Genomic DNA, 123767 nt, shown 5'->3' on the forward strand with positions numbered 1-123767 from the left:
ACAGCAGGTGGATACAACAGACAGGCAGAGCACAAGGAAACAATGAGACAACATTGGCCAGCACCATAACATTGGTCACTTCTGTCTAACTGTCACGTTTTTTGTGGGCAATTGTGGCAGAGGAGAGTTTTGAGGGGGTATTTAAGAAGAACAATGAGAGTTGCTTTATCTGTATTTTATTAAGAAAGGACTAAGGGAAGCAAAACTCCATTATCTCTTCACCAATCAACTGCCGATATCCTAGATTGCTCTCAGTCAGAGTTCAGGCCATGGTACAGAGACAGCACTTGACAGATGACCTCCTTTTGCCAATGGACAAGAACACTTGTCCATAGTGATTCTTCTGGGTCTCTCTGAGGATAGGATGCCATTGCTGTCCTGCCTCCAAAAGTTTGCACGATAGATGAGGCAGAGCAGAAATGGCTCAGATCCCTTTCCTCCTGCTGAAGACAGAGCGTCATAGTTACAGCTGGGCAATGTTGTTCAGTCAAATAGGAAATGTGTCAAGAACTACAGTTTCAGGGCAACAAACTTTTGGCAAATCTGGATTGTATCTGGTGAATCATTTCCACTGAATAAAAATGGGGGGAGGTGGAAATCAAAGTCTAAATGGTTTGTTCTGATATTTTCTAAATGAAATGTTGCAATTTTTCATTTGTTTAGAAATTGAGCTAGACCTGTTCAGTTAAAAAAAGTAAAAACCACCCAAAAATATATTAAAATGAAAAAAAAAAAAACTGTTCAGGTCAAAATTAAACCTAAGGGGAATTTTTTTTCAGTTATTCATTTGGCACAAAAGACCAAAAATTCGGTTTGGTTGTGTGATACAGCATGGCCAGAGGGCAGCAGGAGAGTGTTAGCAGGGATCCTTATCCCTGCAAGGGGAGGAAGTTTGCTATAGATTAACTAGAGCACCTGAAGCCAATTAGAGCACCAGCAGTCAGTCATCGTGATAAAAACCCTGCTTCAGCCAGACAGTGTAGCTGGAGTAGAGAGTAGTTTGAAGGAGTTGGAGAAGAGAAACAGTTTTGAAGAGAGACAAAAGAAAGTTGGAGAGTGCTGTGGTGGCTGAGAAATCCAAAAACCCTAGGTAGGGCACCTGGCTTGTGTAGAAGGAGGGCAAAAGCCCTTCACAAGTGAAGGGCAGTGTGAGAGGGAAGTACCCCAGGGGAAGGAACCGCCAGTTCAAGTGGTTTACCAAAAACCTCAGGGCCCCTGTGTTGGGACCTGGAGAAGAGGGTGGGCCCAGGTCCCTCCCTCTCCACTCCCCTCCTCAAGGACACTAGTGGGCCAGTTAAATACCAATTCAGAGGCAAGCAATGGCGCCCTGAACCTTCCCCAAAGAAGACAAAGCACGAGACCCAGCATAACAGGACTGGCAATTTGCCACAGTTTGAAACTAAACTTTTTTTTTGCTGGATGTTTGGATTCAGCCAGAGAACACCTAGATCCCCTGCCGACAGGTCTAGTATGAGTAACAGTGTTAACATTGCGCTCTACTGACCGGGTAAGAAATATAACCACTATGAATGAGAAACTAGTGATATTCGATCAACTCCAGAGACTCAAAAGTCGTGTGCTACTATTTGCTGCTTCAGCTGTGTCCAGGCAAAATATATCGAATGCCTCCAAACAGCCAGAATAAGCATGATACAAACTCTCCCAAAACGGAGTTTGCCTAATGAGCTCCCATATTACACACACATCTAGGGACTGTGCAGTTCATAAGCCATGAATGGTAAATAGGACAATATAGCCACAATAGACTGACCAGCCAAACAGTGACACCATGTACGGTTTCTGTGAACGATGACATGGGGCTGAAAGGGACCTCGAGAAGTCATCAGCTTTCACCGTTACACAAAATGACGGGTTTCAGGCATTTTTTGCATTTATATTTTCACAGTTGCGGGAAATTTTCACAGGCAGCCAACAGGGAGCTCAAACAATTATTTCAGCAGCACTGAGATTCAAAAAGTTAAAGCTTTGTAACGGCTAAAACACAAATTGTGTATTTTGACTTGTGATGTTGACAAAAATAAAACTTCTTAAATCAAACTCTAATAAAGCTCCGAAGCAGCAGCATTTTAATTCCTTTGCCGCTCTGTAAATGTTCATTAGCATCAATGCAAATATTTTTTCATCAGTTTGTGTGTGTATAGTGAAATCAGTGTTTACCAATAAAAATCTAATTCTTCCAAGCCTGGCTATATGAGTGCTAACTACTTAACCCTCCATAGATCAGGCCATTAGAGAAGCATGTTTGTCAATATTAAGCCCCAGTCTAACTCAAGTGTTTTTATCAAGGTCTCTATCTGCAGCTATGTAGGTGAGAAGATGCAATCCAGTAGGTTGGGTGTGGCTTATTTCCCCGATCCTGCAGAAAGCTGAGCTACAGAGGCAGATCCAAAGGCAAGTTTGTGGCAGCAATAAACAAACAATGGAAATATTTGCCCTGGCCGCCATTGACAGTTTCTATGCCTGCACTTCCCACCCTGACAAATAAAAGGAACGGGAGTGAAAGCAAAATAAAGAGACAAAATGGTCAAAAGATTTTAACGGTGGAGAGAGCACAAAACACAAGTAGAACTGCAGATTGAAAAGCTTGGTTTCTGTGTTGCTGGCTATAGAATTTGTAGATCGAGTATAAATGCACATTCCAATCCCACAAGATTTCAAAGGCCACAAATCCTTCCATAGGTGCCAAATTCTCCTGGTGCCAGTGGGTGCTCAACCCCTCCTCACTCCTGGCCCTGCCTCGACTCCACCCCTGTCCCTGCCCCACCCCCATTCCAACCCCTTCCCTAAAGTCCCCACCCCAACTCTGCCCCCTCCCTGCCCCTACTGGACGACTCCTCCAAATCCCTGACCCGCCTCTTCCCCGCCTTCATGCCTGAGTGCACTACATTCCCGCTCCTCCCCCCTCCCTCCCACAGCTTGTTATGCCGTGAAACAGCTGTTTGTTGGCAGCAAGCATTAGAAGGAGAAGTGGGGACGTGGCATGCTCAGGTGAGGGGGCAGAGGCGAAGGTGAGAAGAGCTGGGGTGGGAGCTTGGCTGCCGGTGGGTGCAAAGCACCCACTCATTTTTGCCCATGAGTGGTCCAGCCCCAGAGCACACACTGAGTAGGCACCCCTGAGTGCTTCGATAGGAGATCATCCCAGGAAAAGAAAAGTGGCTGCCTGAAGCAAATGTTAGTGAAACTTCAGCAGGTGGCATTCTTCCCAACTAGTCAACATTGCTACTATTTCAAAGGGGATCTGGAGGCTTCCCAGCTTCTTGGAGGTGTTGTAGATTCGGAGGATTGGAGCAAAATTGGGCATGAAATGGCCCATGGCAAAAAAATAGGAGTGTTTATTTCAACATCCTAATCAGTTTTGGATTATGTAACTACTTTATGCCTAACTAGAGTCTTGCTAATGGTTTCATTTGAATGCAGTAATCATGTTACTTTGAGCAAACTAGTAGAGCTGGCTGAATTTTATTTTATGAGCAAAATGTTTTTTCAAACCATAGATTTTTTTTTTTGTCAGAATGTTGTGATTTCCTAGCAAAAAAAAGAAATAGAAACACATTTTTCAAGGATATATTTTGTTTTGGGGGTAAATATTTTTGTTTTCAATTTGAACTTGAGTAAAAATGTTTCATATTTGATTTGTGAAAACTTTGTTTGTTTTGCTGCAAGCCAAAATGATTTTACTTTTTGATTTTTCAATGAAAAGCTGAAAAAAATGGTGAGAAATTTCTAAACAATTATTTTTCAAAATTTCCCATGAGAATAATTGACTTTACACAACTCACACATTTTCAATGGTTCATGAGTTAACTTTCAGGTCCAGTTCTCCCAGTTAAGCCACATTGCAAGCACAATATCTTCCCAAAACTTATTTTGCTAGATGCCAGATTCCTTCTAACTTTTCAGCATATTATTTTCAAGGCCTTATTACATTTTTTTCCTCTATATCTTTAAAGCCTCTTCATGGCTACTAAAACCTCTTCATTTCACTTCAACTACAAAATATGTGTATTTTCCTTCCTTTCTCCTGGTCTTTCATAGATGAATTGGTGAGGGCAAAGGTTGGAGGAAGGAGAAACTTTTCCTTGCTGCAGGGAACACAGAAATGTTGAAGTATCTTGGATTCGAGATTAAATGGATTCAGCTATTATTGATTCAGTGCAAATGAGGAGTAATTGTTAAAGCAAAATATCCAGAATAATACTAGCGTATTTAGATATTTAGACAGTATTCTGCCAGCTGACCACAGAACTGCAAGAAAAGTGCTAATCATAATAACCAAGAATAGTAAAACGTAGATTGGTGGCCTATAATTTAAAATGGAAGAAATTAGGATTAGACATTAGGAAAATGTCTTAACAGCAAAGATGACCTGACAATTAAGAACTGCACTGGGGGCAGTAGAGCTGTATTATCCTCGGATAACAAACCAGGAAACATCTCTCTCCTTGTTTCAGGTTTTGCTACAAGAATGAAACTTGGACCAATTCATGGGAGACAATTCCCAGCCAACCTAGGTACTTTTTCTGCGGGAAGCAAGACAAAACTCAGCAATCTAGTTTGCTTTGCTTGTAAGGTTTAGGATTTATTCCAGCTTGAATCATGGAGTGAAATCGGGGGATACAAACCTATGGGAGCCTAAGTGAATCAGCAAGTTCAAATGTGCATCATGAGGTTACAAAACCTATGTGAACTGAAACAGAAGAGTCACACACAACCCCTCCAAACCAAATCCATTGTGTCTCATTGAACTCTTGGGGCAATAAATGAATCTCCAGTATTAACAGTTTTCAAAAGCAGGTTGGAGAGTCTTAATACGGCAACACTCTTGTGAGATTATAGCCGTAGAAACCTGAGGTGAAAAAGATCGGAGGTCATTTTAAATGCTGGATGTCATCTCCGTGGTGCAAGGATCTTTAGCCAAGTTCTGATATCTGTTGCATAGGTATAAATACATACTTAATACATTCATGCTCAATAAATAAATAACAATCACGCCTCCTCCTTCCTTGCCAGTGAAATTCCCAACACTATAACTTGCTGAGTACTTTCAGATTTAAAAACTCCCCTCAGATCCATTAGAAAAACAATTTAGCAATAATGAAATCACATCTCCATTTTGGGGTACTAGTGACATTAAACTTTGGCAGAATTATCACCATCGGTCTTGGAGGGAGGGATAGCTCAGCAGTTTGAGCATGGGCCTGCTTAAACCCAGGGTTGAGAGTTCAATCCTTGAGGGGGCCACTTAGGGATCTGGGGCAAAAATCAGTACTTGGTCCTGCTAGTGAAGGCAGGGGGCTGGACTCAATGGACCTTTCAAGGTCCCTTCCAGTTCTAGGAGATGGGTATAATGGGAGATATACCTATTATTTCCCTTAATATAAAATAATTGTGACACCCCAGGGCACATTAAATCATGGTGTAAACAAGGAGCTTAATGGGAAAGCCAGGAGCAGAACCACTCTTCCTGAGTACCCAGTCCAACATCCTGGCTGCTGGATCACACTGCATCTCCTCTCTTTGCAGATAGAGTTAGAGCTGCTCAGGAATTTTTCAGCAAAAGATTTTTCATCAGAAAATGCCATTTCATCAAAACCAAAACTTTTCGCAGGGAAGAGTTGGGTTTGACAAGTTTCTTGGCTCAAAAAAATGTTGAAAAAGTTTCCCAAATTAACTAAATATTTTCTTTTGACATTTTTGAAACCATAAATTCTGTGTTTCCGGTTCAAAATGACTGTTTCCAAATTTATGCTAATTATAGTAAAAAAAAGTGTTTTGAAATGATCAATATAAATGAAATGTTGATCCAAACAGACCATTGAAAAAAAAAAAATGTTGGTTCACAGGAATTGGAGATATGAACTTTTCATCTTAATTCTATGGGAAGATATTTGAAATCTCAAAACTTTTCATAGGATGGGAAAATTATTTCCCACCCAGCTCTAGCTAGTGCTTGAAATGGCGATTAAACCTTGACCACTCAATCAGCAATGGTGAATGTGTTACAAGCAACAACCTTCTCTGGTTTAATGGAGAACCACCTCATCCCCTACATTGTCTGTGTCATCGGCTGTAGTCTCTGACTATTTGTAAGGAGGGTTCAAACCTCGCCACAAATCAAGGGTCTATTTTCCTTTTCCCTACAGGAGATCAGTAAGTGATTAGAACAGTAAACACACCTCTTAAAAGCTTCTGATTTAGACCCTTGCAATCACTGGTAGGAATATAAATGTAATTTGTTGAGTGAAACAGTCTAATAGAGTCTGTTCAAGTGCTGTTTATCATTCGTTACCTAGGTTTGACTCAAAAACAACTTGCAAGAGATTATTCCAGAGAAGCTTCCAGAGATAAATGGTTTTTTGTGAGACATAAGTATTTACAAAAAAAAGTTACAGTAACTAATGCATGCTGCTTTTGATTCATTCCCCTGAGCTTCCCATTTTAGTCAGAACACACACAAAAACACAAAATCATGTGGATGGTATATACCCTGCAATATACATCGGCGTTACATTGGTAGGCATGCCACTCGGCCCCACATGTCAACAAACACTGGGGGGAAGGAAAACAGGCATTGAGAGAGAAAGTGACTTACAGAAGATCACCCAGCAAGGAAGTGGCAAAACAAAGATGGAATCCAGGTCTGCTAAGTCCTAGCCCAGGGCTCTACCCTAGCCCCTGCTCCCTCTCTGTGTGACTGGGCCCTGCTCAGGTCAATAGTGCAGATTCACCACTTAATGATGTCTCGCCATGTGCCTTCTCATGGTAATCTTTATTAAATAGTTTTACTCTTACTTGCCTGTATCTGGGTCAGAGATGAAACCTGAAAGCCTTCTCATATTCTAGCGGAAATTACCTTGCAAATGACATATTGAGTGATGCCGTTCCATTGTTAATAGCCCAAATGCTGACTCACCAGCCATGCCAAGCCCCCAAGTTATATACAGCGTGCCTTCCACCTAATTCAATCAGTCTGACTCCAACATGATCAGAACCTCAGTAATTAAATCCTTTGGATTAAGAACACAAATCCCAACCTTCATTCTGCATTGGATAATTCAGTCAACTGGCTGGAGAGAGTCTGAGTTTCAATAACACAGGACAACATCACTGTGGAGGAGGATAGAACAAAGACCCTTGTGACAACAGGCTGGCCACAACTAAAACTGGTGTTATTCAGACACTGTTATTGACATATGCCTGTCAAATTCTCCCTTCAGTGACTCCTGCACAATGCCAATGCTTTCAGTGACTTAGGGCTGGTCTACACTACGGGGGGAAATCGATCTTAGATACGCAACTTCAGCTACGTGAATAATGTAGCTGAAGTCGAATATCTAAGATCAGATTACTCACCCATCCTCACCGTGCGGGATCGATGTCCACGGCTCCCCCTGTCGATTCCGGAACTCCGGTGGGGTTGGTGGAGTTCCGGAATCGATATAAGAGCACCCGGGGATCGATTTTAACTCCCTGATACTGCGGGTAGTCTAGATGTAGTCTTAGCATTGAGCAGAATTTCAGCTACATGCTGTAATATGTCCCCTACTGGTCATATGGATAAAGATCAGCTACTTATTCAGCCAAAAGGACATGACTGGATTACACTGAAATGAAGGCTCTGTATGATACAACTACTATTGGAGGAAATTTCCTGTCTCGTGCTATGCAGGTTGAACTACATCAGAGGTAGGCAACCTACGGCACATGTGCCGAAGGCGGCAGGTGAGCTGATTTTCAGTGGCATTCACACTGCCCGGTTCCTGGCCACCGGTCCAGGGGGACTCTGCATTTTAATTTAATTTTAAACGAAGCTTCTTAAACATGTTAAAACCCTTATTTACTTTACATACAACAATAGATTGGTTACATATTATAGACTTATGGAAAGAGACCTTCTAAAAATGTTAAAATGTATTACTGGCACGCGAAACCTTAAATTAGAGTGAATAAATGAAGACTCGGCACACCACTTCTGAAAGGTTGCTGACCCCTGAACTAGATGATCATAATGGTGCTTTCTGGCCTTAAAGATCTATGCACCTATGACGTGCATCAATGTCAGAAAGAAAACACACAACAAAATAAAATAAGGAAATAGTCTGCATTTTCTGTCCCATATGATCAGTATTTTAAAATATTGCTCTCAGACTGCAAGCCTTCTCTGCTTTGAACAGCATATTATTAACTGTCAGATCTTGACTTTAGCAAAACTTTTGAAGCTGTCTGTATTCTTGCCAGCAAGTTAAAGCGGTATGGATGGATGAATGAACTTTAAGGTGGATAGAAAGCTGGCTAGATCATCAGGCTCAACAGGTAGTGATGAACGGCTCGATGTCTAGGTGGCAGCCTGTATCAAATGGAGTGCCCCAGAGGTCAGTCCTGGGGCCGGTTTTGTTCAACTTCATTAATAATCTGGATGATGGGATGAATTGCACCCTCAGCAAGTTCGCGGATGACACTAACCTGCGAGGAGAGGTAGATACACTGAAGGGTAGGGATAGGGTTCAGAATGACCTAGATAAATTGGAGGATTGGGCCAAAAGAAATCTGATGAGGTTCAACAAGGACAAGTGCACTGCAAAAATTGTATTTATAACTATACAAAACAAGGCATTAAGAACTTAAAGTTATTAAGAAAAAAACAAAAACAAAAACAAAAAGCCCCCAAACATTTAATTAGGCAGGTTATTTGTTACCTTTTATTTAAAACTTTTAATACAAATGGATGAAGATTCCTATTGTTATTTGCCCACTTTGTTGTATTAGTTTAATTAACTTAAGGCAGTTTACATTGCTTTAAATTACTTTTACTTTAAGAATACTACTATATAGAAATAAATAAAACTCATTTTCATATATAGGATTCAAAGCAGAGCTCACACTTTTGTTGCTTGGCAACCATATCTTCATGATAGTTAGAAGTTTCTTTAGCTGTTGTATTTTTGAAGAGTTAACATCATTAATCTTAGTGGGACTATTTGAAGTTTTTTACCTGAAGTATTTTGATTATTTCTTCAGGTTTTTCAGTTGCTCCGTCTCTTCCTGCGACTCTCTCTGTAATAACTATAATTTCTCATTTTTTAAATGAAGGAAGGGCAGAAGTGAGAAGGAAGCAATGGGAGTAGGGGGCAGGTGTGAGACAAGGGGGGTTCATTAACTCTGAGAGGGCATTTCATAGTACAGGCAAGCAGTAGTGAGTTTAGCAAACTGAACCAAGTGAGGAATACAAGAGAAAAAGAAAAGAAGGTGGGCTGGATGGCGAAAGGACAAAAAGGAAAACTTGACCTGTATGTACAAATGTTAGAGAAAAGAAGGTTACAGCATTAGCTCTCAGAGGAAAGGAGGGTCTGTGCCTAGAGCAGGTAGGGTGGGAGCCAGGACTTCTAAGTCTGATCCTGCCCCCAAGGAGGAGAGTGGGCACTGAGGTCCCTTCCAACCCTGATATTCTATGATTCTATACCACCCTGTTTCCACAAAATAATGTATTTGTTCTTCAAGTGCCTGTTGCTTATGTCTGGATTCTAAATGGATTACAGGAGCGCCCTTCCACACTGTAGTTAATGTTTCTGGGCCACTCCATCCATGTTTAAGATTTTTTGCCAGCCTAATTTTTCTCCCTTTTGCTGACTGCGTCTCATCTGATAATCTCCTAGTCTGCCCTTAATTTCTTGTGAACTATAAGCAAGAGTTGCTTATATCGTCCATTTGCTGCTTTATTTTCTTTATGTTGATCTTGTTCTAGTTTTAAGTTCTGTTGGGTTTTTGTTCAATGCTAAATGAGTTAGGCAATGCATCGCACGGACTGTTTGGCTCCTTATCTTTTCCTCCATATGAGGTACATATGTGACCTCAAGGGTCAAAATTATTTAAAATATCAAGCCTGAGTGACAGACCACTGTGATGGTCTACAAGTTGTACACCACAGGTTTTTAAGGTCTCCTGTTTCTCTGTTTCATTTGTCATGGCTTTATATCCCCTGTTCTGCATTTGCCGAGAAAGAGTCCTCTTTTCCTCTCTTGTTATTCTGTGTCTGGTGTTTAGCCGTTAAAAGCACTTTATAGAGATTTTCACCCAGACATTCCTGAAGTATTGGTATTTCGCCTAGAGTGCTTCACTGCGCACTTTGTGTTGAAGTGGTTATTTAAAAAAAAGCATTTCACTGCACTTAAAGGCCTGCCCTGGCCTGCTACCTGAGAATATATGGGATTAATGAGCACCAGCATCCCACCTCTTTCTGAACATTATCCCCTCCAAGCAGTTAGGTCATGCTCCCACACTGCTTGACTTCTGATCTGGCTAGATCCCTCCTGGCTAAGCCCACCAGTTTGTTGACAAATAGTATAGTCAGTTGCTTGACCACACTTTGGTTTGTTATGAAATATATTCAAGAGACCAAAGAACCAATACAAGTTAGATGTATTGTTAGAAGCCAATGATCATATAGTACAGGGGAAAGGTTCAATCTGATACTGGTCTCTGGGAAGCCATTGCATGCAGTGTTGTTAACATTCACCTTATGTAGAAGATGTGTTATAGAATCATAGATTATCAGGGTTGGAAGGGACCTCAAGAGATCACCTAGTCCAACCCCCTGCTCAAAGCAGGACCAATCCCCAAATAGTACCCTCAAGGATTGAACTCACAACCCTGGGTTTAGCAGGCCAATGCTCAAACCACTGAGCTATCCCTCCCCCTAAACTTACAGTCCTAAACTATCCTTCTTCTACCTAGCCTGTTTACTAGTTAAAAAAAAAAAAAAAAAAAGGTACAGTGTGTGTCACCTGAAGCTAGATTTAAGCAATCAGCTTTCGACTTTGTTTCTCTGCTACCATGGAGTTCTCTTTCTCTCTTTCTTCTGAATACCTGCATTCCTGGTACCATGGTTTGCGATGGTACCTCCTAATGGTCATACTATGGTAGCACAATCACATATTTTGTCCTTTTCCTTTGGGATGTTCCAGTACTAGCCTGTGAGAGTAAATCCCTGCCTGTTGCTATGGTAAAGGACCCATGTGGCCTAATCCTGACAGTTTTCCCCTCTGCACAAGGCAAAGCTGACTTCAGCTAATGCCAGGTGACTTGACATGGATGAATAGAATTGTGGGGAGAGTTTAATACACTCTGTCAGCATAATTTCACAACATTTATTAGTAACAGGCCTGATATATATATGTACTGGCTGACCAACTTGAGTGAAAAGTTGGAAGTTAGAAGACAGCGTATACAAAACTATCGATATGTTTTAAATTGTGGGCCCTCCAGCACCTACTTGTATTGCCTGAGCCCAGGCAGGCGGGGAGCAACCCAAGCTGGGCACGTGCGCTCCCGGCCATGCAGGTGGGTGGGGATAGCACTGCCACTACCATGAACAGCTTCAGCAGCACCAGATTCATGCCTGGAGTAACTCCTAACTCCCCCAAACACGGACATTTGGAAAGGATTTAAATCACAACCCTCCTCCTCCCCACCTTCCACTAGAAAATCATGGAATGAAAATGATGTTTCCCTCCATCATGTTGTTCACTCGGCCTATGTGTTACACCCCTTCCCCCACCCTGTCTCAGTCTGGGCTATTTACATTGTAAACACTTTGTACAGCCCCTAGCACACTGGGGAACCATTCTTGGTTGCCCCCAGACACCGTGGTAAAAAAAACTTGAGTGGATGGAGCCTTGTGACTGTTTCTCAGGTGTGTCAGCCTATGCACCAGAGCAGGCAGATAGAGGGGAGTAACCTGGGCCAGCAAAGAGACTAGCACACAGGAAGAGACACCCCAAGTCCCAGGCTGGTTCTAGGCCAAAGAGCTTGTAAAAGTGAGCGACTGACCACAGTGGCTACAGGCAAGCCTTATGCAAGTGGTCAATCACACTGCTGCTGATATGCATGCAGCAGGCTACCTGGGGAGGCTTCTCTCTCAGCCAGTCCCCCTGCTCCCTGCTACGAGCTAGAGGGGAGCCCCTGCAGCCCCTGCTGAGTGCTGGGGTCGGGGGAATGTGGAGCCTAGCCATGTCAGGCAGCCTCGCTGGAGGAGGAGGAGGAGGAGGGAGGACAAGGAGAAAAATGTGACAGTGAGTTTTCAGTTTTTCAGGCTTATTCCAATAGTAAAGTTTTATTACAGACAGTACTGATAGTAATAGTAGCTTTATTTTCTATATCTAAGTCAGGGATTGGCAACCAATGGCATGTGTTCCAAAGGTTGCACGCGAGTTGATTTTCAGTGGCACTCACACTGCCCTGTTCCTGGCCACCGATCTGGGGGGCTCTGCATTTTAATATAATTTTAAATGAAGCTTCTTAAACATTTTAAAAACCTTATTTACTTTTCACACAACAATAGTTTAATTATATATTATAGGCTTAGAGAAAGAGACCTTCTAAAAATGTTAAAATGTATTACTGGCACGCGAAACCTTAAACTGGAGTGAATAAATGAAGACTCAGCACACACACTGAAAGGTTGCCGACTCCTGATCTAAGTCATGCAATGGGAGGGATCCATGAAGTATGTAGGAGAGGTGGGTTGCTTGTGTTTGGACTGTACCAGTAAGAAATGTAACTTACTTCCACCTCTGGCCCTGCCCCTTCCATATGAGGCCCTGCCGCTTGCGGGGGGAAGAGTGTATAAGAGCTGTATTTTACTTTCACTCCTGGTGAGAGGGCAATTTGGCTGTAGTGTGGTACAAATCCTCTAATACCTGGCCAAGCCCAAGAAGGATTGGAATGCTTCTTTGATTTAGGGACAGGCCAATTTTGGGTAGCATTTACTTTAGCCTGTAGGGGTTGATAGTTCCTTGACCCACCTGGTGTCCAAGGTACTTTACCTGTTTAGGCCTATTTGACACTTCTTGGCCTTAACGGTTAATCCTGCCTCCCTTATGCTCTGGAAGACACCTTGGAGGTGCTCCAGTTATTCTGCCCATGAATCTGAGAATATAGCCACATCGTCAAGGTAGGCTACTGCAGATTCCCCAGATCCAGCTAGAAGATTATCTACCAGTCTCTGGAAGGTGACGGGTGCATTTCGCAGTCAAAAAGGGAGCACATTAAATTCATACAATCCTACATCGGTGATGAAGGTTGATCTCTTTTTGGCTGGGTCATCTAGCAACACTTGCTAGTACCCCTTGGTTAAGTCTACGGCGAAGATGAACTGGGCACGTCCCAAGTTTATCCAATAGCTCATCTGTGCGTGGCATTTAGCTTACAGTAGTCCACACAAAAGCAGATTTCCCAATCTGGTTTGGGAACCAGAACCACTGGAGAGGCCCATGCACTCTCAGAGGGGTGGATTACATCCATCTGTAACATCTCCTTGATCGCCCTTTCTACTGCAGTTTTGGCTTGAGGAGCCATCCGGGAGGGTTGGGCTCTAATTGGGCAAACATTACCTGTGTCAATGGAGTGCATGCCCATTCTGTCCATCCCGGGGTGGCTGAAAACATTGCTGTGAAGCTGGTGCACAGCTCATGGATTTGCTGTCGCTGTTTAGGCCCAAAAAGGCTCACCTCTTCTATGCCACCGTTGCTTTTTCCTTCATAGTAGACTTCTTCAGGCCACTCAGCGTAGTCTGTCTCCTGGGCTGTAAACTGGAGAACCTTGATTTCTCTGGAATAAAAGGGCTTTAGAGAATTAACACTGCATACTTTAGGTTTTAGGGTAGGGTCTGGGAACACTATGTGGTAATTAACAGCTCCCAGGAGCTCTTGGACCATAAATGGCCCCTCCCACAACGCTTCCATCTTATTAGCCTGAAGCACCTTCAGGACCCTGATTTGGTCACCTACTTTGAAGGAAGGCTCTCTGGCATATTTATCTTACCAGGTCTTTTGCTGTTGTTGAGCATCCTGTAGGGGTTTTTTGAGCAAGGGCTAGAAAGTCCTTGAGGGTGTTTTGCAGGTTGGTTACAAAGTCCAAAATGTTAGTTCCTGGAGCAGATGTAACCCCCTCCTATTCCTGATTCTAAAAATTAATACTGGCCACTCCAGGCTTGTATTAAACACCCAAGATTACAGCTTCTCTCTGACCTTAGATGGGTAGATGCTGCCACCACCCAAGTGCAAAACTCCTTGGAACTGAGGAAGGCACACTTGGGAATTCCTTCCTGTGGGGTACCCTCAAGCCCTTCTCCACCCCCGGGAAGAGTTGAGAAAGGAAAACAAAGAGATCAGCTGTTGCCACCAGCTAACTAAAAAACATGTGCACAAACCTCTTAAGACACAAAAACCCAAATCCTGTTCTTAAAAATGGTAAAATTTATTAAAAACGAAAAGAAAATACATCTGAAAACTCAGACTATTGCTAGATTTTTAGAAGAGCAATCCCAAAATTTAAGCACCCAAAATAGTTTTCTGAGGGTTCTGCTTAAAGATTACAAGCAACAAAAGCATCTGGAGTTAGCACAGAGGAGCCCACAAGCCATAAGAAATAAACCTAATCATGTCTTCCTACACATTTTCTGATCTACTTATATATCTGGGTTCCAAATAAGCAATTCTAGGTATGATTCTGATTTTCATATCCGGCCTTCAGCTTGTAATTATATAATTATAATTGCTACCCTGTTCCCCTCTTCTCTGGGCAACCACAACACACAAAGGGAAGTTTTTTCCCCAATTTAAAAAAGTTCCAGCCCTCCCATTGGCTCTTTTGGTCAGGTACCCACTCACTTCCTTTTACCTGCGTATGCAGTGAGACTTTTAAACCCTTTACAGGTAAAGCAAGCAGAGAACATCTACCAAGAGGGATTCTATAGCTAACTGGGTGTCCACAAAAGGGTGCTACCCCCCCATCCCCATTTATCACAAATGCAAAGGGTTTTTCTTCTATCTGCAATATCTTTAGCTTCTCATTTCTTTTGGAATTGCATACATCAAGCTGTGGGCTAGGGCCCAGCTTATCCCAATTATTTTGCCAGGCATTTCATGGCAAAGTTGGTCTAAAGATCTGGTAGATTTGATCCTGGGGTAAAGGCTACAATCTAAAAGGACACCAACGTGACTTTGGCCAACATTTTTATCATATAGATTGTGTGCTACAGCCTGAATGGTTTGGGGGCTACTTTCTTTTTCACTAATATAGAAGAATCCTCTTAATTTTAGGGCATTGTCCCAAATAAACAGTTGTCCTGATTATTGACAAGGCAGTTTGCTTGATCTTTTGCTTCTAATCTTGATGACTTCTGTATTAAATCAACAGAAGTCCTCAACGTCCTGCCTACTCTACAGCACAACCACTGGTCAATTAGCCACATGCATACAAATGTATGCAATTACAGTTCTGATTACGCAACTGTGATGGGTTGGATCACAGAAACTCCCTGGGAGCTGCCACCTGATGTGCCAAGACTACTACTGCCCCTGCTTTCCCTGCCAGCTCAGGATCCCAGCACCCTGTCTCGCTGAGCTAGACACTCCTGTCTGCTCCAACACAGACCCAGGGTTTGAATTACTTCCCCAAAAGCTGCAGGTTTACCTGAAAGCTGCTAATAGAAGTATTCTTGTATTTTAACACTCAGATGCCCAACTCCCAATGAGGTCTAAACCCAAATAAATCCGTTTTATCCTGTATAACGCTTATGCAGGATAAACTCATAAATTGTTCGCCCTCTATAACACTAATAGAGAGATATGCACAGTTGTTTGCCCCCCCAGGTATTAATACATACTCTGAGTTAATTAATAAGTAAAAGGTGATTTTATTAAATACAGAAAGTAGGATCTAAGTGGTTCCAAGTAGTAACAGACAGAACAAAGTCAGTCACCAAGCAAAATGAAATAAAATGTGCAAATCTATGTCTAATGAAACTAGATACAGATAATCTCAACCTCAGAGATCTTCAGTAAGTTTTTTCCTCAGACTGGACCCCTTCCAGGCCTGGGCACAATTCTTTCCCCTGGTACAGCTCTTGGTCCAGCCCAGGTGGTAGGTAGGGGATTCTTCATGATGGCTCCTCTCTCCTCTTCCCTTAGTTCTGTTCCACTCCTTTATTTTATTATATATATTACCATGATGTCTGGTTGATTGGCCAGTACCTGCCTGTCCATCTGGATCTAGATATAGCAGTGCCAAGTGACAGCAACATCAGGAAGAAGGAATATGAGAAGCTGGAGAAGTACCAGGGCCTGAAAGAGTAACTAGAGAGGTTGTGGAAAGTGAAGGCCAAAGTGGTCCCAGTGGTGGTAGGAGCTCTCTGGGCTGTGACTCCTAAGCTGGGTGAGTGGCTCCAACAGATCTCAGGAACAACATCAGAGCTCTCTGTCCAGAAGAGTGCAGTGCTAGGAACAGCTAAGATACTGCGTAGAACCCTCAAACTCCCAGGCCTCTGGTAGAGGACCCGAGGTTGAGGAAGACACACACCACCCATAGGGGTGAGAGGAGAATTTATTTTATTATATATATATATCTTTTGCATAAGGCAGGAATCCTTTGTCTCTTTCTGGGTCCCCACCCCCTCCTTCTCAATGGAAAGACACCAGGTTAAAGATGGATTCCAGTTCAGGTGACGTGATCACATGTCACTGCAAGACTTCATTGCCCACTTGCCAGCACATGCGTATACAGGAAGACTTACAGGTAAAACAGAGCCATCTGCAGACAATGGTCCTGGTTACTGGGAGTCATCAAGATTCCAAACCACCATTAATGGCCCACACTTTGCATAATTACAATAGGCTCTCAGAATTCTATTTCATATTTCTAGTTTCAGATACAAGAGTGGTACATTTATACAAACAGGATGATCACACTCTGTAGATTATAAGCTTTGTAATGATACCTTACAAGAGACCTTTTGCATGAAGCATATTTCAGTTGCATTATATGCACTCAATTTTTTATAAAATCATATAGACTGCATTGTCACAGCAGCAGTTTTTTGATATGATTGTGCTAAACTAGTGCCCTTGAAGAAGTGACAGTAAAATTGCTGGGCTGATCACAAAATACAGTACTGCTTCCTTCTTGGGTCAGCATGTTGCACTCCATCATCAAGAACAAAAAAACCAAATAGATGTCCCAATCCTTGGACTACTTCGCTGTTTAAAGTGAAGTGTGTGTTATAATATTTTCCAGGATCAGGGCCAGAGTTAAAAAAGCAAATTAGGGAACTGTTTAAAAGGAGAAATTTTACTGTTTTACTTTTAAAAAAAACAACCCAATACTATGACTAATATGGCTGAAATTTAGTTCCTTCTTGGCCTAAGGAAGAAGGAGATGGGGATTATTATATACTAGATTAATGACTTCTGTTTAATCTTTAATCCTTCTGGTTTCTTACTAATCTAATTAACCGAATTTAAGGAAATTCCTACTATGAATTTAAAGGTTTATTCCTTTAGTGAACTGATGTCCTACCCTGTGTGCTAATGAATACAGGATTATAGCCCCATCTCCTGGAATAAAAACTAATTTTTTCTTCTTTCACATAGTATTTTAACTTGGAACAAAGTACATCAGATCATAAAAGGAAACGGGAGGGAGCAGGAAAATTGAATAGAAGAATATTTGCAGAACACCTGTAAAGACGCCCAGATCTATGGTTTCATTTAAAGCCACAAGCTACACTGCATACAAATATACCGTTCACGCCTGTCTTATGTGAAATGAAATCCTCTGCAGAGCTGCTGAATGTGCACAAAGAATAACGACTTCTCCATGCTGAGGTCACTGCTGCCCTGTGTTCTTCACTAACTTGCATGCAAAGCGGACTGCAAATGAAACACCTCTGTAGTTGCCACGAAAGCTTAACTAGTAGCTCTTATTGTTTGCAACACCTACCCTCTGCCTCTGGAACAAAGTCAAAAAATATCAGAGTCTTCCATACAGGCAGAATAGTAGTAACGTCACTTTTCCAACACCAGTTTTATTTACCATATGGCTGTAATTTTCTGCCTATAGAAGTACAAACAAACTGTGGTAGATTTGCATTCTCTCAGATTAAAAACATGAAGGGAGAAGTGAGGTATCAGCTCCTCAGTAGAAAAAAACGTCAGAGACTCCCAGTCAACATGAATGTTAGATATCAAACAAAAAGTGGGCACACCCTTATTTACGGCCTTGCAAATTGTCAATGGGCTTGGCCTGGCCCCTCTGGTGCTATGTGGACAGGCGATCTGCTACGTCACTCCTATCCTTGACTCTGGGAGCCAGTCTTACTCTACGCTGCTGTAAGAATCTACCCTCCCCCCCCCGGCTGTTCACGCACAGCCTCTGGCATGTAAACTGCTCCTTGGATTGTGCAACTGAATGACACTAGCCAATATCTCCAGTCCCAGACACAAGCTTAGGAATCTCAGTCTTGCAGTGTCCAATTATGCTTATATGAGTTCAACAATTTAACAAAGAAATTGATAGGTACCAGGCTTGTTATCCCCAGCAGAGTCTCTGACATGCTTCCTATCTGGTTCTCCAGAGGCTAACCTCACAGACCCAATACAATAGGTTTCAATTGCTTGGGGGGGTGTTTCTGTGTGAGGACAGCAGAACTAACATGAGCTGTTTGCCTGCTTCCTCCTAGCGCAGAGCATTTATTCCTCAGGTGATCGGTGGAATTACACTGGTAGCACCTTTTGAGCTCTTCTGCTTATGGGGATTTGGGATGAGGGTTAGAGGAATGTTTTTGGGTGAGAGAATCTGTAGGTTCCCAATCCCCTTCTCTCTTCCCAGGGGCAAAATGGGATCCTCCCTTCCCACCAGTTTTAAACCCCTCTTTCTGTGGCCTGCCCTCAATAGACACCTAATTCTGTTCAAAGGCATCAGCTAAAATGGCCATCTCATCCACAGCCTTTACATCTTTGTCCCATAGACACTGCTTTACATCAGCCTTACGTATGCTTAGGAAATGCTCTTGAGCCACAAGATCCAATATTCCCTCAAAACTTGCCACTTCTTTACCCCTCACCCATTTTCCCAACAGCTCTTTCATTTTGTTTACATACGCCTCATTACTCACACCAATATCTCTCTTAACACTCCGAAATTTAACTTTGTATGTTTCAGGGATAATCTGAAAACTTCGTAAAACAGTAATCTAAAGCATCTTCAACAGGCATTCCATTGAATACATTTTGAGCTTTCCCAGTTAATTTTGCAATCAGGGTAGGAACTCTTATCAGAGATTTCATGTAATACAAACAGCCTTTCAAAGGTAGTCAGATATTCAGCAATATCATCGTCCTCACTGTATGCAGGACATAAGTGCTCCCACTTGTGGATTTATAGAGAGATGGGAGTCATTGGGGTCAAGGGTTCTGGTTCTGCTTCCCTAGCAAGTCCAGTTGGTGTTTTCGCTCTTTTTTTTTTCCTCTCCAGTTTTCAGTTGCAATAATTTCTGGTGCTCCCTTCTCCTTTTCTGCAATTTTCAGCCTAAAAATCTCCAACTGCGCAATCACTTCACTGCTTTCACTCATTTTCCTGCTTTTCTGTTCCTACTTCCCTTTCCCGAAATAAGCAAACCGAAAATAACAAAACTGTGACCTCCTCCTGACTGTTCTTAGCCACTGCACTTAAGACTCACTTAAAATAACAAATAGCAGCGCTTAAAGTGTGAACTTCACTTGGAATAACAAGCCGTACATACACCCTGCTTGCTGCGGCACTGACACGTTCAATCTGGATCAGTGATCTGCTAGGTCACTCCAATCCTTGACTCTGGGAGACAGCCTTACCCTGCTCTGCTGAGAAACCCCCCACTCCTGGACTGCTCACACACAGCCTCTGGCCTGTAAGCTGCTCCTTGGATTGTGCAACCAAATGGCACTAGCCAACACCTCCGGTCCCAGACACAACCCTAGGAACCTCTGTCTTGCAGCGTCCAGTTATGTCTGCTGGATGCTGCAAGCTTATATGAGTGTGTGAATTTAACAAAGAAACTGATACGTACCAGGCTTGTTATCCCAAGGGGAGTCTCTATCACACGCTTCAAAGCAAACACACTGCTTCAGGTAGAATAAACAAACATTTATTAACTATGAAAGATAGATTTTAAGTGATTATAAGTCAAATAGGGTGACCAGACAGCAAGTGTGAAAAATCAGGATGGAGGTGGAGGGGTGATAGGATCCTATACAAGATGATGACACAAAAATCAGGTGTGTCCCTATAAAATCAGAACATCTTGTCACCCTAAAGCATAACAAGTCGGATTTGGGCCAATGAAATAAAAGCAACACACATTCTAAGCTGATCTTAACACTTTCAGTGCCCTTACAAACTTAGATGCTTCTCACCTCACCCCACCCCAGCTTTCCCCATCCCAGTGTAGCCACAGTCCCACTAAACTCATGCTCTGGGAGTCTGCCAAAAGTATCCCACATGCCATCTTCCTTTATCCTTTGCACAATCAAGTCTAGTGGACAATCAAATTTTCCATGAACAAAAGGGCTGGAGTGGCCACATTTGGGGAGGAGAGCGCTAAAAAGTCTGGAATATGCATGGTTGGACTCAGTCACTTGGTGCAGTGTAGACACCACAGCCCCAGGTTCAACAATTCCTAACCTGGGCTAATGATTGTAGATGCTCAAGCCGTAGGTTAAACCCACGGACTGCTTACTCAAGTTCTACTAATCCTGGGTTTACATTGCACTGTAGACATATCCTTAGACTCTACTGTTTTGTCGGACCACAACTGGGGATGGAGGTTGTTGTGTTGTGTACACACACACACACACGCCCTTTGCTTCTTCAGCTCCCAGGTCTGACAGAAGAGGTTAGTGGCTCCACTTTTCACTTGGGAGCATCAAGCAATCTTTGTCTCTAGCATTCCTGGAGATGCCAGAACAGGCTGAGGTCCTGGCTCTTTGGTGGTTATCATAGAAACATAGGGCTGGAAAGGATCCCTCAGGGTTATCTAGCCCAGCCCACTGTGCTGAGGGAGGGTTCTGAAAATCTATATGGTCTTTCCTGGGGAGAACAGGGAATGTTTCCCCAAGGTCCCCGACCAAAGCGTTCATGTACCTATGATCCCCCCGTGATCTTCAATTCTGTGTTTCTACTACAAACTAGTTCATTATCCAGTTTTGCTACTGTGGCATGACTGCTGTGCTGCCACTCTCAGAGGCTGAGGTAGAAGTGATTGCGTACAATCTGTGAAGCACTTTGAGATATTTCTGGATAAAAGGGAACCATTAAATGCCCACTATTAAGCTTTTCTATTTCAGCAGCCAGTTATTCTCTGCAGTTATAATGTGCCAGGCTAATAAGTATCTAAATGCCCTAAGTAACCAGCTGAGAATAGAGCCCTCCAAAAGATAAATGTAGCCACTCCACAGTGTATAATCTCACCAGGGTACCTGGTAGAGGACTACATTAGAGTCCATACACAAAAAGGTAACAAGCTTTTGGAATAAGAAGGATCTCCTTAGTAAAGCACAAAAATAAAAGGGTTTTGATGGACTTTGAAACAAAATTTTAATAGAAAAATACAAACAAAAAACCCAAAACTGTTCAAGTCACTTAAAACCTCCAGCCATTCTGTCAATTAACTCTAGCCCTTCGTTCATATGGAGGTCAGACAGACTTCTAAGCAAATTGAATGTTCTCCTCTAAAACAGACACCTTCAGATGCAACAACTTTTCAAAACAAATGGAAGCAATGCGCATGAGAAAATGTCAATAAAAAAAATACTTCACATATGTCCATAAAAGGAAAAAATGAACCAGAACCACTGGACACTTGCTGGCCAGAGTAGCACTGATTCTTTCCAACTGCAGTGCCAGTATCTCAGGCATCTTTAAACTGTTGGGGCAAAGCTCTTAGTTACATCATTTGTTTGGGACCAAGGAGAAGGAAGCATGTCTCTAGTCAGTGTTACTGGCTTTGGAAGAGATTAAAGGGATCCCTATAGTTAGTCCTCTAAGGTCAGATTATTGAAAAGTAAATCTCTTCACCCGGTTAAATAGATGAAGGTTGTTCAGACACAGGGCATTCCTAATAGGTAGCTGTATTGAGGGTTTTCCCTCAAGAGCCCAATCTGAAATGAAGAGGGTGTTAAGGAGCTCGGACCTGGATGGTCTGTATCCTGCACATGGACCAGATTTCAGCCCCCCTGTTGGAAGAGAGGCCGTCATAAACAAAGTCCTGCATGACGTGACGAGTCATCAATTAGGAGATGTGATGTGGAGAAATCGGTCCTTAAACAGGAGCCTGGAAGTGTGTGTTATTTCCTCTTAGAAATCACCCAGGGCATCAGGCCTGAGGTCCTATGTCAAGGAGTTCTGGAAAATACCAACCACATCAGTCAGAGCAGCCCCGAGGCCTCAAACCCAGGCAAGGGATTATTCCATGCATTTGCTCACCAAGTCTTTGAAGATGACAGCTCCCTCCACAGGAGTAACGGTCTTAAAGCAGGATGGGAAACGGATGCATCACCCTGCACAGCACATGCACTAAAAGCAAAACTCCCAAGTGGGCGGGTAAGGTATGTGCATTCACTTCAAAGTAGGAGAGATCTGTTGACTCCATCAGGGTACGGTGTTTTAAAAGACCCCCTTCTATGCTATGTAAAAATGCAAATATGGAGACAATAGCTCTAGTGAGTGCGCTCTGGTGCCCCAAATCTAAGCATGTTTCAATCATTCCCACCCACACGTTTTACTAAGGTGAGCTGCTATTTTACTTTCGATACAAAGACTGAGCTGCTATGAAGGACTATTATTCACTGGTTCCTTCCTACATCATCTACCCTTTTCCCATCCCACCTGCAATACTACAGCTACCATAGGCTCCCTTGTGGTGGTGAGACCCTCTCAATCCACCGAGTCCATCTCCTGGCAAGGGCAAGACAGTCTCCAGAGAGGATTCAAAGTACTTAGACTGATCCAGTCTTGCATAATACTAGCCATGATACCAAGAGATGACTTTCGCCAACTCAGAGAGTGTCATGACAGCATACAATGCTCACTCTCCTGAGGTGGATTCTGCCTACTGAGAGCATCACCTGCTCAAAATCAGGGAAGTCTAGTTCGTTCTTAAACCTGGTGTCCAATATGGGAGTGCTTGAGGGAGTGCTCACATGCGAAAGGGCCACATACAACCTTGCTCTAATTTAGATGTTAAACTACTGTGCTCACTCAAAATTAAAAAAACTCATTGAGCAAGCAGCCTGCTGTCATTATTTTCCTCCCTTTTCACCAAGAGGGACCATGAAAACTTTTTACTTCTTAAGGTATGTCAACACTGCAGCTGGGAGGTGTGATTACAGCACGTGTAGACAGACCCCAGCTAGTTTTGATCTAGCATTGGATCAAATCGAGTTCAAGAGCAGGGAAGCCTGGATAACATGTGTGGCAGTCACTCAAGTAGGTACCTGGGGTCCTGGGCGAGCCCCCATGTTGCCTTTACACCTCCCAACTGCAGTGCAGACATACCCTGAGATTAGGGACTAACAATTATTGGCTGGGAGGAGTGGGGAAAAAAGATTTTCAGCCATCTTGCCTAAATTATGCCAGTGCCTCTGTAGTCGTGCAAGGTTTATTAGCTACAATTTGATGAGATTCTTGTCAAACGCATGTAAAGAATGTAAAGAGTAGTAAGGATATTTTAATTACTTTATTGGGACTGCTATCTACGTACAGTTCAGTTTTCCAAGTAGTCAAGGCAGTTACTCTTAAATAGTTTAACATGTCAGAATCATATAAAACACAGCTGGAACCAAGGTACAATAGAACTATATACATATTATGGTACATTGAGTGCTTTTGCATGTGGCTCATCTCATCTCTGGTAACTAAGGGTCTCATTCTGCTATGCTTTTACACACACTGAGGAGCCTCTTACTATGCACGCAGCTCTTTTGTCTCATAGAGGGCTACTTATATAGCAAGATGACACTCCGTGTGAATACGGGTGGCAGAATCCAGCCCCAAGCAAATAAAAAGTTGTGCTATACAGATACTGTAACACAAAAATGAGTTGTCACTTCTTGAATTAGACAAGATTAATACATTTACCTGAACTCCTAGATTTATACAACAGTTACTGCAGCATCTGAGAAAGTGCTGCTTCACGACTGCAATTGTGGTTGATTTACTCTATGTACATACACCCGTGTTACAAAAATTAAGAGAAAACATTGCACTAACCAGAGCCATAACACTGCGAATTATAGTCCCCTATATTAATACTTCAGGGATCTTGATCTAGCTCTGCTATAGTCAGACATCAACATCTCACCAGCTGCATTTTAGCCCTGACAGGAGTTTTCAGATGTGAAACACTGTCTTTTGTGCACAAAAATACTGCTTGTTGCTTTCTTTTCTCGGTTTTGTAGCAGGTGAAATGCTAGGATAGTTCTTATCCTAATGGAGAACACCTGTAAGGAGCTGCCAATTCCCTGACTGTTGCTGACCCTTCCTGTTGCACAATATACAGCTATGTGCTGCAGCGCCTTTCTGTAGGTGTTGCCTCTTGAACTTCGCCCCAGTTGAATACGATCAAGTACGTCAAATCTGCAAAACCTTCAAGATCACAGTGAATATCGGTGCCCCTTTACTTTCCAAAGGCTAGCACTGTTTGTTATCAGCCTGTCAGACCAAGACAAGTAATTCACTGCCTGAGTGCTACCACCAATGTCACAGGAGAGACCCTGAGCTGATGGCAATTGGCATAACTCCACTGATCTCAGAAGAACTATGCCAGTTTGTACCTGCAGAGGATCTGGCCCTGAATTCAAGGGACATTTTCAGGTTTCAAGTAGTACCACTGCAAATCAGCTGGCCAAAGTACACACTCAAATAGGCAGTTCTACATCTGTCTCTTTTCATGCAGTGCTGAAGGTCTCAGTCTGTGGATCCCAATGATGGGGAGCACTGACTCTGTTACATCAGAACCATGGTTAGAGTTACTAATAACCATCAGCTTAAGTAGCACCATAGGGAAAAACCATACATCACTCTACAGAGTAACTATTCTTTGTATTAAAATGAGGATGCTGTGGAGTGTAATGACTACAGCAGAGAGCAGAAACCTGAATGTTACCCATGTTCAGATTTGGTCTGTTACTCCTACCACATAACTGAGAAAATCCACTTGACAGTGAGTCAATTGAGCTGTCAGTGTGGATTAGAGAAGAGTGTATAAATTAGTTTTTCTGGGTAAGCTGGAGAAGAGTGACATAAAAGGTGAAAACTTGTAATATAGACCTGGGGCAGCCTTGTAAGTCAGTGTTATGGGCCCTCTCTTTTGGGGAAGATGTATAGTGATGCTTCCTCCTAGAGCTAGAAAAACCTACCTACAATAGGGATGAAAACATGGTTGAGTTGCATTCTTAGTTAAAAGCAGTAATTCCATGATACCGGGTAAGTCACTTGACCTTGTACAAAGCCAATTTAATGCTCAAACTGGGCAAAAAGCACAACCCCAGTGAAAGCCAGATATATCCAGGTACGCATGATTCTGATGTAAGTTGGAACATTAGAGGTAAGAAATTGCATAAATAATGCAACAGCTGCACTCAGGCATCAGTGCTTGACTCACTGGATTTATGGGATTCTGCTGCAGGGAGACATGCAGCAGTGCCACCTTCAGCCATCCTTGGAGTGCACTACAACAGCAAACTAGTTCTGATGACGAGCGGAGCCAGAAACAGGAACAATCACGCTGCACAAAGGGAATGGGACTTCTCCAGCTTAAACCCGTTAGACTTCTCTCCTTCCTCTTTCTACAGTAGGGTCAACCAAATGTAAGAATCAAATGGAGTTTTTTGCTTGACAGGACATGAACACTACAGCAGCGTCACTTCACAGCAGCTCAGCACTAAGCTGCATTTTTATACAAACAACCTGGATCAGGTCACCACTGCTGAGAGTTTTTTTTTTTTAATTGCCCTATCCACTCTCTCTAACACCCTTGCTTGGGTATATGAATTACCATTACTCTAGAAGGAGAAATGTTGGGTAGAGGGAAATGCATAGTTAAGACTCAGTTACTGCAGTGAAGCTAGTATTAGTGACAGCCCATCATAGCAGATAATGGCCCTGAATACTTGTGCCGTCTCAGACACCACGTTTAATTTTAGCTGTTGCCTATGTCCTACAAGGTAAGTTCCAAGGACAATGGAACTTGCCTCTAACATACATACAAATACCCTCATTTTTACTGGCCTTTATTGTATTGAAGCTAAAAATAAGTAAACTCTTGGCACGTCTACAAAAAAACAAGTAAAATGAATAAAAATGAAAAGAAGTGCTTATTGTCAAGTTGTGGCGATCCACAGATCCCCGCACATCATACAAAAAAGACATACTAATTCCGTTTCCACACAGAGCACCAACAAAAATGAACACTCATTTCAATGTTGCAGAAGCAAATATTGTTTAGAAGAGTTTTCAATCTAGTTTATATGTATGAAATGTCACTGAGATCTGGATGTGGACTCTTAAAAATATTGCGCTGACAAGACTTTTTACTTTGAAGGAATGTGGCAGTCAAAGTTCTGTGGGAATGAAATGATTGGAATTTATCTTCAAAGGATGTTAGTATCATTAAAAAAGAAGCTACCATTAAGGCAGCATGATTCATAATGCAAGACAAGACACTGCTTCTTGCACAGAAGTCCTTCTTGAAAGGAATAGGAGGGATCTGCAGTTTAATTAGTTTGCTTCTGGGGCTTTGGGAATGTCTGGTTTACATTCCTATTGTTTTCAGTTTTTGCAGTGTTCCACTGCTCCATTTCTGTGTGAAGCTGCTGAAAACTAAGTATGACAGGCAGGGCAAATTGCACTTTACTGCAATGAACTTAGCTCCATAAAAGTTCAGTACAAATAAAAGGACAGTGTAATGGTCATAGCCGGCTAAAACACACACAAATATTGTTTATAGAAGCCTGCAAGAACGGAACTTGTACAGTGCATAACAGGACAAGTTATTCACTCTGATTCTTACAAGGTCTGCTTCAGACCACTGCAGCAATAATGAACATTGTAGATATGAATTAAGTTAGATTTTCCATGACCAGGGTGCTTATTTCAAAGCTTTCTACGTCCTTTGCACTATCACACTAGACGCTGATGCAAATCACACACACCCGCTCTATGGATTCACACTCACATTAGCCACTGTACAGGTTGTGTAATACTTGCAGAGCTCACCTATTTCTCTGCAAAGCGATCCATCATAAACTGGTCAGCACCACGTTTCAATGCTCTGATATGTGGGACAGCGTACAAAAAATCTGTATTGGATTCTGTCCTCTTTCCTGTGGCTGAGCTAATAAATCACCCCATTCTCAATCTTCTTGAGCAATATGTTCCAACTCTGATCCCTACAATAGCTTGCATCTGCCAGCCTTATCTGTAATCCTCTCATGTCAGAAACTGAAGTGCAGGTAAGAGGCAGATTTTACACTTCAGATGCACGTGGCCTGTGCAGATGCAGGTGTGCAATCCTTTTGCATACTGCGGGAAGCTGGAATGGCAACGTAAAGTCCAGGGTGTTTGTGTCCTCTTCTATCAGGAAATGTTTTCTTTCACTGTGCTTCTCCGCTCACCACAACATGCGCTTTAGCTCAGCAATTCAGACCCAGCCCTGTCCAATGATCCGGCACCATCAGGAAATACTTGTCCATTGCTTCACAAAACCTGGTCCGGTACAGTTCTGGAGAGACCACAGTTGGCATTTTACCTAGTGTTTAAAAAAGAGACAATAATGCCACAGTTTGAGATGGACCAGAGTTCACACAGGAAAAAATCAGGTTTGTATTACCTAGAGCCTCGGGTCTTGATAGCATGGACTGCCACACACACACACACACACTAAGGGTCTAGCAAACAAGATAAAGGAAGTAGTAGCCCCATTTTACGGATGGGCTCAGAGACAGAAGTGAAGTGACTTGTCCAACACAAGGCAGGGCAGAGCTAAGAACTGAACACAGACTCCAGGGTCCCAGTCAAGTGCCTCAGCCACAAGACAATTCTTCCTCTTGAGCTGCTGACAGCTCACTTGTAAGCATTTCCCCTTTGAGCTCCCGACAACCGGCACAGCTTGTGCTGTGGAGAACTTTGACATCACAGTGAGTAGCGTGAGCCACTTCAGTATGGTTTGGGAAGGCAGCGTGGCTGTGATATCCTGAAGGAAGGGTCACAGACAGAAGAGAGGAATCACGGGGTGAGCACACGGGGTGCGGGGAGTTTTCACAGAAGAGATTTCATTCCCCCAAACCAAGAACGGGCATTTCTGAATCTGCTTTTAAAAGATTAGTTACCTCTGCAAATAACCCAACAATTCGGAGATAGTGTTACTCTAAGACAGGAGAGCAATGGGATATGTAGGTGACCCCGCCCTACAAAAAGTAATATGCCAATTAACAGTACTACCCATGCAGATACATTATGAGACCACAAGACTCTTACACTGTGCACAGCCTTAGGAATGAGGAAGAAGAGGAAAGAGTAGCAACAATACATTTGAATGAGAAAAAGAGTGGTGGGGGGAAAGGGGGCAGAAAATAGTATTGCCTGAAATCTGTCAATAGCACTGCCAATAGAGCGGGTTATCAGAAATAATACTGGGTGTGTCTTGGACTCACCTTGTCCTCCTAGGATGCCTGTTGACTTCACCACCATTTCAAGCTTTTTGTCCCAGGTAAAGGTGCGAATGTAATCTGTTACAAATACAGGAAGACGTGTTATGAAGTTCATATTCCAAATAGATATATCTGGGTAATCAGAAATACATTCCTGGCATATGGCAAAGGAAGTTGCAAGCATTTGCTGTCAACGTAACAATTTCACATTCTTAGCCTGCGGTCTTGCACTGGCAGGGGAAATAGCTGAGCAGCAATGAGAGAACACCAGCTATTCACTATGTGCAGAAAGACATTGCTCAGATATGCTTTGCCTTCACTCACATTAGTGAGAGCTCCAAGCACCTAGTTATGAACTTTCCTTCATCCAGCTAACCCCAACCCTACATGTACAAGGAGCCATCTCACACTGGCCCTACAGTTCATAAGGTGGTTGATGATCAAGGGCGCCCAGTGATGGCTTAAGATCTAGCAACTCATTCATTTTAAGCTAGTATTATTATCCTTTAATAAAGTCTCTTTTGCCCACAAACAGCATCTGGTGCGGCTTTCAGAGCACCTCCTAACTCTCCCTTATGGAAAGAAGGTCTGGGAATGCCAAGGGTGATCCTGAACAAAAGGAATGGAGGACAGCATGGCTTGGGCAGGAAAGTCCCAGGGTTGCTTCTAAACCTCTCTCCTTGGCACGTGAACTCAAGTCAATACAGCTTCTCAAGCTTATGAGAAACACATTGTACAACAACATGTGGGAGAGCAATAAGAGAAGCAGAATCACCTAATGAAGATTTTTTTTTTTTTTTTTTTTTTTTTTAAACAGAGTCCCTGTAAGCAACATCAATTAGTCTTCATCCTAGCACTTACTCTTTGCAGTTGCCCAGCCTTACATTCAAGGCTTATTATTATTTATGGAAAGAGTTATTTTTAAGTGAATGCTGTTGCTTTCACGGAGACCTACTGATTACAGATTTTTCATCACTGCACATCAAATATTTTCCAATATGTACTGAAACCCCTTCAATAGCCCACGCTTTGTGGTGAGCTATGCACAAGCAGTGTGGCAGAAGAGAATTTACTGAACAAAATGCAAACAATGACAGTCCTGGCATCAGCCCTTTGTGTAGCTATTCAGATGGCAATGACCTCAGGTATGAATTTGCCTCCTTTTATTTAATGCATCAAAACAGAACAAAGTAGGAACACTGACACAGCCTGTTTTTGGATAAAACTGGCATCTTTGTAGGCACAAAGAGTAGAACGCAAGAGGAATAAAAAAAACTATTCCCGTCGGTTCTTCAGGGAATACAGAATTAGTTTTCTCCTCTCAACTCAATCCATCAATACTCAAGGTATGCTTCTCTGAGGGCTTCAGGTTAAAAACAGAAGTGATTTCCAGAAAAATAAATTAGTTTTAGAGAGCATATGTGGATGTGTAAATTATAGATGAACTACAACCAACTTTCACTTGAAAAGTTAAGAGCCGTGTGTATAAATGGACATTGCTAAGCAAAAGAATAAATGATGCAAAGCTTTAGATTGTATTAGGACCAGACTTAGTTCTGTAGATCTTGAATTTGAATGTATTCAAAGTCACCTTAGTGTGACAGGTACCAGCGGAAGTGATGGACAAACAGCGTGACGTGTAGTCAGAGATCCATATGCTTACTGCTTTGATATGTTTATTCATCATCCAGCAGAGGCAAGTAAACTTTCCATAATGCCTACAATTTTGTACTATCACCATCTGTTTCAAGGTATATGCAGGAACACCTAATCATCTGATGTAAAATGCTACCCGAATAATTAACAAATGCAGGTAGTGGTTATTCTAGGAAAACAACAGATCCTGCCGTTCACAGACAAGAGAAATAGATGAAGTGTCCATTTTTCCACTAAGTTTGCTTACAGCGCTCTTGGTACAGAGCTAGCTCATATGAAGAGATTCATACTTAGAAAGTTTGTTGACACTGCTTAAGCGATTGTGGGAATGAAAATGAAAAATACACTCTATCCTGATATAATGCAGGCCTCGGGAGCCAAAAAAAATCTTACTGCGTTATAGGTGAAACCATGTCATAGGAGGGTAGCGGCGGGGTAACGGTGGTAGGGCTCCGATGGTGATTTAAAGGGCTCAGGGCTCCCCGCAGTGGCCAGAGCTCCGAGTCCTTTAAAGCACTGCCCGAGCCCCACTGCCAGAGCCCCAGGGTAGCGGCAGCACGGCTCCAGTGGTGATTTAAAGAGTCCCGGGCTCCGGCTGCTGCGGGGATCCCCAGGCCCTTTAAAGTGCCCCACAAGCCCTGCTGCCGGAGCCCCGGGGTAGCAGCAGCAGGGCTCCGACTGTGATTTAAAGGGCCCAGGGCTCCCCGCAGCAGGGGGGAGTTACCCCGGGGTTGCGGCACCAGGCTCCAGTGGTGATTTAAAGAGCACTGGGCTTTGGCCGCTGCAGGGAGCCCTGAGCCTCACTGCTGGATTTAACACAGTGAAGCAGCCTCGCCTCCCAGAGTGCTGCTTTACCACGTTATATCCGGTTGCGTTATATTGGGGTAGAGGTATAGTGAAATATTCATCAGTGCTTTTAGTTTAGAGGGAGAGCTACAATTTCAAGCTATTTTCATTACATAAATTAGGAAACATCTCAGTTTGATAGGCCCCCCCCCTTCCCCTTTGCTCTCCCAAAAGATTTATAGGTTGGTGCAATTTCCAACTTTAGTTAAAAAACAAAAAAACTTTTTGAAAGTAAGAAATTCCTGGAAATCAGTTATGGAGACCAACTAGGCCATCTAAATCCTTCCCAGGCCAACGCAAGAGATTGCTCCCTCCATGATATTTAGTTTTGGCCAGTCTAGTTAACTGTGCAGAATCAAAACAAACACCACTTAACGGAAGTACTGATTTACATTTACTGTACATGGAACATTTGAGGCTGCTGCTTTTAATAGAGTGAAATTTTGGCTTCAGTTCTTTCAACTATTAAACACTGAAAGCCATTCTGAGAACTCAGTAAGAAGCAGAGAATTGCCCAGCTCCCATCTTAAGAGACCCCAGTTTGGAAACATCCTTTGGGATGAGTTAGTATCTTTATTTTGAAAACTGATTTTCCCCTAAGGGGTTTCAAATATGGAATGTGGTGGATTCACCAGCCAAGCCTTTTATTCAAGATTGGCTGTCTAAGGAGTGTTCTAGTTCAACTGGAAGTTAGTAGCTGTGATACAGGAATGAACAGGTGAAATTCTACAGCCTGTACAACGCAGGAAATCAGCCTAGGTGACCCTAAGGTCCCTTCTAGTCTTAAAAAAAATTAAAATCAAATCTATGGATTTTTTCTAGGGCCCTCTCTGTAAGTTTATTGCAAGTTGACTTAAATTGCCATTCAGCTTGGACAGGAAAGGCAGTGAGGCGATTTATGTAAGGCGGCATAAATAATCCACTCTCTGCTTTAACATGGACTTTGACTCCAAGGCATGCACATTATACACCAACTTGACTTTCCTTTAAATGACTATAAAAAGTAGTCCGCATGCATGTTAGCATTTCGACAGCTAGGGTTATGAGCCAACAGGCAGGCCAGAAAGAAAGGAGTGAGAGAAATCCTTAAGCTTTCACAGTCAGTGTGATCTTACTTCAGCAAGGTGAAACGCAAGTGCTCATGACATGTGCCTTTGTTGAGTTGGGTGGATCCAGTGAATGTTTGAACAGAGTCATTCACCCACATAATTCTTCAAATATATTAGCCACAGATATGGCTCTTACTCTAAGGGAGGCTTCAGAAACATTCACTGTGAACCGCCCCACCCCCACCACACAGCTTAATTCAAAGGAAGATGCAGAAATCACGAATAACCACGATATGGTACTGTGGTGATAAGAGACACGAAGTGCATGAAGTTAAAGTTAAGTACTTGAAAGAGCAAGAGCAAAGATTACATACCAATGATCCCAACCACCAGCTCCTTGCTGGTATCATCGCGACCCACCAGCAGAGAATAATCAATGATGAGGTGGCTGGAAAGAAAGTGGGAATCACTGTGGATGGAAGCCCTCAGCACAGCCTTGCAGTGGGAACGGATATACAGAGGGTTGTCCCGTACCATCTTCAACAGATTTTCATCGAGCAGGACAACATCGCAGCTTTCCTTCCCAGTGTCTGTTTTCACATTTCTGTTCCGCAGGGAGCCCTTCAGGTCAAACACCTGGCAGGGGAGGACAAGAGCACTTTGTTTCATTGGAAGAAAATATGTTTTATCCACTTTCCACTCTGTTAGAGAGACCAGTGTATCAAAGACTACAAATTGTTTCACTAGGAGAGCATGAAATGTCAAATATTTCACCCTTAAATCAATTACTCCCAAGTTGTAAATATGGGATTGAGTGGTAACTAATCAATGGACCTTAAAGAAGATGTCAGTACACTGCTTATAGTTTTTATTGTTTTATGATTTGGATTTTAAAGGTGACCTAATGTGATTTTTTTTCTAAAACTGCTGAATATAAAAAAGCGGATGCTGCCACTTTTTGGTGTTTACATTCTGCTTACCAGGAACCCCACAGGTCACTCGAAAGGAGAAGACATTCAGGAGAGAGTGACTCTTACATGAAACAGGGCATAGTGGAACTGGGAAGGTAAGAGTATTAATTGTAGAACTGTAGCCAGTTTGGTTGCTGCAAACCTAGTACAAGATAGGCCATACAAACCTGTTGATCTGGCCTAGAAACCTGGTCCCTTCAGCGTGCTCCAGTCTAGCAAGAAGTTAAAGCTCAAATATATGATGTCTCTGAGACAGCAAGCCATCATAGGACAAGCAGATCACATATACATTAAAACCTTTAGAATTAGATATAGCAGGCACTATAATATGCTTAAACCACCACCACATTTCTTCAAATAGTAGTTTAGGCATAGGGTCAAGATGTAACCACCTGGAAATGATAGACAGACAGTCAGCAATAAGCCTTTTTTGATCCAAAAAGACAAAGTCAAATTTTAAGTTCTGAGTCTTCAGTGTAAACCTTGCAGTTCAGGGCAAGCCACCGTGGATAGCCAGAGATGCAAGGACAAATATGGGATATCTAATGGAAAAAAAAAGGTTGCAATCTTAACTATAGCAATAGAAGCCATTTGAAGAGGACTCCTTTTATGCCGTGTCTACATTATAGTGGGAGATCGATCTAAGTTACACAACTTCAGTTATGTGAATAACGTAGCTGAAGTCGACGTACTGAGATCTACTTACTGTGGGGGGGACACTACGCGATGCTGACTGGAGACACTCTCCCGTCAACTCCCCTTGCGCTCCTTGTTTAGGTGAAGTAAGGGAGCTGACAGGAGAGAGATCTGTGGTCGATTTAGTGAGTCTTCATTAGACCCACTAAATCGACTGCTGATGCATCGATCACCAGGCATCAACCCCCCAATAAAAGTGTAGATAAGGCCTGAGTCAACATCTTTAGGGTGAAGATGCCCCATTGGTATCAGTGGCAGCCCTGCTGCAGCTCTCTGTATCAGAAGAAGCACTGTGGAAGAGAACAATGCATCGCATAGTTATTCCTCACCTGAGCCATTTTTCTGCCATAGAAAAGGTTTTCCATGACAAGCAGATCCAGCTTTTTCTCAGTGTTGTTCTGAGAGTTCTTGTATCCAATCCGATACACTCCAAGTATTTTGGCCAGTGCCGTTGGTTTCTAATCAAGAGAACAGAGTGATAACATTCCAATAGGTTATGGTAGTAAGCATTACTTTTCTGTGCACCAGAACTTTCATTTTTCATCCCGATACATTTAATTTTTTAAGTCCTGGCAAAATGTCTGCATTTTATTTAAACACGCATCCTTTCTATCAGACTGCCAATATATACCCAACTCCTCATTATACCTTTCATATCTGTTAGCCTCCCTCATTTTAATACCACTGGCCTGAAAACAATTAACGATTTAAATAAAAAGCCAAGTTCCAAAAACCAGGCTATACAAGCTCCTACCTTCTGCTGAACAGCATTAGTGATGTAAGTGAAGTAGTGTGGGGCAAAGTCAAGGAAGGACTGGACCTCCAGACGGGGCATCTGCTTCAAAATGAATCTGTCATCTGTTTCAACATTAGAGAAAGGCTATGTAATTTCAGATGTAGGAAAATAACATTTACTGTAAATATAGAGACACCCCCACCAAACCCTTCAAGAATCTAACTTCAACTGTGTACCTCAAACTGCAATTTTCTCTTTAAATCTTAGCAGCAGAAAGTTGTGCCCATAGGCTTTACAGTTCTAGGTGTTGGCTCATTTGAAGGAATTAAAAAAAGTCTGATTTGCCTTAACTGTGAAAGCCAGAAAGATTGAAAGAAAACTGTAATCATTCAATTATATTAAAAACTGACATCCCCTAGAGCCATGACAAAGGAGGAGTTTTAAACTTAACCTCCTTGGCCAGCTATTTTCAGCACTGCTGAATAGTGGGTACTGTTGGCATTTTCAGTGTGTGCTTTATGAAAGCCTGTCCTCCAGTTGTGCTTTGGGGTTTTCAGTTTAGTTCTCCAACCCCTCAAGTGCTGCACTGAAGGTACAGAAGACACCCCTCCCACAAGAAATGGTTAAGAAGATTTTCGCTATGAAAGGGGAAGAAATAAATAAGCCAGTTTTACCTTCCGTCACATAGAACGCAGCTCCTGACTTGCCTCCACGAGCCTGCCAGGGCAGAGAGTGAGACAGGGAGCGGATGAAGTCCTCCTCACAGCTCCCGAGGATCACATCACGCATCTTATGGAACTCCCCGGCATAATAAATCCGGCAATAGAATTTGGCATTAGCATCTGAAAACTCTGCAGAGAGACGTGGAGGGAGAAGGCTCTTCATTAATTAGAAAATGCAAGGCTTGCTTTCCCAAGAGAGCTGGCCAGTCAGTAATATTTTTCAGGAGCTTTTAAGATCCCTTGCCCTCACTACAAAAGTTATTTTTAAGTTACAATTACTCTTATCCACCCCTATGCTTTTAAGAGCATAGAAAGCTGGCTAAGCAGTAATTAAAAGAGAAAAGGGCGAGTTTTGGTTTTTATTTTAATACTGCCACAAAATTAGCCCGTGTTACATGTCAATGGATAACGCTTCAAGACAAGATGTGATGGTAATTTAGACTTTGTAAGGCTGTTTTTGTAATTAATACTTGGACTTGTCAGGAAGAATGCCATTACACTGCAACCTGACATTTTCCTGCCCAAGATGAACCATCAACTCCTCAACTCCAAGTTTTATTAGGGAGGTAGTGTTGTGTTTTGAGAAGAGGGCAGTATGCCACCATGTGATTCTCAATTAAGAGCCCCAAATTATTTCCTACTCACGAAGTTCCACATGGGGATTTGCTAGCTGCTTCTTTTGTGCATCCACTCCATCTGCTTCATCTGAAAAAGGCAAGGGGAACATTAAGTCAGGCATGTATGTTTAGCACCAGAAGCCAAGTTTTATAACAAGGTATGATTAATACTGAATAAAATTCACATTCAAGGAAGATTTTTGGGGTTTGCCAAAATGTTTATTTTTATTAGCAGCAGTAGTTCTAAAGCACTTAAGATGATTAGATGCTGCATGAACAGTTAAAGAGTCACAATCACACACAAACCATTTACTTCACTAACTGAATTAGCCTCATTTTCATCATTCAAGCTTCAAATTACAAAGTTAGAAATAAGATTCAAACTCAGTATGTTATAAAAACTGATGGTCACTGGAAGAGTCCTCAAAACATACTTTAGGTAGATACTAAAGAAAATGCATTGTTCATTAAATTTGCTGACAGATAACCGTGAAGTGAAAGATTCATATAACTAATTCCTTAAAAACAGCCTGGGGAACAATTGTCTTACTCTAATCCAGGGGTCCCCAACGCGGTGCCCGTGGGCGCCATGGCGCCCGTCAGAGCATCTAAGTGCTCCAGCAGATAAGCATCCGCCAGAATGCCGCTGACAAGTAGCCCACCAGACAAAAAAGTTTGGGGACCTCTGCTCTAATCCCTCCAGGCCAAGCTTCCCAATATAACAGCTCTGTGTGAGAGCTTCGAGTGCTGCTACCACTCATACTAGAGAAGCATGATGACAGCACTAAGCTTTCTAGCCTATGTGAATGTAGCTCCCCCAACCTCTTCCTTCTGTTTTCTACTACTCCATGAACTGAAGTGATACAGCAGACCAGGAAGTAAAGTGGAGAGATGGACTGAAGCCCACTGGTTCACGCTACACCCGCCCGACTTGAAGGAATTTGGAAGACCCTGAAACCAAAGATCTATTGTTCTTGACACTATAGGCCTGGAGCCTTAAAAAAGGTCCTTTGTCTAGTAAAGAGGGAAGCTGGGATTTTCAAGAGGAGCCCATTGAATTTCAATGAAATTTGGGCACCTAATGCTTACATTTCTTTGAAAATTCCAGCTGGAGTGGGTTTGGGGGATTTTGTTTCTTTAAATAGACTAGATCTTGGGAGATGCAACAGTTCTAGTTGAAAGATGCACCTGATGAGAGAGCATACCTTGAGTCTCTGCTCCTTGGTTCTCTGGACCCTCCTTGCCCATCTGTCCAACCTGGTAGTAGGCACTATCTGCACCACGTAAGGTCTCTTTCTTCTGGGCAGAGAGATCAGGGCTCTTCCCTCCTGTTCCACGGAAGAAGGATAGAACTCCGGAAACCTTTTTTGCTAAAGTGAGTGAGCAGAGGAAAGAGTGGACATCATTGTTTCTATAGTCACTACAACCCAGAAGTGGTCACAGAAATATTCTCAAGTGACTTTTCCAACAAAAGGGGAAAAGCCCATTCAACAGTAACCTATTTCCCATCCTCCAACCACTTTAAAAGCAACAGGTTAGTTGACGTAGTGTTACAGAATGCTACACCTTAATACTTCAGAAGTCTTTGGAGAAACTGCACATATCAAACTGAGTTGACTGCCTAATTGTTACACTGGAGTGCTAAAGTGCCAGTACTTTAAAAATAAAAAGGGGGGGGGGGAGGGAGAGAGAGACAAGCTGAAGAATGCCTATGTTCCCATATTCACAATTTGATACACCTCTTAAACAAAACAAAACCAGGAACCTTCTTGATTGTAAGAATCATTGGCATCTTGGAAACTTTTCTACTGAGACGTACTCATGGCATTTTACAACTTACAACTTTTTAACCAGTATCCTTAAAAAAAAATAACCAAAACCACAAGACAATACTGGGAACACAACTGGAGTTCCATGGGGCACAAAAGCCCAAAGAAGAATACTTAAGTCTGCTACATAAAAAAAAAAAGAACTGAAGTCATCTGTTACTAGAAGAGAAGAGAACCGGGAGAAAGACACCAGTGAGAGAGCAGGTAACAGACTGATTTTCAAGCCAATATCAGCAGTTCAAAAACTGAATTTACTATGCCCAACTAGAACAAATCGAATTTGGTTTCCAAGTTGTGTTTTCCCTTTAACTTAGTTTCCATCCAAACCTACACTTAAGTTTATTTGATTTCAGTAATTAAATCAAAGCTGGCCTGTGATGTGGATATGAGTTCTCTAAAACAACCTTACGCTGTTCTGCTTCAGCTGTGCGGTTTGCCTGTCCCACGTTAGTCTCAGGCAATCGGACTGGGCTGCTGCTCTTTGGTTTGTTGTCCGACATACTGAAAGGGAAAGACATTCTGAATTATTTATAACCATACTAAATTTTCCATGTGAGCCAAATAAACTAATTGTTCACCCGGGCACTAGATTATCCCCCATTTTAAATGAATAAAAGTTAAAGTTACATCCTCTTCCCCATATAGATTTAAAGAGGTCATATTGTGGGGAGACATTCAACCTCTCGTGGACTTCCAGGCTTCCTTCCAAAATGACGCCTCTCCCTCCACTGTCCAGGAAAGAGATCACCCACCCTTATCTCAGTGAGGAAGGCCCACTTGCCAGAGTGCAGAAACTGCTTCTCTAAATCACCAAGCTGAGTAAACAGGACTATGGGCCTCTTCAATAACGGACTGTGGCAAACAGCACAGCTGCAGGATTGGGAGCAGCCCACTCACAGCACCCTAGTGTGTATGTAACTCAGTAGAGAAGCTGGTTAGGAGGCTACAGCACAAGGACCCACAGTCAGATGGGACCCCAATTACTGTTACGTGACAGCTGTTATTGAAACTGGGGATGACACCATCTGGACATTGGGTGCTGTCAGAAAACTGAAGTACTTGGCAGTTCCATAAGAGCACAGAGGGCCCCCCAGCTATGATTTTGGTTCCCCCTCCCCTCAAACCAGGACCACACTCAGCTCTCTCTAAAGCAGGGGTAAGCAAACTTTTTGGCCCGAGGGCCATATCTGGGTATGGAAATTGTATAGTGGGCCATTAATGATCATGGAATTGGGGTTGGCGTATTGGGGGGGGGGGGGGGAGATGAGAGCTCTGGCTGAGGGTGCAGGCTCCGGGGTGGGGCTGGGGATGAGGGGTTTAGGGTGTAGGAGGATGCTCTGGGGTGGGACTGAGGGGTTCGGAGGCAGGAGGGGGATCATGGCTGGGGGTTGGGATGCAGGCTCCAGACAATGCTTACTTCAAGCGGCTCCCGGAAGCAGCAAAATGTCTCTCTCTCCCAACCCCCACCCCTGCCCCTCAGCTCCTAAGTGGAGGTACTGCCAAACGGCTCTGCGGCGCAATGCCCTGTCCATAGGCACCGCCTCTACAGCTCCCATTGGTAGTGCAGAACAGAGCCCCCAGGCTGCCCCTATGCATAGGAGCCATAGGGAGGACAGGCCACAGCTTCCAGGAGCTGCGTGGAGTGGCCACCAATCTTGATCCCCGGCTAGAGCACTGGAGCAGAGCAAGCCCCACACCCTGCTCCCCAGCAGGAGCGTGAGGGCTGGATTAAAACAGCTGGCAGGCCAGATGCGGCCTGTGGTTTGCCCACCCCTGCTCTAGAACATTGCCAAGCCTGTTATGAACCCGCCTGTCACCTGTTTGGTGGAAGCCCTTCTTCAGAACTGCTCTTCAGAGATGCTTTGGATAACTCATCTAAGCCGTTCCTGTATTCCTTGCAACTGGAAGGGGAAGATTAACAGTTTACATTACAATTCCTACAGTACCGACCCATTTGCTTTAATTCAGAGGCAGCAGCAAGGAGAGAACAACCCCCTAGAGATAGGATGCCCACCTTGTAGCTAAAAAACAAACCCCACACAATGTCCTTGAGACACTATTTTACTCTGTTCTGTAACAACTAGCTCTGAACTCTAGTTATTTTATCTAAAAGGATTTTTCAGAAAGCTGCAGACAGTCTAATTTTCCCATGCACAAGGGCTGTCACTTCAATTTCGCAAGGAGCTCTCACATGGGGCTGAAGAATGTCTCACATTTATAGAAGTAGCGGCCGCAAGGAGTTTTCACATGTTCCTTGAACAGAAAGGCCACTGAAGATTTCTTAAACATTTGGGATAAACCCAAAGAAGAGTGAATCAATTTAAATACCTGAGCGCAAAAGCTATAATGGAGCTTGGTTCCTTTTCACAGACTGCAATGGGTACCCGTTCATGTTCATACATTAGGTAGTGCTTATCTGGGTCACTGTATAAAAATCAGAAAAGATTATCCTTAAACGATAGCAGCTCCAGGCAAGTGATGGAGCAACAGGTGGAGTTTTTGGTGAAGTTCAGATTTCACCAAATACACCCCAGACAAGTGCTTCTGTGACTTGGACGCCTCATATGGACTTGTAAAGGTACTGGCTTCTCTCATCATAAATATTTGTAGATGGCACACTAGCCACAGACATGAGTAATTTAAAATCCCATTATGTACCACAGGTGGTGGTGAAGAGTAGAAAGGTTAACATGTTACAGAAAACAAGGTTCACTTCAAGCAAGTTATGTACTATTGGATGTTACGAACACACTATTAATCCAGCGATGTTTATGTGCAGGGAAAGCCAAGTTATGACTATTAGTTTCTCTGTTCAGCAAGAGCAGTTGCACAGATTTCAGTTTCTGTAGCTAAGGCATGACATCAGTTTCGTATTTGACACACAACACAATTTTCATGCCCATTGGTAGCACCATATATTACTTACAAGGGGAATGGAATGGGATTATAGCTGTTTCCAGGCAACAAATTTGCCAAAATAGCTTTCATAGTAGATTTCTCCTTCACCTGGCTGTCTGTAGATCCCAACGAGTGTCCATCAAATATATCTAGAATGAGGGTATGATTATTAATTGTGAGTCATGAAGCATACACCAGAACAATCAAACTTTACTTGAATTTCCACACGGCAGTAATCTTGGGAAATAAAAAATTCCTTGTTCTATCATACATTTCACTGGAGGATCTCAAAGAAATTCACACGTGAAAGTAGGTATCATTGCCACTTTACAAACTGAGGCTGAGAGGTTAAGGGCCAAATTCTTAAAAGGTAGACTGCCATTAAGTGCCCAAATGTAAAAATCTGGCCCAACAGTGACTTGCCTCAAGTTACAGTGAATCTGTGGCAGAGCGATTAATAGAACCCAGATTGCCTAATTTCCAATCCAAAGGTCCTATCCCCTGAGCCATGCTGCTGAATATATGAACAGTCTCATGAAGCTGATTATAGTACAGCTTGTGAAAATTTGCACTGTAACTGCCTTTTTTGTAGCCAACTTATTAAAATCTCTCTGGATCAAGATTCGCTCAGAGAAGCTGTTTGGTGGATGGCAGCGTGCAAGCCAGCAATATTGGTTCAGTTACATCAGCTGGATGGCCTTGTAGCATTGCGCCCTTGTGACAGATGTGTGCCTGAAATAAGTCAAAGATCAGATCTTGACGTTGGATAAGAGTTCTCCAGGATATTCAGTCCCAGGAGAAAGGAGAGTGCCTTTCTCTTACAATGATTCCTTTCTGGCCAAAACTAAGTGTTGAAGAACATGAATTTATTCTTCATTCAAAGAGGGAAGGGTCAGCAATATGGAGAAGAAAGCATAGGGAGAAAGGAGGATACCAATGGCCTTCCTTACGGAGGAGAGTGGTTCATGGCCATTCTTCATTAGAATGCAGTAACAAACCAATAGCTCTTTTCCAGCTGCAGCAGAACCTTTAGCAACAAGCATATCTTGAGAGGAGCACATGTATTTTTGAGACACAGTTAGGTACCATTCAAACATTTGAGGAAGGTTGATAAGATACCCTGGATCACAGGTTACATGATGCAGGACACCATTACTATAAGTTTACACTATTTTGGTTCCCACCATTGAAGCCTGTTGCAACAGTCAAGCACACTTCAAAATATTTAGTCCACTTTGGTGACCTTTAGGCACTCAGTTGGCTGGGTAAACTGTTTGGTTCTCAGCACTATCCATCATTTAGCGAGGCAGTCACATTAATCTAGTAACCAGTAGTTTCATATGCTAGCCACTACATGGCATGTCTCACAACCAAAGGGAGAGGGAGATAAGAGAGTCTGAATTCTACCTTCTGAGCTACTGGTGGTGTCTGGTTCAGAGACTGAACTGGCAAAGGAAGGCCCCCCTGTCAGCTGCTCTGACACAATTTCAGGTGGGGTAGGAAGCTGGAGGTGGGTGGAGCTGGTGGAGCTCTGACTTGACAGGGTCGTCAAGAAACGGTCGTCTGTTGAACATACAAAAAAGAACAAGGACACAGGAAAGCATTTGAGATTACCAACCAAAACTAATATCTGCTTCCATCTCGGACCCTTCACTAAAAACTGACAGTCACTTGAGTAACCATTTTTCCTCACATACATGGTATGTGATATAACAGACCCTTCGCTTGGAAAGTGGAGGAACAGTGCGTAATGAGAGCGAGCATTCAAGAGAAAAGCACTTAAGTCCCAGTTCTGAAAGTGATTTGGGGCTCGTCTACACTTACATGCCGCTGCAGCACATCAGTGTAGATGCTACCTAGGCCGACCAGAGGAACTCTAGGGGAGGTGGATTAGCTACACCAACAGGAGACAGTAGCTAGGTCAACAGAAGACTTCTGCTGTCAATTTAGTGCTGTCTACAGAGGGACTTAGGTTGGCTTAATTATACCATTCAGGGGTGTGGGAGAGCAATGCAGTTATGCCAACCTAATTTTCTAGTTTAGACCACACCTCAGAAACTCCAGCTGCTTAGTCTCCTAATGGGATTTATTGAAAGTAAATAGGGTGCCTCAGCATCCAAGTTGCTTTCAAAAACTTTTGAAAGTTTTATTCAGAGTGGTTCTAGTGAGAGCTTTTGAAAACTTTAACTTGATCATCACTTTAAACTTCTATAATAGTTACTAATACATCCTTATATTACAATTGAGAACATAAGAAATCCAGTTTTCTTTTCACCATTTATGCAGCAGGTTCATTTACTGCATTCCATTCACCTCGGACAATAGGTTAGTCCATGTCACTGTGCAGTTCTCACCCATGATGCCTGGGTTGCAGATACCGTAGAGGAACACCCACCCATGAATTTTTAAGATACCTATCAAGTCATTACATTTTATAACATCAAAATCTAGAGCTCTCAACCTACTCCTCTCGATGGAGTTCCTGTAACTTTTGAAAGAAACTGAAAACATTGGCGCTCCCATATTACCAAGATAATATGCAATTTGCCTTGAACCACCACTCAAAAGACTCCATGGGAAAATAGTTACAGTATCTCACTTTCAGTAATCCTTACCCTTAATTTCTCTATTTTGCAAGAACATTTCTCCATTGGAAGTATTATATTCCTATTTGCAATGTATGAGTCCCATAACGAGTGTGTTTTGAAAGGAAAACGTAAAATGCAATTTAGTATAAAAATCTGAACCAGGAGATGACTAAGGCTTTTCGCAATGGGAGTGAGATGCAGCTCCTTCCCCTCAGATGTGACAATATTTAGGAGAGGCAGATTAAAACCAAGCTTTGACAGGGACTAGCTGTTTTCCAGCAGTCCATGCTACATTCTAACCTAATGTACTGTTAATTGTTAGGGATAAATAAAGTAATCAGCAAAATAATTAAGATTGTTTAAAATAGCCTCATTAAGGTTTAGCGTTAATAACACATTGAAAAGGACAGGGCAGTTCTTTTAGAGCTATGGTTTGCAAGACTTAATGATCACCACATGAGTTTACGTTGATTTCACAGTTTGATGGTTCTTTGCAACCTTGAGGCTAATGGCTTAAATCTCTTAAAAATCAGAGTGCAACAATTACATGCAAACACAATGAGGACAGTTACAAAGGTAATTTTTACACTAATAAGCTTTTTAGTACTTCAATCCAATTTATCCTATAATTCTTCCTGTATGGCAGAATTCAATTAAGACAATAGTTCTATCATGCATGAATACAATACACACTAACCAACTGCACAACTGACCTATAGCTTTGAACTTCAGCAAGGCAGGGTTAACCCAGACCGGTACCAGATATACGGCCAAAATATCTCTCAACCGTTTTAAGAAACTGCCTTGTGGTAATAGTCATGCTGGGAGAGTGGTTTGTGCCAAACAGCATCCTTATCTATTGATCACCCCAATTTGAAATAGAAGTAGGTCAAAATTCTAGAGAACTTTTAGTGCAGCACCACAGTCCACGTGGCAGGGGTAGATTTACACCCCAGTGCTCATTTAGACAAGCCCATTGTTTCAAACTAGTTTCCAGAGCTCAGTGACTTGTTGCACCTTTGGAGTTTTAAGATAAAAACCTTAAAGGCCATTAATTCTTCCAAGAAAACTTGTACAATAACATGTGGATGTGAAAAGAATTCTGATTCTATACCAGATATATGCTGCCTTTCCATTCTCTCCTCCTTTGTTAGGGATATTTACATGGAACTGGTATCCATTATGTCGTAATTGAAAACAGGAAAAAAAGATATGCATCTGTATCACATAGTAGTGTAATGGTCTCAAAATGGAAAGTCTGAGAACAGACCTACACTAATTATTTCAGATGAGACGGGGATGAGGTAAGCAATTCTATCATGTCCTAACTAGAACACATTATCTAAACAGACCTTTTTCTCCATTCTGTAGGGCTGGAGAAGCATTGCGAGGAGAGGCGTCCATTGCACTGATCTGTGAAAAGATGAACCGAACACAGATTACTGAGGAAGCAGACAGTAGTCCCATTCTCTTTTCAGCTATATCCCCTATGACATGCATCCGACGAAGTGGGTATTCACCCATGAAAGCTCATGCTCCAAAACGTCTGTTAGTCTATTAGGTGCCACAGGATTCTTTGCTGCTTTTACAGATCCAGACTAACATGTCTACCTCTCTGATACTTGATCCCCTATGATGGGGCAAATACAAAATGAAGCAGCATCACATTTGTAAAAGCAGAGCCTTCCCTCCCTCCATCCACCCCTAGCATTTTCAGTTTCTGCAGCACCATCATATATGCTTGATGTATAGCAGCACATGCAAATCCTAAGATATGATTCTGTAAGTCAGCTTGTGTCTGTAAAAAGTAAGAGCTGCACTCTAAAAGAGATAGTAGGATTTAGGTTACTGCCATCATGGTCGACCATTCTCTTCATTATCTCTCAAGTTAGAGCCCTGTGCCATGAGTTCTGAGTGTTTATTAATTACTATCTCCCATAAGTGACATTTTCAGATTTATACCAAAGGAAATATGCTCATTACCTGTGCTATTAAGTTTTACAGTGTAGTTTTAAAAAATCAAATGCATTTTCAAACTAAAAAAGGAGTTCAAAGGTTAGCTACCTTTGGCCACAGAAAGGACAAATAACTTTGTAGCATTCTACATGATGAGACTGCAATTTTAACGAAATATCTATCAAAGTACACTTGCAATGTTTTACAGTTCTAGTATTTAACATTTTAAACACACAAATTTCAGCTCTACAATACTCCCGTTTCCCACCTCTTTATAATTATACTATCTTCATCCTGCATTCTCTCCTTTTCCATCTGAAACCTGGATTATGCTGCAACTCCTTTTAACTTTAGTTCCTTCTTGTACGTGGACATTGGGTTCATTTTATGCTAGTGAGTTTATCACCAGATACAACCTATAACCCTTTGGGATACAATAATTCCTTTTAACACCTTCTCTATCTCCACTGGGTCCCTTTACATCAGAATTTTACCCAATACTTCCTACATTCTTACAACATTTGCTTTACTTTCATTATATTTCATGTGTTTTTTTTCTTCTCAAGATGAGAGCGAACCATAAAACTTAATAGGAAGGTAAACTGTTAAACTACCTCCTCTGAACTAAATCAACGATTACATTGTGATACAAAAACCAATGCATAAAAGGTCTTCCAAAATGGAAACACCCTCAACATCAGTCTTCATTTTTAGACTGACATCATATTGATAGCTTATAAGCACTGAACTGTAAGCTTTTATATTTTTAAAAGTTAACATTTTCTTCACTGTAACTGTACAGAATGCCAGATAACATGTAATCTTTTAGAACTCTTCAGAGGTTCAGTAGTTTAATGGTGCAACATTGTCTGAGTAGGAAAGTTACTTTAAACTTTTTGAAAGATGGGAGAAGCTATTTTAGATCAGTTTGGTTTTAACCAGAATGGCGGTTTCAAGGTAACAGAATGAGATTACCTTGTTTTCTTCACCTTGTCTCAATCTTCCAGGGCTCGGTGGTACTGAGGGGCGTTTTCTACCTTTCTCCTGCTGGAAGAGATCCTGTAATCTAAAAGAGAAGCAGAATTATCCTTGGTCCACAACTAGACGCCTAGGCACTATGGTAATAGTAATAAATAATAGTATATTCAATTAGAACAATTCCGTCTGGGCTAGTCTACACTACCGTGCTCCATCAGTGCAGCTGCGGCTCTGTAGCGCGTCTGGTGAAGATGTGCTGTGCTGACAGGAGAGCACTCTCCTGTCAGCATAATTTCTCTGTCTCCATGAGAGCTGGAAGCTATATTGGCGGAGGTGCATCTGCTGCCGACTTAGTGCTGGTGTGAATAGCACTTAAGTTGATGTAATTTGCATCGCTTAGAGAGTGGCTTAAGCAGTAGTGCAGACAAGCCCTTAAACAATCTCTAAAGATTGGCCATGCTGAGGTTTAGTCAAATGTGTGTCTTCATAATATTTTCTGGTCACATCTGGTACCTAAATGTTCTGTGTGACTAAAAAAGGTTGCAATTAGAATGAACAGATAATTATTTTCCTCGCACTTCACAGTAGGAGCCATAGTGTTGAAGTCAGAACAGTTTTCAGTCACACATGGGCCACGTGAGATTGTTTAAACAATTACAAGTGAAATAGAGAAATGATGATAAGTTGCCTGTGTTTAAAATGTCTCTTCAAATTTGCTCAGCTGTGAGATTGCTTCAAAGTGTTGTGCAGAGGATCAGTTGCCTTATATGGGCCACCTCCTCATTTCTACCTTTATTTCAGTTGTACCCTGTTTCCCATACAAATTGTGATTCTTCAGTAAGTCTGTGCAATTTCTACAACAGGGCCTGAAATAGATCTATAATGCCACTCATTGAAGTCTTGCCATTTAGAAGTGGGTCTGTATAAATATAACTCTACTTATTAAATTTTCACCTTCAAATACTCACGTGTAAATATGATTAATCATTAGCAAAATATTGCAGTATCTTGCTATGCTGTGGTAGCCAGAAACTTGATAGGGAGAAAGTGCAGCAGGATCTCCTACCTAGGTTGCTAGCATTTCTTTTACCTGTTATTCCAGGCCTGCAGCATCTCACAGAGGCTCTGTTTTTTAGCTATCAGAGACTCAAAGACCGACTGCAACTGCTGAGAGGTGTCCAAAGAAGGTGAAAGCATCCTTGCTTGGATCTTCTCAATCCAGTTCCGGAACTCTACCTCTTCCATCTGTCAAAGAAAAATTTAGATTTTTCAGTACTCTACCACTAGCAATGTTACACTGGTGCAGCAATGTTCTATTTTCACCCTGCATTTCACTGATGCCGAAGCAGCATGTTACCTCTTTTTGTGCAAAAAGGTCCTCCATCTTCTCTTCCCTTGTTTTGCTGAAAGTATCAGTTTTCAAAGAAGTGAGACGATCATCAACAGCAAGGTACACCTGTGATACCCTGTGGTAAGAGGATAAAACATTTCAGACACCATTCAGAGTCTCAGAGCCAAAATGTGGTCCAAAGTGGTCTTTAGTAGAACACAAACTCAGATTTGATGCTAGAGTTTTGCAACCTATCCCCACCCTGTAACAGCTTGTCCCATTAAACTTCAGTGGGACAACTTGAGTAAGTCTACTCTCATGAACAAAATGCAAGACTGGTCCCTTAAAAGGAGCATTCTGTAGACTCCAAAAGATCATGAAGATATTCTGCCCAGATTATTAAACTATGGCATGCCCTTTTGAGGTGCACACAGAGTCATTCAGGATATGTCTACACTACCCTCCAGATTGGCAGGCAGCAACCGATCCAGCGGAATCAATTTATTGCATCTAGACTAGATGCAATAAATCGATCCCTGAGTGCTCTCCCATCGGCTCCTGTACTCCAGCGCCGTGAGAGGCGCAGGAAGAGTCGACGGGAGCGGCAGTAGTCGACTCACCGCGGTGAACAAACAACGGTAAGTCGACCTAAGTACGTCGACTTCAGCTACATTATTCACATAGCTGAAGTTGTGTAACTTTGATTGATCCCTTCCCACCCCCCCAGCGTAGAACAGGGCTCATTCATGACAGAGTATTCCATTGTGAAGAAAGCAGAGTTAAGGTAACAAACAGCTAGAATATATTTACCATCTTTGTCTACTAAGAATGACAATGCAAACTGAGCATTGTTGTACCTTCCTGGTTTAAAGATAGCCTATGGCTCTGAACTACAATGTAGAAAACCAGAGCTAAGTAGGAAATAGCATCTCTTCTCACCATTTCTCGAATATTTCAGTACTGAACAGAATAACCTGCTGGAATTACGACAAGTAGCAAATAGATACTAAAAAGAGATCAGCAGTTTGGGAACCCTGCAGTAGGAGCAGTAGTCAGAAGATTGTGATAAGTTGCCAGTTCTCTCACTCATCTTTTCCACCTCTCCAAACAATCTAAAAGCAGTTTCTTCTGCAGTCTGAGGCAACAAATCAAATTACATTCAATCCCCTGCTGCCCAATAAGAGTCAGCTAAAAATAAACACTAGGTAGCAATGAAAAGTGTCTGACATCAAACCAAATTCAATAAAACTGCTGTGGCTCAGGAAACAATTAAATATTTTTCTTTTAATATTTTATAAATTGAAATCACAAGTTGAGAGCATCAGAAGGCCAGACTGTTCAATACAATGCACCAAAGAACCTGGACACTTTTTTTTTGGTCACTTGTGTCTTTTCAAATTACACTTCCAAGTACAGCGTCTCCTACCCATTTTTTGAGTATTAGAGAGCGACAGCAATCTTGCTTATAGTGAGGATTTTCATTGTAACAGTATGCTTCCAGGATCAGCTTTCTGACAATGTAATCCTTTCTAATGATTATTTAGAAAAGTTCTGTAAGAACACATTTGGCCACTTGAGATTGTTCTGATTTCTATGTAGCTATTTTTTCTCTTAATTAAAAAAGAGAGACATAGAACCAAAAAACTCTTTAGTTCAGCCACATTAGAAAGTATAATTACATCAGGCATACAAGGAGGAGGAGGAAAGTCCTCAGGGTACACCTACACAGCAGCTGGAGGGTACAATTCGCAGTTTGGGTAGATGCACAAGCTCTGCTTGAGCAAGCACAGTAAAAATAGCTATGTGGGAGCAGAGGCATGGACAGTGGCTTGGACTAGCTGCCCAAGTATGTACACAAGGGTCGAATTAGATTGTACTACGGCAGCTAGCCTGAGTCATGACCCAGGCCACTGGGGCCACTCTGCTATTTTTACTGTGCTAGCTTGAGCATAGCTAGCACACATATGTCTACTCAAGCTGGGAACTACACTTCCCAGCTGCTGTGTAGACATACCCTTAGACAACAGGTGGAGAGGGTCAGAGTTTAGGCTGGTATAGGAACCTTATTTCCCTTACTCTTAAGCATTTAAATTAATTGTTTTGCTACAAGCTCTTATATTTTAAGCTACTGCAAATGTATTTAACAGATGTTTTCTCTAGTTTCTTCAGCAAGAATGGCTTCAGTTCCTCTAGTAATTAAGGTTTAAGTCATAAATAAGAAGAGGCAGCCAAAATAGGTGAAGAAAAACAAAACAAGGACATACTTTTGAGAGAAATCCTTCAGATCCTGCAGAATAGTAACCTTTAACGGAGCTTGACGTTTGATGTAGATTTTGGGGTGTGGGACACATACCTCCAGCAGCCGGATTGGAGAATAGCTAAGAGCAATAAAAAACAACCTGGTGTGAAAATGAAAACAAACACCACCCTGCTCCATTGCATCTCTCCCACCCTTTTGCTGTTGGTGATTCTCCTTCAATTGGAGCACAGAGTATCAGAAAGAGCCCTGGAGGTACTTGGCGGTACTTGAAATACCTCAGCCTTCCAGGATACTATCAAGTATGTGCTGTGTAGCTACTACGTAAAATGAGTACACAAACCATGCTATAAACCAGCAGGGTGAAGTTTGGTAACACAGGATTGATCATTTTCCCCCAATGCAGCTGGCCTATGGACTGCTGGTTCCATCATGTTGAGTCTCTTATTCCTAGAACTACTGTCAACCCCCCATCTCCCAGCACTGCATAGAACAGCGTGATTAGATAGTGCCAGTTTCTAGACATGCTGTTCTTCTAGAACAGAGGCACAAACTATAGTATAGAACACTGTCCCTTTTCCTTTTTGACATGCTCAAGATTAATTAATTAGGAGGAGGACAGGAGTATTAGGGTTGCTCATTCAGCTTGACCCAAGCACTTTAGGTGGCTATGCAGTCAGAGTTGGGGTGGAATCTGGACGCGAAACCTTACCTGAAAGATGCCACCATCTGATTATATGAGAAATACTGGTGATAGTCATGGTGTATGGAGTGACCGCAAGGCTCTGCATTAGCTCTTCTCGTGTACTGGTGCCCGTAGAATCTCAATTCAAGGTATTTTGCAAATGACATGGACCAAGAATCATTGGAAAGTGGGACAACTGGTGTGACCTGAAATTTGAAACCAGATTTTAATTGAAATGGACCAATGACTCAGGGAGAAGCAATGAGTACACTTTAAGTAAAACTAGCCTAGTCCAAGCAGTGATGTGGTATTCAAGCAATTCAAAAAATGTTTCTAGGAATGTGAAGTGTGTGCGTGCACGCACACACACAGTCAGTTTTTATAGCAAGAAGTGCTGATCAGGAGAGATTTTGGTTATTAAAGCAATATAAGAATACTTGCCCCAGAAGGCAGATGTTTCCCCACCATAACATGTCTGCCTATATTTGTAAAGTGATTTCCTTGTCTAGTGGCATCACTTGTATCAAGGCTTAGTCAGTAACACCGATATCACTGCACCTCCGTGCCTTAAAATATTTATCATCGAGTGCCTGAGCTGTGAAGATTCCATTGAGTACTCCAAGACTTTAGCTTCTATATTTGTAATACTGCTTGCAATTTTAGGTGGGTTATTTTTATGGTCAATATTTTTACTGTTGCTCTGTTTCTAAATGGAAATATGTTCATTAGGAATGTTAACAAGCAAGTAAGTTTTATATATGGGATATTTTCTGTATGCATGATTTTTATCTGCCTTCAGCTATCACGCTGATTTTCTCCAATTCTTTTATATCCATCAGGGTATAAACCAGTATAGACAGCATGAAGTCATTAGACAAATATTCAACTTGCAGTAGCAATTCTATATAGTTTCTAGATAGCAAAATGGCTATTTTATGTACTTTGTTTAAATGTACATGAAATTAATTTAGGAGGTCTTGAATAAAATTCACTCAAGAGACTGGTGATTATAAGTAGATTTCTAAAATTAAACAGAAGTTTGTTTTAACTCCAGGAGACATCTAGCTAATTTTCTTAAATAAGTATATGAAGATTACTGAAGTTACAAGAAAAGGCACATGCCCTATATGTTATTTTACTAATTATTTCAGGTTTTTAAAAAGGATATTAAATTCATCTAATATTGCAGTTCTCTCATCTAGTATTTAAGTGCTGAACAAAGAAAATTTGTAGATAGTTTTGAAACAGAGTACAGCAGGTGCGGTTGGACTTGATACAGACACACACTATGTATAGTGGATAACAGCAAGAGCACATTGTGGAGGAGATGGTTTTAGGTCAATTAATGGACCAGTACGTCAGGAGAGTGGATTTTTGTCTTTCCCCACCTCAACATTCAACAAGCTATGTTGTGGCTAGGAGGCCACAACCTCTACTGGCACATATGGGAACGACTCCATTTAAAAAATCAATGGAGTGCTCACCTGCTGGTGTCTGAAACTAATTTGGTCCAGCTGTCAGCATCATTATCCAAAGCTATTTATCCTTTCAAAAAATACGTGATAGACTTTTTCAAGCAGAAGCAGCCATTTCCCCTGTAGTACAAGATACTGGGAGCACCACACCCAACAGCATCAGTGGTTATGTAGGGTTAGTCTTAGTTACATCTGGAAGCACATATACAGATCAGAAGCTGCTAGTATTACTTCAGCTGCAGCTTTGAGAAAATACAGTTCTTTCTGAAAGCCATTGCTCCCTGCGTGAAGACCTATCACATCTGGGATTCTGCTACCATAGCATCAGAATATTCTTCTTAATCTTTACCTGTTTGCACAATCTACACCAGGAGTAGGTAAGGATGGTGTGCTGGTATCCAGGGACTGGCGAGTCGAGCTCCTTCAGTATGATCTGCACACAGCCTTGCCCGTGGACAAAGCGACGAACATGGTGCACCATCGGTGTTTCACAAAATATGCTGGGGCATTGGTAGGAAGGCCTTAAAGAAAAGAAGTGGGGACACTGAGTTGTGAGGACGTGTGTGTTACATGTGACAATCTTGAAAGCAACTGTCAGTGGCCCTAGCATACCTCACACTGCAGTAAATTCACCTTCCAAGATGTATAGAATGACCAAGTTTCTAACCCATTTCTAAGTTATCTTAAATATTTTAAGTTTATTTACAGTGAGATCTGTTACTGCAGACCAAGGTTTAAAAAAACAACAACAAACAACAACAACAAAACACACTAGTGCTTCAAGTTAAGCTTGCAAGTTTATATTTAGGTACTCAAATGAGGAACAATATTTTCAGAAGTGCTGAGCTCCCACGTGGGGAAAAGAAACCAGTGTAGATGTTTGAATATAGGTTTAGGAACCTGTGTCTATGCACCTAGTTTCTGAAAACGTTGGCCATACTGGTTATCAGAGAGCCTTCCAAGGGTTAAACTTGCACTCAGTATTTTCACACTGATTTTTATCCATTGCTAGCATCAGCTTTCCCCTCTGACAGGGGAACACCTGTTACCCTGCACCAATCACTGTTTCAAGAGTAGTGAATGTAGCACTTACAATTTAAAAAAAGCGAACACACACACACACACAGGTCAAAATTTGATCTAGATTTTTTAAAAAACGATTTAAATTTGGCATTGACACACATACAAGGCTAACAGCACTAGAGACTGATTAGTTACCCACAGAGTAGGTACACCCTAGGCAGTGGGTGTGCAGCTTCTCAACTTCAAGGCTATGTCTACCCTGAAAAGCTGTCACTGCATTGAGGGACTATGGGCCCTGTTGTCTAGAAATGGGAATGGGCCTACCACCCAGCTTCACATATGGTACAGAACGTTTATCAGATAGCAAACACTTGTTCTCAAATCAGGAGAGCATCACGCCAGTAACCTAGAGAAGAAAGGTTCTAGGACTAAAGTTTCCAAACACATCTAAGTGACTTAGTAGCCCAAGTTTAATTATAAAAAGCAACTTATGAAGTTCAGAGAAATTGACTGCATATTCCTTTATTAAATCCCAGCATCATCTACTACACTCCATCCTTCTGCTTAACATTCTGTCTTCTGTTCATTTTATTTAATAGAATGATAAGCTTCTATCTTAGTTACTCATATGCATCTTTCTAATGCAGCTAGTGTCAACAGTAAAGTAAACCACATTCTTTAGGGTGCCTATATAAATAAAGACAGATTCATACAGGGGACAAAATGAAGTAGAAAATTACTTAAAACTTCGCATAAGAGACTCTGTTAAGAAGCTAACAAAACAGAACAAGTCCTGCCTATAATGATAAACATTGTATATCATGTATTATGACCTACAAAAACTACATATAGACTTCATGTAGTATCAGATATTCCTAATTACACATATAGATGAACATAATATATTGGGGAATAATCAACACGGTTTTTCTAAAGGGAAACCATACCTCACCAATCTACTAGAATTCTTTGTGGGGGTCAACAAGCATGTGGACTGGAGGATCCAGTGGATAGAGTGTATTTTGATTTTCTGAAAGCCTTTGACAAGGTCTCTCACCAAAGGCTCTTAAGCAAAGTAAGCACTTATGGGATAAGAGGGAAGGTTCTCTCATGGATTGGTAACTGGTTAAAAGATAGGATACAAAGGGTAGGAATAAATGATCATTTTTCAGAATGGAAATAGTGGTGTCCCCCAAGAGTCTGGGACCCGTCCTATTCAACATTTATACATGATCTGGAAAAAGGGGTAAACAGTGAGGTGGCAAAATTTGCAGATGATACAAAACTACTCAAGATAGTTAAGTCCCAGGCAGACTGTGAAGAGCTACAAAAGGATCTCTGAAAACTGGGTGACTGGGCAACAAAATGGCCGATGAAATTCGATGTTGATAAATGCAAAGTAATGCACATTGGAAAACATAATCCCAACTACACATATAAAATGATAGGGTCTAAACTAGCTGTTACCACACTCAAGAAAGATCTTGGAGTCATTGTGGATAGTTCTCTAAAAACATCCATTCAATGTGTGGTAGTCAAAAAACCAAAACAGCATGTTGGGAATCATTAAGAAAAGGGATAGATAATAGGACAGAAAATATTGCCTCTATATAAATCCATGGAACACCCACACCTCTGCGTGCAAATGTGGTCGCCTCATCTCAAAAAAGATATATTGGATTTGGAAAAGGTTCAGAAAAGGACAACAAAAAATGATTATAGGTACAGAATGGCTTCTGTATGAGGAGATATTAATAAGGCTGGGAGTTTTCAGCTTGGAAAAAAGAGATGACTATAGACTTCCATCGTATCTCGCCTTTAAAGACATGACTGGTGTGGAGAAAGTCAATAAGGAAGTGTTATTTACTCTTAACACAAGAGCTAGGAGCCACTAAATGGAATAGCTGGTAGGTTTAAAAAACAAACAAACAAAAGGAAGTATTTTTTCACACAACACAGAGTCAATCTGTGGAACTCCTTGCCAGAGGATGTTGTGAAGGCCAAGACTATAACAGGGTTCAAAAAAACTAGAAAAAACTCATGGAGGATAGGTTCATCAATGGCTATTAGGCAGGATGGGCAGGGATTGTGTCCCCAGCCTCTGTTTGCCAGAAGCTGGGAATGGGCAACAGGGGATGGATCACTTGATAATTACCTGTTCTGTTCATTCCCTCTGGGGAACTTAGCATTGGTCACTGTTGGAAGATTAAACAAATGGGTAGGAGAGAGGCAACAATATGAGCACGTTTTCACTTGTAAGAATGCAGCAGGAGTAAATGGAAGGAACGTACTTTAAGAAACATTTCCTTTTTTCCTGCAAGCATCCTAATAAAACAAACGGAAAAGAATTATAGAAGACCTATTCAGCAGAGATGTCTCTAAAGCAGTCGTCCCCAACCTTTTCAAGCAGCGTCATCCAGAGGCGTCGTCGCTGAAATGCCGCTGAAATGCCGCCAAATTTCGGTGGCATTTCGGCGGATGCTCGACCACCGGCCAGGACACGGGCACTGCACTGGGGACCCCTGCTCTAAATAATGTTTTGCCAAAGATTTTCACAGGGTATGAATACCTTTTTAAGCACATTATGAGAACAGTTCTCTACAAACTATACAATACTTCATGCATATGTGTAAGAAAAGCACATCTCAGTCTGATGAGGCTACTGAAGACTTTCTTAAAATCACGGGTGATATTCTAGTGTAGAAGTTCTTACCTGAAACAATACCGCTCTAAAAACACGCCTAGAGTGAGGTCGTTCTTCCCATAGAACTCCATCGTCACAATCCTGATGTAGAGGAAGAACAAAGAATTTCAGAGGGAAGGATCTTGTATTGGTTTGAGAGGTGTAAATTACAAGAATGACTACAACATGGGAACGCTCATGAGTAAGTACATTTATCTCGGCAATCACCACACAAATGTGCCTTTAAAGTTCATGGCGAAGAACTTCCAAACTTGGGTATCTGAAGTTACTAATTTTAATCAATATTTGAGCACCTAATGAGGCATGATTTTCAGAGGTACTGAACACAGCATCCCAGTTGATCCCTTCTAAATGATTTTAATGGGCACTTCAGCTGCTTTGCAACTTTGGAAAAAAGAAAAGCCACTTTAGGTGCCTAAATACTGATTTGGATAACTCATTTTAGGCACCAAAATTTGGAAGTTTTGTCTAGAATCAATGTTGCTGCTTTATCACAAGTAGGGCCCTACCAAATTCACAGCTATGAAAAACATGTCATGGTCTGTGACATCTGGTCTCCCCCTCTCCCCCACCCAGTGAAATCTGGTCCTATATGTGCTTTTACCCTATACCAGGGGTTGGTAATATTTGGCACCCGGCCCATCAGGGTAAAGCCGCTGGCAGGCCGGTTTGTTTAACTGGAGTGTCCGCAGGCATGGAGCCCCACAGCTCCCACTGGCGGTGGTACGCCGTTCCCAGCCAATGGGAGCTGTGGGAAGCAGTGGCTAGCACGTCCCTTGGCCTGTGCCGCTTCCCGCAACTCCCATTGGTCAGGAACAGTGAACCACGGCCAGTGGGAGCTGCGAGGCTCCATGCCTGCGGACGCTCCAGACAAACAAACTGGCCCGGCCTGCCAGCAACTTTACCTCAATGGACAGGATGCCAAAGGTTGCCGACCCCTGTCCTATAAGAATTTCACAGGGGAAACCAGCATTTCTCAAATTGGGAATTCTGACCAAAAAGGGAGTTGCAGGGGAGTCATGGTATTGCCACACTTATTTCTGCACTGACTTCAGAACTGAGTGGCTGGAGAGCAGCAGCTTTTGGCTGGGCACCCAGCTCTGAAGGTGGCACCCTGCCAGCAGCAGTGCAGAAGTAAGGATGGTAATACCATACTGTGCCACCCTTACTTCCATTATCTCCCTCCAACTGCACTGGCTGTTTGGGGACAAGCCCTACCCAGAGTAAACAGCTAAGGATTAGTACTAAAAGTCTGTCAGTAACCTGCAGCCTCACAGCTAGCTCTGCAGACATTAAAACATGAAATGCTACTTGCTACAAAGGAATTCCTGCCCTCAGTAGGTGAGTAAAGCTGTATTAATATTTAGATTGCAGGAGATTTTCTACACCCCATTCTGGAGCCCTACTACTAGAAAAGAAAAAAAATCTTCTGAATTTACAAGTTCCAACCTGCCCAACAGAGATTCCACAGATTTCACTCCCCAATCACTGCATTAAAATCTACTATACAGAACCACAGAAATGTAGGGCTGGAAGGGACCTTGAGAGGTCATTAAGTCCAGCTCCCTCTGCTGAGGCAGGACAAAGTAAACCCAGACCATTCCTGATAGGTCTCTGTCAAACCTGTTCTTAATAACTCCAATGATGGGGATTCCACAACCTCCCTTGGAAGTCTATTCCAGAGCTTAACTACCCTGATAGTTAGGAAGTTTTTTCTAATCTCTAACCTAAATCTCGCTTGCTTCAGATTAAACCCATTACTTCTTGTCCTACCTTCAAGAGAACATGGAGAACAACTGATCACTGTCTCCTTTCTAAAAACAGCCTTTAAACATATTTGAAGACTTATCAGGTCCTCCCTTGGTCTTCTTTTCTCAAGACTACAAATGCCCAGGTTTTTCTAACCTTTCCTCATAGGTCAGGTTTTCTAAACCTTTTCACATTTTCGTTGCTCTCCTTTAGACTCTTTCCAATTTGTCTATATCTTTCCCAAAGTGTGGCACCCTGAACTGGACACGGTACTCCAGCGGAGGCCTCACCAGTGTATGACACTCCTGTTAATACACACCAGAATATTATCCTTGTTTGTAACAGCACCACATTGCTCACTAACATTCAGTTTGTGATCCACTATAACCTCTTAGATACTTTTCAGCAGTACTATCACCTAGCCAGTTGCTTCCCATTTTGTAGTTGGGCTTTGGATATTTCCTTCCAAAGTGCAGTATTTTGTACTTGCATTTATTGAATTTTATATTGCTGATTTCAGACTAATTCTCCAATTTGTCAAGTTAATTTTAAATTCTAATCCTGTCCTCCAAAGCACCTGCAACTCCTTCCAGCTTGATGTCATCTGCAAATTTTATAAACATACTCCCCACACAATTGTCCACATCAGTAATAAAAATATTGACTACTGTCAGATACAGGGCTAATGCCTATAGGACCCCACTAAATACATACTCCCAGTTTGACAGTGAACCACTGACTACTACTTTGAGTTCAGTCTTTCAGCCAGTTGTGCACCCACTTTATAGCAATTTCATCTGGACCATGTTTCCCCAGTTTGCTTATGAGAATGTCATGTAGGGCTGTGACAAAAGCCTTACTAAAAATAAAGATAAATCATGCCTGCTGCTTCCCCCCAATCCATTAGTCAGTAACCCTATCAAAGAAGGACTTTAGGTTGCTTTGGAAGGATCTGGTTTTGACTAATCCATGCTAGCTATTCCTTATAAACACTATTCCCTCAGTGCTTACAAACTAATTGTTTATTAATTTGTTCCATTATCTCTCCCGGTATTAAAGTTAGACTGACTTGTCTATAATTCCCTGGGTCTGTTCCCCCTTTAAAGATAGATACTATGTTTGCTCTTCTCTAGTCGTCTGGGACCGCCATCCATCCTCTACAAGCTCTCGAAGATAACTGCTAACACTTTCAAGACCGCTTCAGCTAGTTCCTTAAGTACTCTAGGATGAATTTCATCAGGCTCACTTACAAAAGCAGTGATTAGTTAGAGCACTGAATTACAGGTTGGGCTCTTTTTTTCTCCCCTCCTCATTCCTGCCTTAAGCAGGTAAGTGACATTACTCAAATCCATCTAGTCATACACAACTTAATGTGACAGGCAACCCTAAAAAGGGCTAAGCTGCCTTCTCAAGCGTCCTTAGTGAAGCTGTACAGAGGAATTAGCAGTGACCTTGCCTTCATATAAAGAGAGATATTAGCACTTAAACTTTGTATTTTAAGAGAGCCATAGAGAAGAAGAAATTCATTTCATACCATGGGCTAACGCAGGCACTTGGAGCATTGCTGGATTGGGCAGAGGAGCTACTGAAAAGAACACACAGCCTCTGATGGTTTACTGGACTCAGACAGTCCACCTGACAAGACAACCCATTAGCCAGTTACAACCACATATTTTCACCAATACAAAATAGTTTACACTTTAAAAGCTGCATAGAATGGAACTTTATTCAGTGAGAGATTCTGTGTTTGTCCCACTTGTTGGATTTACTTTTATCAAGAGATTAAGTTTCCACCTAGAGCTCTAGGAAGACTTATGCAAGGACGACTTTTTTGGATTACAGCACAACCAATTAGGTACAAAAGTTTAAGGAACAGAACGCCCTTAAAACAGTTTGTGACAGTTGGAGGGGTCTTTAATCCACAAGTGTTATGCATTTTAATCCTTTGGATCAAGAAATCTTGAGCCTGAATCTTGACATTTGCTGCCTACCTCCTTGCAAGAACAGTTTTTCTAGTACACAAGATTTCAATTATTCAGAATACACAAGGCAGATTTCCCCTCACCCACCACCCACATGGGTTTACTACTTTGCTGCTAAAACTTCAATATAAATATAACCCCCCCACACACACAAAAAAGTCAACCAGTGAAGATTTTTGTGCTGGGGAGATGGACTGGCAAGTATTCACTTGTTTGCTCTAAATGAAGTTCAGCCATTTCTGCCAGTAACCACAGATTCTAGTGCAAAAAAGCATCACATCCCAAGAGGAGATGCGAGATTCCCCCCAGGCAGAAGTAGCAATTTTCATAGCAAACCAGAAAGATTTATCCACTTGTGAAAACAGATACCTGTATGAAAAAAATTGCTTCTTCACAAGTCTTTTTGCACACAAATAATTGCAATATTTCAAAAGGCAGTATAATTAAGGGAAAGGCTATAAGTACATTTTCATTAAAAGATTCTCTTGACACTTTCCAACTAATCTGGATCAGATATTTAGAATATTAAGAGATTTTTTTAAAAATACTTTGCAGTTACATCCTTCCAACACTATCCTTTATTCTAACTGGACACCATTCATGACCTTTAGCTCCCAAACCCACCAGGAAACAATATCAACATTAGCATTACTCTGTACAAAAAGAAAAAACAAACAGCTTTTAAACGGATGGGAGATTGTTCTCTTCCCTATCCCACAATTCACCCCCGATTGTGGATGCAAGCACATTCACTCCCAGCATGTAAAACTGAGCTTGTAATGAGATGTACCAAGTTTCTTGCTCTTCCTGGTGGTTCAGAGAGCAAGTGCCTTGCAAGCCCCCTCCACCCACAATCCCTCAGGTCAGCATCTCTCACAATTAGAGACCACAATGTGGTGATTAAACAAGCCGACATCCAAAATGACAGAGCACGGCAGTCCTATATGAACTTTTGTTATGCCTGGCCTGTTCCTAAACATGATATTCAGAAGTATGTCCTTTCTCTCACCACTAAACAAAAACAGGAGGTAAAAACCTACATTCTTACCTTATGAGACCAAACAGATTCACCCCGAACCAATCCTCTCTCATCCTCTTCATTTCTGCCTCCAGGTTTTCCTCCAGGAACACCAGATGCATCTCTACACAGGGCAAAGGGATCTGCATTTTTCTGTTGTATCCTTCCTCCTCTGGCCCGGTAATCTGCCAGCATTCTGGCCAAGCTTTGGCTATCACCCAGATGCTCTGCAATTCTAGTGTTAACTAGCTCATGGGTGGGCAAAACCTGGATGGCCTTTGCCTGGATACTTCCATTTATCCCTTGCAGTCCAGAGAGATCCCTTAACAGCTGTTTCTTCCTTCTGCTCTCCAACTCCTTATACTCTTTGTTGAGGAAAGGAGACAAATAGACCTGCTCTGGGAAGTAATCCCGGGCAGGGCACCTCATGCCCATTTCTGTTAGAAGAAAAGGTTCATGGAATGTGATCACAGGCGAGATACAGAGAATAACATCTTTCAGCTCCTGTTTAAATGCTAAGGAGTAGGCCTTGAGGCGATCCTCAGAGGAAGTCACTTCCTCCATGACATACAAACCAGTGTCATCCTGCAGAGGGTCTCTAAAGACTCTCATCTGGCTTTTGGAATCCTGCAGGTCACCTGGCTGCTGCAGAGTCTCCAGATGCTGACTGTATAGAATGCCTGGGTGTTGGTCCGTATTATGGAAGGGTAGCCGCGACTCTGGTACTGGTGTTGTAATATTGCTTGATACTGGCAGTGAATATTCCATTCTGAGAAGCTCTTGGTGCCTTAAAGAGGAACCCTCTCGCAGGACATCATCATCATCTTGATCCTCTTCTTCAAACAAAGTTCTTTGCTCTAGTGTGCTGGCTTCATCGGAAGAGACAGACTCAGAGACCATGGCCACTTTTTCAGAAGAGAGTTCAACATCTCTGACCACTGTGCTAAACTCCTCACCATTAAAGAGGTCTTGGTGCCCATTTTCATCTCCTTGGCTTTCAATCAGTGTGTGGAAGTTTTTAGTAAGAGATGGGGGCATGGCGAACTCGTCCATAAGGAAAGAAATTTCCAGCTGGGAATGATAAGCCACACAGACCATAAAGATAAGGATCTCCTTCACTCGGGTCAGTTCATAGTCCGCAGCTCCACGCAGCTTGATGGTGCAGCCCAAGTGTGGGGGGCACCCTTCAAAAAACATTAAGGTTTTGGTTTGATCTAGAAAAAAAGTTAGGAGGAAAACAGTAAGGGTCAAGCGGTTCTCACATTTCACAAGTAAGCAGCAGAACTGAAATGTTTTCCTATGAAAAAAAGGAACGCTAATTATGATGTAAGAGTTGGAACTAGAGACACAACCAGTTATTGCAACACCGCTGCAGGAACTTGTGCCCAGTCCAAAACAAGGGTGTGGCTCAAGTTGTACATTTTTAGGTTTCTTTATGGAAAGTTAGCCTCCGCTGTCCCTTCCTTTGCCAGTCAAGTTCCTCTATGTTTTGAATCCAGTCAGGACAGAACAAAACAAAACAAGCAGCATAATCTCCCAATATACCAAGATTAAGCTAAGCCACAGAAGTGTAGGGCTGGAATAGATCTCAAAGGTCATCTAGTCCATCCCACCCATGCTGAGGCAAGATTAAATACACTTGTCAGGGATGGTCTATGTATTTGTCTAGCCTGTTCTTAAAAATCTCCAATGATGGGGATTCCACTACCTATTCCACTGTTTAACTCATGATGTTCTAAAGCCTACAGACTTTGAGAGCAAATGCCTTGATTTGGTTTCTTTCTAGCTAAAAGAATCTGAGGAGTGCATGTGGGGCGGGGGGGAGGGGTGTTAGGGGGAAAATGCAGGTTATTACAGCCAGGAAGCAGCCCATTGTTATGTAACCCATTGGGCTAAGCTTTAAATCTATCATGAGGTATTCATTTATGCTGCCTTCCTTGCTGCACTGGCCTTTTGTTTCTGTAATTAAAACGTTAAAAATATTATACCTGAAGTTTCTTCTCCTAGGCTCCCGACCAAATGAGGGGTTTTTGTCCCCTTGTTAGATGCTCATTTCATGTGTTGTATATGGAGATCAGCATAATATAGATCATTTCTTCATATTTTTTGCAAAACATTAGATAAGGGGCAGGCAAACTTTTTGGCCTGAGGGCCACATCAGGTTTCCGAAATTGTATGAAGGGCCAGTTAGGGGAGGCTGTGCCCATGCCACCCCATCCAATCCCCCCTCTACTTTCTGACTCCCCTGGACCCCATTCAACCTTCCGATCCCACTCCGATCGCCCTGACCCCTATCCACATCCCCAAACTCCCGTGCCCTCTATCCAACCGCTCCCTGCCCTCTTACTGCACTGCCTGGAGCGCCAGTGGCTAGTGGCACTACAAACACACCGCCCAGAGCACCAGGACAGAAAGCCATGCCGCCCAGCTGGAGCCAACCACCATGTAGCACAGAGCACGGGGTCAGGCCACGGCTATGCGGCTGCGCTACCCAGCAAGAACTCGCAGCCCCGCCGCCTAGAGCACTGTACTGGTGGCACACTGAGCTGAGGAGAACAGCAGGGGAAGGGCTGGGGGCTAGCCTCCCAGGCCAGGAGCTCAGGGGTCAGGTAGGACAGTCCCGCGGGCCGGATGTGGCCTGCAGGCCATAGTTTGCCCACCTCTGCATTAGATATAGAATTATTTGCATTCTTTGTTGGGGGCATAAAACATCAAGACTATTATAGCAAAACTATGCTTAACAGCGCTGTCAACCTTCCTTCATTCATTCCAGTTACTTGGCAGTCAAGACTGCTTAACGTAGCAGTATTACTAAATTAATAATCCACTCGCCAACTCTGTTTTGGGCAAATGAGCTAGGACATCCAGGTTCTACTCACCATTAGGTAACTGGAACACTTGCATGTAAAATTTATGACAGGTTCCCAAGTGTGGTTTGGTCAACAATTGATCCATTGACATCACCAAGTCTCCCTGAGTCATCCGACTTATTCGGTCTAATACTTGCTGTAAACATGCATAGAACAATAGGGCACAATACTGTCATAAGTTAAAAATACATGTTCCAAGCTGTATCTGCTACTTCATCCTAAGCTAATGCCTTAGGCTTATCTAATTATAGTGTTTTCCTAGAGCGAATTAAGGAAAAAATATCAGCCTTAACTTTGAAGTCTCTTGGTTTGCATCATTGGGGTAATATACTAATTTCATTGCTTAAAAATTCATATTTGAGAAATTATTCTAAAGAAATATAAAATAATAATTTAACTACACTCCAGCTACCATTGCATTTTAGCCTGTATAACATGATCATACCAGACATGACTTATTACAGCAACATGATCCTGTGCAAGTATCATATGCTGTTACTGTGTTTGGGACCAAGCACTTACCGGCTTGACATTGATGACCAGAGTGATGCCATGTTCCAGCAGCATGTCCTGGGCAATTCGGGACACAGTCTTCTCAACCAGAACCAGGGTAGGCCTGACATCCACTATCCGCTGCACATAGTTCTTCAAGAACTCCCTTTCCTAGATACCAAGAGAAAGTACGACAACTACTGTGGATCTAATTTCTTTTAAAAAGTGAAGCAGTCACACATCGTTACTTTCAAAATGTTGTGTCATTTCAGGCACTAAACCGGCCCTTGAGTCATCATGCCTATGCAAGTGATTTTACAATTCTCTTTATATATAATTAGTTTCTCTCTCCTGTTACTGTGAAAGGCCAATGCACACAGGAGAAACTGACTAACCAGAAAGTGTAGTCAAATGTATAAACATATACATTTCCCATTCTCCCTCTCAATGTTGTGTGAATTTTACTGTGTCCCTTTAAATAGAGGTTTAATTTAATTAGCTTGATATCATTAACGCAGGAAGACAACCCCTTATCAATAAGAACTGCATATTAAGATGATTTTATATGTTGTGTTGAGGTGCATTCAGTAGATTAAAAACAATGGAACTGAGATTTTAGCAAGTTACTCAATTTAGTTTTTTGCATTACTATGCTAAAACATAATGGATACTTCTATGTAGCTTTATTGTATGGATTTGTTTGCCTAAGATACTCTGGAAAATCATTCTGAGTTATTGAAAGGTGCAAATTTTACGTGGATTCATCTTTCATTAACTCAGATTAACCTTCCTGAGCGTCCCCATGTAGACAAATCCTATAACACACACACACACACACACACGTTAAAGTAACATTAAGGGAGCAAAAGTAAGGTTGCATTGGCAACATTATACAGCTCCCTTGTGCATATGCATTAGGATTCAGTCTTTAATTGCATGATCACATACTACTGTTTCTTCAGAACCCCTCCCTCATTTAGTATACCATATAAAGAATACTTTTGTCTGTAGGATACTGGCCCAATTTGTTGCAGAAATTGGAAGGTAGGTAGTAAATGAAGCAGGGGAACTGCAGTTAGAAAAAGGGACAGTCATGGGTAAGACAATTGAATGCTGCTCTGGAGAACTAGATTCTATCCTTGTGGCTTTGTGAAACAGTAGTCCAGCCCACATTTTTCACAACTGGTCATTAGCTGTGTTCTCTTCATTTTCTGGGCACTTAAGCTGAGACCCGGGGTCTGATTTGCAGAAGTACTAAACACCCACAGCCAGGGTCACACCTAGCCATTTTGGTGTCCTACGCAGCCTCCCTGCAGAGATGTGTGTGGTGCCCAGACCTGGCATCGTCCAAGGCAGCATGCAGCTGAAGAGAAAGTCCTGCTCAGACTTTGACTGAAGCTTGTTTGGCTCAAACAGAATCTTCAAGGATTTTACCAGCTAAAGTCTAAAGTCTCAGAGCATGTGCTAACTGCAATTTTTCCAAAGGCTTCCAATCAGCTCTAGTTGTGTTGTGTTGGAAAAATTCATCTGTTGGAAAATGCCAGTTTGTCCAAAACAAAAACATTAGATGAAAACACACAACCTTAGACAAAAGTTGAAAGAAAGCATTTAGATAAGGCTGAAACATTCAATTTTGAGCTTTTTGGAACATAACATTTTGATTTTCCATTTCAATTTTTTAATTTTATATTTAAAGTTGAAACTGGAACAAAAAAGATTCAACTTATTTGGAGTTTTGGGTCATGTGAAATTTTGAAGCCGTTATCTGGTCCATTCTTCAACAAAAGAAATTTTAATTTTGCAAAACTCTACCCCAAATGAAAAATCCAGCTCCTGCACAGATCTACTTACAACTTTGTCAGATTTTCACAGAGTTAGCAAAGTCAAGTCCCTGACACCAGGGCAACACTGCAAAATTTCAAGCCCCTGCTCCAAAGCCTGGGGGCGGGGGGGAAACTATTACCCCCAAGAAAAGGTCACCACAACTTGCACTTCCTCAGTCTTTGTTGTTAACTCTATTTAAGCTGATGAGCATGGGAATTTCTGAATGATGAGGGCCTAACCTTGCACTCTGAGTGTGGGTACATGGCTGAGATATCGAGGCCCACCTGGGCACTTAGCATCCTCCCAAAACACCCAGGGTTTTGACAACATAATAGTATGTCAGTAACCCTGGTTAGTGTGCACTTGGTTCTAAAGTGGATTTACTAAATATTCCCATCCTTCAAAATGGCACTTATTTGCTCAATTTATAATGATCCTACATGACAATAAAAAGGTGGCCTGTTAGTATTCAGAAATTTCAAATGCATATCATCTCTAATCAGAGTCAAATGGAAGGTGGATTTAGTGGAGGATAATTTTAACTGGTTAGCAGCAACATAAGAGGATTTTGTTTAAAGAAAATTTAAACCTCCAGCTTCCATATACCTTGAGAAATAAGCAGGATTATGCATGTGTATAAAGATTTCATATCTCAATACTTTCATTGAGATTTTTTGGAAGAAGTCTGCCAACAGACAAATAAGAGGATTTGGCAGGTGATAAAGATTTATCTGCAAATCATCAGCTTACGCACTTCATTTTAAAAAGTTACCGTCTGTGATCAAAAGGCAGTACAAGACATCACCAGCATCTCATGTTTCAAAGCAATATTAGGCTATGGATCCTATTCCAATTAGGCCTTTGAGTTACTATAGGTTACACAAAATTCCAGTACTAAGAAATTGTTCTGGAAGCTCTGTCCAGCTGGCCAGGAAGTTACTGGATGGATATTTACAAGTATGAAGAATCTCAAACAACACTGCCTCAAATACATACCCTGCTGCGTTTCAGTGTGGATTTTTCTATTAATAGAAAAGGTTGAGATAATTTTAAGCATACAAGATCAAGATTAAAGCCACACCAGATGTATGGATTTATCTTTAATTAGCAGAGTGAAGTTTCAAAACCACCACTTCCCAACACCCATCAGCATTTTTTTGGCATCTTCAACAATTTCAGACTTTGGAGTTCAGCAAGATGGATAGAGTGTTACTGCCTCACACAGAGTATGTGAACAACTTTGTGACAAATTGCACATTTCATAAGATTTAACTTCAGTATTGAAGTTAAATTATCGTCTGTGAAATATGCAGTTTTTGGAAGAATCCTCCACTGCCAGACAGTTTGTGCTATTTGTTGCAACTTCCGCCTGCCAGAAGCAATGCTTTACCCTCTGGCTTGAGTTTACTCAGATCCAGCTAGATGTTCTGCAAACTCCTCTCACTACCACCATTCCCATTACTGCAGCAAGGATTAGAAAGTTATTTACTAGCAGAAATCATTGACCTAGCCTCCATGAAACATTGGTTCAGTTCTCCATAGCAGTTCCCCTTCCTTCCCCTCCATAGTTAAAGGAGATAAAGGGATATAGTCAGCTTTATTTCAAGGACAGCTTTGAAAAAAAAAAAAAAAGTGTCAGTGAACAATATTCAGAAGGAGAAGTTACAAGCTCTACCTTTTCTGTTGATACAAGGATTGACTCCTATCCTTTATTGCGGAAAAAGCTATTTCATCGAACAATGTTGAATTGTACTGCTAATATTTCATTTCTATGCTCCTGGGTTAAGCACCAACCGTTTCAGGGTCTCAACTGTGACAACAGACTGTCAATCAATGAAGCACTCAATGTAAGGGCTTTCAAAGGGTCACTGCACATAAAAACACTCTTAATAAGACTGCTCCCTTCAGAGAGATATTTATACTTCGTGTCTGGACAAAAAGCAGCTCTAGCAATTTAGGCATTAAATCCCCTGACACCTCCTATCAGTGGTGAGAACGGCACACAGCTCTAAAGCAATATTTGTAATTTTCTCCATTATTCAACCAAGCATTATCACTTCCCACAGATTAACACAAATACAGAAGTACATCTCGACCCAATGTTCATCCATTCCTGAGGGCTGGTCTACACTAGGGGGGGTAATCGATCTAAGATACACGACTTCAGCTACGTGAATAGCGTAGCTGAAGTCGAAGTATCTTAGATTGATTTACCTTGGGTCCTCATGGCGCGGGATCGATGCCCGCGGCTCCCCATGTCGACTTTGCTACCGCCGCTCGCTGCGGTGGAGTTCCGGAGTCAACAGGAGCGTGTTCGGGGATCGATATATCGCATCTAGATGAGATGCGATATATCGATCCCCGAAAAATCGATTGCAGTCTGGATGTACCATTTGTCTCAGTCAGCAGTTCTACCATTTTGAACAGCAAGATCCCCGATTCTTAGGCACACACTATACAAACCCGCCTCTTAAAAACTCATGTTATTGAAAAAGGCCATGAATTCCTCTGGATCCATGCTACTTCCCCAATGCCAACAGGACTCGCGTGTTTCTGTTGAGGCCAGTATACAACTTTATCCTGAAGTCCCAAGCCCAAAGCAGCTATGAGTTATCCCTTATCACAAATTCTCTTCCTTCCACTCCATCCAAGCCCCCCGGTGGCTAGAACTGAAGTTATACATATATGGTTAAGTCATTAGATCATAAAAAGACAATATAGAAAATTTAAACTAAAAACAGAAGGAAGATGTTCTAACCTGAAGAACAATGGGGTCTATGCAGGTGAATTTTGTTTCTTCTCGGTAAAGGTACTCGATGGAACACTTCAGCAGAAGAATTTTGGGATTTTTTATATAGGTATTCATCTAGAGAAAGGCATGGTAGTAAAAAGAAAAGGGAACAGACATCAGGGTGAGATTAGACCCAAGACTTTTTTCCATGAGGAACTTTTCTAAAGCTCCCTCATACAGTTACCCAAAGGTGACATAGTTGCATAGATGAAATTCTGCAGCATATCATTCAGAGGATCGCTGCAAAAATTTACCACTAAACCATGCCAACTAGGTAGTGGCTCCAATCAAATAAACTTTATGCTGGCCAATCTCGTATTAGAGAAAGCAAGATACGGTTTCATCTGTCCTGCAGGACAATTACTGCTCTGTAAAGAGAATGTCAACAATCAAGTTCCTGGTACAAACCCATTTCCTGCACAACAGATGGAATTCAAGACTTCGTAAGCCACCAGAGCATACTAGGTCAGTCAATCAGATTCTCTCCATCCTGATCACTAGTGTTATTTTACAGACTCATTTACTACATGCCATAAAAAAAAAAAAGTGCAACCATAGAAGGATCTTTCCCCAGTAAATCTTAAACGTTTCTAGAAAGTGTTCTATTCTACAGTTTTGAGAAAAGTTTAGTCCCTGCTCTCAAAACTCAGACTCCCGGGACTACAAAGGAACCCTTTGAAAGAAAACGCAATATACGTGCACACAAAAAAATCCACAAATAATCAACTGTTCAACAGCCTTGAGTAAAGCCCACTCCACACCCCTTAGGAAAAAGATTTCGTAGATCAAAGATGATGTTGCAGTACGTTTACTCTCAATGTGCACTACCAAGAAGGAGACGTTTCTCTTTTTAAATGCAATGCCCAATGCCATACTAAAAGAATGCAGGCTATTTTATTTACGACATCTTCATTACCTTTTTGTGAGCAACGTTCTTGGTGCAAACAAAGCCATTCACCACCACAGAGTCAAATTTCTTTCCACCTGGGATCTAACAAGATAGCAAGATTTAAAGGCTTTCTGGTGTAACAGTCAGTCACTTAATCTCTCTTTAAATTCATTGAAGAGCATACTATGTAAGGTACTTAATGAAAAAATTGTATTTTACAGCATGCATAGGTTTTTCTAAAACTTCAATTTCCTGATTTTTATTTTCTGTGCCATTATAGATACAGTAGAACCTCGGAGTTAAGAACACGAGAGTTACAGACTGACCAGTCAACCACACACCATATTTGGACCCAGAAGTACACAATCAGGCAGCAGCAGAGACCAAAATCCCCAAACACAAATACAGAACAGTACTGTGTTAAATGTTAACTACTAACAAAAATATAAAAGGAGAGCAGCGTTTTTCTTCTGCATAGTCAAGTTTCAGAGCTCTATTAAGTCAATGTTCAGCTGTAAACTTTTAAAACCACCAAAACACTTTGTTCAGAGATATGAACAACCTCCATTCCCGAGGTGTTCATAACTCTGACGTTCTCCTGTACTACAACTCCCACTATTCCATGTCAAGATCTCTTTAAAAGCATACTCTCAGTGGAGATAACAAAAAAAAGAGCCTGGAAATGGCAGCTCTACGTATCTTAGAGCATTTAGAAGAAGTTTGCCAAGGGGTCAGAGTCCCAATAACACAGTGAAATGTAGGCAAAAAACAATAGACACCAAGCAGGCTCTCTGAATCAAATTTAGGTTGCCTAGAGGCATATTTCAGAGATCACGTTATTGCAGAAATCCCTTTCTAGGTCACCTACGGCACAGCATTAGGTTCTGAGGAGCTGCTCATCTACCAAAACTCAACCTGAGTGCTAGGAGAGGAGGGAGCAACTAATATAATCAGGAAAAAATTTCGTGGGGCTGTCTGCAAAAAGTGTACAAGACACCTCTAATCTTACATGGCTGCCTGAAACAGAGGATGGCCTACTGAGAGTAATTTCTGTAAAGAGGAACAGGCTTGTGCTTGGTATCTTTATTCACAGCAGCTTCATGTCAGGTCCCAATCTCCTGATGGCCTTTCTGATCTGTGATCATGGCCCTACATTTGTTACAACTGCTGTAGCAATCGGTGTATCTTGCCTAACTCCAAGAAGATTAAGCTACCTCATGGAGGCCAGTTGCTGGGCTTAGGGTGGAGAGGTTAACTCTTGCATAATAAGCAGTTACAGGAAAGAGTTTGCCTCCAGTACACTACACAGGAGGCTGACAACTACCAAACATCTCTAGTTAGACATGCAAGGTTTAAAAAAAGGCAGGAAGAGAGTGAGTTGCTACTGTGACTTCATCCCACGCCATTCTCTGCAGCCTGAACGGAAGAGATTGACTCAAATGCCTCTAAGCGCTTTGCAGCATAGGAGGTAAGAGTCATGTACATATCCTTCCCCAAAATAGCAACCGTCTTCTCTGCAACACAGGACACACTGGTTACTCATGTTAATGAATTTGTAGTTTTTAATCCAGACACCTGCCCCATCAAGAGCCACATCATCTTTATTTCACACAAATTTCCTGTCATCATTCTCCCACTCCCCGTCACCAGAACTCACCTTTTTAATGTGGACAAACTGGCGGATATCCATATCATCGTCTCTGTTCTTGACATCAGGTCGGACAGTCTGAACTACCTGGCAGACCACAGGCACAATGATATCCCTCCAGGATAATGACAATGACTCATTGTTGAGTAGCTGCTGAAGCAGTGCCATCATGTGGTTATGATTAGCTGAGCTGCAGAGGAATCAGAGTGATTAAGAGAGAGGAGGGGAATACATGTTGCTTCATCTGAAGCAGTGTGACCTGGAGGTTTTTTACTTCACAGTGTTTAAAATGCAATAAGCAATTTGAGGAAACATCAGTCAGGAGCGTTCCGGGTCATCATCTTGTTTATTTTTTCTGCTCTATAGTAAGAGGCAACAGGTAGCGTAGAGAAACAAAAAATATCTTGATTTTTCCCTACTGGGACCTAATTTCTTAAATAAAAATAAATCAAATAAGTGCAATAAGTATCTAGATCAAGTCTCCCTTGAAGAGAAAAAGTTCAGCTTTTGTTTGACGGTAAGTTATTAATTTTATTGCTCTAGCAGCAAAATGCACTTTGCTACAACTCAGTTTCAGAGCACACTGTTCACAGGTGGGCAATAAGCAACATCTCTTGGACACTGTGTGGCAATATTGCATACTATCAATAGAATTCAGACAGGCAGCTCCATTTCAAGATTATTTGCATGTGCTTATATCACGCTATTTAAGGCATGCCAAATATTTTTGGTGGAGTAGTCCCATAGTATCATGCCAAGCAGCATATATTAACAGCACCATGTGTATGTCATATTGGGAAGAATTTTGCTTTATATTCAAGGACATGAGTTCAAATATGGATGGTTTAAGCATCAATTTTAACAGCAACTGTGCTACTTTTTCCGTTTGACTTTTACAATGGACAAAAGTATTAGCAGACATGAAAATGATTGGCATGTTTGTAACGTTTAATTACATTAACTCAGACACACCAGCACAAAAAATTGTTTCAAAACTGTGGGATCACCAATCCACGGCTACAGCCAATTGCCAAATGCTCAGAAGAAGGCATCCCTTATCCCAGGCCATAAAACTGTGACAACAGCAGACAAGGAGGCTGCATGTATGAAAATGAAATCTCAAAATATGTCTACACTACCAGCTAATTCAGCACTGCTGCGATCAATGCAGCGGTGTCGATTTAGCAGGTCTGGTGAAGATACACTAAGTTGATGTCTGTACTCCACCTCCCCAAGAGGCAGAAGCTATGTTGACAGGAGAGCATCTCCCATCAACATACAGCAGTGTCTATATCGTGCTAAGTTGACTTAAGTTACATTGACTTCAGTTACATAACAGAAGTAGCGTAACTTAGATCGACTTGCAGCGTTAGTGTAGACCAGCCCTCACTAAGCTGTTAAAGGACACTTCTATAGCTCCACACATTTATGTGGCATTTCACACACCACCACCACACTTACTCTGTCTCAGGCTATGATTTAAGAGAGCCAAGACAGGAGACAACAGAACAAAGAAGGGGAAGGCGAGAAGACATAGGCGAAATTGCAAAAATGAAAGTCCCAGAACAACTTTTTTTGGAAAGGGAGAATTTTTTTTTACCAAATCATGAATTCCTTTCCTGCTTCTCTAGCATATAGATCTTATTACAGAAAGGATTTGAATTAGAGGCAACATTTTCAAAAATACTTAAGGAGTCTAAGTCCCACCGAACATGGAAGGGACAAAGCTTTTGAAAATTTATCCTAGACATATACAGCAATTCCCTTTTACGCTCTACTTACAGAAGCCTCTCCATAGCTTGTTTCTCCCCATTCTCTTCCCTCAGCAGATCCAGATTGCTGTGGTGCCAGCCTAAAGGTGTGAAAAACAGCTCTTTGGATTTCTCCTCCACCCTCCGATTGAACAGTGACTCTAAAGAAGAACAGCAAGAAAAGCTTGTTTATACAAAATCAAAGCTGAATGCTTACGTTTTCTTTTTTTAAAAAGCTGAAAGAAGAGACTTCACCAAGACTAGTTCAGGCCTGCGCTGTGAGAGGCTCTTGAAATGTTAAAGTTGTGCTGGAAACAGTGTTAGTCACTGAAAGTAATTTAGGTATTTGCAATGTCATCCACTATAGCAGAGTAAGCATGCTATTACACACACTTCAGGCTACACAGCCTCATGCCAGATAATTTGCTTTTCTTCCCTCTAACCTGCTCATGAGCAGTTCAATCTTAAAGCAGCGAATTAACTACACCTCTACCTCAATATAACGCAACCCAATATAACACAGTAAAGCAGCGCTCGGGGGGAGCGGGGGGAGGGAGCTGCGCACTCCGGTGGATCAAAGCAAGTTCGATATAACAGTTTCACCTAGAATATGGTAAGATATTTTGGCTCCCGAGGACAGTGTTATATCGAGGTAGAAGTGTATATATGGTCAACTATATCCTCATGTTACCTAAAATAGGTAGTAATCTGAATCCCCAGATATATAACCTTATACTTAAGGCCTTTTAAAATTAGAACAGTCTAATCTTGTATGGTTTCACTGGCAAAAAGCTATTGTTTTGGAAGCCTTATATCCAAAAGCAGCATCTAGTTATTCCACTCAGGTAGTGAAGTTAGCAAAAAGGTCATGCACATACGAATACATTCAACTTATTTTAATGTTTGTTTTAATATAAATATAAATGTATTGTTCTAATATAAATGTATCCACTCAAGGCCAATGGAAATGCATCTCTTGGCTAACCCAAACTCTTAGAAATTGAGTAGACAATTGCACAATAAGAGTACAAGATCTTAAGACAGTGGAGATTTAACCCACTAAAGCTAGGGCCATTCACTTGAGATAAAATCCTACTGAATAGGATTGTTGGTCATAATATTATACCTTGCTTTCCCAACATAACTGAGTGAGTACTCTTAGAGCAGTCCAATCTTTGTCAACGGAAGTCACAAGTTCTGTTGAGTAGTGTTTGGTCTCTGAACTAAGTCTCACAGTTTAGCTAGTAGTCTAATCAGAGAGCCAGATTCACCACAGTTGTTCCAGTTTTATAAGAGTAAGACTCCACTGAACTGGAGTAACAGAGGTCAGTCAGGCCCAGAGTCATAGAACTGTATGTAATAAAAATATTGGCCATATGAGGCATAACCTACTAGGTTGGTTACCTTTTATAAGACCAAAAATAACAACAAGCTATTTTGGTACATATGATAAGAGCCATGGTTTTTAAAGATCTCTTTAAAATACATGAAGGGAACAGCTGACAATTCAGCTTGAGCTTGCTAACTTTTCAGTTCATTTTGCTTTTGCCTTTGTGTGGATTCTTATTTTTCCCTTTGAACAATACAATTCCAAAGTAGTAGTAATTCTTAGGAGTTGTAGTTTTGTTTTTTAAATCTGTCCTTTTATTTCTTCAGGTTGTAACTAATAGCTAGCCTTTAACTTTTAATATTTTATGAGTTTCCCCCAAAATGAAATGCCAAAAATCTTAATTTGTCCTTCAGTTTTTTTATTTGATAAAATATAAGTAACGTGTCATTCCACTGAAGCCTGGTCTCACTGGAAAAAAAAAAAACAGTGTAACTCAAGTGTACAACTCCGGTGTCACTCAGCTGGGGGTGCAATTCTTTTTAACAGTATATAGTTATGCTAGTATAAGCTTTAATGTGAATGTAGTTAGATCGATAGCGTGTTTTGGGAAGCAAAATAAACTATAACTGCATCCACATGGGGGAGGGAGAAGGGGTGCTGCTTTAAATATATTGGTATAGTTAACAGTGTAGTTTTAGCACAGGCAAGCCCTGTGCATTGCACTAATTGTCCTAATCTTCCAAAGCCGCTATGATTTTCTTTATGCAGCTGTCCAAAGTAAATGTTGTTGTCATTTTAGTGATTAAATTTGATTGCCCCCTGACACTACTGTATCAAAGAGCAATATTAGAAGCTTCACTGACGTCATTATGCTGACTATAAAATTCATATTTAATTTGTGCCAGTAGTGCACATTTTGCATTCAAATTTAAATCTCCACAGTCTAGGCTGTAAGGGGAATGGTCATCTTTTCGACAACAACTCAATACAGCTACAGGCCATGATTAGCATATTTTAAGTAGTCTGCATAGGAACAACAACAAATGCTATATGAGTACGTGACTAAGAACAATGCCTGTGGACAAAATAAAAAGGTATTTTCCTCTTTCAGATGCTTTCCACCTGACACTGAATATTTGTCAATAAATTGCATGCCTTAATACCCAGAAATTTATAGCCTGCTTCCTAAGCACAGAGCCCAGGCAAAAGCATCTCATCTAAAAGGGTCTCAAACTAACAATTGTGTCCAATAGAACTTGCCTTTCAACAGAAGTGACAAGAGAAGTTGTGCTACAATGACCTCAGAGGTTAGTTTTGAGATGTCAGTGGCACAGACGTGTTAGGCGCACACACAATGTACAGGAAATAAGCAGGTAGGAAAGTTAAACACCTGATGGAGCCCAGAAAAAAAAAAAAAAAACACCACACACTAATCTCATATGCAGGAACATTTTACAGATGGGGAAGTGTAATAAAATGCTAAACACGGCCAGTTAACGTGTAATGAAGGAAGCTTTTTTTCAAGAGCGTTTAAATACAAAGAATTTGACAAGCCTGAGTTCAATCTGAAAGTGAACCAAGTAAGAGAAGAAAGTTACACAAGGGTTTCTCGCTAAGTGCCCTTAGAATTACTTTAACAAGCCAATGTTTAGCCCAGCTCTAACATCAATAGCTTTCATAACTACATTACCCACTCACTAGAAAAAAGCATTTCCATTCATCTTACCCTTGATGAAAGCGTCACTTATTGAGATCATCTGTTGCCCTCCGTTGTCAGGATTCAAGTACTCTGAAAAGGAGAGAGCAGATGGAGATGGGAGGAGATACAGAAAAATGACTGGTTATGTTGGCATGCCAGTGTAATTATATTATGTACACACCCACACCATAAGAGAAAAATATTACTCATTTAAACATCTAGTCATTGCTGTGGCAACAACCTGATGAGCGGTCAAGACAAGAATATCCTCTCATGCTTGTTCTGTCTAGGCTCCAAAATGACAACACAATCCTACTTAAAATTGTTCAGCAACCAACCTAACATGGAGATTATATAAAATAAAGAAGTGTTGGGGGAAAAAAAACCTCCCTTCCCAAGTTACATGTGGCTAGTTTCCCCTCTACATCTACATCTGGAATGTATTAAGTCTTTACCTGAGAGAGACTGTGGAGGTACCCAAACGCAATGAGGAAGTAGGGCTCTTAATTTTTTTAAGGCACACTAAAACCAAAGGCGTTCCCCCGCCCATGCATAACCTTAACTTTGTTCTCAGATGCAGCTAACAGGCCCTTTATGAACAACAACTAGCTCTCTCGTAGGAGGGAAAGAGAGCCACCTGGTTCCGTGACTCTTCACCATCAAAGAGAGAGACATGCAACATGCTTTCCTTAAGAGCTAGAGGGGGGATATTTATGCCATACTTAAAATGGATTATAGTCAAAATGGAGAGAAGAAAAGAGGATAGTCAAAAATGCGTGAGCAGTACACAGTATGTATAAAGGCATTTATCAGTTCACATACAGGTACATGCAGACTATGAAGTTGTGGGTGTGTGTATACATCAATATAACAGGGGTGACCAAACTGTGGCACGTGAGCAGCAGACAGCTTTTTTTACAGTTAAAGTGTGGCTCGCGGAACCCCCACCCCTATTCTCTGCCTCCCAAACTGGGGGGTAAGGAGCTTGGGGCTTCTGCCCTGTAGCGGGATGGTGGGGCTAGAGGCTTCTGCCACAGATGACTGGTGCCTGCTGAGAGTGGGGGAGCACAATTAAAGGTTCAGCTCCCCCCCCCCCCAACACCCCCAAATAGCTTGAATTATTACTCCCTAGCACACTCCCCTCTTACCCTCTGTGGCCGCTCCTTGCAGGTCCCAGGTGTTAGCTCTGCATGGGAAGGCAACAGCAAACAGCTTGGAGCTGCAGGGAGGGTGGCTGCTTTAGCAGGGTGTGAAGAGGCAGCAGCAAAAGCAGCAGCTCTCCCTGCTGTTTGCTGCTGCCTCTGCCCACAGCTGCAGCTCCCAGTTTGCTGGCTCCAGCAGCAGCCGTGCAGGGAGGGGACCAGGCAGCACATGACTTGAGTGAAGCCAGCAAACCCTGGCAAAAATCCGGGGGGGGGGGGGGGGCAGGAGGGGAAGGCATGTGACCCCACTCATACATCACCTCTGGCAGCAGAGCGATGGTGTTCTCGGGGCAGCAGGTGCGCACCAGCTCTCAAACATCTGAAGATTGTCATATGCGGCTCTGTGGGTCAGCAAGTTTGGTCACCCCTGGTGTATAATACATGCATGCGTGTTGTGTAATACAAGATAGATACTATATTTGTAATTACTTGTCAACTTGTTTGCCAAAAAACAGTTTTCCAGGAAATATCTATCGACCACTTGTAACCATCACATGTCAAGTTAGTAACTATATCCAGCTTTCACAAAACCAAAAAACCACAATGCTGTTTAGAGGAGAAAAGTAGCATCCAATGACCCCAAGTCCCACATAAGCACCCCCAACATGACCACCACACTTCCTTTCCCCCAAAAAGATCTTAATACTTCAAGACAAGAAGTGTTTTGATCTGGGAGGACTGTGATGAGTGCACATTTCCAAGGCCGAGAAAAATACAGAACTAAATAAGACAACTGATAAAGCAGCAGAAATCTCAGAACTATGCCCGCACGAATGACAACACAAGTAAAACATTAGAGGGACATGGTCAACATAAGTTGCATTTTTGCCTGGTAGTTTCCTAGCTGCTAGTGTTGTAAATACCCTCCCTCCCCATTTATGATTATTGCTCTAGACCAGTGGTTTCCAAACTAAAACTATTCAACAATTTCAGTAATTCACACTTGAAAAGGGATGGAAAGAGTTAAAACGAGTCACAACAGCCATGACCATTAGGAAGGATGAAGTGAGAGCAGAAGGAGAGAGAGAGCGCGCTTTTCTTCATTGCTACTGTAATCACTATAGATCACTAATAGCGATTTAAAATGTCTTAAAATCATCCTGCATTAGCAAAATGAATATATGCCATTTTCCTTTGGTGGTGACAGGCCCTCAGACAGGCAAGCCTGGGCTTGCCCTCACTCACTATATCCTGACCAAGACAGCCAGGGACAGACTCTGAATAATTCTACAAAAGCTTTGGCTGAAAACCGCCACAAGACACCTTTTTATTATGGACTGACAACCCTCCTTTCCCGTGTTCCACTGCAATTGTATCCCTTTTACGTCTAACTACACAAAAGGTGAAAACTGCTCTGTACTGAAGAGAATCTGAAGATATAATTGTCAAAAACTGACATAGCATCTACAAGGTGAAGTCTCAAAACACTCCCATTTTAAACAATGTAAAAAAAAGTTTGCCTGTTGTAACACTAGTTCACTTTTAACCATTGAGCGGGTATTTCATTCAATGAAAATAAGAAGCGAACATGATGATCAGGTTCATTTTTGTTTATCATCAGTTTCACTTTCTGGCTTATAAATTAACAACCTGCTGCAGCATTTGGGCTGCACACCCTAGAAGTGAATGAAATTTGACTCCAAGATTATTGTGTTGGAATTTAGTTTCATGGGAAGTGTCTGATATTACTGAGTCTTTAATATTCTCACAAAGACGAGTCCCTATACTGGACACTGCAACAATTAGAATACCAGAAGGTTTCTAGTACATTATAGACTGTTGCTCTACAGCTGTTCCCTCCAGTATACAGCCTGCAATTTCCAGTCATAAATAACTTTATATTTCAGAACTGATTACATACTACTTAAAACTGATGTTTTGTCCCTACTTTACCTCCCCTTTCCCCATGATTGTGATTTACAGATTGTGTGAACAAACCATCAGATTACTTCCTGTTGTAGGAGGATGTGTCACCACCAGTTCTGCAAGTTCTCATAGTAAGGAGCAAACTCACTACCATGTAAGATAACAGAAGATCTTGACTAAAACAAAGCCAGAGACTAAGGCCTGTTCTACACTACGCGTTTAAACCAAATTTAGCAGCATTAAACCAAATTAACCCTGCACCTGTCCACACAGCAAAGCCCTTTATATCAATATAAAGGGCTCTTAATATTGATTTCTGTACTCCTCCCCGACGAGGGGAGTAGCGCTGAAATCGGTATTGCCATGTCGGATGAGGATTAGTGTGGCTGCAATTCAACAGTATGGGCCTCCGGGCGGTATCCCACAGTGCACCATTGTGACCGCTCTGGAAAGCAATCTGAACTCAGATGCACTGGCCAGGTAGACAGGAAAAGCCCCGCAACTTTTGAATTTCATTTCCTGTTTGCCCAGCGTGGAGCTTCTGATCAGCACGGGTGGCGATGCAAGTCCCAAATCCAAAAAGAGCTCCAGCATGGACCATACGGGAGATACTGGATCTGATCGCTGTATGGGAGACAAATCTGTTCTATCAGAGCTCCGTTACAGAAGACGAAATGCCAAAGCATTTGAAAAAATCTCCAGGCTATGATAGACAGAGTCACAGCAAGTTCACTCACAGTGTGCTGTGTGACAAGCGTAACGGAAAGCCAAAGAATCAAATGGACGCTCATGGAGGGAGGGAGGGGGTACTGAGGACTCCAGCTATCCCACAGTCCCCACAGTCTCCTGAAAAGCATTTGCATTCTTGGCTGAGCTCCCAATGCCTGAAGGGTCAAAAACATTTTCCCCGGGTGTTCAGGGTATATGTCGTCAATTTACACCCCCCCCCCCCCCAAAAGAAAAGGAAAAAAAATCGTTTCTTCGCCTTTTTTCAATGTCACCTATGTCTACTGCATGCTGCTGGTAGACGGGTGCTGCAGCGCTGAAAACAGCAGCATCCCCTTCCCTTCCTGATGGCAGACGGTAAAATGACTGGAAAACCGTCATCATCAGCCGTGAGTGCTCCTGGCTGGCCTCGGTGAGGTCGGCCTGGGGGCGCCTGGGTAAAAATGGGAATGACTCCCAGTCATTCCTGGCAGATGGTGCACAAAGGCTTGGTAACCATCCTCATCATAGCAGCTGGAGGCTGAGCTCCATCAGCCCCCCTCCCCCCTTTCATGTCTAAAGAAAAGATTCTGTACTTCCTGGACTATCATAGCAGCTGGAGGCTGCCTCCCCCTCATTTTATCTCACTAAAAAGTCAGTGTTTCTTATTCCTGCATTCTTTATTACTTCATCACACAATGGGGGGGACACTGCCACGGTAGCCCAGGGGGGTTGGGGGAGGAGGGAAGCAACAGGTGGGTTGTTGCAGGGGCACCCCCTAGAATGGCATGCAGCTACTCATCATTTCTGCAGGATCTCTGGGGCTCTGACCAGGAGCGGCTGTGCTCTCTGGTTCTCTAGTACACTTGCCCCATATTCTAGGCAGGACTGACTCTATTTTTAGACAAAACATAAAGAAGGAATGACCTGGGGAGTCATTCCCATTTTTGTCCATGCGCCCCCGGCCGACCTCAGCTGAGGCCAGCCAGGAGCACCCATGCAAGCAAGCATGGTACAAAAGGACTGATAACCATCATCATCCAATTGCCAAACGGTACAAAATGATTGATAACATCATCATCGCCAATTTACAATGGCAGACAGTGCAATAGGGATGGTCTCTTGCTACCTTGCAAAGGCAAATGAATGCTGCTGTGTAGCACTGCAGTACGCGTCTGTCAGCAGCATCCAGTACACATACTGTGACAGTGACAAAAGGCTAAATGGGCTCCATGGTTGCCATGCTATGGCGTCTGCCAGGGCAATCCAGGGAAAAAGGGCGCGAAATGATTGTCTGCTGTTGCTTTCACGGAGGAAGGATTGAATGATGACATTTACCCAGAATCACCCACGATACTGTTTTTGCATTGGGATCTCAACCCAGCATTCCAATGGGTGGGGGAGACTGCGGGAACTATGGGATAGCTAACCACAGTGCAACGCTCCAGAAATCAACGCTAGCCTCAGTACATGGATGCACACCACCCAATTAATGTGCTTAGTGTGACCGAGTGCACTCGACTTTATACAATCTGTTTTACAAAACTGCTTTCTGTAAAATCTGAATAATCCCGTAGTCTAGACATACCCTAATTCCCATCATTTTCATAAGGCAACATCACAGTAGACTGCATCCAGCATCTGTTAGCTGTTAAAGATTTGTCTATGTGGGGATACTTCAGAAAATTTCCAAATTAGCTCATTAATTCCTTAGGAAGATTATTTTGGCAGAACAGCCACCAAGCAAGATTTACTTACAAGTGAGCTATAAACATGAGGTGGCAGTACACACATTTGATCTCTTCTATTTTAGCACTTTCCTTTTGTCATCATTCATGTTTTAGAGATCATCCATTTAATTCCCCTGAAAATACAGTACCGTTTCTCATGTCTTGACCAGCCTAGTTTTAGAAGCCTGGAACAACAGGATCAACACTCCATTCTCCAGTCCCCTTTGAGACTTTCACAGTCTCACGTGAGTGTCAGGAAGGGTTTCTTGTCTAAAACATTTAAGTGTTTCCCTTTCCACTTTATCCCACAGCCTCCCCTAGAGGTTCTCACACTACAGGACAGGAACTATAAGTGTGTAGATAGAGTCACACCATTACTGGCTTCAAATGTTGTAGGCTATCTACCCCTAGTTAAACTATGCTGTACACATGGAGACTGATTCTGATCAACCTCATGACAATTCCACCATCTTAGTGAAATTACTCTCACTTTTATATTGGTATAACATTGCCTAGATATAAAATTTACTTACGCCAGAAATTAATGGAGAATTCCAGATTTGGTTACATGAGTTCCAGACACAGAGCAGCGCCATTAAATTCCCTTTCTTCATCATGTAATGTTTGCCTAAAACAGCCCAAAACTACACTGATTTCTTTTGTATTACCTGTAGCCAGGCTTACGATCCTTTAAGCCAAACTGCAGCCTGCTTCCTTGCACTTAGGAGGGGACTCACAGGTATAAATGAGACTCAACCATAGCCATACAGACTTGCACAGCCATAGAGACACACAGTAGTGAGTTTCGTTCAGATTTACTGAATTCCACGTTTCTCCCTCTTAATAAAAGGATCTTTTGAATTATTCCCCCCGCACCAGTATATTAACTTCCACTTTGAGTCTCATTTTGTTGTTTCCAGTCACCTTTTCTAATTCCGCAAGTGTCCCAGCTCCTCCCAGTTTAGATTCCCTCTACAGATTTCATTCCAGCGGTAATGCTGCTAACTCTGCCCACAACCCATTGCAGATTTCTATCAACCCACTAATTCCTGTCCTTGGAAAGCAGATAAACAGCTGATTTGGCCAGTGATGTCTTTAATAATTCTGTAATCCTGGATGTTGTTCTTGGGCTCCCTCCCTCCTCCCCAACCTAGCATGCCTGGCTTATCTTCTTTGGTCAAACTTCACAATGCTATTGAAGAGTAACATGCTGAGGCTACAACACAGCAGAATCTACTTCCACAGTAAAGTTCTCTCAGATTGGAAGAGACTCCGACATTTTTTTTTGCCTTCCTCTGCAGCATGGGGCATGGGTCCCTTGCAGGTTTACATTAGCGTAAGTGTGGATTCTCTGTAACAAGTCTTTAAACCATGATTTGAGGACTTCAGTAACTCAGCCAGAGGTTATGGGCCTATTATATGGGGTAGAGGGGGAAGGAATAACTCAGTGGTTTGAGCATTGGCCTGCCAAACCCAGGGTTGTGAGTTCAATCCTTGAGGGGGCCATTTAGGGAGCTGGGGCAAAAATCAGTGCTTGGTCCTGCTAGTGAAGGCAGGGGACTGGACTCAATGACCTTTTCAAGGTCACTTCCAGTTCTAGGAGATCTATATAATATAATAGGTATATCTCCAATTATTACATGAGTGAGTGGGTGAGGTTCTGTGACCTGCAATAGGTCAGACTAGATGACATGAAAGGCCCTTCTGACCTTAAAGTCTATGAGTCTAACACACACAAAATTTAGGACTACGCAAAAAAATACAGATGCAAATAAAAATCCCACAGACCACCTAGGATCACATTTTCCTATCAGTTTATAATGGGTAGATAATGACAAATGTGATATTCATCAATGTGACAGGAACATAAACATACAGCTTCCAGAGAACTGAAGATAATCTAGCCCCCACTGTTGTGTGCACACTTTTTTTTTCCAAAAGTGGAAAACAAGGAAAGGAGAGATGAGAAACATCTGCATCAGCAATTTCCAAGATCTCAGAGCTCTGTGGTGGGAACACTTTCCTTTTAGGTTTATTCCCGACTGCTCCAGATGGCTTATCTTTGATTCCAGTTGTGTGTGCTTGCTCTCAAATATCTAGCTTTAATACACTGAAGAAGCTACAGTGGACAACATTTTCAAGCTTAAATGCCTTAAATTAGGAACCTAATAGTAAGCTGTGCCCATAAGGGTCAGTGAAGTCAACAGATGAGGCTGATAACCTTTTGAGGGGAAGAAGATGGGGTCATAACATCAGGCAAAACTAGGCTATTATCGAATATAAGGCACTCAGCTTTTGAAAGCATCTTCAGCACTTTCATTTTTACAATACACATATTTTCCTTTCCTTCTGGACAGGCTTTAGCAGGTACTGGCAGTGCCGGCTGTAGATACTGGAATTTAAGATTAACACCCACTATTTTTCACCCTTCCCACTGTTAAAGGGGCTTTTTCATTTTTTGGTTGCTAACAGTTGCCCCCTCAAACTCATTTTAGGCTGAAGCTTCCAGTATTCTCTGTCCAACTCAAGCTTTTCTGTCCTAATTCACCCCAACAGAAACTTTTCTGTTGTATTTACCTTGACAACTGAGGAATGCACTCTTTAGGAACATCCCAATTGAAGATGCTCTACTCTGCTAGCGAACCTGACAAGAACCGTGGACAGACTTCATAATCAAAGACTTTTAAATGCCCATTCGAAGAAACTAAGGATAGGAATCTGCAAAGCGGTTGAAACTGCAGGTAAGGGAAGGGAAAACAGAAATAAAGAGAGTCACCCCAGCATTTAAAGGAGCACCACAATTATTTTCAAACAAAAACAGTGGGCCAGTCTTTGTTTCAGTCCACCATAGTCTGGTTCACAATATACTATAACAGAATGGGAGAATAGGGGATATTTTCAAATAGATTTCATTTGCCTTTTCACATTCCAATTTAGCATTCATTTATAGAAAAGATTTAAAAGTTACTCAGCAATCTGACTATTAGATTTGTTAATCAATGCATTTTATAAAAGGATAATTGGTCCAACAGTGGTAAACTGATGAAAAGGAGGTGGAGAATTTAAAAAAAAAAAAAAAAAAAAGATTGTCACTGTTTTTTTTGTTGTTGTTGTTTTTTAAAATAAATCAGATCTTAAATTGGATAGATGGGAATCTTCTTGGAACACAAACTTAGGATGTTATCCCAGTTAGCTGAACAAGACAACATGCCTGGAACCGCCATGCTGTGAAAGGAGAGAGGAAGAAGTATTGTATCCTCTGATTGCAAAGAGAAAAGCCACACAAGAAGTTGCACACTCTTCAGAGAAGGTGGCATAGTTGATTTATTCTGAGCACCCTGACAAAGGTAATAGTGTCAAGAGGAAGTATGCAGCGGGCTAACTAAAAAGACCTCATATATACACACCCATCAACAAGACAACTACAGGTAGTAGAGTCTAAACACAGTGTCAGGGCACCGCTCTTCATCATGTGCAACTCCAGCTGGTGACTACCTCATACCTTTTTGGTCGGCAGGGTGAGGGGGCACATGAGGGTACTTGGAGTGCTTCTTGATATGGAAGTTCACGTTGTCCAGCTCCACGTTCAGGTTGATGGAAGCGGCTGAGTCACTGTCCATTGTGGACTGGAAGCTGCTGACTGATGTGCGCTTGCTAGGGCTGGCGGAGTCTTTTAATGTTGGGTAAGGGGGAAGATACAGGGAGGAAAGGGGTTCAAATGGGTATCATGAGGGTATTGGAGAGGAGAAAAATTGTCTTTAAAACAGAGTCCAGTGTGCAATACTAAAGGGATACAGTATTTTCAGTCTCAAATATGTACACTTCAAGATAAGATTAAGTGTTGGGTAGGAGTTCTATTGATATATTTTAAAACCCAAGTGAACATTAGGACAGCGTCTGTCTTGATACCCCAATCTAGCCTGTCTGTGCTACTGTAATCCAGAGAGTTTATACTAATTTAGAAACATCAAGTCTTGCAAACTGGTTAGAAAACACTGTATCTACCACAAGAAACAGTAGGACTAGTGAGGTTTTAGTTTACTTGGAACCTTACAGCTACTACCAGCAAAGCAGGGCTTTCACTTCCATTACACGCACACAAAAAGAGTTATGCTAATTTGTCATGTGAAGATGGAAGAGAGTCAGTTGAAACTCACTGGCCAAGTTATCCTCCCCTTCGTCAGCAATCTGTTCCGTGTCACTGTCATCAAACTTGATGTCTTTGAACCAGGATGGCTCGGAGTGCCCCTCCACGGAGTTCACCGAATCACTGTCTGGAGAGGGGGTTTCTGAGAACTCTGTGCTCTGGAAGATCAGGAAAAGAGAAAGCAAATTTATTCTTCAGCCCTACTGGGATGTTAAGCTGCTTTAGAAAGGCACTATTATGCACTGATCAAAACAGCAACAGCTTACATTTCTATTGTGTCTTGCAGCCTGAAGCACTTCACAAAAGTAAATGCATGCACACAGTGGGATAAACTTATCCCTTAACCAACCACCACTTGAGAGGAGGCAGCAACTGCTTCGGACAGAAAGCGAGTACCTCTTTACTCTGCCCACTTCAGTCTTTGCTTCTTCCCCCATGCACCTCACCCCACTCTCACAAGTCAATCATGTTTGAGTAAGGCAAATGAAAGACTCGCAGGTTTTCTATTTGCCCCACACAACACGTTAGGGCCCGCAGAGATTTGAGTGCTAGGACTAGAGCACAGGGGTTTGCCAAAGTCTATCCTTTGCCCCCATAAGCTGACCATGCTGATCTGGGAGACGGGCACACACTTTTAGCCCCTTGAGCAATTCTGTGACTGACCAAATCAAGTGGAGGGGAGCTAACAGATTCAGTCAAAAACAGATTCAGCCAAAAGCCAGGTTTGGCCCTCTAAATCAAGAGAGAAACTATTGTGAAGCAAGGCCATGCGATCTGATAGCAGGGAATCCCAGAGAGCCCACAGCAACTGCAATCTACCCCTACCAGATGGCAATTTTTTACCAAAGGAATTGCAGTTCTAGATAAAATTCCCTCCTTTGAAACTAATGCAATTGCTGCAATACAAATTCACTGACACCAATTTAACTCCACTGAATTCAGTGGAGTTACTCCCATTTCATACAGAAATAGACAAGATACGAGTCAGATGCAACTTCCTACTGACTTTACACACTACAGGATCAGAGATCATACAAGAGCATGACCAGTAAATCATGAATTGCACACTATATACAACCAACTATAACTAAAACTTTTTTTCTTGAACATTAGAAGTCATTGCATGAATTAAGACAAAAAACTAATGGTATTAGCAGATCTTACCCCTCAGCATATCTCAAGTAAGACCATGCCAGAGCCCAGACAGCATCTTCAGTCACTGACAAACCTCTCCTTTACTGGGGCCCTGACTTTCTCTTTCTCCACACTGCAATTTAGGCTCAGAATAAAAGAGACCATTTATATAATTAGGGTGGAGAAACCCTTTATGCAAAGTTTCAAGATACTTTAGTGGCAACAATAAGTGAATCAGGGAATTCAATCTTTTCCTAAACCCACCAACTTCTTTTGACCAGGAATTAAGTAATTAATTTCCCAAAACACTGTCTAAGAGTTGGAATGATGCTGTATTTTTTAAGTCTTTATGAAGACCTTGTCAAAAATGTCATTGTTCAAAGAGACAATGGCCCATTCCGGGGAAAGTTACACACTGTATCACAAGTGACATCTACTCCTAGAGTGTGACAGCTGTTTGGAATACTGGCTATGCTATTCAGAAGACACATTGGAATGTGCTTACCATTGTGACGTTATGCTTTTGTTGATGCAATCAGAGATTTTAGAACCCCTCCTCCTTTTTAACTTAACATAGGTGTGGCCACCCTTTCTCCTCACAGAGGAAGCATCACAGCTTCCTTGCCTGACCTAGTTTCCTCTATGATCTTAACTCAATTAGTTTACATTAGTGGTTTAATGAGATTAAGAATATTTCCACACACTCACAAAACAGGACAGACCCCACCCGGCATAGGGATAGCACCAAGAGTACAAAGAATGTGAGGCAAGACTCAAGCTAGGCCTAGATCTCTTGAAACCTAGGAGCTAGCAGAGCATACTGAGGAAGGAGAGATTGACAACAGCTCCCCAGCCACAACTGAGTCGGCATTCCAATGGCAGCTAGAAAAGAGGTTTCTGTACCTGTAGTGGTCTGTACAGAGCATATTCATCTCTAAAAATTTGATCATGGTGACTGACACAATCCAGCCAGCGTCCATCTACCAGTGCTTGTCCTATTGCGATGGCTTGAGCTCTAAGGGCAGAATACAAGACAGGCGAGCATTAAGAGTCTGGTTATAAGTGTGTATGGTTTACAGTACAGACTTTTACCCAAAAAAGTTTGACTAGACACCATGTAATTTAGCTCTCCTTTATTTTTCACTGTTCGAGAAAAGGTACTTAGAGACAATTTGGTGAGGCAGTGGATTGAATACACGACTAGAGCCAGGAATGCAAGTGTTCCCCACCTATGTTTGGCTGTTGATTTTTGGAGCTGCTGAACACCCCCAACTCCTTGCTGTAGGTATTCAACACTGCTGAAGACTCAAGCCCATGCTGTGCAGCCTTGAATCATCTTGACTCCTGCCCCTCTTAACTCAGCAAGACAGAGATAATCGTTTACAAGCCCTCAGCACTGCAAGGCAAATGCACAGTGCTATAGGGGATGGTAAGCTGTCACACTGCAGACCCAGTTATCCCTAGATCCTAGGAACATGCGAAGCCTACAAATATAGTTGGGGGGGTCCTGAACCCCACCCCCAAGGCCAGCCAGCTATAGCAGCAAGGCTGTATTCATGCAGCTAAGAAACACACCTACAATATCCACGCAGCACAGCTGATCTGATCTTTTGTTTACGGAGGTTACATTATTTAAAAGTGGAGACTATCACTAGAGCATTTACCCAAAAGGCATGGCTTAATTCAATTAACATTAGGAATCCTTTAAGAATGAGCTGATCAGCAATTATGAAACAAACAAAGCACAGTATTCCAAAAACAGTGACATTCTTAACTATAGCGTAGTGCCAGTTTTAGTGATTACCATTCTCTCACTGTCTCCTCTGCCCATTTCAGTCTGCTATTTCCATTCTGCCCCTTCCCCACACTCCAACTACTTTTCCCTCTCACTGGGAAACTCCATTCCCTTGGGCTAGTTGTCTGCCCTAGCTTCTGATTCTACTTACCCCTTCATTAGGTTATGTGCTGTCAGAATTGGCAAATGAGTTAAAGACATTCTTTACCTTGTTCAGAGGAAAGGAGGAGGAGATGATCAGTCTCCTTTCCTCTTGCTCCTCTACATCCACTGATACACATGCCAACCAACACCTACAGTTGAGTGCAATGGAAGATGGGTTTAATTTAAGCATTTTTAAAAATAAGGAATACCTTGTGGTAATGTGTCCATTTCTGATGAGCCAGTTGACTAGTTCCTTTCCTACAATACAGTTGGGATGTGTTCGCAGCCAATAGCGGTGGTCCTGAAACTCCATCCCACTATTGTGATGGCAAATTTTCTTCCACAAATCCTTCAACTGGACAGAGTCCTGTGTGAGAGATAAAGAGTCAGTTACAAGAAGTGTTTTAAAAAGACTAGCTCAAGCCTTTAAGTTGGCTCCTAGATCTACAGCCTTCCAGTAATGAGAGTAAAATCGAAGGTGTTATACACTGCTTATCTAGAAACAAATGCATAACAGCTGCTATTTAAGTCCTTTCTTTTACAACAAGCGATCCTATAAGCTGAGAATGAGGCAGCAGCCACAGACTAATACTAAAGATCAATTCAGAAAGAAGGGAAAAATTTTTGCAGTAATGTTTTATACATTGCACAGTGAGCTTTTGCACTGTTTGACTGTAAGTCATGCAAGTGCTTTCCTAGCACTAAATCTACCATGCTGAACTCCCTCTTCCAGCCCCCTGGAACTGGGGGCTATGAAGAACACCAAGGAACACCGAATCTTTTTTCAGGTAAAGCAATAAATGCTCTTCTGAGCATTCTATGCTGTTGACCTGAATGCTGCACTCAAGCCTGTTTCAGAGCTCTCTTTGGCCAACTAGTTAAGGAGATCCCTTTGAGAACGAGGCTTTCTATGTTGCCATTTTGTTCAAGTAACTTCTACCATTCCTTTTCTATGAACGAATGCCTCTCCACCATCTCCACTTGTTTGTTGGACAATTGAGAGGCCAATCACACCACCTCATCCCTACCTCCAATCTTCTCGACCCCATTCTGAATCCTTAAGGTTCAAGCCTCCATCCATTTTGATGCAAACACTCCTTTCCCAGGACTTCTAGCTCCATAAGAGTAAGCACAGCTGGGAAATCAAAGCCAGTTTTCTGTATGGTAAGACCCCTCTAGGACCTCACTTTACAGTTAACATAACCAAGGGCCCAGAACATCCATGAACAGAATTTCCACACACCCCATGATTCAGGTTCTCTGATTTCTGGTGCAAGACAACTCTGAATCACAGGGTTTGATGTACTTGCTAGTTAGACTACAACTTTGAATCATGTGGTCATAAAACCTCCTGACACTAGCATGGCTGTAGCCTAGCTAACATTTACATTGGTCCTGGCTATATCTCTGCAGCCAGAACAGCTCTCTGGCACCAACACACCCAGAAAGTGCGCTTATCCTTGTGGATGATGTTTCAGTCATTTGAAGTGACGTACACCACAAGAAGAGATCTGCAGATGTTGAACCAACCCAAAGAGGAAGAGAGGGAGGAACTGGGATTGTTTCTTTAGTTGCTCCTACGTGATGCATAAAGTTAGCCTAAAGAAGTGTAGGGGTTTTTTTATCCCCCCGAAAACCATATAAACATACAGAACCAGTAGAATTATGACATTAATTATCAAGAAAACAGAGGGGAAGTGATTTTCATTTAGACGTCAAGTGTTTTTATTTTTAATCTCTGTTTAGGACTGTTTTTAGGGTTTTGTGCTAAAAACCCTTCAAACAAAGGGCTAAAAAAAATGCTCACAAGACATACTGATATTTTCAAGAACAAAAACTAGATGCAATGTTCCTGATATTTCCATTATACATGTATACACATAGTGTGGGTGTGCATGTGAGTGTATTATACACACAAAAACAAATTAAAAAAAAAAAGCCAGGACTCCACCACATGCCTCTTCATACACAAACAAATCCAGTTCCTCACCCCTTTGAAAATTCAAGTAACTGAATGATTTATCAAATCTGATCAGCATTCCTCTCCTCTCACCCTTTTGCTGAGATGACAAGTTTGCCAGCAAAGTTCAGTTTCTTTAGGATCTCCCCTCCTCCAAAAAAACCAAAGTCTATGATTTTAACCCAGTCTTGTGTGCAAGTTTACTATATCTACCCCCAGCAATTTCTACCCCCCGTCCCTGCTTGGCTTCATCTTACAGGAACCTGGTCCCACTGACTGGTTGACTCCAGTTCTATGCACCTCATGTTAGCCTCTCCAGTGCACTGCATGTTCTTGGGTTGTCAGCTACAAAGCACTTCACTCCTGCCATGGCGGGAGTATATAAAATTTGATCCAGTAGCAATTCAGTCATCTTAATATTGCCTTGTGTTTTAGACTGAAATTGAGTGGCAGAACAGTTTAACACTTTAAACTCTAGGATTTTAGCTTGCAGATTATGGAAGCGTGCATGGATTTCATTCAGAATTCTCGTGCTCCTGCACCTTGTCACAAACTCCCCCTTCTCAAGCAAAGGCCATTACCTTTTTATCATAGTACAGTCAACTCAATGCACCACATAAAAGAGTATTATGACCTGACAAGGACCCAGGACAGTTCCTGTATTGCAATAAGCAATTATGACATCCTAAATTATTGCATAAAAGCAACATTTCTAAAAAATCAGATCTCAAGTGAAGCAAAGACAGACTATTTTGTCCCAAGCTGTATTTGCAATGTTTAAACTATTAGTTTAGGATCTTATTCAGTATGGAGGACAGACTCTGTCCCTCTACTCTCCCCAACACTCCTCTGCAGAGCATATCTGCTACAGCATTCTCCTTCCTCAAAAGGAAGAAATTGTCCCATTACCAAGCTTGCTTCAATGTGAAAGCTCTACAATAAAAAGGTGAGCCACCACCAAACATCAAATTCTGCCCTTACATATGCAATCCACAGGGAGACAGGGCTAGTACAAGATTTGACCTTGTTGATTTTGAATGGGAATAGAAGTCCAGAAAGATTCAGCACTAGTTATGCAGTTTGGACAGTTTTAAATGAAACATCTGCCCCCTTCCTCCATTTTGGCTGACTATTTTATTAACATTAGGTATGTCAACTGGGGCTGGAGTGTTTCTTTTTGTTTTATGTAGTATTTCTCACAACGCAGACATAACAGAATGTTTTATAACAGGATTTCTCCAGAGTGCTGTGCTACTGGTGTTGATTACCTTTCTGGAATAAATACATTAGTGCTACTTCCTATGAAAAAAGTTACATTAACTCTGCAAGCAAAGCAGATGGAGAGAAGGACAAATTTCAAACCTTCTAACATTAGCTGTGGTCTCTATAAATTATTCAAATGACTAGATAACTATTTTACAGTAAAACAGCTATTTACAATTAGAACTTGCTAACCCATAAGGAAAAAAAACTAAAGGATCATAAAAGATAAAAAGAGCCACAAGATGTACCGCAAGGAAAGCATTAGAAAGACAGACACACGTAATACATCGCTATCACAGTGGAAGACGACAAAAATCTAGTTTGTACCAGAAGAATTTTGCGCTCATCCTCATTGGTCTCTGTTTTCAAATACGTGCGATTAGGCTGGGGACTAACGGATGTCTCGTACGCAGGCACCATGGGTGAAGCAGACCGATCCAGTGACAAGTTAGTAATGCTGGCCGATCTGGAGAGAGAAAGAGAAACAATGCTTACAGTCTGCAAACCCCTCATAAACAAAACTTTATCAGAACAGGCTGTGACCTTACAACATGCTTCAAGAGTCATTAAGCAATGTGCTAGCACACACTAGCTTTCCAAACCAGCACTTAAAGGGCAATTCCCCACCTCTCCCAAATTAAGGTGGCTGCAATACAGCAAACATTACAATGATGTTATGCTGAAAGAGATTCCATGGAATCTCTATATTATAAAATAAGTTACCAGGCAAAATAGTTCATATCGAACAGCTTCACATCAGAAGGAATCTTTGAGCCAAGTGTTTTGTTTCCTCCCACAACGATAAGTGGGGGGGGGGGGGAGGAAGAGAAAATCAACCTTGGAGGACCAACTTTTCCAAACACTGGTCATCCCACATCACAGCGAAATGCATTGGCCAACACCAACTCTCTACAAAAGATAATGGACCACATGCAGTAGTTTAGAATTCTAACATTCAAAAATTCAGTCGGGAAACACATCAAGTCCCTGGAATCATACAGATCTACAAATCACAATTCGTACAAACATCAAAATTGCCAAAACAGACTCCAACTAGAAAATGCAGAAACTGAATTATTTACACTATGAACTATTCAATTAGCTCGAATGAAGACTTGGGAGTGAATGGCATTACATAAAAGTAAAAACTATTTCCCATGCTAATTTTTCCCCTACTGTTACTCACACTTTCTTTCACTTTGAAATGGGCCATCCTGATTATCACTACAAAGTTCTCTCTCTCTCGCTGATAATAGCCCACCTTAATTGATTAGTCTCGTTAGAGGGTTTATGGCACACATTTTCATTTCTGTTTGTGTGTTATATATATTAATACACACACACACACACACACATCCCGATATAACGCCGCACCTTCCTACTGTTTAGGTCCGTGACCCTGCTTTGTTGCGGCACTATCTGTAAAAGTTGTACAACTCTGATGAAGTGGGTTTTAGCCCACAAAAGCTTATGCTCAAATAAATGTTAGTCTCTAAGGTGCCACAAGGACTCCTCGTTCTTTTTACAAAATGGCGACACATTTGCTTTTTGTAACTACACAACAGATCCTCTTCTCCAACATCCCACAGCTTTGGGAAGCCTCTTAGAGTAACCCAGAGTATATTTTATCTTCTTTTCCCTATCCACCTCACAGTAATGCATTTTGAAATGAGAGTTCTCTATGGGGACAATACTCAACATAGGCTAGTTTTAAAAAAGTGATTTGAAACAGGTTCCTGGCAGGGTTTTGGTTTGTTTTTTGGGAAGGGTAAGAACTGTGCAACTTGTGCAGTTGTCCTCTTTTAGGCACTGCCATCTTTTAGTGCATTAAGTTTTTTCCAGGAATAAACTATGGATTATAGGATAGATAGTGAACAAATTCAGGCTGGAAACAAGCTTAATTTTAAGAGAGCTGGACCACTTTGTAAGTGGGACTTGTAGGGATGCTTCTCACAGTGTGGGGCAGGGCTTCACAGCTCTGAGGAGTCCCATCTGGTTCACGTTAGATATCCTCAAACTCTCATGCTTCAGGTCACTTGCAGATGTCAGGAAGGAATTACCTCCCTCCCCCTCCCCAGTGTATTCTGGGGTTTCTTGGTCTCCATCTGAAACAGAGATACCACAGCTGGAGACAGTAAACTGGATAAGGTGGGCCAGTGCTCTGAGCCAAGCTTCCTCTCAGGTGCTTGGCTGGCTGGTTCTTGCTCACATCCTCAGGCTCTAACTAATTCTCATATATGGGGCCGGGGAGGAATTTTTGCTCAGGTCATATTGGCAGTAACTTCTCTGCAGCATGGGGTGCAGGTCATTTACTAGGATGATCTCATTTAAATCAATTCCCTGCCATTTCAGGGGCCTCTGGTATTGGTGTATCGCAGTGCCTCCTATTCTCTGTCTGTGGCACACAATAGTCTAGTCTCCTGAAGGCTGTAATACCTTGGTCTAATTTCAGTTGTTGGGTTTGGTGTGCAGTGCTGTTGGTGACCTGTGAGACAGAGGTCAGAATAGATGATCTCACAGTCCCTTCTGGCCTTACTCTATACTATTAGATAGCTAGGGAATGCAGACTACAGAAGTTAATGAAACGTGAAACTGTAAGAAAGTGGACACTGACGTTATATTTAAAAAAAAAAAAAAAAGAGGGAGAGAGAGAGAGCGCGCGCAATCGAATGAAAAAGCAGTAGTCTTTCAATTAGTAGTACTGCCCTGTTGAAGTGTTTTAAACATAAAGGGGAAAAAAAGTCTACATTAATAGGCTCAACTTAGGTAATGAGCGAGTCAGGATCAAGAGAAGCCACGTTGCTATTTCAGCAATTGACATTTAAGGACAATTAATGGCATTTTCCTGACCAATATAAGTAATGTGTCACAGCATACCTCTGACATACAACTATGACTGTCATTGCTAATAGCCTTCAACTACTGCAGATGTTATGTTCCTAGTAACACAAGTTAACAGCATTTCAAGATTGATAATTTAGTTCAGTACAGAAAGTTTTATGCAATTTTAAAAACCTCATATATATCAGAAATGTTTTCCAGTACTAGTCCATTGTTTTACAAGAGCTAGTTTTACAAGAACTAGTTTAATTATGCCATCTAGCTGTAGAAGGCATAATTGTTTTATTTATTTAGGTATATATAAAACCACACAAACATGACCAGCTAGCTAAACGGACATTAGTATCAAAACTTTGTCACCATTGATTACATTCAAAGCCTGATTGTTTTTACCTGAATTGGTCTAGAAAGGACAGATCAAACAAAATAGGTTTTCTAGTTAAAGCTTCGTTCTTCCAGGAGGAGGAACAAGAACGTGTAAGAAGCTCAAACCCTGGTGGTTTAGACTGTAATTGTGTGTTTATTTTATGAGGATTCAAGTCACTTAGGGTACATCTGCATGGGGATAAAAACCTCATGGCATAGCCACAACTGGCTTGCATCAGCTGACTCGGGCTTGGGGGGCTGTAAAACTGCTGTGTAGATGTTTGGGCTTTGGTGGGGCCTAAGCCCTAGGACCCTTCACCCTACCTGGAAATTTTTCAGCCCCACAGTCAGAGCCTGCGTCAGTTGCAGGTTTTTTATCCTGTGCAGGTATATCCAGAGATTCTTCTGTCCACACACCAATTTTAGGTGGCAGTTCTCTCTACCTTCTGGGATCTATTTCTTGCACTAAAATTCAATTACGGGCTAAAAACCTATAGCATCACTTAAATTTTATCATTTAAAGTCTACATATCTAACCTGTGTTTTGTTACTAGTGCTTTGGTTTTTTTTAAAGTCACATTCACAAAGCAGTTTTACCTTGTATATATAGTTTTCTTGAAGATCAGCATTTGCAATAATTCTGATATTAAACATACAGAATAAAAGTCTTTCAAAGACAGACACTCGGTACATACATGGCCTCCTTATAAGCGTAGTATTTAAGTACCTCCCAGGTATTTCAAACAACAAAACAAAACCTCTTTCTTCTCAGTCTGCTGGAGTAAATAGTGCCCTATTCATCCTCTCCCAGCAGATAACTACTCAATTTGCCACAGCTCACTGAACCACCTGCTCTTGAAGTATTAGCTGAAGCATCTGTAAGTACATGTAGCAAGAAGAATGGAGAGATTTCTGGCTGTTCTTTCTGAATACATGATAGATGCAGTGGAGCCAAGTGGCTAGCACACTGGACTGGGACTTGAGAGATCTGGGTTCTGTTCCCAGCTCTGCCACTGGCCTGTTGAATAACCCTGAGCAAGTCATTTAACCTTTATGCCGCAGTATCCCTATTTACTTCACTACATAGAGTAATTCAATTGATTTTAATAGGACCATTTGTGGGCATCCTAACTGTGGCAGACTTGGGTCCTCTAAGAACATCCTTTATAGTCTCTTGTATGACCCTCTTATTTTCAGTACTTTACACTTACCTTGACGGGCAAAGAAATCTATATCAAATAGCTAGTTAGAATGGTCATCCATTTCTAACTCCTTTGGCATATGGAATTCAGTCAAGTTAGCAGTCAAATAGCAACTATGGCAATTAGCTACATTTGCCTGTTCAATGCAATAGAGAATTAGGAAGTAAGTGCAAAAGGCAGCCTTAATACTCCTCAAAACAGAGCATGGCACTACTTTGCCTCGCACATTGATTATTAACTTGCTGTCATTGCTTCTAAAAATGCCACAGTGCATTGCAGAGAGAAACATGTATTTGATTAACATGTGTCAGGCATTTTGAGGACCTACTGCCATGTATTCTGAAAGATGATTTAATTTTTTAGGGAAATGACTGCGTGACTAATGAACTCTAGAAAGTTTAGAGATATTCTAAGCAAAGTCATAAATACCTAGGGGTTAGAGGGTGCATATCTACACAAGGATTTTATACCAGACTCTGATCAGTTCTGACTGTCAGAAGAAAGTAGTTTGGATCTACAGAACACACAAAAAAAAGTGAGATTACCTCTTCAGAGCCTCAGAGGAGATCTCAAAGCCTGTACACTGCTTTGGGGTCTCTGTCCATCCCCGATTGAGGTGGATGAGATATGGTAAGAATGAGAGAGAGCAGAATATGGGTATTTTTGATGTGAAGTGGCTCTAAAGAAAAAACTGCCAAGGGAGGGGGCCCATGCACAGACCCCTCCTTCCTCCAGTACAAAATGGACTACCATCAGAACAGAGTGAGAAACAGCAAAACATTAAACAAGCCAAATAAGCAAACAAGGGCCACAGGGAGGAAGCACTGGTTCTTCACAACTATTCTGCTAAGACTAAGCATTTAGGATACAACTTCCGCCCAGGAACCCTTCCTCACTCTGAACAGAATACAGCTGCACACCTACTCAATGGAAGCTGCTTGGTGCTTGTTACAGCTAAAATAAAATAAAATAAAATAAAATAAAATAAATATCAGGCCTCTAAGTGCCTGACATTTAGTCATTTTTGAAAGCCTTGGCAAGAGTATCATGACAGTCAACCCTCATGCACTAGGATACCTTTGGAAAGGTAAGAGCATAGAAATGGCTTTTCTAGATCTTTGAATAGTATCTCTAACAAGTTGATTGTTGTTCTATAGCCCTTGCCAACAGTATTCCCCAGCGTCAAACAGATCGTAGGAGTTAATACAACAGAAGTTCTTTATGTCTCTTTTGACCGTAAAGGGTTAACAAGTTCAGTAAGCCTGGCTGTCACTTGACCAGAGGACCAGTCAGGGGACAGGATACTTTCAAATCTTGAGGGAGGGAAGTTGGTTTGTGTGCTGTTAGTTTTTGGTTGTTGTTCTCTCTGGGTTCTGAGAGTGACCAGACATGCAACCAGGTTTCTCTCCAATCTCTCTGATTCAGGCTCTTGTAAGTTTAAAATAATCAGTATTAGGTAGATAAGGCGAGTTAGGCTTATGTTTGTTTTCTTTATTTGCAAATGTGCATTTGGCTGGAAGGAGTTCAAATTTGTATTTGGCTGAAAGGATTTTAATTTGTACTTGTATACTTAGGCTGGGAGGGCATTCCCAGTGTCTATAGCTGAAAAACCCTGTACCTATTCCATCTTAAAATTTACAAAGATAATTTTTACTGTTTTTCTCTCTTTAATTAAAAGCTTTTCTTGTTTAAGAACCTGATTGTTTTTTTTTCTGGTGAGACCCAGGGGACTGGGTCTGGATCCGGATCCACCAGGGAACTGGTGGGGAGAAAGGAGGAAGGGGGAAGAAAGGTTAATTTTCTCTCTGTGTTAGGATTACTTTCTCTCTCAGGAGAGTCTGGGAGGGGGAGAGAAGAAAGGAGAAGGTGAATTTTCCTCTCTGTTTTGTGATTCAAGGAGTTTGAATCACAGTGACCTTCCAGGGTAACCCAGGGAGGGGAAGCCGGGGAGAGGCAACGGTGGAGGAAAGGGCTCTCTTTCCTTGTGTTAAGATCCAGAGAGTCTGGGTCTTGGGTTTCCCAGGCAAGGTTTTGGGGGGGACCACAGTGTACCAGGCACTGGAATTTCTGGTTGGTGGCAGCGCTACAAATACTAAGCTGGTAATTAAGCTTGGAAGAATTCATGCTGGTACCCCATCTTCTGGACGCTAAAGTTCAGAGTGGGGAATTATACCATGACACCCAGGTACACCAATTTTTTGTTAAGTCACTTTAAAAATATTTTACTCTTCGCTTACACATTGATTCCTCCCATCAAAGGACTAGGTTTTGTGTAAGACTGAGATCAGGTTGGCACGATCAGAAAAAAATATATACTTGGGGGGGGGGGGAACGAGCAGTTTGTTTGGGAGGGGGTTGCTATCAAACCCACTGAATGAACCATTGTCCTCAAAGATTTAAATGTCTATTATAAGAAGTGGCCTGTAACATTTATTCAGAGATTTTAGGTTCAGTACTGACTTGAAACTTCACAGGGCTTTTAGTGCACATAAAACAGTTAACCAACTATGCAAGATCAGTACCAAAAGCTTCCCACAACATGCCCTCCCCAACACTTAAAAAATTAATTCCATAACTATTCCACTTAGTTTGCTGTATGCTGGAGTTCTAATGAGATCCAGTAAGAGCAAGTCCCCTCCAATACCCATTCCAATACTGGTTTTGCTGCACTTTATCTCCCGGATATTTACTGCAAATTTTGTCATCTGGGATTTTTAGTCCCTTTACTTCCTGCAGCAGTGACAGAATAGCCTTCTTAAAGGAATGACGAAGTTTGTTTAGCTGGAGATGCCCACACAGTGCTTTTAACACGTTAAAAGCTAAGCACTATAAGAATTCATAGTCTGCCAAAAGAAAGCATTCAGCCTCTGTTTCATGACCCAAAGCTACAGATGCCAAGAGAGTCTCATTGGTTGGGACACTGACTTTGCCAAAATTCTCAAGATTCAGAGATAGGGTGGCTTTTCATCATCACTCTGTAAATGTTCCCTAAGTGAACATTTAAGAACAGATACTAAGGTCAGAGAGCCATTCCAAAAAAGTTACTAATAACCGTTAGACTGAACAGCTGCAAAGTGGGTCAGCCAGGCATTGCTCAGGACACTCCCACTCCACAAAAGCAACCAGCCAGTCCGAGCCTTCTGGAAACAGCAAAACCTTCTCCAGCAGGGAACTGGGAGTAGAGGACAGTAGCTCTATGGCCCTAGCTTCTCCATGTTTTTACAGTCATTCAGCATTGAGTTTTAACTCTGGACTTCCTGCTCTGTTTGCCGATCATTCATAGATTGTTGGTACTAACACATTTAAAGGTGATAAAGAGGGAAGGAGGGTGAGAAACCTATATCTAGCTCCTCAACCCCACTTCCCTCCACTGTTCCTTGGTTTTGAAGGCTCAGTGGAGCTCAAAAGAGGAAGAACTGAACTACCGAGATGAGCTACTGAAGCAGCCACATAATCTCCTTATAAACCAGGCAGGCTCTCCATTTCCCCCTGCCCACCTCCATTATCTTAACTTGTTCTGCCCGTGTCTCCTTAGATAGCCTTGAAGAGCTAATAGAGACCATGCTCTGCATGTGTAATACTGAGTACATTGGTGACACCTAGTGATCTTTCTAGAGGACAATACCAACTCTCTGAAACTACTTTAACAATATTAAAGACTCACATTATCTTTTCCTAGCCATCATCTTCTCTCCTTGTGTTTGTGTCCTAGATCTGGCAGTTACAGCTGGAAGCTCTTTGCGGTAGGAACCAGTTATTATGTAGCACCAAACAAACTTACAGTATCAAAAAGCAACTAAATTCTAGCAAGGGGTTCCCCATCAGAAAGCTTATTTAGACAAAAGCTTCAGGGGAAAAAAGGCAGCTGATTATTAAGTTTTTACACTTATTAAAATCTACTTTGGCACCTGGAAGTTTAACTAATTCTTATACAAGATTAGGTGTGGGAATAGTGAAGTGAGAAAAGGAACCAGTTCAGCCAGCAGCAGATGTAAGAAAAAAAAAATTTCTACAGATTTGCTGCATGAGCCAACACCTCAAACAAGCAAACTGAAATCCAGGGATTAGTCTATGCTCAGTTCACTCAAAAACAACCTGAACAGAATTTGCTTACAGGGTCCCAAAAGCACACACAGAAAGAACTACATAACTGCCAGGGGAACTCAATGCAGAAGTTAATGACCCAAATGGAATTCAGCCAGGACAAATGGACTAACATGGTTTCTCTTACAAGAAGAGCTAATAAATAAAGGGGGCCATGCATCCAGATGCTACTAACTGAACTGAACTGACAGCCTTGGTTTTAGCAGCCTAGTGACGCAGGCGAAGTGAACCAATCAATTCAGTACAGCATCTCTTGCCCTTGTTACCATAATTCTTCCTTCTGTTCCCTCTCAACCTCCCCATATAAGTGCTAATTTTTCCACCTTTCTACTTACACCATTTCTCTTGCTCTCAAAAGCTTTCAATTTCCTCTCACCTTTTCCCAATCATGGCCTTTAGGACATAACCACACAGTCTCCTCCCCTAGCCTCTCACTAACCTGCTTCCATGCTCTTTTCATTCTGTTCCAATGGAGCAGCCAATCCAGTTTTCGTGGTAACATCAAAACAGCCACACTACTGAACTAGAGTAACAGTCCAACTTTACTGTATTCCTGATCCTTTTTCTCCCCAACTCTATTATTAGTCTTGCTTGTTTAGTCACATGTAGCCTGCAAGCTCCTCAGGGAAGGAAGCATGTTTAGCTGTGCATTAGAATACTTAAATACATTTGGCATTGTATAATTACTGAAAGCAAAGACATCTGGGTTCTTCAATGACCACAAGTGAACAGGATTTTAACCTCACATCTCTCAGCCAACAGACTGTACCTTTAATAGCACAGTGGTCCTCTCATTACCACACACACACACACACACACACACACACACACACACACACACAGTAATTTACCTATTTCGAGCAGGAGACTTCCCTGGATCCTCTTGTACAGACACAAGGCGTGTTGACAGTGTGGTAGTTGAAGAATCTGGGTGAATCAGACTGCAAAGAATAGAGCTCTGTTAAGACAACCACCATCACAAAGCAGCACTAAAAACAGTCCCAGTAAAACCAACACCATTTGGGATAACATGATTTGCACACTTGAGAAGTTCAAAAGCAGCCAGAGCACAGGGGAAAGATCCTTCATAACATCAGCCCAAAGACAGCTGTACAAAAGACTGGTATGGTGCTCTCATTTTAGACTCCACTGCCAGTGTCTTTCAGAATGATCAAATCCTCACCTACTCTTCATCCTCATCCTCTCCCCCACTGCCCTGCCTCTCTAACTCACCTCCCTCCCACTTGGTAGTACTAGTGCCTGATACTCCTTGCCCTTCCTCCTTCACAACATTCCCCCGCTCCCCAAGAAATTAATAACCTTAAAAGCAGCAAAGAATCCTGAGACACCGTATAGACTAACAGACGTTTTGGAGCATGAGCTTTCGTGGGTGAGGTGCCACAGGATTCTTTGCTGCTTTTACAGATCCAGACTAACACGGCTACCCCTCTGATACTTAATTACCTTAAATTTCTAAAGCCCATCCACGGAGCTGCTGATAGAGAACACAGCTACCACCATAACACATGCACAAGCTTCAGTAACCCTCTCTTATCCATAGAAGCTTTGTCCTTCTTTCCTTGCCTTTATCCATCTTGCCCTACTACTTCAATTAGCAGCTGTGCAGCACAAGGGCAGCATCTTTTTCCATTCAGCACCTTAGCATGCTCTTGTGTGCTCTGAATAAATACTGCAGCCTTGCCCCATAAAGGTTTTTCTGGCTGCTCGAAAGAGTTTATATACTTTGGAGAGAAGACATATTTCTCCTCAAATTCAGTAGAATAGAAGCAGACTTGAGTTCTTGTTACTCTGGGAAGACTGAGCTGCAGCTTCTTCTCAATATTCTTTTTGAACAGCCTGCACCTAGCATGAAGTATCTCATGACTTACAAACATGAATTAAGTTCTGCTTTAATTGCAAAGCTGAGTTTAGTTTGCCAAGTTTCTATTGCAGTACTGTTAAGTTCGCTTAAGACTTTCAGCATGTATTCCCCTACTAATGAATTTTAAGCCTAATCTGGTGGGAGGAGGGGAAACAAAAACAAGCTAGCTTCTTCCAAAAACCATTACATCATGCTCATTTAGCCAATTTCCCTATAACACTGATAATTATGACATCTCCAGAGATACCAGTCTTTCAAGAGTCAGAAAAACTTTTCCTCCAAGGCTGTATTAAGACTGCCAAGAATAAAGATGCAAATGCTTTCCACACACCATTATTCTACTTGAATTGTTGCACTCCCATGCTAAAGACAGCATGGGAGTGGAAAAAAGCTATAAAGGCAGATCAGAACATCTCATGATTTACAGTATTTTGCAGCAGATGTTTTCGTGAGCATGCCACAGAACTCTCTGTTCTACAGTTCAGTTTCCTTGGACAGCACTTCTATCGGACACTTTAAAAATACTAGTTTGTTTTTAATAAAATGCTGAGACCTACACTGTATGTACTTAGTAAAGGAATTTAGTTAGTGTCCCCAGATACAAGGTTAGAGATGGTGAGCAAACTGCCTGCATTGAGTATTAGTTTATAAACTGTCTTACCATTTAAGAAATGATCCAAGACAAAGAATCATTCACCTTGAGAGAATCTCTTTGCCACTAGATCTTTATTTAGACCTGAAGACAGCTTATACAGAGTACTTTCATTCTAGCTGTTAGCACGCACTGAAGGGAAGCTGAAGTGGAAATCAGGATTCTCTGAAGACAGCCATTTTCTGAGCTCTCTTTTATTGCCAGTAGAGATTAACCACTAGCATACATAGAAAAAAATCCAACTCTTGCCCCTAGAGAAGTTACACACTGCCACTTATAGTACTCTTCTGGTTACAAAGCAAGCATGATTATATTAAAAGAACACTCCAGTTTTATCCCGACCCTGCAGTCCTGGAACGTATTTGGGTTCTTCTCACACTAATCGAGATCAGTGAGAGTAAACATCATCATGTTGTGGCTTAAATGCTGTACAAGACAAGACTGTTTCTCTTTCCTTTCCTCTTAGTAATTTTCTATCTAAGACCACTAGGGAGAGCTTTGGCTCTTATGACAGAGATAAAAGAACCCTTCAGGTTGTCCCTGCAGTCTCATATCAGGCGTTTGACTCTTTCTGCAGACAGTCACTGTCTGCTAATTTCATCGGTAATCGGCCCAGAGAGCATTTTTAGAGTCTACCATTCCTAATTCTGACAGTCAGCAAGCTAACACTTTATTGAACTGAAGCCTGACTCACCCAGTGCAGAACAAAAACAGAGATATCTTCCATCTCTATGAAGCCGCAAGCCTACACTGTTACAGTGAATGCTCCTATTCACATTACCAGCTTCCAGCTCCAGTCTAGTTTTAAAGGGTTTTATTATTCCAAATGGCAACAGCCTCACTAAGAATGTGGCCAGTAATTCCTCTGGGAATTGCCCATCTCTTCTCTCCATTGAAGGAGAAAGTTAAAACCAAGCGCAGGTTTCAGGTCTTTTATAGAAAATAAGCCTAAATTATCAGAGGCAAAACTAACAGCCTGAGCCTACATAGGTGAGGTAATATCTTGTAGTGGTTCAACTTCTTCGCCTAAAAACAGATGACAATCTGGTAGCCGTGGCTGAGATTCTGACCCCTAACCAAAAGTAATATGAAACCATTTCATACCTTTGCCAAGTAAGATCCTCCTCCAAAAAGATATTTCGGCTAGCTTTTCTACTCCCAACAGGTGTGCGTGGCTCCCCAGGTTCCAGTACAGATACACAACAGGTAGAATCAGAGAGCGCATTTAAGTCTTCCCCAATGCAGTTACTGTCTGTGGAGTGTGCGTAGCTTAAAGCTATTTTGCGGCAGTAAGTGCAAGCTCGGAGATCCCCTGCAGAAAAAGGAAGCAAGAGGAGTGTAAGCCAGTGTACAGGAGAAGTGCCCTGTATGGGAGAGTCTCATGAAATCTGTCAAAGCAGCGGTTCCCTGTTTCAGGACTTGTGCACTAACTTGAGTTTGAGGCTCATTTGAAGAAGAGCAAAAATAATAATAATAATCATCATCATCATCACACAAGGAAATTCTCCAAGTTCAAAAGTTAAGCATGTAGATCTGGCTCATGTAGATCTGGCTACCAACCCAAAGCAGCTTACATGCTACCAAAATTATGGCGTGGTAGTAGCAAGTGTCAGATTACAAACTAGTTGGGAACAAGCTGTTTCTTAATTGTTTCTAGACTTCAGAGTTTAGAGTTTAATATTGAAAATTTTGTAAGTAAACTGAATTTGTGGAATTGAGTGAACGCATATTCAGCCATTTTAAGAAATCTAGTTTTATTTGTGAATATACTTTGTCATGTTTGACATGTCTGTTGGATACTGGCCATCTTTCTTTGTTTCTTCATCCTTTTAAGATGATTCACCCTTTTCTTATCTAATAAAGTTTTCCAAAGCACCTCAGTGATTTATAAGCCCTAGGCTCATTGGAAATCAGAACGATTTGGGCTCCCAAGTCACCGAGGTACTTTGGAAAATGTTAACCACTGCTTTATATTTTGTTATACATGGGTGTGTGCACATAAACGTATTATTGCATTCTGGGTTTTTAATTTGCCTTTACCTTATTAGAGTGGCTTTTTAGATTAATTGTTAAAATTGGACCCCTTAATTCTTTAGCGATCAGTATTCTGAGTGCATAAGATATCGGAAAAACAATCAATTTTTAATACAAAAATGCACCAGGAACAAATAAAAGAGCATACCTGTGTAACCCATAAATTTTCCAGGGATTTCCTGGTTGCAGCATCGGCTACAGAAGATCTGCCCACACAGCCGACAGTGGTGTCTGCGCCGGAAGGTGGTGAATTTCTCACTACAGTCATAACACTCTTTACATTGGCTGTCTGGCATCCAGTACTGCTTTAAATCACTATCCTACAAAGTCAGTCATATTAGAGAAATGAGACAGTATTCTATGCTCCTGGCTGCTACACAAGCAGTGAGTGAAAAAAAGTGAAGCTGGGCATATTTATAAAATTAGGATAGTTCATAGATTTGATGCAGCACTGTAAAGAGTCACAAGGTCATAAATAAAACGATTGATCAGGTTCTTAGCCACAGAACTAAACTGAATTATCCTGATCAAATTCTCAATCTGGCTGGTCTATTAAGAAAATGTTTCAACAAACAAAAGCTTGCAATCTGTAGGTAAGACTTCAACTACCACATGAAAAATTGATTTTCCTTCCCCTGCTCATCCCTACTACATGTTAGACAGACAATATAGGGGGACATTAAACAGTAATTTGATTTGGCTATTACAATGACTCTCACTGAGTGTAATGACCATTGCAAGAGTTCAGTTCTGGCTGAGGGCGATTTGGCAAAACTGAATTTTTTGTGAAATGACAGTGGCAAGTTGTTCCAAGGACAAACCAGAACGAGTTAATACAGAAATATGACGCCTAATATACAGCATGCTTTTGTCACTGACTCATCTGAAACAAATATGTTCTGAAGTGGCTGCTCAATACATGCAATCTTCAATGTTTGTCTGCTAAATAGTGCATCATTTCTGATCAGCAACTGATATTACCCCAAGAGACCTTGGGGGAAAGAATTTAAACATCAAGATTTGATTTAAAACAAACAAACAAACAAACTCTAGAAATGTTAACATAAATGCCCTTTGGCCTGCAGGATCTCTATCACACACCACTAGTGACACTTATGTCCTGTACAGAACACGTTTGTTTCAAAATGTACAGGACCTGAAGCGGCTGCCAAATTGAAGTGTCTTTGTCAAACGAGACTGCTTTGCAATATATTTGCAACACAGCAGAGGGTGCCAAAAAAGCAGCTGACTGAGTCAAGTGTCTCTGGTGCTGCATGCTCTAGTGAAAGGTCTTTTAGCATCTGATGTGTGTTTCAGACAAAGACAATGTGCTCTATAGTAGAGTTGTACCAGGACCCACAATAAGAGAATGCTTGTTTGAGTCATTTCACACAGCAGCTGAAGATCTCCACAATCAGAGAGAATATTATTGCAGTTTGTTCAGATGTTGCCATGGTGATTACATGTAATTGCAGCCTGCACACAAGGATCAGCAAGGATCACACAAAACATCTCATGGCTTCATTGGGTCATAGCAGCAAGAGATTGACTGTGATGACCTCATCTTCCAAGAGTTTGGGAAATGCCTGAAAAGCTGTATCAGGTCCTTCCAAAGCTGCTGGCTTTGAACTCTGCAGAGTTATTAACAGCGGATTCTTGACTTTATGTACTACTCTGTAACAACATGCTAGTGAAGGACAGCCCAAACCCTTTTCTTCACTGAAGCAAAGACTCTTGTGCCAATGCAATGGTTCATCTCTTCTGATTAAGAACGGCATAGGTCTCCCCAAATGATAATCAACTTCTCCTTGCTGATGTCTCCAGTAATTCATCCTGACCGGCATGCTTCTGTCTACCAAATAGATATATTTGGGTCATTTAAAAAAGAGCTCAATTTTCCTGAGCATGTGCATTCCACCCTGGCCAGAGCATTCATAACAGGGTAAAAGCATTCCGCAGGGGTTTAAAAGCTGGTCTACCCAAGAGGAAATTACTCTGATCCTTTTATTTTTGTTTCAGACTTCAGAGGAACTAAGCAGCTGATCAGGAACTCCTAAGTCAGCATCAGGAACTTCAGACCCAACTGCAGGCCTTCTTTCCTGATAACAGAGGGAAAAAATGTAGATCCAACAACTTATCCATTCAAGGTGCTGACAGAGCCACTGCAAAGTCTCTGTGACAAGACCCTGCCACAGAACCTCTAGCCAGCCAAAATCTGCTGAGCTCCTGTCTCTGCAAAGACCTTGAAAATTCCCATCCCAGTTTTATCCCTGTACCTTTGCTAATCAGGTAACTACTGCATGATGGTGAGGAAACAAAAACAAAAACAAAGTATCACAATTGTGGGTTGAAGCAAAGGACTTCAGCCTGCACTTCCCCATTAATCATCATCACATGGAATATCTTTCGTCAGCAAAAGGGTTGCATCCAATCTGCTCTAATACAGCTTACATACTAAAAACCACCTAGTTTCAACCCCTTCCCAGTTTTATTGTTAATGAAGATACACAACTGCCTGCTCATACCTTGTCCCCAGGCTTGGCTATTCATGTTAGGTCCACTCTGTTCAAAACAGATTTTCTCCAGATCGCCAACCCCACTGAGATATGAAGGGAGGTGGAGCTAAGTCAACAGAACTCACTTAACTTTTTCCCAGCAGGGTCAACACCTGCTAATATGCTGGAGTGTTTCAGGCAAATACTCCCAGCCTGTTACACTCAGTTTGCTGTGATTGTATTTAAAATGCTGTACTTCGTTTGAAACTAAAGTTAGATTTCCAGACCTTCAGAATTAGCTGCTATTGCTACAATTACAAGATTTCATGTCTCATGGTTAGATCTTGAGGAGCAACATCATGAAATATTGTAGTAATGGAGGAATGAGGTCATCCTGCTCTGAAAGTTCCAGAAACTCTAATCTAGTAAGTAATTCAATAGGAAATACAAACAATGGCAAGCAATTTATATCAGAAGTTGACTTCACCAGTTCGAATTTCTCCCCATTCCCCACTCAAATATAGCAAGTTTACTCATACTCTGTTCTATTGAATGCTAGTAAAACACACCAAAAGAACTTAATAAGGTTTTACTCTTTTCCATTGGCAATACATGGAACACAGCAACACAGAACCCTTTAACATTTTAATTTCTATATGCTTTGACTGACCTAACTCACTTAAAACCCTTGATGTAGTACCTGGCTTTTCCCTTCCATTATTTCTTTGAGACGTTTTAAGACCGTGCTGAGACTTCTAAGCTGAACAGCTGTCCGAGGATCATGGCCACTGAGAGAAGGTTCCACTTTCCTTCGTGTGTCTGAAGGGGAGAGAAACTTACCGTCACCATCAAAGGCACTATAGAAATGTGTGTGTCATATAACGCAACATGCCGTTGGAAAAAGAAGAGGAGTTCAACGGGTATGTAGTTTAGGAAGTAAGAATTTGCAACATTACTTTAAAAAAAAAAAAAAAAAAAAAAAAAAAAAAGCTGCCTTGTGTCAGATAATCAGTAGCAATCTGCATTCAAAGTAGCTTGAAGTTTTCTGTAGCCACCTATCTGGTCCCTCTAGTATAATACCATAGAATCTAAGAACTTAAATAGGCATCACTGCTCAAAACAAGTGGTAGTTCTCATCCAGTATTTTCTAAAAAGAGAAATGCAAATTCTTACACAATGGAAGTCTCATTAAAAGCACTAATAATCACCAGATTGCAGCAGACAACTTGAATTCAGTCCTGTACTGTACATAAGGACTTAATTCAAGGCTCTTTCAAACAGCAGTAACTATTCATGCAAATCCCAGGACACAGCTGATAATGAATCTGATGGTTTCAGTGGAGACTAAGGATACAAAAAAAGTGCATCCAAAAAAAGTGCATCCACTGGTTTCACTTCACCAGCTTATAATAGCCATGTTTATAGTTAAGTTTAAGCCACTTTTCCACAACAACATTTTTCTGTTTGCTGCAATTAGTTTCACCTACTAATTGGTTACAAACATGAAATTAAATCATTGACATATAATAAAGAGTCGGTCTCTTAAAACCTTTACAACATGATCCACCTTGGTATTACATAATGCATATTTTTCCTGCCTAATATTCCATAGAAAAGTTTTGAAAGAGAGAGTTACTTCTCTACACTGTCTGTTTGCTTTTCAAAACAGCGTAAAGGTTTCTTACCAGCTTCCTCACTCTCCATCTGACAAGCATTTTATTTTGTTCCCTCTGGTACAGAGAAAATAGACATGGCTGCTTTTTGTTTACTGCTTTATATATCACTGATGTCAGCAGGAACGCTGAAAGCACTGGCAAGAGCGTGTTAGTTAACTGTTGCTGTGCAGTAACAATTAGGTTTGACTTTTAGGGGTGTGATAGAAGAAATTTTATCTTTAAAGCACCATAGTTAACTAAAAATATCTGTTAGGAATCTACTTGATTGGCCTCATTCCTAGAAAATATGTTTATCAGCCCAGATGCAAGAAAACATTTAGACATTTGTCCACAAAGCCACTACAGACCTGCCACAAGAACAAAATGTTTTTAGAAAAAGATTCCAAGTGTTTAGATCTTATTATACCTTTAACCACCTGGAATTTAAAGGCCAAACTGAGTGTCATTCTGGAGTATGTCAATAGTATAGGAGTCTGATATTTTAACAAGATTTAAGTGAATGTAGGATTTCAAATGAGCATAAATATCTTTACTACTTTAAATCTTAAGACCTCTTCCCAGTCTCGAGCAGAGTATTCCCAGTATTCAGCCGGACCGCCTGGAAAGTAAATGCTTCAACTTCCAGATGGGCATGTGTTCTTGTGACATAAGTGTTACTTAAATTATCTCTGCTATCAGAGGCATCAAAACTTCCACGTGAACTAACCTATCATACCATTTGGGCTGCAAGTACCAGACAAAGCTCTTTTTAAACAAATGGCTTCAGGAAATAAGAATGTTTAAATTAGGTAAGCGTGTTGCAAGACAGAACAAGAAGGTTAGTGAAAATTTCTATCTACATAGCTAATCATGTACTAGCTAGTTTTTAAATCTAACTTTTACTCTAACGGGTCAAAAGGATAAATGGGGAGACATACCAGGCTCATTCACGTGTGTGTACCGCCAATAGTGGAAACACAGCGTTAAGTAATTTAAGAGACATTGACCCAATTTTAATATCAGTCAATGCTCACTTCCCCTGCATGAGTCTCTCCTGCGACTGGCTTTATAGAACTGAGTGCATCCTGCACAATATGAACAGAATGTAGATGGATGCAGTCTCTTTTCTAGTCTCTCTATGGTTTTCAGTCAGTTCCTCCCATGTTCATGCCCTTGCCACTCCCCATTACCTGCTTGCTCTGTTACAGGCATCTAACACAAATAGCATTACTGAGCATGTTTGAGTAACAAGCTAGAAATGCTATTAATATTAAATGCTGCTACATTAACCAGACAGCTTATGAAGATCTACACAAAGTGGATAGTAGACTCATGACATTAGTTGAGTTATGCTGCCTTGGTGCAATTTGGACCATGGAACTTGGCACACAGATGTATATTCTAACTCCAACCAAAGCAGTTTGAGTCCATTGCTTCTATATGAGCGATACTAATGCCTCTTCCCCTCCCCCGCCCCTTATCTTGTGCAATCATTTACATTTGTGCAATGGTTACATGAAGGGCAGGACAACAGAATCAGGCCCAGAATCTCACAGGTGATCCTTTTGTGCTATGCCCATAAACGTATCTTCAGAAAGCCTGGCATCCAACTGTCTCTTCTCAATTACATTTATGTAAGAGGAGTTAAGTAAAAATGTAATTAACATTTTGGGGCAAATTTAGCTTTAATATTACTATACAACTAGAAGTAGAAAACAGTCCAGATTCCAAGCGTGAGCTTTGCTTTCAACTTACCATTTTGTTGCTAAAAAGTTTTTAAGACAGTCATTTCCGCTCCTTCTCTGGATTTAAAACAGTAGTTAGCTAAGCAATCCTATCCCCAGAGTTATGTGACTATCAATTGCACAGACAGAGGGTTCAAATGGGGACTCACAGGTTCTATTTCTACCTCTTCCATCAGCTCAGTAAGGGCTTCAGAAGTCATTTAGCCTCTTTGCACCTCAGTTTACCTGCTTATTTACATCAGCCTTTAATTATCTGTGAAGGGATTAAATCGGCTACTTAATCCTAATACCTATTGTAATGTAAAGATAATTATAAACTTAAAGGTGAAGGGCCAGATTCACAGAAGCATTTAGGGGGCTAAAAATGCCAAAAGGTGTCTTGTTGGATTTGAAGAGCATATAAGCAAGTTAGGCATTTAATTCCCATTGACATTAATGAAAATTTGGCAATTTACATGATTTTGTAAATCCCACCAGGCACCTGTCAGCATCTTTCATCCCCCTAAATATCTTTGTACATCTGCCCAAGAACTTTACTTACATTTGTAAACAAAAGAAGGGGGAGTCTACTCAGTGTTTCAGGAACCCTGCCATAAGTTCCAGAGACAGGTGTAAACCTGACTACAAGACACCCTTAAACATGTTAGTGTCGGCACCTTAAGAAAGGCATAAAGAACACGTGGTAAAGGAAGACACTGATCCTGAGGAGGGGGAAGAGACTTGAAGGGTTGGGATTTTTTTTAGAAGAATATGGGAAAGCAGGAGAGACTTGACAATACCCTTTCAAAGAGAAACTCCTGATCATTTACACCCTTATTGCATAATTAATGTTTTGTCACTGTAGCTACATTTTACCAGACTTGTGAGATATGCAACAAGACATCAGGCCATTTATTGGAATATATGATGGCATTATAAACAAAATTTGAATATGTACTTCTTTCCAGAGGCAACCAGCAAGTCACTGGGAAGAAGTGTGAAGTTCAGCCTGTCTATGCAGACATACTAGCTTGTCATGCGGTAAGTGTAAGACTACAGCATGACGCACACTAACTGTGTGGACCCTGCTGATAAGAGCGACATAAGTGTACCTCAGGGAACTTTTAGGGCACATCAGCAGTGTCCACACACACACACACACACACGCAGCTAGTGCGCCACAGGCTAGCGCAAGGCAAATTTACATCTCAGCTTGCCATGCAGAAAGTGCTTGTACAGATTCGCACTTAGGGTATGGCTACACTCACACTTTACAGCGCTGCAACTTTCGTGCTCAGGGGTGTGAAAAAACACCCCCCTGAGCGCTGCAAGATACAGTGCTGTAAAGTGTCAGTGTAATCAGGCCAGCAGCGCTGCACGCTACACCCGTAGAGGATGTGGTTTACGTGCAGCGCTGGGAGAACTCTCCCCCAGCGCTGCCGCTCCGACCACACTCACACTTCAAAGCGCTGCCGCGGCAGCGCTTTGAAATTCCAAGTGTAGCCATACCCTTAGATATAATGGGCCTGATTCACATCTCTGTTACTCTAGTCTTGTTCCAGTGTAAATCCATTGAAATGCATTGAGTTACGTCGAATTAAACTGGAGTAATGCAATACTGTCGTAAGTCAACCTCAATGAGACTAAGAATCTATTTTGTGGCAGCTTACTTCCAGCAGAAGCCAAAACCCAAGGCTTCCTCCTCCTCCCCTCCCCCCTGCACACACTGTTTAGCCTATTGGATAGGTTGGATGCCTGAGAGTATCTAAAGTTGTCTAAAAAACAGCAATTACTCCATCTACCCCAAAATGTAAGAGCATTTAAATAGCACAGGCAATACTACTACAAAGCAAAGAGAATGACAACTGGAATATCACGAAGGACTAAGCTATTTAAAATGGTGGCTACCACCATTGGAATTTTGCCAGAGTTAGACACCTCTACTCTTCTGGAGAGTGCCAGGGAATCTTAATAGCCACAAGCTGTCAACGCCTGGTTCAATGTCCCATGTGAGACAGCATTCCTGACAGTACAGTACTCTAGCTCTATGCTGAGGCGTTACTTTAGTAGGAACCAGAAGGATTGCCAATGCCACCTCATGACAAAAGACATATCTGGCTTTAAGACTAAGCTTGATAAGTTTATGCAGGGGATGGTATGATGAGATAATCAAAGATTAGTTGCCAAAATTAGGCTATCAGCAGGTAAGTATGCCCAGTGGTCTGTGATGAGATGTTAGATGGGGTGGGATCTGAGTTACTACAGAGAATTCTTTCCTAGGTGCTGGCTGGTGAGTCTTGCCCACATGCTCAGGGTTTAACTGATCGCCATATTTGGGGTCGGGAAGGAATTTTCCTCCAGGGCAGATTGGCAGAGGCCCTGGAGGTTTTTCACCTTCCTCTGCAGCATGGGGCACGTGTCACTTGCTGGAGGATTCTCTGCAGCTTGAGGTCTTCAAATCACAGTTTGAGGACTTCAATAACTCAGACATAGGTTACGGATTTGTTATAGAAGTGGGTGGGTGAGATTCTGTGGCCTGCATTGTGCAGGAGGTCAGACTAGATGATCATAATGGTCCCTTCTGACCTTAAAGTCTAAGTCTATGAATCACCAACACCGCTTGCTGCAGCACCTCTGTTCTTTGGAGGGCTGCCATCAAGGTACTGGCTCAGCAGTTACACAATGGCAGATTCCAGCAGCGCTAAACTCATTCCAGATAGCTGGCTAGAAGCGATTCAGTACAGCGTATGAGTAGCATCACTAAATCAGGCACTTAAAGTATTTTCTGCAAGTGCCCAGTGCATCTCCTCCTCAAAGATGCAACAAGTGAATGTTACAGGTAGTCTGCAACCAGAGGGACCATGTTTTGTCTTGTTAGGACTGAGCCCTACAATTCATTTTGAGGTGTCAGTTCTGTATTCTTAGGAGTTCAGCAGAATAATTAGGCACTAAAACTTTTATCCAAAAATGCAATCCAGGCCACACAAAGACAACTTAACATTTTTGACTTAGGAGTTTCTGCTAGCCTTACTTGAGCAAGATAAAGATAACATTTTGTCAAGAGTGATTATAAAAAGCTGTGCTGGTCAAGTTACTACAGTGTCTTGAGAGAAGAGCAGACATGCTCATGAGGAGGAGAAGTTGCAGCTTAAACAGAAGGTTATGCAAAGTCTAATCGGCAAACAGAGCCAGGAATTTCCCAAGTTTTAATCCCTGTTCTTGCCTTGGGAAAGTCACTGAAACACTCTTTACCTTAGTTTTCCCACCTGAAAGGTGAGAGTAGTACCTCCCTCCCAGGATTAGCCAGCACCCATGTAAAATACAGCAAACAATATTAAAATTAGGCACACATTACCTAAAGTTGCAGATACTCTGCGTTGTAACTCCCCAGTAAGCTGCTTTTTGTATGGAACCGGGGACCTCAGAGACTGTGCCCTGGAGGTATGCTGAGGACTGGACCAAGTCCCACTCAGTGCCTGCTGCTCGCCCTGGACACTCTCTGCAGGAGATGCAAGTCTACCGTCATCTAAGTTTAAGAACAGCAAGAAACCAACATTTCAAAAGGGAAGTAGAAACCTAGCACCACAAGCAAGTTTAAAGCTAAAGAAGCTTTATAGAGATTTCATTTGGATTATTATTTGCAATATGGTTGTCCCCAAAGGACGTGACAGGGACCAAGGCTTCCACTGTACTAGGCATTGTACAAACACAGAACTAGGAAGCTCTTCAGGGCAGGAACCAAGCCGGGTTTCACACATTCATTTCCCAAGTATTCTCTTCATGAAGAAAAAATTGCAAAGACAAATTATAACAAATGTAATTCTTCCACATAATAATCACGTAAGAATTGTTCTTGCTTGGAAGATAGATCTTTTGGATTGATTTGAACACCAGTTTTTCGAGTACAGTGGCAACATATTTAACAATACGAATAGAGCCTCTTAGAAATAAGTCACCTTCTTCAAATAGAAGCTTGAGTATGGCTAAGCTGATCTTGCTGCTTTGAGTGACACACTCACATTGTGTCTTATCTATTTCAGCAGAATTTCCACCCTTTAAACATTCTGTGATCCTGGCCATATTTATCTTATACAACTCAAATTAACCTGCTCATTTGAGTGTTAAAGTTCACACTGGCATGTCAAGTTTGGCCCAAAGTTTTGTACAAGTTTGTTTTTACGCCCCCCGCCCCCCCACCACCACCAAAAAACCCACTTAGCTTCAACATCCAACCATTGGATCAAGTTAGACCTCCCTCTACTAGACTGAAGAGTCTATTATTACATATTTGCTCCCCACGTAATCAAGGCACCCCTTACTCTTCTCTTTGGTAAGCTAAACAGATTGAGCTCCTTAAGTCTATCACTCTAAGACGTATTTTTCTAATCCTTTACTCATTCTTGTGGCTCTCCTCTGAACGCTCTGCAATTTATCAACTTCCTTTTTGAACGGTAAATACCAGAACTTGACACAATATTCCAGCAGCGGCCACACCAGTGCCAAATAGAGAGGTAAAATAACCTCCCTACTCCTATCTGAGATTCTGTTTCTGCATCGCAGGATCATACTAGCCTTCAGAAATGCACTTAAAGAAGCAGTTCCCCTACGTGCGTTATTGAAACTTCACCATTTAGAAACCATAGATATGTGCCAGATTCACTGGGGATGGGGAGTAGAGAAAAGCAGGGCCAGAGGTAGAATTTGCACAAGAAATGCTCATCTCACTGATGAGGGTAGGCAGTGGTAAGCTGCTTCCATCCCTGGGAATTTCTTATAGGGGGGTGATCTTTACATTCCGACTACGGCTCCATAGAAGCCCTACTGAAGGAGGCTTATGAATGCATCTCCCCACCAGCTAGTCCCCACCCATTGCTGGCTGCTGCCAGCTCTCAATCTAGGTAGATCAGAGGTTGCAAGCAACGCACACTTCTACATTTTCCACTCCTGGTGGACTTAATCCTATGACAAAGTTTCTACCACCTTGCCAGAGAGTGAATCCAGCTCGTATATTCTACTAAAGAAAGTAAAATTCTCATAGGAGCTTTCCTAATCATTCATTTAGCTGGCTGAAACCATGCTCTCATCTCATGAAGTGTTATGGTTTGAAATACTAGTTATGCATTAACATGCAGGTAGGATATTTAGGCACAATTAATAGCTATTGCTTCATAACGTGTGTTTACCTTTGCCAAAACGAAAGAGATTTACAAAGGAGCTGTAGGCAGATTTAAAAGGAGGCTCATCTTGATCAGGAGTCAATGGTTTGAAAAGAGTGAGATGAGAGGGACTGCTAGGAGAGCGGGGCAGATCACTGACAGAGTCCAGTGTTGGAGATTGTCTGTCATCTGTGGCCATCTCATGTGTCCTGGAAAAGAATTTCAGTGTATTATATACACATGCTTTACAAACCTGAATGTGATAAAGCAAAAGCAACATCCAGTCAGCTGGAAGACCTGTGAAACTGGATACCAAAAGCGGGCTCTGCACTGTTCTGATTACACATCTTGGTTCTTGGTCCACAGAGAATGGCTTTACCACCTGTCAAGAGGAAGTTATGAATCTTTGCAGAGAGATTGTGTTTTGACTCCATATTCTTAGGAGGGAAAACTAGAAGTAACAGTTGAATTCAAGAACTACACAGGTCAGGCACCAGTAAGGAAACTGGAATTGTTTTATGGGCGGCTTAGAACTCTAAGGAGATAGAATTTCTAATGCTAAATAAAAGCAGAACTGGAAAATCCAGTTACTATTCAATGAGTAAGATATCTTGCTGTGCAGGGAAAGAGGCAGTATAAAGACTGATGTTCAGGGAGTGTAACTAGTTATAGCAGTGGCCAAAGCTGTGGTTCATGAGATCATACGCAACTCTTTCAGAGCTTCCTTATTTTCCAGACAGAGCTGACAAATAAAAAAAGAACATACATATGCAAAGATATCTGCAAAGAAATCAAGCAAGTTCTTGGTTTGCTTTTTCTTGCTAGTTTGTGTGGTAAGATTAGCCCTTATTGCAGGAAGTGGGGGGATCCCCAAGCTTGGTTTCCCCCTTAGATTTCTTTTGCTATTCTAGGATTGTCTTCTCTCCTCTCTTTTGAGGAGAACGGGTAATCATTTCCTAGTTTTACAAGAGAATTGCCAATGTCCTTAGGTATGTCTGAGGCACCTCAGTCCTAGCCTATAACACCCCATCTACTGTTCTAGTGGTTTTGCATCACAGAAGCCTCATGGAACTCTGCCACAATACAGGCACAGAGGCCCATGTCCTCAAAAGTATCTAGGCTCCTTTAGACTTCCATTAAAGTCAACTGGAGTTAGGTGCCTAAATATCTGTGAGGGACCTGGGCCAGTCTCTCCAGATTTAAACAGCATTTTCAAGAGGATTACTTTTAGTGGCTATTTCAACCCTTTTCTCTCTGGTTCTGCATGCCACAGAAAATTAGATAATGGGCAGGCAATGATTCCTCCATTAATAATCACTTATTTAAGCTCTTCATGTGATGGTTTGTATCAAAAGTGTATCTGGAGCGTTAGCCAGCTCAGCAACTGCTACCTCTATAGTGGAGTAACCCTTCCCTCATCTCAAACATACACTTTTCTCTCCTTCTTTTCTCAATACAAGACAAACACATAGCCTTAATTGTATAATGCTAACAAAACCATCAGTACAAGGCCATCAGAGGCCTTAAGAAAAAAAAAAAAAAGTCAGCCCGTCTCATCACCTGGATGTTTTCATTAGGCAAGGTAAGTGGACCCACATCATTTATCTTCAGAACTAGGCAATACAAAATCTGTCAGGAGAAATATTTTACTCCATGAGAACAATGGTTGGATTCTGTGACTAATCAAAAGACTGAGGGAAGAAAAAGGATATTTGCTGTTAAGTGATGATAAAAGCTCTTCTATTTCACTTCAGAAGTGACTGGTAAGCAAATGTATTCACTTTTCCTGCACAATACTCCACTTCTCCTAGATCATCAGGCATTCTTCTCTGCTCTCCCCACACCCTCAAGAAACAGATGGAAATAGTTGCTCACTTGTACTTAGTGCAGAAATTAAACAGCCAAGAGGCACATGATACCAATCAAGAGACTAGAAAGAAAAACAGATCATGCTTCTTCCTGTGGAACCAGAAAGATAATCTAAAGTGACTTTAGCTATGGTCAAATTTTGTCCATATGCCTCATCTATAATAAATGCAGTGTTAAAGCAGTGCAGTAGCTGACTTACCTATATCATCCTGCATTTTTAAAATGCATGAACATGTAAATATTGTGATTGTCTATAATACAGATCAGACATAATACCAAATGATTGGTTATAACAGCTCAGAGACATTATGGTGTAACAGATCAATACATGCACTTAACCAATTGCTTTCTTGCTATTCTGGTATTACTTGTAATCCATTAAATGTATTCCAGGTTTAAAGGCAAAGTAATCTCAATTTTAATCGTCTTAAAACTGCATCAAACACTTCAAGATTAAGTTACAGAATATCACTTTTGAATATCCCCTGGAAGTCTATCAGTTGCCATCACAACCTTGTCATGGGAAGTCCCTGTTTTATATGGCACATAATTCAGCTCCTGCTGCCAGGAGTCACTCCTTATTTGTATCACTTGGTTTTAGTGAGCATTGTGAGATGCAGTTTGTATAAAAGGCATGTTTTTTTGAGAGACAAGGTGGGAGTAAGATAATATCTTTTATTGGCCCAATTTATGATGAGAGGCTGAGGGAACTGGGATTATTTAGTTTGGAGAAGAGAAGAATGAGGGGAAATTCGATAGCTGCTTTAAACTACCTGAAAGGGGGATCCAAAGAGGCTGGAGCTAGACAGTTCTCAGTGATGGCAGATAACAGAACAAGGAGTAACTGGCTCAAGTTGCAGCGGGGGAGGTCTAGGTTGGATATTAGTGAAAAAAATTTCACTCGGAGGATGGTGAAGCACTGGAATGGGTTACTTAGGGAGGTGGTGGAATCTCCTTCCTTAGAGGTTTTTAAGGCCCAGCTTGACAAAGCCTTGGCTGGGATGATTTAGTTGGGAATTGGTCCTGCTTTGAGCATGGGGTTAGACTAGGTGACCTCCTGAGGTCCCTTCCAACCGTGATATTCTATGATTCTAACTTTTATTGGTGAAAGAGACAGACTTAGGAGCTATACAGACCTCATCTTGGTCTCAGAGGTTTCCTGTAAGCAGAGGGGTCCCCTTCAGCCTCAAGCTTAACATAGAAACACAAAACAGTCCAAAAATACTCATGTGCATCGTTATGGGTGGGGGGGAAGGGAATCCAGGGAGATAGTCGGACTCCACAGATAACAGAACCCACCTCTAAGTCCATCTTCCCTCACAATGCCAGCAGGGTCCCTGCACGACGTGTCCTTGCCCAGGATTTGAGCAGTGCGAGCGTGGGGGGGGGGGGTCTCCTAGCTTTAAAATCATCCCAGCTTCCCCTAGCTCCCGGGGGGATTACGGGCCACTAAGGCTCCATCAAGCTTTGATCACAAGGGAGGCGCTTTCAGTGCGGACAGGACGTAAGACACGACAGCACCAGCCAGACCCGGGGCCAGCACCTCGGGGGGGGGGCGCCCCCGCCCTGACCCGGGGCCAACACTCCTTGCCCCCACCCCCCGGACCCGGGGCCAGCGCTCCCTGCCCCCACCCCCCGGACCAGCACTCCGGGGGGCGCCCCCGCCCAGACCCTGGGGCCAGCCCTGTCGGAGCCGGGCGGCCCCCACCGGCTACCTCGTACCTTCTCCCTGCTGCTGCCGCCGCCGCCCCGCTACCTCAGGCCGCCGCCGCCGCGGGGAGAGCACCTCTCATACCGGCCGGGGCGCCTCTTGAGCCTTCACCATGAACGTTCCGTCCGCTTCCTGTCTCCCGGGCCGCCCCTCCTAGCAACCGGCCTCCCGAGCCCAAACCAATCGATAGCCGAGGGCGACGAGCGGGGAGACCGCAGCAATCGAGCCGCAGAGCAATCCACCCGGGCTGCGCCCAACTCGCAACCTCAGAGCTGGAGGCTGACAAAAGTTCTTCGCTCGGGTTGGCCCCAGCAGGGCAGCCCAGAGGATTCAGGGGGCCTGGGGCACAACAATTTCGGGGGCCCCTTCCATTAAAAAAAACGTTGCAATACTATAGAATACTATATCTTGCGGGGGCCCTGCAGGGTCTGGGGCAAATTGCCTCACTTGCCCTCCCTCTGGGCGGCCGTGGGCATTAGCTATACTGCCTTGTCCTTGCAGGCACATTCATAGCCCCCGCACTTGGGTTGCTGCAGATCGTTGGCACCAGGCGGAAGCATAATGGAGCAGAGGTGGGCAGAGGGCTGATCACACAGAGCAATGAACCCCACTGCATTTTAGTTTTCCTGCACGAGTATACTTTGGGGGGTGTCTCTTTTTGTGTCTTTGTGACATCCTGCATTTGGGCCATGGCAGGTTAAGAGTGATCAAGCTGCGCCCTCCAGCCTGCAGTATTTCCTCTTACACCTGCACTAGCATGATTGACACAGCTTTTATATAGGATTCAAAACATAAGGGGCCATGGCTACAGCTCTCTAAATGTATTGTGAACTTCATCAGGTAGATTTTATTACGCAAACACCCACACACCTTTACAAACTCTTTTAGCGTGGGGTGGGGAGGATTGAGTGAAAGGGTTTCAAATTTTTGCAATTTAGATTCCATCTGTGTTCTGAAACCCCATTCACTTTTACACCTGGTTTGAAAACTGAGAGGGGAAGGAGAACCATTAAATTATACAAAGAATTCATCCTTTTCTAGTCAAAATGTCAATGAAATATTTGATTAATATTTCAAGCATAGTCAGAGGATGGGATTTTCAAAGGTGCTTAGCCTTGGCATGACTCTGCTCTCATTAAATTCAACATTGACACTCCGATGGTTTCCAATGAAAGCACAGTTCGACATTGTTTCAAAATCCCACTACAAGCATATGCAGGACCTGACAGTCTGTTGTCTTGCATAGTTATTAACACCTATACATAGTGGGTGCCAAAATGCAACCAAATCTCAGTTCTCCCCTCATTTACTTTGGACAGGTGTAAATGACTATGAACAGTGCCAGACCGACAACCCCTAAATTAAACAAGAGAAATCAGTTCTCTTCAGACATATAAGCTCCAGTGACAAAGCCAACAGAATGTGTAAACACCATAAATTGAACGGCACTGGAATGCTTTCTTTTTTCTCTTTGAGGACATGGGGGGCAATGGTGTTTGTTTAAATTCTTGCAAATTAAGATCCTTTTCCTGCAAGCGCTTTTTCTCTTCTATTCTGTAGAGGTTCTTATACTGTAATGACCACTGTAGCGTTTGAGCACCTTCCAGTTGTAGCGCTTTTCCTTTAAATGACGTAACTAACATCTGCACATATTTATTCTTTCCTCCGTGCCCCTGGGGGAGAATTTTGTACAGGTAGTTGTCTTGGAAAGGTATTTTTGTTAGTGGTAGTAGTTGTGGTTTTTGTTTGGTTGGGGTTTTTTTCGTATACATTTATGTTTGAGAAGGTCAAAGAAATGTACTTTGCACTGGGGAGTGGTGCGGTTTGTGAGGTTCCTGAGGGAGTTCATTCCACAGCCTCAGGCCACCCTGCAGAGAAAACTGCACAGACAAACGTTGCTGTTTTTGTAGAGCAAGGGTAGGCAACCTATGGCACATGTGCCGAAAGCGGCACACCAGCTGATTTTCAGTGGCACTCACACTGCCTGGGTCCTGGCCCCCGCTCTGAGGGGCTCTGCATTTTAATTTAATTTTGAATGAAGCTTCTTAAGCATTTTAAAAACCTTATTTACTTTACATACAACAATAGTTTAGTTATATATTATAGACTGAGAGAAAGAGACCTTCTAAAAACGTTAAAATGTGTTACTGGCACGCAAAACCTTAAATCAGAGTGAATAAATGAAGACTCAGCACACCACTTCTGAAAGGTTGCCGACCTCTGTTGTAGAGCATTCCCCTGTGCCAGAGGAGTGAAGTCCTCAATCACGGTCTTTGTCCTGGAGCTTTAGGCAGTCTTTTAGATATCCTGGGCCCAGGCCAGGAGTACCTTGAAAATAAACTCCAAAACCTTGAACTGGATTCTCAGTATTCTATGGGAAGCCAGCAAAGACAATGGAGGACAGGACCTATGTGTTCACGGTAGCCTGTATGGCTGAGGAGACTTGCTGCAAACATTCTGTACCAGCTGGAGTTTCCTATGTGCTGAGGCTCCACGCTCAGGTACGCTGCATTGCTGTGATCCAACTGAGAAATGATGAATGTGTGAAAGAGTGAGGCCAGATCATCATTCTCCAGCATGAGATGGAGCCTCCTAGCCAACCAGAGATGATAGAAAGAGACACTAATGTGAGAAGTCAGCATGGAGGAATCCACAAATACTCTTAAACTGAGAACTGAATTGACCAATTGTGTGTGTGTTCCTTCAACCAAAGGAGACTGCTACTGCACTTAACTTTAAGCACCAGAAGTCTCTTTGAACTCAATAGATCATGTGTGCAGGTGCAGGGCTTTACTTTTGGGGAGAAAAAGTATAATTTTTTATCAAATATTATTTTCTTAATATCTTGCACTATAGCATCTTTTGTCTGACATTCTCAAAGGAATTTACCAACTCTAGTTCTCTGTTTGGTGCACAAGCGAAAGACTGTTTCAATTGTAGAGGACAGCCCAAAGATGCAAGTAGAATAAGGTTGGGAAATGCCCATTCAACAGTGCCCTGTGGCCACATTACATCAGTGTGGGGAATGCCCCTGGCACAGAGACCTCCCTGGCAGATTCACACTGACTCTGACTCTCTTCTTGAAAGAGCTATTGCCATAGGATCTGTGTTGGGGCAAACCGGATTTGGAGTTGGCACAGCCAAGGCATTCCTACAGCCCAGTAATTCCACAGCTAATGCAAAGCCCAAGAGGGTGGTGGCATGAGTTAGGGCAGCCTTCAGGGCTATCCTAAGCTGCACCAGGCACTGGCTCAACCCCCAGAAGTCCCAAGACATGGGGGAGACAATTCACCTCCTCTCAACCCCTGTGCCAAGATCTGTACAGAGATGATTCTGGCCCAAAGGGAGCAGGTTGACAGGAGGTCCCAGCAGAGAAAAGTGAGTGAGAGGAGGGATAGGAACGAAGGAAAGCTGGGTTGTGGGCAGAGCCGTGAAAGGCAGGGCTAGAAGCTGAAAACTGATGTTGGTGTCTGGTATCTCCTACAGCAGGGCTAGTCAGTAGGCAGACCATGGGCCAAATCCAGACCACCAGATGCTTTTCAATGAACCCCAACATCTTTTTCTTTACTTATCATTATGATTTGTTTTCTTTTCTCTGGAGTCTGGACCTTGACCAAGAAATTTGGACTTTGTCAAAAAATAATTGCCTCCCCCTGCCCTACAGCTTGACATAGGCCCACAGGGCTATGGTCTGATATGGGGAGTTGAGGGACTTGGCTGGTAACCCATGGGGATGCAAAACCTTGGCTAAGCCTCAGCCTCACCTGAGTAAATGTATTACCTACGTGGGAGCATCTGCCTGCCTTGGCCTCCCCCTTCCTTTGGCTCCCATCTCTCCTCTACCCCCATTCCCTTCTCCTTCCTCCTCCCCCCTGCTGCCTCTCCAGGGGTGGTCTTAGGGGTGGACCACCAGGGCGACCATCCAGGGACATCATAGTCAAAGGGGTGCCATGTGGCGGTGCAGAGGTGCACACTACCCATGTGGAGTCAGAAACTGCTCCTGGCTGGCAGGGGAGTGCTGTATTGTAGGGGGGTGAGAGCACCCAGATTTCTCCCTCCTGCCTTCCAGTGGGGGCGGGGGGAAAGCAATGGTGATACAACACAGATACTGCTTGCCCCCCTAGGGGCAGTAAGGGAGGAAGCAAAGCACAACACCAAGTGCTCCCCGCTTCCAGGTCACTTTCCCCATCTGGGCTGTGCTGTGAATCCACCATCAGGAGTTGCTGCTTTCTGCCTTCACCTCATGCAGCACAGGTGGGGAGAGCAGAGAAGAGAGCAAGTGTGAAAAATCGGGACAGTGGGTGCAACGTAACATGACTGATATAAGAAAAAGACCCCAAAGTCAGGACTGTCCCTGTAACATTGGAACATCCGCTCCCCCTAGGAAAGTGACCTGGAAGCAGGGAGCCCTGCACCTCCCCATCCCCCAGGCCCCCCTGACTGGCTGCTGCCTCTGCCCCTACCCCGGCCGCCCCAGGGCAGGACACACCTCGCCGCCCCGCCCGCGTGGGCCGCCCCCATTGGCCGCCCGTC

General features: G+C 42.1%; 1 protein-coding gene across 6 annotated transcripts; it reads right to left on the reverse strand.

Annotated features, from left to right (window-relative positions):
• Nucleotides 1-23547: 23547 nt before the first annotated feature.
• Nucleotides 23548-119385, reverse strand: PIKFYVE (phosphoinositide kinase, FYVE-type zinc finger containing). Of its 6 annotated transcripts, none has more exons than XM_032765023.2 (42): nucleotides 119246-119385; nucleotides 115682-115863; nucleotides 113854-114024; nucleotides 107820-107938; nucleotides 104773-104944; nucleotides 103695-103902; nucleotides 100908-100997; nucleotides 91871-92009; nucleotides 88530-88687; nucleotides 87285-87396; nucleotides 85258-85405; nucleotides 84603-84770; nucleotides 75625-75687; nucleotides 72600-72729; nucleotides 70827-71007; nucleotides 69197-69271; nucleotides 68248-68355; nucleotides 63696-63836; nucleotides 63183-63309; nucleotides 60334-61517; nucleotides 58838-58938; nucleotides 55564-55635; nucleotides 52177-52348; nucleotides 50380-50558; nucleotides 49675-49788; nucleotides 47438-47546; nucleotides 47171-47325; nucleotides 46078-46168; nucleotides 44499-44559; nucleotides 41966-42121; nucleotides 40587-40707; nucleotides 39989-40084; nucleotides 39478-39561; nucleotides 38070-38161; nucleotides 37037-37201; nucleotides 35860-35919; nucleotides 35167-35343; nucleotides 34511-34614; nucleotides 34086-34214; nucleotides 32464-32725; nucleotides 28542-28616; nucleotides 23548-27637 (listed from the first exon to the last, which is right to left on the reverse strand). In XM_032765023.2, the coding sequence occupies exons 2-42, from the start codon at nucleotides 115851-115853 to the stop codon at nucleotides 27522-27524; spliced, it is 6357 nt and encodes a 2118-aa protein (XP_032620914.1). In that variant the 5' UTR covers nucleotides 115854-115863; nucleotides 119246-119385; the 3' UTR covers nucleotides 23548-27521. The 6 variants fall into 6 exon arrangements, with proteins under 6 accessions (XP_032620914.1, XP_032620918.1, XP_032620915.1 ...); XM_032765027.2 differs by having other exon boundaries at nucleotides 107790-107938; nucleotides 119246-119371; XM_032765024.2 differs by having other exon boundaries at nucleotides 119280-119357.
• Between the last annotated feature and the right edge of the window lie 4382 nt (nucleotides 119386-123767).

The sequence above is a fragment of the Chelonoidis abingdonii genome, chromosome 10, assembly GCF_003597395.2.
Source record: "Chelonoidis abingdonii isolate Lonesome George chromosome 10, CheloAbing_2.0, whole genome shotgun sequence".
In the NCBI taxonomy this organism is placed as follows: domain Eukaryota; kingdom Metazoa; phylum Chordata; order Testudines; family Testudinidae; genus Chelonoidis; species Chelonoidis abingdonii.

Coding starts and splice junctions, on each gene's coding strand:
- PIKFYVE (XM_032765023.2), bottom strand. CDS start 115,853: ATGGCCACAGATGACAGACAATCTCCAACACTGGACTCTGTCAGTGAT. Junction 104,945..107,819: donor TAATGGAAGGGAAAAGCCAG/GTACTACATCAA, acceptor CTGACTTTGTAG/GATAGTGATTTAAAGCAGTA. Junction 50,559..52,176: donor GGTGTAGATTGTGCAAACAG/GTAAAGATTAAG, acceptor TTCAAATTTCAG/GTCACACCAGTTGTCCCACT.